This window comes from Atractosteus spatula, chromosome 8, assembly GCF_055471065.1.
Source record: "Atractosteus spatula isolate fAtrSpa1 chromosome 8, fAtrSpa1.hap1, whole genome shotgun sequence".
In the NCBI taxonomy this organism is placed as follows: domain Eukaryota; kingdom Metazoa; phylum Chordata; class Actinopteri; order Semionotiformes; family Lepisosteidae; genus Atractosteus; species Atractosteus spatula.
In genome coordinates this window covers 44,205,041-44,349,219 of record NC_142713.1, presented here as the reverse complement: position 1 = coordinate 44,349,219, position 144,179 = coordinate 44,205,041, and the positions used below count along the sequence as shown (strand labels likewise).

The 144,179-nt window shown below is 34.7% G+C and overlaps 1 protein-coding gene across 1 annotated transcript; it reads left to right on the top strand.

Moving 5' to 3' along the window:
- The first annotated feature begins 42,826 nt into the window (after nt 1-42,826).
- On the top strand, nt 42,827-135,248 carry pot1 (protection of telomeres 1 homolog). The gene is made up of 20 exons (XM_088923458.1): nt 42,827-42,865; nt 73,724-73,841; nt 74,696-74,768; nt 76,850-76,950; nt 80,506-80,613; nt 81,465-81,536; nt 82,617-82,731; nt 96,675-96,805; nt 97,915-98,199; nt 104,257-104,412; nt 118,302-118,474; nt 124,108-124,178; nt 125,010-125,066; nt 125,680-125,836; nt 126,724-126,911; nt 127,671-127,806; nt 128,880-128,962; nt 131,670-131,764; nt 132,913-133,018; nt 134,105-135,248. The coding sequence occupies exons 2-20, from the start codon at nt 73,734-73,736 to the stop codon at nt 134,212-134,214; spliced, it is 2,325 nt and encodes a 774-aa protein (XP_088779584.1). The 5' UTR covers nt 42,827-42,865; nt 73,724-73,733; the 3' UTR covers nt 134,215-135,248.
- The last annotated feature ends 8,931 nt before the right edge of the window (nt 135,249-144,179 follow it).

The window sequence follows — 144,179 nt, the reverse complement described above, 5'->3', positions numbered from 1 at the left end:
AGTGGCTTTAGAACAAGAAATTGAATGTCCTTGAGTTGGCCCAAATGTGCAAAGCTAATACGGATATACAAACCTGGCTAAGTTAGATTCACACAGAGTGACTTCCAACAGATCTGTACATAAGGTCTACAGAGTGTACAACAACTGCTTCTCCCTTTGAGGCTGCCATTCAAACCAACATTCACACATTCAAACAATCAAATAATTATGCAATACAGGAGAGATATTTCAAAAGTGAAAACTTTGATTACTATCCTTATGGTGACCAATTATGGCTCTTATATTATCAGTACAGATTGTAACTATTCAATCAAATGTATACTGCTTCATTACATCTTTAATGGATGTTTTTCAGTTTTATGCTACCCTTGCAAAACAGTCACAATACAATAAAGGTATGCATCACTAGAAATGTAACAGAAATAATAAAAAAAAACATCTGTTTATACAGTAGCATAGTATTAAACTGGAAGCCAATCATCGCAGTGAGTACATGTTAGCTTCATTCTGTCCTTGAACTTTAAAAAAATAGACAAAGGAAAAACTACTGTTCTCCAGAGAATATACAAGGTCTGAATACAAAAATGCAACCGTGAGTCATTTCTCATTCAGCAGACAAAAAATTGCACTGCATATCTGTGCATGTATTCTGTAAATGCAATAAGATGTCCTGGCCTTGATGAAAAAATGATCACTGTAATATGTATTCTAAATCTCTCTTAAAACATGGGTACAGCACAGGATTGAGTTCTGAGCCTAGCTGAGTATAACTGACTACTGCCAGCAGCCATATCACCCTGCAACTCACAACTGGAAGCCCACTGAAGCTGAGCAGGTGTGAGCCTGGTCAGTACCTGGATGGGAGACCTCCTGGGAAAGACTAAGGTTGCTGCTGGAAGAGGTGTTAGTGGGGCCAACAGGGGGCTCTCACCCTGTGGTCTATGTGGGTCCTAATGCCCCAGTATAGTGATGGGGACACTATACTGTAAACAGGCACCATCCTTCGAATGAGACGTAAAACCGAGGTCCTGATTCTCTGTGGTCATTAAAAATCCCAGGGCGTTTCTCGAAAAGAGTAGGGGTGTAACCCTGGGGTCCTGGCCAAATTTCCCATTGGCCCTTACCAATCATGTCCTCCTAATAATTCCCATCTATGAATTGACTTCATTATTAGATTATTATGACACAGGACAGTTAACTGAAGCAAATTTACAAACAGCTCTTTAAAGCGTTAAGGAACATGAAATTTTTCTCAAATTTTTGATTTTCATTATCCATTGTGGTTAAACTGCAGTATCAAGATGTTACTGCTATGGCATACAAAGAGGAAACTCAAGCTTTTTAGTACTATATTGTTGACAGAATTTTGCCTTTAGCAGTATTCAGTAGTGTTTTACATCTCAGATTCTACTGATGTTTGAATTAGTGGGATCAGTGAACTGCAGAGTGAAAAAGGCAGAAAATAATTTAAATGCATTAATCATTACAGTTTCAGCAGTACATGTCACAGGTTATGGTAATCATCAAGTATGTAAATATCAGTGTTATTTCTTAGTGACACCAAAATCATGAAATCATGAACAAAACAAACATGAAAGTTTATATTTTCAGTAATTCACTAAACAGCATTTTGTTGCTAATGCAGAAGCAGTAACAAACCCACCTGCTCCTCTTACCATGTGATTAAACCTCTATGCAAAACAAAGAGTATAAGGTTTGAAGAGCAATCATTCAATCAATCAGTAAAGCCAAAAATGTAAGCTGTGATTAACCAGAGAACTATTAATGACAAAAGAATATGTTTTATGACACACAAAATGATTAAAAAAAGAATCTAGAACACTAATGATAACTTCAACGACAACCAGGAAATTATTCAAAATACTCAAGGACATTGCCAAAGTCAAACCAACTGATTACTTCAGAATGTACAATGAAACACCTCCCAGAAGGTACAAGTGGAAACTACATGGAAGTGCTTTAAAAATAGTACAGGAGTTCTCCATTTTATCCAAAGGGTTGTGAGAGTATGGAACAAGATACCTTGAGATTTTGTTGAAGATGATTGAGAGTGAAAAGAATGGACTGTGGGAAAACCAGGTTTCAAGGACTGTATTGATGTTACGTTGGATTGATTGGCCAGTGTCATCCTAGTGGTGATGTAGTTTCACACCTTATTAACTGTGCTTCCCTCCCCTATCAAAGACCCTCTTAACACAGATGACCAGCATTAACCATACCATTAAGTGGTGACATGTGGGGTTGCAAACAGGTTTGAATGTGGCTCTGATCAAAAGGGGTTCCTAAGAAAAGGGTGAGAATAAACAATGCATTGTTATACCTTGCCATCTGTATACAGCCATTTCCTGAGCAAGCCCTAGACTGTTCTGTTAGTTCTACTCCCACACAAAATATCAAAGGGACACTTCCTACCTCCATGGAATGAGTCATGAGAAGTTGTTATTAAGGCTTCAAAAAGCCCCAGTTAGGACAGAACACCTTGGAGAAGAAAGGATTGCGAGAGAAATTGCAGCAGTTGGACCCAGCACTGTACTCAACTCAGATACAAGGGACTGAGAGCAGAGGAGGAAAGCCCCAACATCGTGTTCCTCCCCTGCCTACCCAAAACTGGACTTATAGACCAACAAGGTAGAGGAGTGGGACACATTATGTACAGAATGCCAGACTGTGGAACTGGTAACTGGGGTCCTGGGACTGCTCTACGAGTAAGCTGTGTCATGTGTTCTGTGCATTGGCTGAGTGGTCCTAGGAATACTATTTGATGGGGATACCTTTATATGAAGGAAAAATTAATGGGATATATATATATATATGATAACTGCTATTTCTGATCTATGGATGCATTGGTGGGTCTGGGAGACAAAAAGAAACTGTGGTCTCAGCACCCTTTATAATTGCTAGGTGGCGTAGTCATGCACAAAGTAAAGTATTTCCTGAATTTAAGGGTCACCATTCCGTGACATGATACCCAGGCTTCTTTTAAGAAACAGCTGCGTGAGATCCTTGGACCAATTAACTACTAAACAGGCTAGGTTGTCTCTTGTTTGAAACTTTTTTATGTTTTTTCTTTCATTCTATTTGAACCTCAAACACTTATATTAAAATCTCAATCCACCAGATCTCAGGACCCAGGTTTACTCCCTTCCTCTTTTATTAAATTTCAGTTAAATTTAATTTCTGCACTCATCTGCCTCATTGCCCAGCATCCTACTGGCCCAAAACCAAAACCTTTAGTGCCTCAAGTCCTGGTATCTTTCGGACCCCGATGCTCCTGACACTGTCTCTACAGCCTAAGCCTTTTCAGGCGTCCTACCATCAGGTCAGTCACACGGTATTCTACAACCCTTTCTTCAAGACTTTCTCTCTTTACTGCTCCCTGCTGTCCAAATGTAAGTAACTGCTAAGTGCTAACTAAGTGCTGTCCACTCAGTAACTACTTCTAGCTATCTATCAAATCATCAAATTTTCTCAGACTTCTACAAACCAACCCAAACCCACCCCTACACTTATTACAGTAGTTTCCTGAATATATGAAGATATCAGCCCAATCTTCCTCAATATGTTATCAAAATACGACTCTCTCCACAATTCTGTGCCTTTGGTCCTCAATAACATTTACTTTCGTTTGTTTGTGTGTTTATCCTTGTTTAGTCATTACCTTGCCCAGGCTTATTGTATCAACCTCTGTGTTCTTTTGTACCCTGTTACTTGTGTCTACTCTCATTTTCCCTTATTGGTATTCGTAGTTCACTTGTGTATTTGTGTGAACTTTTGTGTATAGGGTTAGTTTAGGTTGCTGGCTACATTTTGCACACATAGTTGATCTCTGTATTAGTAACACTAGTTTAGTACAAGTGAGTGCCATTTGTCTTGTATGGTTTTGGGTAGTCAGTGAAGGTTAGCTAGGGCGTTTGAAGATGTTGAAGACGTGTGTTTCGGGTTTTCTTTTGTAGTAAGGTTAGCTTTCCCTCACTTTCTTAGCCAGCTCCATTTTGTTTGTTGTTTTCTTTTCTTTGGCCCTGCTCGAGTTTCCTCTCCCTATGTGTGTTATTGTGTCCTACTATGTACCAGTAACTTATTCAACTTAAAATAATCACTTTTGCACCAATACCTGTTTTTCACGCTTCTTAGTCCCTCACCAGAACCCACCTGCATCTAAAAACAATCTTAATGTTACACCCCTTTACCCCTAGACACTTGTGGTCATAACAAAAATTTACAAAGTAACGTTTATTTAATCAGGGGTAATTTCTATTTGAAGTGTTGACATCATGCGTTTTGCATATGGCCAGTTAAGTTGAATATTCATTGTATCTTTTACACTAGCAACACACTAAAGCTATCCTACTGAATATAACTGTTAATCCTGGTTGTACAACAATATAAATGTATACTTTATCACTTAGAAATAAGGTCTCCTTCACTATCAGATTAAATAAAAACTGGAGTCAAAATAACATATGGCATTTAAATGTGGCAATATGCCTTATAAATTATACAGCATCTCACAACAGCTGCATTTGGAATTTAAAAATGAATCTACAAAATACATTTAATAATTCTGCATTAGTTTACAGCATTTTGGGACAGGTTGGTGCCTTATGCTACATTGGGGCCTCTAAATAATTTTCCTTCTGGATGATGGAGGTTGTTCTCCTCTCCACTACAGAAGTAAATCACATTGTTGCTTCTGCACTCCAGAGATAGATGTATCAGCCAGGGAAATTTATGTTTATTATTGTTTTGTTAATATAAACCACCATCTTACCCTTGCCAGCATCTTATTATTATTCTATTTATCCACAAAGATCTCTGGAGCTTTCTTTTCATCTTGAATATGTTTGCTTACTTCATGAAGAAGCATATTACTTCATGAAGAAGCATACAGCACGTATCCCGTCTTAGCTAATTAAATTATGCCATCGCACATTCATTCAAAAATGATTTATTAACATATTTCTAATTCAACAATGTTCAAATCTGAATTTCCTGAAAATATGAAGGTGAGAGCTATTAAATTTAACCACAACTGACTGTAACTTGTCCACAGAGTCCACAGAGCATCCTGCTGAGAACTGAATTTAAATTATCTTTATGTTCTCAGATTAGATTATAGAATTATCACCTTGCCATGAGACTTATCAAACTTTGGCAACAAAAAAATGTGCTAATGAACCCCCATTACCATCCATCAATCCATTTTCAAAGCACTTTATCCAATACAGTATTGCAAGGGAGCCAGAGCCTATCCCGGCAAGCAATGAGCACAAGGCAGGATACACCCTGGACAGGATGCCAGTCCATTGCAGGAAACATATGGACAAAAATAGGCACACACTCACACTAGAGCACGTTTTCCCAGAATCCAATTAACCTACCAATATGTCTTTGAACTGCTGACCACCCCCCATTGCAATGAAAACAATTATTTCATTACTCACAAAGAGGTATAATTTAGGTATAACCAGTTCAATTTTTGTGTGTGTGAGATTTTGGGGGTGAGTGGAGAGAGAATACAAAAACGACAACCTGAGGTAAAAAAACAATCCCATTGTTTTTCATGCTCCTTAAATGCAACCCTACCCAGCGAACAGCTCGCTTCCTTCTTCCCCATCCACACAGGACTCAGAAAACTGCAGAAAACTGCATCAGATAGTAGTATTTAGGAATACACCTTAAGCCTTAAGCATTCCTCTCCTTGGATCCATGGACCTGAGAAATGGAGAGCTCCATCAATAAAGGAAAGTCTCCCCTGATTCAAGAAAAAGAATGTGAAGAGCACCAGCATAGAGCCACAATGTTCTCCACAGCAATAATCCCAGCCTGCCAAATTCTGTCACTGCACTGCTGGACAGGCACATCTAGCAAAGATTCATTCACCAAAAATAACGCTACAGAACAAGAAATTTCCAAAATACTAGATGAATTTGAGGAGACCCATGCCCTGAACATTTATATATCATATGAAAAAAATGTCAATCACTCCCTGAGGGCACAAAATACATTTCAGGATATCAGTGAGACTCGGAGTAGACAAGTAGGTTCCATGTATAAAATTAAAAGTAAAACAGTACATAGTCAGGGATTTTAGAGGCACAATTATTCAAAACACTATTCCAAGAAATGTCTTAATTCACACAAAGAATATACTTATTTTAGACAACATTGATCACCTTTAGTGTATATGGAGCTCTTAACAGGTGAATAGAGAGCGAAGAGACCAGTTCTGCAGTTTTGTCCTTTACAGTCAACATTTTATGATTTTAAATGGCAGCTTTATGCCACAGGAAATCCCATTAGCTCACATAGCAAAATGAAAAGATAGATAAAACAGAAAGATATAACCAGTAAATTCCAACATGATTAGACATGCTGAAATTTACAAAGATAATTGACTTAAGTGACAGGGGCTTGAGAGCAACAAAATGATTTTGAAAAGGATTGAATTTGTTTGGTGTAAGTTTTTTCTGTGAGTCAGGAAGCTGGATATCATTATTCAGAAACCTAAAGGAACTCATTTGAACTCATAAAAGACCTAGCTTTTTGTTCTAGGGTTGCTGTAACAAAGTCCTTAAATACTACTGCATATATTGATTATTAATATTTACAGTTTTGAGAAGTTGTATAGATTCTATATATATGTATATAAATGTACATTCTATTTAAAAGTGTCATAATTGTGAGTACAAATTGTAAGAACATTTGGGAATTTTGCAGGGAGTGAGGTTCTGTGTAACTGTAATAAACTATTTATTGCATATTGTCAGGAAATGGCATTTTTGTAATGGGTGCACTGTCAGTTTTGAGAAATACATTTGGTAAATGCATTTTGTTGAACAACATTTGTCTTCAGCTAGGCGTAAACCGTGAAAGTCACTGGCTAGCAGCATGTCTGGCTACCACTGGAAGCAATACAAGCTGAAGAACTGTGACACATGCTTTGCATCAGGTTGCAGAGGCTCTCTTTTGTATTGGTATGTCCTATTCCTCCTGCAGATCCTGCACAAGCACGTGCCCATTCAATTCTTTCTGAATTATGGATACCACATTACATCCTAGCTTATCTCACAAATGTTCAATAAGGTTCAAGTTTGATGAATAGGGCATTTAAGGCATACCGTAAGTGTCACACTCCCATCTCGAAGGAAAGCCATAGTTAGCAGTTTGGAGACATACATTGTCTGTGTTGGGGTGTTGTCACTTTAGGATGAGCCTGCTGGAAGGACAACATATGAGGTCCCAGGACTTGATCAGTGTATTACCATGTAGTCAGGTTGCCATCAATCTTAACAGGTGGTATTATTTAGCAATGGGATTCCCCCAGATCTTCCCATATGGACCTCTCCAACCACTGGTCTGTTACACAGAAAAATATATACATTGATCTGCACCACATCAGAATAATCAACACAAAACATTGATTCTATGCTAAAGAGATCCATGGCTCGTGAGTCAGCCTGAGTGATATAATGCAAATTAAACATTCGGAATCTCCTGAGAGTGTATCACGGTCAGTTATTACTGTGTGAGGTTTATTATTTACTTGTTGCTTTTTGGGTAATTATTATAATATGGTTGTGGTGGTAAATTCCACATTCTTACATGGGTGTTAATTAGTGATATAGTTATATAAAGGTATTATTTGGGGTTGAGATTAGGAAGCAATTTGAGCAGACTAGTTTTGAGTTTAGGACATACAGAGAATGGAGCTTCTCTGCTTTCTTTGAGTGTAAGAACTACTAAAACTGTGCACTAACTAGTTACTTTATTATTTTAAAACATTTTGTGCATAAGAAGTGGCAACATTTTTTTTCATTTTTAGCATATTTGTCATTTTGATATTATGAGACCAAATCAAAGAGGAAAAATATTCATATCTTTCATTGCCCCTCACCTCAGGGTTCTACTCAATAATGCTGCAGTACTCAGAAGGCTTCAATGATGATGGGAAGTAATAAGCCAAAGCATTCCATATTAAAAACACTTTTACTTGTTCAGACTGGATTATCCCTTCAAGAAATATTGAATTGTCAAAAAAGCTATTCATTATCACCAAGCACAAAATATAAAACAAGATATCATGTCTAGTGTTGTATGGTTATAAGTATTTCCTCTGAATATACTGTATAAAAAGGAATGTATTTTCAAAATAAAAAAGTTATATAAGTTATAATATATGGATATATCAAAATAAGGTAATATCAGGCAAGAAATCAATGTATGTGAAATATTATGAATATGAAGATTACAAAAGCGTATATTTCAGGCTGACATTTTTGAAAATATGGTAGATTTCACAAGAGTTATACTGTATATAGTGATAGAAAAAAGAAACGCAGCACCTCCTCCTCCATACTCTGCCCACCCCCCCCCCCCGTCTGCATGCAACAAGCTTAAGAGAAACTGTCATGAATTGCATGCGAGCACTTAGACATCACCACATACCCACGAGCACCTCTCACCGTAGACAGTCACACACTAATTAATCAATTATCATTCCACACGATCTTCCCTATTTATACCCTCTCACTCCACTCAGTCTCCGCTCACTATTGAGGTCTCCCGAGCTCAACCTGCATCCTAGCTTTTTGGAAAGACTATCCTTCTGATTGACTTTTTGGCTCTTGAAACTCTTGCTCTATCCCTTGACTACGGCCTTACTTATCATTTTTCGGACTTGGATACTTTTGTATCTTAACAGAACCCTTCTGAGAAAGAACCTACTACCACCTTGCATAGAGTCCAAACCAGCCGCTTCGCAGCAACACCTGACAGACTCATCCGTGAAGAGGACCTGATGCCACTGCTGACAAGTCCATCATAGCCTCTGTCTGGCCCAAGCCAGTTGGGTATGATGTCTAGGAGATGTGAGCAGAGGGCCTCTGACAGTCCAGCAGCATGGAGCCTCACTGTCCTGTCACTGATGCAGGCATTGTATCTGCTGGCAGTTTCAGCAGCAGTACGGGTGGCAGATCTGAAATGATCTCTCAGATGGACCAATCTGATGTGTCAGTCCTGCTCTGGTGTGGTCACTCGAGGGCGACCGGATCTTGGACGGTCATCCGTCCTGACGGTCTGCTGAAACCGTCTCTGGAGTCGGGACACAGTGGAGAGGCTTACTCCATAGTGTCTGGCAATGCTGGCACATGGCATCCCTGCCTGCAGCATGCCAATGGCCCTCTCCCTTGCTTCTGGTGACATTCGAGGCATTATGGAATGCACAGGAAACTGACTAAGTGCGGCCTTTTTCTTGCAGTGACCTAAGCTTTGAATTAAGGCCTTTTTAAAGGTGACCTGATCAGGCATTGTTCCACCTGGACCTCTTTGGGTAAAAGTGCACCTAACGAGCTTTCATGTGATTTGCAAGTTGCAATGCCTCACTGCACAAGCTGTATAAGCTATAACTATAGTATTCTGATTCCAGAAAATGTTGCTTCATTTCAATTATCAAATTGATGATCAAGATTAGTTCTTTACAGCACTAAAATTGATGTGAGGGTTAGGAGGTATGTAGGTGTCTGTAAATTGGAGGATACAAGTTACATTTCATACTGATTCTGTCAAATTAGGTCTTCAACATCATGTTGGACATACTCTTGTAACCAGGAGTTCTGCAGAGTGTCATCACTTGTAACTACTGAGCCTCCCTGTAAACCAACCTTTGTTTGGGAATGATACAGTAAAAATGTAGCCCTCCTTTTAGAAAACTCTAAACTCTAACTTTTAGCTACAGATGCAGCCACTCACAACGTGCAGTCTTCCTGATATGTTACCTGTAATGCGGTGCATTGCATTATGTAATTCACTGGTCAAAGACAATCGATAGGTGGCACTTGTGATGTGTAAGATCTTAGAGAAAAGATTGCTTTATTTTATTTGTTTCTCTACTGTGCATGGTTTAATATTCCATATTAAGCGGATTTAATATATAATATATTGCCCTGAGAGTGACAAGGAAAAAATTAAGGGCTGGTTTAAAATCTGCCAAGAAACACTACAAATCAAAGATAGAACACCACTTCGACACCAACGCTAACCCACGATGCATGTGACAAGACATACACACAATCACAAACTATAAGAACAAAACAAGCCCTGTAACTGCTACTGACCCATCCCTTCCAAACAAGCTTAACACCTTCTATGCATGCTTTGAAGCTCAAAACCCTGAACCAACCATCTGGACCACTAACTCCCCTGCCATCCCACCCCCCACACTATCCAAGCTAGATGTCTGGAAATCACTAAGAAGAGTGAACACACGAAAAGCTACTGGACCTGACGTTATCCCTGGCTGGGTACTTAGAACATGTGCCTGGCAGATAGTTGATGTCTGTACTTGGCCCAGGCTACTGTACCTAGCTGCTTCAAGACAACCACCATTGTACCAGTACCAAAATATTCTGCAACCACGTGCCTGAACGACTACCGCCCTATTGCACTCACCCCCATCATAATGAAGTGCTTTGAAAAACTACTTATACCACACATTATGGCCAGCATCCCAAAAACTCTTGATCCTCACTAGTTTGCCTATCGCACAAACCGCTCCATGGAGGATGCAATCTCTGTAACTTTACACACCACATGAACCCACCTGGATAAAAGGAACACCTATACAAGAATGCTGTTCATTGACTTTAGCTCAACATTTAATCCCATCATCCCCAAAAAACTTGCTAACAAGCTCAGGGCTCTGGGTCTAGTTTCCACCCTCTGTAGCTAGATCCTGGACTTCCTCACCAGCAACCTTACCCTCAAGGCTGTGTGCTCAGCCCACCGCAATACTCCTTGTTCACCCACGACTGTACTGCCAAGTTCAGCACAAACACCATCATCATGTATGCTGATGATACCACAGTTGTGGGCCTGACAACGATGAGACTGCCTACAAGGAGGAGATAAAACAACTAGCAGCTTGGTGCAGAATCAACAACCTACAGTATGTCTCAACAACAGCAAAACTAAATAGCTGATCATTGACTTCAGGAGACAAGGAAAAGTCCATTCCCCCATCTACATCGAAAGGACTGCAGTTGAAATGGTCAACAACTTCAAATTCCTAAGTGTTCACATCACTGAGGACCTTACGTGGGCACTTAACACCTCCAGTCTCATCAAGAAGGCACAACATCGGCTGTACTTTCTGAGAAGGCTGAAGAAAATATGCCTACATATACGGATCCTCACAAACTTCTACAGATGCACGGTGGAGAGCATACTAACCAGCTGCATCACAGTCTGGTACGGCAACTGCACTTCATCCGACTGCAAAGCCCTGCAGCGGGTGGTCAAAACTGCCCAACACATCATCGGCAATTCCTTGCCATCCATCCAGGAAATCTACAACACCAGTTGTCTAAAAAAACCCACCAAAATTATGGTTGACCCCACTCATCCCATTCACAACTTGTTTTTCCCCCTACCATCTGGTAGAAGGTTCCAGATGATCCAGTAGCACACAAGACTCCAAAATAACTTCTTCCACAGAGCCCTCAAGCTGATGACCCCCCACTACAGCCGAACATTAACTTAAAACTGTACTTTGATTGAGTTGTACTATTTGACTTACGCTGTATAATTTTGCACTGTTCACCATATTACTTTGCTCTGTTTGTGTACTTTTGCACAGTTTTTAACAGGATATGGGTACTGTCACGCTGGTACCATACTCATTGTTTACATTATTGTTATTGTATTTACTGTCTATTGTCTTGTCTGCTGTTCTATATATACTGCACCTGAGAGACTAATGAGAAACACTTTTCATTATATTATGCATCTGTGAAAGTATAATGACAAATAAAGTAGAATTGAATTGTATTGCATTAATATGGAATTTTACAACTAAAGAAAAACAATTTGGTAGCTGAAAATAAAACAAAAATAAAATGTAAACCTGAAAGTAGCACATCACATTCACAACAAGCTGTGATAATTCCCTGTGATAATAAACATAATTTTTATATATCCGGCTATGTAAAAAAACAACAACAATGATCTGTCCAGGATTTGAACCACTCCCATTCCGAGGGGGAAGCAAGCATCTAAACCACTCTGCTAAACTACCACAGGTGCAATGTGCTACTTTAGTTTATGAGCGTTTCATTGTCAATTACCACTATAAGGATAATAAAAGTTGTTAAAAAATGAACGTCAAAATGTTTCCACATTTTTCATAACTTGAATTTAAATTATTTCCTGATTACTTGTTGCTGAAATTTGCATTCTAAATATAGATTAATAGATAAAATTAAATAAATACAGACAAAATATAGATTATCTCAATGTGGATGCACATCACAAGCACATCATGTACACAACAAGCCACAGTAGAATAATACACTTTTTATCCAACTGAGTAGTATTTTTATAAAATAGCCCTACTTTCTTTTTTCAATTAATTTATTATTTAAAATATTGTTATACACAGTTTAAAATTAATAAGTCAATTAATTTTTCCAATCATGCAAAGTACAGTAATTTTTGTGAATCAATTCACCATGCCTTTCACATGCTCATAAAAGAGATTGATTTAGGAACATAAACATATTACCGTATGCAAACTGTACTGTATACAGTATGTATATGTATATTTAATGTCTTAACTGTGCCCATTTAAGTATTGAATATTTATATGGAATTTTACCACTGAAGGGAAATCTTAGTGCCTGAGCATAAAAAGAATAGGAGCATACTGCAACGCGTGTGAAGGCCATAAACTATATTAATTTTGGAACATAAACATACAGTATATGGCTGGTCTCAGTACTTTAAAGAAAACATACACGAAACATGGCTTCATTATGACCAGAATCGGTCTTGAGATATTTTTAACTTGATTTACAGTATTTGAGAGGTATGTCTTGACACCGATACTACGTAAATACTGCTCACGTACTGTATATGTTTCTAGGTTTATATTATGCATTTCATACGGTCAAATTACTTTTGAGCAACTGATAAGAAGCGCGAAACGGTATGCCCAGGGTGTTCTAGTTTTCGTTTTGTTTTAATGCAGTGCAGTGGATTGATTAGAGATATCAAGTACATACAAGTCATTTTTTAAATGTTGTAGTTCGTCTTGTAAAAATGTTACGAGTACATCATCTGTCAACAATTACACAGGTTCTGTTTCCATATTGCGGATTTTGGTTACGTAATATTATTTTCTAATTTCACATTGTGAATATATGATTTGGGCAAACAGAGCCGCAAAGAAGTACATTATGGGTTGTTGTTTTTTTTTTGCAGTTTTATCTAGAACAAGCGATGCTTAAACCTTTGTCTGATTCTTGTGAAACTATCCACATGACAGTTTCAGTACCTAGGAGTTGACTTCAGTGATGTCACTGATTGGATGTTTCTAAAAATCCATCCTCTGTAAAACGTCCTCTCTAGTTGTCCTGCATATGTATTCGCTAATGAAGCTGTGTGTTCTGAGCCTGGTTCTCTACATTTGTGTATGAACCAGCTTAGAGGGCTAAAGACAGCTTGTGTTTAAATTGAGTGTAAGGTAATTTATGCTTCTAAAGTCATGGTCAGCATTTATTATTGTACTGTGCTGTAAACTTGTTCTGTGCCTAATTACATTATTTTATAGCTTTATCAAATCTGTACATTGTCTGTCGATAATGTTTCTGTAATGCTTTTTCAGCACTCAGCATGCGACTGTGCTGGTGGCGCTGTGGGTTAGGTTCCTGACTCCCATATCACATGGTCTGTGATTGAATCCCATGGAACTATGACTTTATTTTTTAACAAACATTTCTTTGAAAAAATGAAACGTTTCCCTTGGTCAGAGATTAAATAAAACCTCACTCGCACCAAACAAATTTATATTTCTAAATATCACAACATGATCGAATTTAAGTCTTTTTAATAACAATGAATAGTCACCTATGCGTTACAAAATAAACAAATATATTGATTTGAATCGCGTTTTGATTTAAATCGTAAACGCGTGTTTAAATATATGTGTTTAAAGGCGATATACTGTATAAAAGCGCTGATTCTTATGGAATGTGTTCCGCCGGGGATTCAAAAAATTTATTTTTTTTAATCGCGTATCTAAGGAAAATTGCAGTATAACTTTGTTCATGCACAAACAGTGGCATGTTACATTATAATTTGGGTGTCTCCTCTTGCCAGAAAGCTCTAAATTGCATTTTGAGTGCGGTTTTTGACTTTTTCTAAATTGCAACCCATAAATAAAGCTGATACAGTTTAGACTTACTGTATTCTAAACTGTATTACAACAGCACATTGGACAATGCAACGTAAATTGCAAAAATGCACTTGGAATCTATCCAAGCCCTACTACGAAAATTATTTAAACTGCGACACTTATCATTCATCTTTAAATAAACTTTATTTTATATAGCGTTTTAAGCGAATAGGTAATTAGATTGCTCATAAACCTAATCGCTTTTTCTACATAAACACAGCGTGATTGCTCTCTGAAAATGCTTTTCCTTTATATTTAGGCTCAGATTTCAACTATAGATCGTATTATTATAAACTTTCTTGGAAAAATGTCTTTTATGTAAACCATGTTTGCTATTAATTCATTTAGGGCTAAAATACGTTCATTGTCTTCCAATCGAGTCGAGTTGACATTGGAAGCTTGCCACGCCCGGACTGTTACACCAACGCATTAGCATGTTAAAGCGATTTCATTGAGGAGCCTAGCTACTAGTTAACACTGTACTTCCTACTTTGAAAATACCTGTGAAACCAGTTTAATTCGTCACAGCCAGCACTCCGGCAGAGAGGGGGGTTGTACTCGTTAATGTCCGATGACATACAAGTGGAAAGATTACAGATTTTAATCGTCTTTTTTCTGAACCAGGGAAAATCTGATCATGTTTCTCTATAACAATAATAAAAAACTTTATTTTACATATCACCTTTAAAAGTGGCATCTCAAAACAATACAGTAGATGTAAACCACAGATTACAAAGTAAATACCCAGACAAACGCAAACGCGTTTTTAATAAAATGCTTTCATTCATTCAACAGAGAGAGAGCGTAAAACCTGGGTGTAACAGCTGTTCCTTTTTCTGATCACTTGCTTACTGAGATACATGGGAATCCAGGCTTTTTTATCAACGCTTTCTTTTCTGTATACCAGATCTTATGGAACCACTTCAGAAGGGTGTCAGCCAGTCAGATTCCAGGAATCGGTACTTTAAAGGAAAAATACACACCGGTATTCCATTTCTCCCTAAACATTTTAAGCATCGAAGTATTTAACTAACATGTGAAATAGCGTGTGAAAAAGTGGTAGTTTTAAGCTTTTCTGCTAATATAATATGGAATCGCGTATCTGAAGAATTTAATAACGATATGATTATATTCGTGTACTGCGACAGGGCTGTGTAGGGCTGTTTCGCCTCTCTCTTCATGCGACTGTACCAGGAAGAGGATTTCTTTCTATTCGAAACGTGTATTTTAAAAGTTTAAGAAGTAAAAACCTTACAGCGTACACAGATTTCTAAACCGATCAGGATCGTTATCTTTGTCTTTTGCTCTGTCCAGAAAATTAATAATAAACTTTATTTTATATAGCGTTTTATACGAATAAGTAATTAGATTGCTCATAAACCTAATCACTTGCTTTTTCTTTTTATTTAGGCTCAGATTTCAACTATAGATCGTATTATTAATAACCATAATAACAACCAACCAACAAAAACAACCATATAAACATAATACCAACCAAAAACATAGATAACAACCACAATACAAAATCAAATATATCAAACCATTATACTCTCGCAAATTCCTCCAATTATCATAATCCCGCCCCTTATGCAAAACCAAACCCTCCTCCCATCCCAGTTTATCCTCTTTATCATAAACAAAATCCACTTCAATTTTCAACATAAAGCATTACACAAAATCAATACCTCAACACTCCATACTCAACAACGATAATTCACAAACAGCCAGAACATGTAACTACACATTCCCAAACAGACCTAATTTCCATAGCCCCGCCCCTTATGCAAAACCAACATCCCTCCCCTGTTCTCTCTCTCCCCTGGCGTTTGTAATCGTTTTTATTTTCAAATAAATTTTAGCAAAGTCATGTATTTTAAAAATCTTAAGATTTTTATATTTATGTCTTTATTTAGTGGTTTCATTAGTGACAAAGGCTAAACTTTCTTGGAAAAATGTCTTTTATGTAAACCATGTTTGCTATTAATTCATTCAGGGCTAAAATATGTTCATTGTCTTCAAATGAAAGAAGGGTTCCTTTCGCCGTGGTCGGGTTGAAATTAGAAGCTTGCCACGCCCGGACTGTTACACCAACGTATTAGCATGTTAAAGTGATTTCATTGAGGAGCCTAGCCTTTCTTAACTAGCACTGTACTTACTGGGTTTTTGAGGGGGGGGGTGTCTTTCGCTGTGAAACCACTTCAGAAAAAAGACGATTAAATTTAATAAACGATTAAGGGTATTTACCTTGTAATCTGTGGTTTACATCTACTGTATTGTTTTGAGATGTCACTTTTAAAGGTGATATGTAAAATAAAGTTTTTTATTATTGTTATAGAGAAACATGATCAGATTTTCCCTGGTTCAGAAAAAAAGACGATTAAAATCTGTAATCTTTGCACTTGTACAGTATGTCATCGGAAAATACAATCAGTTTCTGCTTTGTGTAAGGATGGTGTCAAAAAGTAATCTAAGTGGTGAGAAAGCTGTGCTCCTCAAAGTGCTTTACAGGATAAAAACAATAACAACAATAGTGGCTGGGCAAACGATTTTTTTTATAGAAATACAAAATGAGATACTGTATAATGATGTGCATGAACAAAGTTATACTGCTATTTTCCTTAGATACGTGATTAAAAAAAATAAATTTTTTGAATCCCCAGCGGAACACATTCCATAAGAATCAGCGCTTTTATATATCGCCTTTAAACACATCTATTTAAACACGCGTTTACGATTTAAATCAAAACGCGATTCAAATCAATATAAATGTTTATTTTGTAACGCATAGGTGACTATTCATTGTTATTAAAAAGACTTAAATCCAATCATGTTGTGATATTTAGAAATATAAATTTGTTTGGTGCGAGTGAGGTTTTATTTAATCTCTGAGCAAGGGAAACGTTTCATTTTTTCAAAGAAATGTTTGTTAAAAAATAAAGTCATAGTTCCATGGGATTCGATCACAGACCATGTGACATGGGAGTCAGGAAACTAACCCACAGCACCACCAGCACAGTCACGTGCAGAGTGCTGAAAAAGCACTACAGAAACATTATCGACAGACAATGTACAGCGTGTACTATTCTTGTGTTGTGGTACATGAATATAATTATATTGTTATTAATTTCGTTAGATACGTGATTCCATATTATATTCCCTTTTAATCAAATTCTAAAAGTATGCTTGTTGACTCCGGTATCTCTTTAGTTAAAGACTTCGATGCTTAAAATGTTTAGGGAGAAATGGAATACTGGTGTGTATTTTTTCTTTAAAGTACCAAGACCACCCATATACTGTATGTTTATGTTCCAAAATTAATATCGTTTATGGCCTTTACACGCGTTACAGTATGCTCCTATTCTTTTTATGCTCAGCTACTAAGATTTCCCTTCAGTGGTAAAATTCAATATCTACAACAGCCACACCAAAGCCATTTACTGTAAGTCTTTCTACGACAGACCAACGGACCACAAGTGCCCCTGTCGGTCAACCAATCACGTACCGCGGTACCGTGTGTCATCTTGCGTCACAATGCGCGACGCCGTAGCCAATTACCTCCGGTACGTGTCTGTAACGCGCACTTTGAATGGCTGCATCTGTACTCACAGATTTTGTAAATATTATTATTTGACTTGTGTATCTGTGTTTTTCTGTTTATATTTGGAAACAAATATTAACCATCACTGTGCCCACAAGTGTTACTGCTTGTTATTCCCTGACAATAGGGTGTGTGTAATTATTAACTTTTATGATTTGCTTGCAAGGCAAGCTGGTATTAGAATTTTATGAAATGTTAGCCTCCTTTATTTAATTTGTGTACACTCTAGTAGAATGCAACAGTATTTAATCTTTCTCTGCTTCATGTTAATATCTGCGAGTGCCGTTTTTGAAACTTCAAGGATGTTTGGTCCCCTGAGGCTCCTGGATTCATTTGCTCTGAATGCACTGTTCTTGCCTCACAAAGACAACAGTCCAAACCTGTTTAGTTCTTTTTTTGTCATGATTGACAATTGAATTTCCAAGGATTAAAAATATCATTTAAAATAACTATATTTTAAAGTCTCCAAAAATATTGACAAGGTACTCTATTTACTGCATCAAGTGATCCCCCACCTTCTTTCATATGGAATAAATCATTGAGCAACTTAATTCCTTCTGTGCTGATTAAATTTGTTTTAAATAGCAACCTCAGTTGGTTTTCAAGATGATGGCAAAATATGGGACTGTCATGAGATAAGGTGCAAAATAAGTATACTTCTGATGCTCAGGTTCTGTATCTCTTGGCATTAAAGGGAGTTATCTTTTTTATTTTATTTCGGCAATTTCTCTCCTTACCAAACTAATGAAAAATACATTTTTCCTAAATCTGAATATGTTTATACTTTAAAGTTACCGGAGTTTTCATGATTACCTTAGACTCAAAAAGATTTTTTTTTCTTATCTGTAAAAACCCTGCAGTAGACTATATAGTTTATTTTTAAATCCATTTCAAATGCAGTCATTTTCTAATCTTTTTGATGAAATCATAGTGAGCACCTCATTAAATTCTACTCCTTCTAATGTTTTTTAAGGTGCAATGATGGGATTCAACTGTTAGCTTGATGTGTTGTGTGCAGAGTGAATAAAACTCAAAGATGTTTAAGATGTCAAAGATGTTAAGTTTTTCTTGTAGTTTCTTTTTTTATGCATTCCTTCTCATTTAATGTAAAATGGTTTAGTCTTCAACCACAACTAATTCCATTCATCCATTTTCTAACCTCCAATACAAGATTGCAGGGGAGTCGGAGGAACAGGCACAAGGCACCCTGGACAGATTGCCCATCCATTGCAGGGCACAGAAAGACACAATCACAAATACATTTGTATTGGGGCCAATTTTCTAAGAACCTGTAACGACCTGCAGCCAAGATATAAATAGGACCTTATGCGGTATTTGAACAGGAATTCAATACAAGTATTAGAGAAGCCGATGTATTTAACTAAAACACTAAATCCAATATTATGGTAAAAAACAAAGCGAAGGTCAGGAAACCAGAGGTGTGGAGGACGGTGGGCAGAATGCAGGCTAGGAGAATCCGAAATCGATGTCTTAAAGAACGTGGTATGCTTCTTCTCTTTTGAACTTTGATAGAAATGTTAACCCTAACCCTAGGCAGACCCCATTTGATCCCCTATTCTCGTTACTATAACAATAATGATTTTGCCATGTCTGGACACTTAATGTGTGAAACCTTGAAAATTCTTACTTCATCCTTTCCAAAATCACCACATTGTCACACTTTCATACCTGGATATGTCAACTCTATGTGAATTGCTGACAGAACACATCCATTGAATTAAGGCGTAGCTGAATCGCAAGCCAATTTCAAGCATTCATATATATGGGGTTAGGGTTAGGGTTAGAAAATGACTGAAACCAGATGACTGTAAACAATGTGAATGTGTTTTTACTTCAAGGAGAATTAATTTTTAAATGGAACCTTTGAGTTTCTATAACATTTTTATTATTTTACTTTTCCTGTCACTGGTATTAGGTAGTTGGCTCTGCAGTTAGGCACAAAGCACTGTATAAAAAGTTTGCAATTTTGTTCATAAAACCATTGAAACCTGCTTTTTTTGGCCAATTTAAAGAACTTGGTATGCTTCTTTTCTTTTAAACGTTGATTGAAATGTTAACCCTAACCCTAGGCAGACCCCATTTGATCCCCTATTCTCGTTACTATAACAATAATGATTTTGCCATGTCAGGACACTTAATGTGTGAAACTTTGAAAAATCTTACTTCCTCCTTTTCAAAATCACCTCATTGTCACACTCTCTCACCTGGATATGTCTCCTCTATGTGAATTACTGATAGAACACATCCATTGAATTAAGGCGTAGCTGAATCGCTAGCCAATTGTCAGCATTCATATGTAAGGGGTTAGGGTTAGGGTTAGAAAATGACTGAAACCGGATGACTGTAAACAATGTGAATGTGTTTTTACTTCAAGGAGATTAATTTTTTAATGGAACCTTTGAGTTTCTATAACATTTTTATTTTTTTACTTTTCCTATCACTGGTATTAGGTATTTGGCTCTGCAGTAAGGCACAGAGCACTGTATAAAAAATTTGCAATTTTGTTCCTAAAACCATTGAAACACGCTTGTTTTGGCCAATTTAAAGAACGTGGTATGCTTCTTTTCTTTGGAACTATGATAAAAATTTAACCCTAACCCTAGGCAGACCCCATTTGATCCCCTATTATCGTTTCTATAACAATAATGGGTTTGCCATGTCAGGACACTTAATGTGTGAAATCTTGAAAAATCTTACTTCATCCTTTCCAAAATCACCACATTCTCACACTCTCTCACCTGGATATGTCTCCTCTATGTGAATTGCTGATAGAACACATCAATTGAATTAAGGCGTAGCTGAATCGCTAGCCAATTTTCAGCATTCATATGTATGAGGTTAGAGTTAGGGTTAGAAAATGACTGAAACCAGATGATTGTAAACAATGTGAATGTTTTTTTACTTCAAGGAGAATTCATTTTTAAATGGAACCTTTGAGTTTCTATAACATTTTTATTTTTTTACTTTTCCTATCACTGGTATTAGGTATTTGGCTCTGCAGTAAGGCACAAAGCACTGTATAACAAGTTTGCAATTTTGTTCCTAAAACCATTGAAAGATGCTTGTTTTGGCCAATTGAAAGAACATGGTATGTAAAAGTAACCGTAAGCAGACCCCATTTGATCCCCTATTCTCGTTACAATAACAATAATGATTTTGCCATGTCAGGACACTTAATGTGTGAAATCTTGAAAAATCTTACTTCATCCTTTCCAAAATCACCACATTGTCACACTCTCTCACCTGGATATGTCTCCTCTATGTGAATTGCTGATAGAACACATCAATTGAATTAAGGCGTAGCTGAATCGCTAGCCAATTTTCAGCATTCATATGTATGAGGTTAGAGTTAGGGTTAGAAAATGACTGAAACCAGATGATTGTAAACAATGTGAATGTTTTTTTACTTCAAGGAGAATTCATTTTTAAATGGAACCTTTGAGTTTCTATAACATTTTTATTTTTTTACTTTTCCTATCACTGGTATTAGGTATTTGGCTCTGCAGTAAGGCACAAAGCACTGTATAACAAGTTTGCAATTTTGTTCCTAAAACCATTGAAAGACGCTTGTTTTGGCCAATTGAAAGAACATGGTATGCTTCTTTTCTTTTGAACTTAGATAGAAATTTTAACCCTAACCCTAGGCAGACCCCATTTGATCCCCTATTCCCGTTGCTATAACAATAATGTTTTAGACATGTCAGGACACTTAATGTGTGAAACCTTGAAAAATCTTATTTCAACCTTTCCAAAATCACCACATTCCCCAAACTCTCTCAGCTGGATATGTCTCCTCTATGTGAATTGCTGATAGAACACATCAATTGAATTAAGGCGTAGCTGAATCGCTAGCCAATTTTAAGCATTCATATGTATGGGGTTAGGATTTGAAAATGACTGAAACCAGATGACTGTAAACAATGTGAATCTGTTTTTACTTCAAGGAGAATTAATTTTTTAATGGAACCTTTGAGTTTCTATAACATTTTTATTTTTTTACTTTTCCTGTCACTGGTATTAGGTATTTGGCTCTGCAGTAAGGCACAGAGCACTGTATAAAAAGTTTGCAATTTTGTTCCTAAAACCATTGAAACACGCTTGTTTTGGCCAATTTAAAGAACGTGGTATGTTTCTTTTCTTTTAAACTTAGATAGAAATTTTAAGCCTAACCCTAAGCAGACCCCATTTGATCCCCTATTCTCGTTACTATAACAATAATGATTTTGCCATGTCAGGACACTTAATTTCTGATACCCTGAAAAATCTTACTTCATCCTTTCCAAAATCACCACATTGTCACACTCTCTCATCTGGATATGTCTCCTCTATGTGAATTGCTGATAGAACACATCCATTGAATTAAGGCGTAGCTGAATCACTAGCCAATTTTCAGCATTCATGTGTATGGGGTTAGGGTTAGGGTTAGAAAATGACTGAAACCAGATGACTGTAAACAATGTGAATGTGTTTTTACTTCAAGGAGAATTAATTTTTTAATGGAACCTTTGAGTTTCTATAACATTTTTATTTTTTTTCTTTTCCTGTCACTGGTATTAGGTATTTGGCTCTGCAGTAAGGCACAAAGCACTGTATAAAAAGTTTTCAATTTTGTTCCTAAAACCATTGAAAGACGCTTGTTTTGGCCAATTGAAAGAACGTGGTATGCTTCTTTTCTTTTGAACTTAGATAGAAATTTTAACCCAAACCCTAGGCAGACCCCATTTCATCCCCTATTCTCGTTACTATAACAATAATGATTTTGCCATGTCAGGACACTTAATGTGTGAAACCTTGAAAAATCTTACTTCATCCTTTTTAAAATCACCACATTGTCACACTCTCTCACCTGGATATGTCTCCTCTATGTGAATTACTGATAGAACACATCCATTGAATTAAGGCGTAGCTGAATCGCTAGCCAGTTTTCAGCATTCATATGTATGGGGTTAGGATTTGAAAATGACTGAAACCAGATGACTGTAAACAATGTGAATCTGTTTTTACTTCAAGGAGAATTAATTTTTAAATGGAACCTTTGAGTTTCTATAACATTTTTATTTTTGTACTTTTCCTGTAACTGGCATTAGGTAGTTGGCTCTGCAGTAAGGCACAAAGCACTGTATAAAAAGTTTGCAATTTTGTTCCTAAAACCATTGAAAGACGCTTGTTTTGGCCAATTGAAAGAACGTGGTATGCTTCTTTTCTTTTGAACTTTGATAGAAATTTTAACCCTAACCCTAGGCAGACTCCATTTGATCCCCTATTCTCGTTACTATAACAATAATGATTTTGCGATGTCAGGACACTTAATGTGTGAAACCTTGAAAAATCTTACTTCATCCTTCCCAAAATCACCACATTGTCACACTCTCTCACCTGGATATGTCTCCTCTATGTGAATTACTGATAGAACACATCCATTGAATTAAGGCAGAGCTGAATCGCTAGCCAATTGTTAGTATTCATATGTATGGGGTTAGGGATAGGTTTAGAAAATGACTGAAACCAGATGACTGTAAACAATGTGAATCTGTTTTTACTTCAAGGAGAATTAATTTTTAAATGGAACCTTTGAGTTTCTATAACATTTTTATTTTTGTACTTTTCCTGTAACTGGTATTAGGTAGTTGGCTCTGCAATAAGGCACAAAGCACTGTATAAAAAGTTTGCAATTTTGTTCCTAAAACCATTGAAACACGCTTGTTTTGGCCAATTTAAAGAACGTGGTATGCTTCTTTTCTTTTGAACATTGATAGAAATGTTAACCCTAACCCTAGGCAGAGCCCATTTGATCCCCTATTCTCGTTACTATAACAATAATGATTTTGCCATGTCAGGACACTTAATGTGTGAAACCTTGAAAAATCTTACTTCATCCTTTTCAAAATCACCACATTGTCACACTCTCTCACCTGGATACGTCTCCTCTATGTGAATTACTGATAGAACACATCCATTGAATTAAGGCGTAGCTGAATTGCTAGCCAATTTTCAGCATTCTTATGTATGGGATTAGGGTTAGGGTTAGAAAATGACTGAAACCAGATGATTGTAAACAATATGAATGTGTTTTTAGTTCAAGGAGAATTATTTTTTTAATGGAACCTTTGAGTTTCTATAACATTTTCATTATTTTTTTATTTTTCCTGTCACTGGTATTAGGTATTTGGCTCTGCAGAAAGGCACAAAGCACTGTATAAAAAGTTTGCAATTTTGTTCCTAAAACCATTGAAACACGCTTGTTTTGGCCAATTTAAGGAACGTGGTATGCTTCTTTTCTTTTGAACATTGATAGAAATATTAACCCAAACCCTTGGCAGACCCCATTTGATCCCCTATTCTCGTTACTATAACAATAATGATTTTGCCATGTCAGGACACTTAATTTCTGATACCCTGAAAAATCTTACTTCATCCTTTCCAAAATCACCACATTGTCACACTCTCTCATCTGGATATGTCTCCTCTATGTGAATTGCTGATAGAACACATCCATTGAATTAAGGCGTAGCTGAATCGCTAGCCAATTTTCAGCATTCATATGTATGAGGTTAGAGTTAGGGTTAGAAAATGACTGAAACCAGATGATTGTAAACAATGTGAATGTTTTTTTACTTCAAGGAGAATTCATTTTTAAATGGAACCTTTGAGTTTCTATAACATTTTTATTTTTTTACTTTTCCTATCACTGGTATTAGGTATTTGGCTCTGCAGTAAGGCACAGAGCACTGTATAAAAAGTTTGCAATTTTGTTCCTAAAACCATTGAAACACGCTTGTTTTGGCCAATTTAAAGAACGTGGTATGTTTCTTTTCTTTTAAACTTAGATAGAAATTTTAAGCCTAACCCTAAGCAGACCCCATTTGATCCCCTATTCTCGTTACAATAACAATAATGATTTTGCCATGTCAGGACACTTAATGTGTGAAACCTTGAAAAATCTTACTTCATCCTTTTTAAAATCACCACATTGTCACACTCTCTCACCTGGATATGTCTCCTCTATGTGAATTACTGATAGAACACATCCATTGAATTAAGGCGTAGCTGAATCGCTAGCCAGTTTTCAGCATTCATATGTATGGGGTTAGGATTTGAAAATGACTGAAACCAGATGACTGTAAACAATGTGAATCTGTTTTTACTTCAAGGAGAATTAATTTTTAAATGGAACCTTTGAGTTTCTATAACATTTTTATTTTTGTACTTTTCCTGTAACTGGCATTAGGTAGTTGGCTCTGCAGTAAGGCACAAAGCACTGTATAAAAAGTTTGCAATTTTGTTCCTAAAACCATTGAAAGACGCTTGTTTTGGCCAATTGAAAGAACGTGGTATGCTTCTTTTCTTTTGAACGTTGATACAAATGTTAACCCTAACCCTAGGCAGACCCCATTTGATCCCCTATTCTCGTTACTATAACAATAATGATTTAGACATGTCAGGACACTTAATGTGTGAAACCTTGAAAAATCTTATTTCATCCTTTCCAAAATCACCACATTCTCAAACTCTCTCACCTGGATATGTCTCCTCTACTTGAATTGCTGATAGAACACATCCATTGAATTAAGGCGTAGCTGAATCGCTAGCCAATTGTCAGCATTCATATGTAAGGGGTTAGGGTTAGGGTTAGAAAATGACTGAAACCAGATGACTGTAAACAATGTGAATGTGTTTTTACTTCAAGGAGAATTAATTTTTTAATGGAACCTTTGAGTTTCTATAACATTTTTATTTTTTACTTTTCCTGTCACTGGTATTAGGTATTTGGCTCTGCAATAAGGCACAGAGCACTATATAAAAAGTTTGCAATTTTGTTCCTAAAACCATTGAAACACGCTTGTTTTGGCCAATTTAAAGAACGTGGTATGCTTCTTTTCTTTTAAACTTAGATAGAAATTTTAAGCCTAACCCTAAGCAGACCCCATTTGATCCCCTATTCTCGTTACAATAACAATAATGATTTTTCCATGTCAGGACACTTAATGTGTGAAACCTTGAAAAATCTTATTTCAACCTTTCCAAAATCACCACATTCTCAAACTCTCTCAGCTGGATATGTCTCCTCTATGTGAATTGCTGATAGAACACATGAATTGAATTAAGGCGTAGCTGAATCGCTAGCCAATTTTCAGCATTCATATGTATGGGGTTAGGATTAGGGTTAGAAAATGACTGAAACCAGATGACTGTAAACAATGTGAATGTGTTTTTACTTCAAGGAGAATTAATTTTTAAATGGAACCTTTGAGTTTCTATAACATTTTTATTTTTTTACTTTTCCTGTCACTGGTATTAGGTATTTGGCTCTGCAGTAAGGCACAAAGCACTATATAAAAAGTTTGCAATTTTGTTCCTAAAACCATTGAAACATGCTTGTTTCGGCCAATTTAAAGAACATGGTATGCTTCTTTTCTTTTGAACTTAGATTGAAATTTTAACCCTAACTCTAGGCAGACCCCATTTGATCCCCTATTCTCGTTACTATAACAATATTGATTTAGACATGTCTGGACACTTCATGCGGGAAACCTTGAAAAATCTAATTTCATCCTTTCCAAAATCACCACATTGTCACACTCTCTCAGCTGGATATATCTCCTCTTTGTGAATTGCTGATAGAACACATCCATTGAATTAAGGCGTAGCTGAATCGCTAGCCAATTTTCAGCACTCATATGTATGGGGTTAGGGTTAGGGTTAGAAAATGACTGAAACCAGATGATTGTAAACAATGTGAATGTGTTTTTACTTCAAGGAGAATTAATTTTTAAATGGAACCTTTGAGTTTCTATAACATTTTTATTTTTTTACTTTTCCTGTAACTGGTATTAGGTATTTGGCTCTGCAGTAAGGCACAAAGCACTGTATAAAAAGTTTGCAATTTTGTTCCTAAAACCATTGAACACGCTTGTTTTGGCCAATTTAAGGAACGTGGTATGCTTCTTTTCTTTTGAACTTTGATAGAAATATTAACCCTAACCCTAGGCAAACCCTATTTGATCCCCTATTCTCGTTACGATAACAATACTGATTTTGCCATGTCAGGACACTTAATGTGTGAAACCTTGAAAAATCTTACTTCATCCTTTTCAAAATCACCACATTATCACACTCTCTCACCTGGATATGTCTCCTCTATGTGAATTACTGATAGAACACATCCATTGAATTAAGGCGTAGCTGAATCGCTAGCCAATTTTCAGCGTTCATATGTATGGGGTTAGGGTTAGGGATAGAAAATGACTGAAACCAGATGACTGTAAACAATGTGAATGTGTTTTTACTTCAAGGAGAATTAATTTTTTAATGGAACCTTTGAGTTTCTATAACATTTTTATTTTTTTACTTTTCCTGTCACTGGTATTAGGTATTTGGCTCTGCAGTAAGGCACAGAGCACTGTATAAAAAGTTTGCAATTTTGTTCCTAAAACCATTGAAACACGCTTGTTTTGGCCAATTTAAAGAACGTGGTATGTTTCTTTTCTTTTAAACTTAGATAGAAATTTTAAGCCTAACCCTAAGCAGACCCCATTTGATCCCCTATTCTCGTTACAATAACAATAATGATTTTGCCATGTCAGGACACTTAATGTCTGAGAACTTGAAAAATCTTATTTCATCCTTTCCAAATTCACCACATTTTCACACTCTCTTAAATGGATATGTCTCCTCTATGTGAATTGCTGATAGAACACATCAATTGAATTAAGGCGTAGCTGAATCACTAGCCAATTTTCAGCATTCATGTGTATGGGGTTAGGGTTAGGGTTAGAAAATGACTGAAACCAGATGACTGTAAACAATGTGAATGTGTTTTTACTTCAAGGAGAATTAATTTTTTAATGGAACCTTTGAGTTTCTATAACATTTTTATTTTTTTTCTTTTCCTGTCACAGGTATTAGGTATTTGGCTCTGCAGTAAGGCACAAAGCACTGTATAAAAAGTTTTCAATTTTGTTCCTAAAACCATTGAAAGACGCTTGTTTTGGCCAATTGAAAGAACGTGGTATGCTTCTTTTCTTTTGAACTTTGTTAGAAATTTTAACCCTAACCCTAGGCAGACTCCATTTGATCCCCTATTCTCGTTACTATAACAATAATGATTTTGCCATGTCAGGACACTTAATGTGTGAAACCTTGAAAAATCTTACTTCATCCTTCCCAAAATCACCACATTGTCACACTCTCTCACCTGGATATGTCTCCTCTATGTGAATTACTGATAGAACACATCCATTGAATTAAGGCAGAGCTGAATCGCTAGCCAATTGTTAGTATTCATATGTATGGGGTTAGGGATAGGTTTAGAAAATGACTGAAACCAGATGACTGTAAACAATGTGAATCTGTTTTTACTTCAAGGAGAATTAATTTTTAAATGGAACCTTTGAGTTTCTATAACATTTTTATTTTTGTACTTTTCCTGTAACTGGTATTAGGTAGTTGGCTCTGCAATAAGGCACAAAGCACTGTATAAAAAGTTTGCAATTTTGTTCCTAAAACCATTGAAACACGCTTGTTTTGGCCAATTTAAAGAACGTGGTATGCTTCTTTTCTTTTGAACATTGATAGAAATGTTAACCCTAACCCTAGGCAGAGCCCATTTGATCCCCTATTCTCGTTACTATAACAATAATGATTTTGCCATGTCAGGACACTTAATGTGTGAAACCTTGAAAAATCTTACTTCATCCTTTTCAAAATCACCACATTGTCACACTCTCTCACCTGGATACGTCTCCTCTATGTGAATTACTGATAGAACACATCCATTGAATTAAGGCGTAGCTGAATTGCTAGCCAATTTTCAGCATTCTTATGTATGGGATTAGGGTTAGGGTTAGAAAATGACTGAAACCAGATGATTGTAAACAATATGAATGTGTTTTTAGTTCAAGGAGAATTATTTTTTTAATGGAACCTTTGAGTTTCTATAACATTTTCATTTTTTTTTATTTTTCCTGTCACTGGTATTAGGTATTTGGCTCTGCAGAAAGGCACAAAGCACTGTATAAAAAGTTTGCAATTTTGTTCCTAAAACCATTGAAACACGCTTGTTTTGGCCAATTTAAGGAACGTGGTATGCTTCTTTTCTTTTGAACATTGATAGAAATATTAACCCAAACCCTTGGCAGACCCCATTTGATCCCCTATTCTCGTTACTATAACAATAATGATTTTGCCATGTCAGGACACTTAATTTCTGATACCCTGAAAAATCTTACTTCATCCTTTCCAAAATCACCACATTGTCACACTCTCTCATCTGGATATGTCTCCTCTATGTGAATTACTGATAGAACACATCCATTGAATTAAGGCGTAGCTGAATCGCTAGACAATTTTCAGCGTTCATATGTATGGGGTTAGGGTTAGGGTTAGAAAATGACTGAAACCAGATGACTGTAAACAACGTGAATGTGTTTTTAGTTTTTGAATGTGTTTTAGGCACAATGCACTGTATAAAAAGTTTGCAATTTTGTTCCTAAAACCATTGAAACACGCTTGTTTTGGCCAATTTAAGGAACGTGGTATTCTTCTTTTCTTTTGAACTTTGATAGAAATGTTAACCCTAACGCTAGGCAGACCCCATTTGATCCCCTATTCTTGTTACTATAACAATAATGATTTTGCATGTCAAGACACTTAGCAAAGCAAAGGTCTGGAACCCCGAGTTTTGAAGAACAGTAAATAAAGTGTAAGCAAAAGATTTAGAAGTTTTGAGCTACAGTTGGAAACCCAATACTTAGCATAGTAATTGAGGTAAGGAGTCCTTAAATATTATGAGAACCAGGAGGTGTGGTGGTGACCTAGGACTGTAACTGGGTAAGTAGTTTAAGTGCTGTTTGCTGGAATTAGAAGGTGCTTGATTAACATTACCTGGTATTTGGCACCGGCGTTTGTTCTGATAGCAAGGACCGTGACACAACCCAATTAACCTACCCGTATATCTTTTGACTGTGCGAGGAAACCTGAGTACCCAAACGGAAACCCACAATGACACTTGGAGAACATACAAACTCCACGCAGATGGCACTCCATGAATTGAACCTAGGATCCCATCACTATCACTGAGAATCAGTAATGCTAACCACTGCGTCACTGTGCCACCCAGCAGGGCCAATTTGTCCTCATTCTAGCCTCTGATTGATTGCTCTTTTTCTTGGTACAGTATGTGCCCTTTTTTAGTTTTGACATTGGATGGGATTGAGATCTTCTGCTTTGCACTCAGTCACTGCTGTCTGCTTTCCACAGCAGTTCTGATGTTCATATATTTTTTTTTGTTTATAAATACCAGTGTTTCCACCAGAATTGAATGTGCTTTATTTGGAATTGTGTTGAAATTAGCATGTGCTCATGATTATAAAACATAAAAAGACACATTTACATATTTCTAAATTATTAAAACTGAGTTTCAGAGCTTAATAATAATAAAATATCAAAACATGGGAAATCATCAAAAATCATGACTTCATGGCATTGAAATTATTTTTATGTAGTGGCAAGTGAAGTTGCAGCCCACTGAAAATAATCTGTTAAATGACATAAACCATTGACTCATAGGCATAGTCTCAGGCTTTGTGGTCCTTTTCTACAGTGCATGTTGTGGTAACAAACATTTCTGTTGTGAAAATCATTATTTTATCTATATATTGTTTTTTCTTCAGATACTGGTTGGTTACAAACTGTCATGAAGATAATGAATTAGCAATTTCACATGTAGTCAAGTAGCAATACAATGCTAAATCCCTACATTATATCAAGCTGAGTGAATGAATAGAATCACAATTGTTTAACTGTTTTCACAATTGTGAATTTCAAGGTTCTGATGTTACATTTGTTTTACAAATCCAGAACAAACATATTTGATTCCTGTATTAGACATATTGTTGAGTGTTCTCATACTCATATTCTTTAACATAAACCAAATATGCTTTATAAATAAGGAAATTATTATACATTAAATAGTTAAATAATTGTGACAACCCCCTAACAAAAAGCTCTAAAAAGCCCCTAAGGCAGACAGAGGTATAATTTGAATTAGTTGCTTCATTGGTATAAATGGCCAGGCTGAGAGAATGACAACCTGGCCAGGAGGAAGAGGCTGTTGGAAACCCCACTTTCTGAAGGAAGCGATAGGCAGTTGGTGCAAGGAAGAAGGTGGACTGGAGGCAAGGATGTGAAAATGAATTGCAGAACTAAGTGAGACAGAATAGTGACTTTTTTACATAGGTAGGCAGAAGTGGGGTGAAATTAGGGTTTGACCTCCCCTGAACTACAGTATCAAGATCTAAAACTTTCTTTCTGCCATAACATTTCAAAGGGATTAAGATCTGCTTGAATGTTTAGGATCATGGTCTTGTTGCATGACTCACTTTCTGCTCATCTTCAGCTGAGGAATGGATGGCTGTCAATGGTGGCAAACCATTCCCAAACCGTAATACTCCCTCCACCAACTGAAGGTCAGGAGGAGGTCTGTCTATTGGAGTGTTTGGTTTTAGCCATACAAAATATTTCTTATTGGAGCCAAAACTAAACTCTTGACTTGTCTTCCAGTAGTCTCATGGGTCATCACACAGAGAGGCTGTATATTACCCACACAGATCATGTCATTGTCCTTCACTGTGGTCCCAAGACAAGGTCTCACATCTACCCAGAGTTCACCTTTTATAAATGAATGGCAATTAATTTTCAACTATCTCTCTAGAGCAGTTACCATCTCCTTATTACAGTTTGGACCAGGACAGTTTGCATTTTGGATTTGTAAGTGTTACAGGTGGCTCCTCGAACCAAACAAATTCATGAAAAATAGGTCTTCCAAAAACTGTCTTCTTGGTGTCCTCTTGACAACCAGAAACTCTAGTTGTTGCTTCCTTTATAAAGGCACCTTAGTAGTTTAAATACAGACAACATTTCTAAATGTCAACATGTTAAAGTATAACTTTTTAAACTTTCAATTTAATTGGCTTTTTTTTCCTGGATAAGGAAATTAGAATAAAACTAAAATAAAACACAATGGTTATAAGTGCTTCAAACGAAATTAGAAAGAATTGAAAAGGTCAGTCTGCATATTGATGATTCCACAGACATAAGCGGACACCCTGCTCATAGCCATTGCTAGGAATGTTGATGATGACTCCATCAAGGAGAATTTCTACTTCTGCAAAGTCATGCAACAGGAGAGGAATTTGTTACATCATAACTGCAACTTACCTGGATCAAGTACCATAACTTCTGCATTGATGAAGCAGATTCCATGAAGGAAAAAGTCAAAGGATTAGAGCGCCATGTGAAACAAAATCCTGACATCCACATCAGTCACTGTATTTTGACATACGTTGCCAAAACTATGTTGCCAAAACAATGTGATGTGTTTTGTTAATATGAGTGTAAGCAAGGCCCATTGTTTAATTATACTTCAATTACTGAACTATCATTACCTTTCCCTTGAGAATTAAAATAATGGTACTGCAGCTGTGCCTTTTATAATACAGATGTTTGATGACTGTACATTTTATTTGATGTTTGCAATTGCTATTTCGGTACTTTCAGATTCTCAGATTAAAATCTTTGTACAGTCTAAATTTTAGGCCATCTTGTTATTTTTATATGAGTTGTTGTGACAAACAGGAAGCATTTAGAAAAACAAGGACCCTCCAACTTAAAATATGTATTACCTTTTTCTACATCCTCCTTCTTTAAAGGGTAAATTACTTCAGGTTCATGGACATGTAGCACATGTCACCAGTGGCTTCAGTAACCTTTTATCACTAATTGCATACCATTACAGTACAGTACAAACAACAAAAAAAACCTAATGGTGAAGTGTATTATAATCTTTCCTTCCAAAAAAGAAGATTTTTTTAAATAAACAATAATAAACAAATATTTTCTTAATTAGCTAAAGCAGTTGCAAATTTCAAGATATGCAAGTATGGTTCAATTATGTTTTATAAACCACATCCCAATTGAACAAGGTTAAAATGTATCACAGCATTTGTTCCCCAATGCAGTCTTAAATAATTTCATATGATGAAAAAGTTAACATAAAATAATTGATTGGTGAGTTAGATGTCATTGCGGCATCCAGGAAACACAATATAGCAAATTTGATTTACTGTAAATCTGAAGTGACCATATAAATTTCTGTTTTGGAAATGTCTTTTTGCAAAGCAGTCATCTGTTGAATTGTCATGAGAAGCAGTGTTGCATTAACTAGAGGGATGTAAAACATAAGATAAGACAGAAAGATGTCTTTTAATTTATTTGAAATATTATCAGGGATCATGTAATAAGTGTAGATTACAGTATATCAGACAGGAAGCAAATAACATATAAATGCAACTCCTTTATTGTAAAGGTAATAAAGTATTAATTCTGCCAGCAACTGAGTGAACAAAATCAAATGCTCACTTACCGAGGTCAAATGTTGAAAAAGAAAAGCAGAAAGAAGAAAGTCTTCGGTGAGGAGGCTCCTGAACAACTAGATTTTTTAAGGAAATAAACTTTTCCACTCAAATGTTACCTCCATGGATTCAAACAATTTAGTTATTTTATATAACTCATTTTTATTAAAATGGCAGCTGGAGGACACAAGATCATACAGCTGTTTTTGAAGTCTTGTTTTTTTTATAAACCACTGCGCTTTTCTTGAGACAGCTCCAGAAACATAATCATGGCTTTTAAAATCTACATATTCACATATACTGTAAGTGTACAACATTTAACAAAAAATCAGTTGTGTAATATTATAAATGGAAAAATATTTCTTCTACCATGGTTGTGAGATCAGTATACGTAATACAAAGCAAGCAAAACATTAAACATAAACAAGTTATAATTACTACACTTACAGTACTCTGGCTGTAAAAAATATGAAACAGAAATATACAAGGCCTATTTTCATAAACACTACAAACATTACTGCTTTTTTCCCTTTTAACAGTTGATAACAAATACTAATGCCTCCATGTTTGTGTGTAGACTGATTAGTCATTTATGCTCTTGGGTCTGGAGAGTAACAAAGTTCTCAACTTTTCATTCCTCCAGAGCATTTCAGTACTGTACATAATTGAAATTATTGACTCAATCAATCTTAATTACTATGATCTATGTTCTACATAGATACAGACTGTATAATGATAAAGTATTAACTTGTTTGAGATTTTCCTGATGTAAACTGGCAAGAACATCTTCCTTGTAGAATGAAAGAATCTATGTAAGCCAGCACTGCAGAAGTGAGTGTTTGATCTACAGCAGAGATTGTTACAGTACATAGACTTTTGGCATTTGTCCATCATTCTGCCTAGTTTGTCTGTACTGTCAGAGAAGGGAGACTGTCTTTTACCATTTATTGTACTGAGATTGCAGCCTCTTTTCTCTGTCTTGAAAGACCCCTTTTCTGGATTGGGGACTTTGTTCTGTCTTTATCTTTGGAGTAAAGGACTGTAAGAACTCAAAAAAATTGCTGATTGCAAATTTCCTTTTGGGTCAGACCAAGCCATTTGATAGATCAGAAAGAACAAAGAGATAGGGATTCTTATTGGAGATGCTGTAGCAGTTTTGATATTTTCATGGGTCCATTTTGAGTTCCCTTATTATGAAGAAGTAAGTCAGCTGGACATATTTCATTTTTTTTTGTGTTGTGAGAGGTGAATGATGGAAAATTGCAGATGAGTCTGTATTTTTTCCATCTAAGTTGTTTTGATGATTAACTTGAATTGAGTTTTTCAGTGTGATTATTGAATTTAATGTGAAAACAGGTTTATAGAAAACTAAAATGTATCTGTGATATCTGTAATTTTCTAATTTTATTTATGTCTGTTAATAATATAGAGAGATGTTTACATTTTTTTGCCATGTTGTATATTATTCTTTGAAAATAATTGGTTAATTAAGTTTTATGTATCTTAAAACCTTATCTATATAGCTTTTCCACTAATAGAATCAGAATTTGTGAGGCCATGACTTAGACATTATGTTAAAAAGATTAAGCCAAAACCTTACAGTCCAGTGTGGTTTGTTTAGTATTCCTTTTTTGCAGCAATTCTTCGTAATAATAATTTTCTTGGCTTGCAACAATCTGATCAATACAGGAAGAGTAGAGATTTCCATAGAAGTTCCTAAAAAAGGTTGGGCTGGTTAGATTTACATTGGATGGAATGATTTAGTTTATGTCAATTTTGTCAGAACATGGAAAAATAAAGATATCTAGTCACATACATCCTCCACAATAATCAAAACTCAAAATATGAGAGACTGACAAGGGGTAAAAATGAAGCTCAGCCTATGTGAAATAAGGTCTCTTTTAAAAAAGAGATTTTTTGCTCATAGTTTAAAAAAAGTACAGTGTGAAAAAATTATTAATTCTTAACTATCAATTAGCCATCATTGTTTGCAACCCTTTGCAAATCATCAATTCGAACAACTTTATTTAAATTCCCCCTCTGATACTTGAGTACTTTGCTTTATTGGTAAATTTTCCTGCGGCACATAAATGGATAATATCTGCTGTATTAGCATATAAAAGTGGAGAATACATAACATAAAAATATCTACAAATGACAGCTACAGAAAAAGTCTTAATGCTGCAGAAATTATAATATGGAAATATTAACGCAGAGTGTGTTCCTCAATCTCCTGCTGTTTTGGCAAATTGATAAAAATTACTGTTTCAGAATCAAATGGATTGATATTTAAGCGGTTTACATAGGGCAGTAATAGGCATGAAGCCTGTCAGCATTAGTTAGGCACAACACATATACTGTACACCCACTCAGAACAACTGCATGCAGAAAATTACATGAATAAAGGACACAAATCCTGACCTTCTTAGAAATGATTACTTCTATTATACTGTATAACTCTACATTCATTGCTGAGCAAAATTATAAATTCCCTAACTAATCCTAAATTTCCCTTTTCAACATAATTACTAATCACAGAACACTGTGAAAGGAATGCATATGGCTCATTCTATTGTCTGGTTTAGTTTTTCCTAACCTTTAAAATATGTAGTTTCCATTCATGGACAAAGACAGGTTGTCTGAAAAATGAGTTAAATATGAAATATTGCATTTAAAGGAAGGACACCAGTATAGTTTGTGTAAGATAATGAATCTTGCTAATTATCTAAGGCAATTTGTTTGGTCAGGTATTTTAAAGTGCTCTTTTTGTGCAAAATGTATATTTAAGTCGGTGCTAGTAAAACTATAAATCTATTGAGGATTAAAGAATTATGCATCTCCCATTGTATGCGAGAAAATGTGTACCTCATCTTTGAACAGATTTCCTGTGCTCAGTTTAAAATATAGAAATGTCATGATTAAATGTGTCAAACCTCCTTACAGTTTCAGAAAACTTCAGTCAAATATGAACAAAATGTATTTTGGTTTTGATTAAGGATTACTTCAATGCATGGAACTCCTCTGCTGACATCAAACAGGCATAGCTGGGCACCTATATGTTTTCCCTTGTGACAAATGCTATCATCTATCTAACAATATGTGGTTAGCCATCTGGGTTGAAAGTGTGTCAAAACTGATGATACATTTTTAGTATTATTTCAAAGCTTGGGAACATTATTCTTCTTGTTCCATTAAACATACTGTAGGTATGTAAGTATTCATTTCACTTAGTATTACTAAGGTTGCTATTACTTAATAATAGTATTCACTTCATTCTTCATCAATGTTCCTCTGCATATGCAAATCTATTTGATCAGACAAGCTTAAGCCTGCACTATATGAGCTTGTCATTCATTCCACACTACGTGCACTTTCTCCTTAGATCCTCCAAAACTTTGCAATCGAACCAACACATTCTTGGCTCTATGTTAGTTGGAATCTGTGTCTATGTTTTTGAGGACTGTCAGCCAGTGCTGCAGTATCCTCAGCCAGGCCAGCTTACAACAAAACAACAATAAATCACATGAATGATAAGTAATTTAAAAGTCATGACTGCAAAAGTATTCAAAAGCTTTTTCTGTGGAAAACCTAAATTACATTAGGCACAGAATTACCTTAAGAAGCCATGCAATTAGTTGAGTTGCCTCTGTCTAGGTGCCATAATAGTACAAACATGATTTCAGAAAAAAATATAGCTATTTCTTTAAGATCCCTCAGTCAGATAGTGGATATCAAGCAAGGATTCAACCAAGAACACCAATGAGGGGTTATATCCCTGCACTAACCTGAGGTGTACAGCAGCTGAAGCACAGTAGAATGAACCCAGTAGCTGGGCTCAAAGTGACCAACAGGCAGCAGCCAAAAGAGAAACTGAAAGTGCACACAGTTTGTAGTCCAAAGGAAGATCCAGAAATCACGGTTAAAGAGGTTATAAAGGTGGAGCCAGGAATACAGAGGACAGACAAGCTGATGAAAGTCCAAGAAACACGATCAAGGGTGCAAATGAAGATCAGTACACACGTGGTAGAAGCAGGGAAATAAACTTAGGTTGCAAGCAAAGCTTGGGAGTGTTCAACGAAAGGGATGCAGTGTTAGGGGATATGTCAGATATTCAGGTGAATAAACCGGATGACTGAGCTGGAAATGAGGCAAGACTTAAATACTGAAAGGACAATGAGGCAAATACCTATTAATTAATTAGAGGAATGGGGCACTGACAATCGCACATACCATGTACAGATAACTCCAGTGACAGTTTCAGTCCACGTGGAGATGTGGCTAGCTACCGTAGGAGCATGAGAATGTAAGTTGGAATTTGCATGGGTATCACAGGAGGTTTAAAAAAAACTCGGGTATAAAGTTATATTCAGGAGAAGGGAATAAAAACATTTTTAAAAATTCTTAATATTTATTTGTGCGTGGTCCAAATGCAAAGTGTTAGATCTTACATAACCCTTGCATTACTCTGTCAAGATCATCCCTACTATCAAGTGTGTCTGAAGCAGAATTATGTTATGGTTCAGCTTCTCATCAGCAGGGACTAGGAAGCTTGGTAAGAATGATGGGGAAATATACTGTATGGAGCAAAGTACTGGAAGATCTTAGAGAAAAGCCTGTATCAGTCTGATAAAGATTAGAAACTGTAATAAAAATTCACATCTCAGCAGGACAGTGATCCACAGCAGATGGCCAAAGCTACACTGGAGAAAACTGAATGTCTTCAAGTGTTGCAGCCAAAGTCCTTTTGAGAATCTTTGGGAAGACTTAAAACTGCAGACAACACGCACCTTGGGAGAGTTTGAGCATCTGCCAACAAGAATGTGCAAAAATTGCACCAAATTTGTGTGCAAAGTTGATTGGGACTTTCACAAAAAGGAAGCTGTAATTGCTAGCAGACATGCTTCCAACAAATACTGTATGTTGAGTTCACGAGTATGAGTAGTTATGCAATGAATATATTTCAGTTTTTCTCTTTGATTTGTGGTGACATTGACCTTAACTTATCATAGCCTTAGAAGTTTAAAGTTTGAGAATTCAGATGTAATAAAATAATAACTTTAAAAATGTGTACACATCACTTTGTAATTTCAGAAAATGGGCCACCACAGGAAGGGTCTGAATACTTTTAGAAGGCACTGTACATTGTCATGTTTATACTTTGAAAATGTTGTCAAAAATTGAATGCATTTGACAGCATTTGCAATATGTTATGATTTTTATTCCCTGCATAAACATAGAAAACAAAATTTTAATGTGAAAACTCTGTTCCCTGACCAACACAGGACTTCAGAATATCTGTTAATATCCATCCTTTTTCATTTACCTCTTAGTCAAATACAGGAGTTGAGTTGAGTTGGAGCCTAACCTGGCAGACAGTAAACACAAGGCAGAATACACCGTCCACAGGACACAAGTGTTTTATCATCAGCTTAAGAATGAAATAGTGTGCAAACAACTGGGATTTTTACTTCACTCTCAGTCAGCTCAAACACTGACACTCTATATCTTCTGTTACAATCTGAACAAATAGTTCTTACATTTCAGAGTATTTTGTGGAACCTCTGACATGTGGGGGGCTCAGGTCTTTCTTTCATTTGATATGCATTACTTTTTCAGCTTTTTCAGTGGGTATCAGATTACAGCTAAAACGTGCATTGGAAAATTGAGTTTGGGGCAACTGAACCAAAAAAAATGGACTTTCTGTGTTTTTATATTAATTACCAATTTTATTTTTGCCTCACTGGAGCAGAGGTTTAAAATTTCAAAATTGTTCTGATTTCAAGTAAATAAACACCTCTGGACATTTACAGTAAGCTGCAGTATATATACACGCAGTGTACACAGAGGTAATAAAAACACAGTTCTATGACTGAAATCATTTTATGACACCACAAAGTTTCATATGGAAATTATATTGTTTGGTTCTGTTTATTGGTACAATCACCACAAAAAAGAATCACATTCTTTATTGATATTGCTATAAAATAACACATAAATACATCCAGAGATCAATTATTTCATATGACAGGTCTGATACCTTTGTGTCCTGGCTTACATTTTGCTGATCTTATAGTTACTTACTTTCTTGTACTGTTTTCTTTTCAGTGACACATTCTCTTTGCCATTTTCCCCCATGTGGTGGTAATACTTCATGTGCCTTTTTAATCTGGAGAAACAACACATTAACTCCCCCATCAACTTTATCCAACACTTCTGCCCTACTGTATATGGCATGAGGCCTGAGTTGCGATCAAAAGACATCTTGGATGTCTTTGAAATGCTTGTGACATGTCCATGATTCCTAGAATAATCCTTCGGTAAACATATGTTCTCACCCATCTTTTGTTTCTTTTTTAAATGGCATATTCAATAATATCATTTCTCCTCTACTGTTTTACTGATTCCATACCAGTTCTTTGCAAATCACTCTCCCTGGCATCAAGAGATGTGGAGTCACCCATTTAAAAATATCAAATTAAAAATCTACTCCTCAAAGAAAATTATTGTACATCTTCCCATCTTCCAAGATTAACTTCTCTAGATGCTCATCTTTGCCATGCAAATTGATGTAATTACTGTAATTGAGAATGTGGTTACGATAAGGCCTACTGGATCACATATGTTTTAGCAAATAAAAAGTATTTTTCCCTTTTGCACTATTTTGTATAGTTTATTAAAATATATCGTAGTACATACTTCTGAATAATATACATATATTTAATATTCTATATACAGCATAGAAATTATCAACAGGCATTTATCATTAGAAAAGGTCAACTTTGACAGAATTTTGCACCACAGCTATGACCATGACTTATCAACACTACTCAGCACAACAATTAGCAGAACACATATTTCAATTCACAAGTTAATCAAGGCGAATATAATGACATAAGAAAAAGAAAACCAGGTTAAATTGTCAGATTATTACTTTGAGAGTACTGTACAAAAAAGTGTTCAGATTTGGGAAAACATTTTTATTGTCCCCTCAGAAAACATGTTATGTGATAATGTAGAAAAAAATCTAAATAAGGAATAGTACCTAATGCTTCCCATATTCATCTCTTGAGGGATGAGCACCTTTTGAAGGACAAGGAGAAAGAAAAGTTATAAACTGTTACTGAATTGATTTGAATTATTTTAAATTTGCTTTAGCAAATACTTTGAGCTAGAACATGGCCAGAAATTACTTTGCCCAGAATAACCCCTTTTCAAAATTAAAAGCAATTGCATTTAAAATCAATTTGGCATCTTTCTCCAGTGTAATATTCAAGCACAAAAGAAGGGTGCTTATCTATTCATTTCCATTTTATTAAAAAAGTATAGTAACATTGGGATTCAAAATCTGCAATTAGGAACAGACACACTTAACCAAAATAGTTTACTAGCTACAGTATTTTAAATCATACTTCCAAGTCACCGAAAATCACTTTACATAATTCTTTCATTATTGGTGCAATAACGTATTAGTGTCAGTACTCTTTTTAGTGCTCTTCATGCCTAACATTCTCAAGAGTGCTGCACAGATGGAAAACCAAACCACACAACAGATAAAATCAAAATGAATAAAAACATGATCAGATAAAAATATGCTTGACTTAAAACAACTCATATTTTTTAAACCTTCCCTGCATCAGGTAAATATAATTCCACTGTCTGGAGGCATAACAGCAAGACGCTCTCTTTCCAACAGATGTCAGACAGTATCTTTGAACAACCAGAGTCAGCATTTGCTGATCTTAGGGGGAGTGTTGGTTCATACAAATTAAGTAGCTCTTGAAGACACTGAAAACATTTCATCAGTTTTTCTGGTGTTTCCAGACATTTCCAACCTACACACATTTGAAACAGGTGTTTCTGATCACCAGACTGTCTTACTGGACCCGTTAGTTACTCTGCCTCCTATTAACAGTAAATAGAATTTTACTTTCTGTAGAACGATTTAGGTGAATCTAATTCAACCGTTTGATGGAGGAGATCACAAAAAAACCCCTCTTTATGTAAAGTAGCTCTATCTGATTGGCATGAGAATTCTGTTATTCTTTGCAAACACTGTAATTATATTGCTATTCTAGCTTCTATGAAACAGAATTTCCTTTTATTTGTTTTTGTTTTACTTGTACTTCTTATAAATGCATATAATGAAGCCTGTAAGAAGGGCAGATCTTCCCCCTGTTTTAGTGCTACACTGAGAGGCTACAGTATTCCTACAGTTCTTTACTATGCAATCAATAAAATGATCAAACCAGCTAACAGCACTCTAATGAACAATATAACACACATGCAGTTTTATTAGGACAACTTCGCAGATTTGCTTCTGAAGACACCCTGTGACAGCATAGTGATAAAAGTTCCCCAAGTACAAAACTCTGGATGGACAAAGACAACCTAGCGGATTTCTTCACAATGAACAATGAAACAGGTACAGTACCTTTCTATATGGCTTTGCAGTGCACAGTACATACTTAGCATATATAGTATATAACATTTTGCTTATTTCCACTTTGTGTTCTCTTGATGACAATGCTCTTGCTTAAAAAGCTCACAATAAACTTTTTTATCATCAAATAAGTACATTACTTGGGGGAACTTTAATAATTCATTTGGTTTTCAATAGCTAATTGATCTGAAGATCTCATCCAGCTACCTCCATGCAATTTATTCTCTATCCTGTTAATTTCAGATGCCTCTCTTTTTGTAAATATACTATTCTCAATAACATATTGTTGTTTATTTCAACCCAATTCATTGAAAATATTCATATTACAGATTGTTTCTCTGTAATCCCCGCTTCAGAAACCTTTATCTATTTTTTATGTGACTAACTAGGAACTTGCTGAATAGTTGTGCTGCTAATTAGTTTTTCTGGTATCTATATCAATGAACAGACAGTATTAAATCTGCAATACAAAAAAAAACATGTTTGTAAGTGTGAATAAATAAATAAAAATCCCTAAAAGTAAATTTTCCATTTAGTGTAATAACATGAAAATCTCTTTAATTCATTCTCTTAATATATTGCATACTTTAATGTATATTATTTCCTATATTACATATACTGTATCAGGTCAATACTGCAATGTTCTTCCAAGTAAACTTATCTTTAAGTGTTTCTACATACTATCAAAACGTGTCAATTATTACAGTTCTATACTATAATTTCAGAATATACACACACACATATATATATATAATGCTGTGTATATACAGTATACTGCTGAAATTAAGTGAGAGGGGCTGGATTATTTTTTGTGTATTGGCCTTCTCAACAAATGAGAATGTTTTATCTACAAGACTGTAACGTTTGTCCTCACGAAAATAAATGCATTTAACACACATAAAATAAGCAACCTAAACATTTATATCTGTAAATATTTGTATTTAAATATCTGTTAATAAATCTACTATTGTACTTTGATTTTCGTACAATGTAATTTCAGAGCGCCTGGTATTGCTGTAACTATACCATTGCCGCCGTAGCCTGAGCATGCGCACTAGCTGTTAACACAATCAAATGCGCTTGCGCCTCTTTGCTTTGACCTTTAACCTGGCAGTTTAAACCACAAGCGCGAGGGAAGTGTTGTGGATGTAAGTATATTATTTTCTTTTATTGGTTCAAAAAAAAAGTTTTTATAGCGTTGACCTCTTTACAGTAACAGTGTTCGAGTAACAAAAATGTGATAAGTTAGCGATCTAAACAGTTTCAAGATCCTTACATATATTTATTGGTAGCTTGTTTCCTTGTGTTTCTATAAAGCTTGATTTTTTTTTACAGTGGCCAAGCAATAACCTGTTTTTGTTAGTATTATTATTCAACTTTGAAGGTGACAGTGTCGAGTTTTAATATTATTAATTACCATCTACTTTGAGCTCATTAGCGAAAAGCGTAGCAAACCAGAAACTTAGATGCCATGCATATTTTACAGAAACTTAGACGAACTTGACAAAACAACGAAATACAGTTTAGTATTCAGTAGCTGAACTAAGCGATATGTCACGTTCTGATGTTTTCAAAGTAACCAGATGCAGGAGGAATATTCAATGTTTTAATTTAATTTAATAAATACGGAATTTGCTGTTTTTATTACCTCGTGGATGCACTGACAATATGCCGCTCGTTTCTATGGTACAAATTGCAAACCTATTTACTATTAGTGATCACAGTAAAAGCTTTTTTGAAAACTGAAGTTTTCTTGAAAGCTTTGTAATCCTCCATCCTCCAGTAAACCATTTCTGCTGCAGTTCTGAGTTTATTGAAACGGAGAGGATTAGCAGTTTAGTGGATCACGTATTCGTAAAGGTAATTGCATTTTTTGCTCTTAGTTTTAAAGGACGTTATTGTTATAGTTTATTGGACGTTATGTCGCATTTCTTTCGATAATGCTCCGCTCACCTCCTGTTCTCTAGTGAAACTCTTAGGATTTCGATTTCTTGCAACACTTTTATATTTTGTGAAATGAAAATGCGTTTCACTTTTTAGTCAGAAAATAGGTATGTGAAGAGTTGGGTTTAATGACATAACTGTAGACATACGTCATAGGAATTTGAGACCCGTTAACTTCCACTCTGTATGAAAATTGCTGTCAATTAAAGATTATGAAATAATAATAATTATAATTAGTAATTGCTTACACTTATATAGTGCTTTTCTGGACACTCCACTCAAAGCGCTTTACTCCCCTCCACCACCACCAATGTGCAGAATCCACTTGCATGATGCGATGGCAGCCATAGTGCGCCAGAACACCACACATCAGCTATCAGTGGGGAGGAGAGCAGAGTAATGAAGCCAATTCATAGATGGGGATTATTAGGAGGCCATGATTGGTAAGGGCCAACGGGAAATTTGGCCAGGACGCCGGGGTTACACCCCTATTCTTTTTGAGAAACGCCCTGGGAACTTTAATGACCACACAGAGTCAGGACCTTGGTTTTGCGTCTAATCCGAAGGATGGCGCCTGTTTACAGTATAGTGTCCTCGTCACTTTACTGGGGCATTAGGACCCACATGGACCGCAAGGTGAGTGCTCCCCTGCTGGCCCCACTAACACCTCTTCCAGCAGCAACCTTAGTTTTTCCCAGGAGGTCTCCTATCTAGGTACTGACCAAGCTCATGCCTGTTTAGCTTCAGTGGGTTGCCAGTTGTGAGTTACAGAGTGATATGGCTGCTGGCATAATAACATAAAGTCTTGCTGATGTGTTGCTTAATCACAGGAGAGTCGTGATTCCGTCTGTAGAGGTACTGATTACTGTTTACTTATGAAAATATTGATCAGGACCTCCACTGTTAGTGTTACTACACCATTACACAAACTGAAAAGTGGATTGGGATAACAGACTACCTTATGTCTCTTATTCCATAGAAAGAAGCGAAAAAGAGGCAGTTGAGGTTTATGCGGCTATTTGCAATTTGATAAATGGTTAAAAATACAATAAAGCTTACATTAATATATGTAAAATGACCTTGGATAGCTTGACTACTTATAATCACTGCTAAACGATAATGGAGGAAATTGGAAAGAAAAGTTAGAGAAGACAGAAGGCAATGCAATACTTTTAAACAATTAAATACTTTTTAAGCAAATAAGTTCATTTTGAATTTAATCAGTGAGTTCTGATACTGAATCAATGTTTAGTTGTATATATGGGGAGATTAATCAGAATCATTTATACCCTGCAATTTACAATTAACACACTTTAATTGTACTGTATGTACTAAGGACTTCAGGGGTCTCTGTATCAATATGTAAGCCAAGATAATTGTGGCCAGCTGAAACCTGCCCAACAGGTCCACACTACAGGATCTCCCCTGTATGAAATGTGGGTACTTTCAGTGGTGAGACAGTTGGAGAGTTGTTTCTGTCTACTAAGTTTAAGAATTTGTATAAGTTAGGAAAACTACAAGGAACCCAGTTTTTATACTTTTAATTATTATGATGATGAATGCAAATGTTAATACTTTCAAAAGTATACACTAAATCACAGGAGCACTATACACTATAAAATAGGTTTTAGCTGCCTTCTTAGTACATACTGTATAGTTATTTTTGACAGATTTGACAGAATATATTCAGTAATTTTCCGTTGTTACAGTAAGCTAATGATCTTTATTTTGAAGTGCGTAATGAATATTTGCACATTTAGCTCAATTAATTTAGCATAAATTGCTAGTGTTGCAAGATGCTTCTTAATAAATTAACTTCTTTTATACCGTTGGGCTTTGAAAACAAAAAGCGTGTGTTTTGACCCGTACTGTTCTGTCATCACAAAAAGACTGCTGCTGCTGCTACTAATTGGTCAGATTCACTGTGCAATCTAACATAACATGTGTTTTCAATCCTGAGCTTAACCAGACAAGTCAATTAAGATCAAATTGTTATTTAAAGTGACAATTTAAAGAATATCTATTTTTACAGCATGACCTTTATGAGGGCAGTTTGAATGAAGTATGTTGCTCAAGGGTACAGCAGTAGGATGCCACCTAGGATTTGGTCCACAATACTGTAGTCCAGAGATCTAACCACTGCTCCCCAAACATGCTGTGGATCTTCTATAGTATGGGTGTCTGAGTTTGGTCTGGAGGACTGAGTAATCTGTAGATTTTCAAGGTGTGTTTAAAGAGGAGGCATCTGAAGAGCTGGGAGAAGTTGGTAATTTTTCCAGTTAAAAGGCAGGAACCTGCTGGTTGAGCTTGTTGGGAATGGGAATGAATGGGAATGAAAACCTGCAGACACACCAGTTTCTAGGAACAGGATGGGAAATTCCTGGTTAGTAGCTACTATAATTGATTTAAAAATGACATTTTTCAGCTTCAAAAGCTAGAGTAAAGAACTATAACATGAAACAAATGTAAGTCGCTTTCGATAACCTTGTCAGCCAGGTAGATTAATAATAAAGCTGCGATTCATTCCTCTACTGGTAATGGCACCCCACAAAAATAATCCATATGCTTTTCCTTATTTGGTCACAGCTCAAATTTTGCTGATGTTCCTTTTCTACAAAACTGGCCTGCAGGATAGACATTTTTAAATGACTGAACAACCAATTGACAGTAATTGCCACTTGGAACATGTCTTAAGATAAACATATGTATGTGACGTGTATGAAGCTTGTTATTATTTTGAGCCATGTTCCAAGGAATAGACATGTCAAACCTGTTACCGGTCAAGTATTGAAGCCGTCTTCTGTTTACACCTCAAATGAAAAGTTCTAGTCATGCTTTGTGGCTTTATTTGCAAAGTACATATAAGGTCTGAATGATAGGTTTTCTTTTAACTGAATGTGCTTGGATTTAGACCATGAAAACATAAAAATAATTCATAAGTTGAAGTAGGAAATTCTAATCTTAATGCTTGCCCTACTTGCAATGTGTATGCTAAATGATTCAAAAGTATAGAAATACTTATAATACTACTACTACTGCTAAAAAGTTTACTACCATTTAACAATGCTTATTATGAAGTTGTAGCAACGATTGTGTTATGCTGTAGTTGAATTCAGAGGCTGTGGGCTTCAAACTACTCTGAAATTACTGTACAGCCTCAATTTGTACCTGTGGTGAAAGATGATTAAAAATTGATCTGGATGCAACAAACTGCAGTGGAAAAGACAAACGGCTTTTAAAGCTAGAGAATTTTATTATTTGCTACTTTAAGTCTTTATTTAGTGTCTGTATCATGTGATTGTGTATGTATCACGTTTTGTAAAATGTTTTTGCTGTAAGTGCTGTTAAGAATGAAGCCTAAAATAACCCACAGATTCATAAGAGTCATGGGAGCACCTGAATTATTATTTGCCTGCAACGTAATCTGGAGACATTGGTACATTATCAGAGGTAAATTAATTTGCATTATAAAGGTAGCATAATTGCATTAGTTAATTAGTTTCTACTTGGAAACTTCAAGGGCAGAAAATGAACATCTTTTGATGGTAGAAAAATATAAAATACAGCAGACTGAATGTTTTTTTTTCCTCTGAGCCACTAATTTAAGGCCAGCTAACAAATAATCAGACTGCAAATTGTTGGGTATATTTCCTAATCAAAATTAGTGTAATTTGCCTCTTGTTAATATGAAATGTCATGAATTTTAATCACTTACATAAGTTTTTTTTTCTGTGTGTAATTAGAGAACCATAATTTCTTATCTTTCCCAAATCTGTGGCAAGAACTGTGCTGTGCTTTGGGCTCAATACTGAAGGATTTAGAAGATGTTAAAATGCTTTTAACACATTTGTAGGTTCTAGTATTTAATGAAACTGGGAACATGATGTTTCAAGCATCTTTGAAACCTTCAAATTCATGTGGCAAAACATGCCTTACTAGTAGGCTCTAAAAAATTAAACCTGAAGCTTAAAATCTTTTGTTTGTTAAATATTTTTTAAACAATACCATTACTAAGAGTCTGTTAAGTTTGTAATTCTTTTCCAAACAAACGTATCCTTTACACAGTGTTTTTATGTCTGAAAAAATCTCTGAGCAATTCATGCCATACTGTAGTTATTGTCATGTCAGTAAAAATGCATAACATTGCTCTAATGATTTTGGTTTGCCTTGAGGGTTTTTTTTGTTCCTGTGTCATTATTAGCCATCTGTAATTTATTCAATTTGATCATGGAGCACTGGAGACTGACTGAAGATAACTTGCCTATCCTTGAATTCCAACAAGAAAGAGTGTTCTTATTCACTTTATCCTGTGAGATTCTGTAACGGTTCTTTGCAGTTGTTCATATTCCTTTTGGATTTTGTAGTTTCTCAGCCTTTTATATCAGTAATTCATTCATTCAAATGTCAATAACATTTTATATTTACAATTTCGTATTATTTTTAGTGTTTTTATCTTCTGCACTATGACACCCAACAACAAAAAAAGCTTTGTTACTATACAGTGCCAGCAAGAGGATGGCTACTTCCTTTGCTGTCCACGCGTACGTCTTTAGGATTTCAGCCAGAGGTCAATAGAGATTCTCTGAGCCAGCTCAGTCTGCACATGGCATAGCACTTATTACAACTTGTACCCTTTAGACTTTAAGATTCATTCCACCCTCCAAAGGAAATTTTAACAGATGATCCAGTCAGTAGCTGAATTATGTTTATTCCACTTTGTTTCATTTTGTACTAATTGAAAATATTATAACAAAGTAAAAGCATAGCAGTTAAGTATATTCTGCATAAGAAATGAATCTATAAGAACACGCTGGTATTGGTATTGGTGGTGATGGTATTGAAATGCTTTTCTGTTGTTTCGTTGAGTCTTTTATTTTATTAATCAATGGACTGTTTCACACTAAGATGAAGAGGCAGAGATTATTGCAATTGTGCAAAAAAAGTCTGTACTATCACTGAAATGCAGAAAGACAAAGAACTGAGCTGTGTGCAGATTGTGAGGGGATTAACGTGGAAGTGGTTGATTAGAATTTCTGATGTAACCTGAAACCCAATTTGAGTTCATACCAAGTAGGCCTTCTTGAATTGCCTTTTCTTTTCAGGTTTATTGCACTGTTAATCCATCCTTTTGGATGTAAGAAAACAGAAAATTAGATGTAAGAAGACTAATACCATATTTTCAGTAATTTCAGTCTTTGAATAAACGGTTTTGTATACTTGTTTATTCTGACTGTTTATGTTTTAAGAAATTATACATTTCCACTTTCAAATTTAGATATTATATCTGATTAAATGTGCCCCATTAAAGAAAAGCTTGTGCATGTGCCATATAGCAGATTTAGTTTTAAATGGCAAGGTTTTTAATGATAATTTTTTCTCGTTCCATCTATTTGGATAGTTCTGATAAGTTAACATATATTGGGTGGTCTTGTTGCTAATTCTTGTGCAACAATTGAAGGCAATGTTTAATTTTAATTGACACGCTTCTTTTTTGCAAATTGTAAAGTTTTGTAAGAGAACAGAGAGTCTTAAGAGTTTGACATCTCTTAGCCTAATAATGTCAAACTTATTTATTATGGTTGACCAGATTTGATATAAATTTACTCAGAGCAGGCCATATGTACCATACATTATTTAAATATATAGAATTATTTGTGTATTTTACAAAAATATAACTCTGCTTAAAATGCATGTATCAGTCATTCTGTATTCGTTGTGTGTATGGGATGTTTTAGCATTATGAGCTGATGTTATTTAAAATCATAGCTGTGATTGTGTGCTACATAAATCTCTGTTCTGTTCAAAAGAATATTGTTGGGGCTTGCCGTTTAACAACTGACAAAAATACAAAACTGCTGAGAGAAGAGTCCCCTCAGCCAACTGATTCTGAAATTTACTGCCCAGTAACCACACCGACACCAAACAGTCTAACAACACAGACAACGCTATTAATACACCACAAAAGTAAAGCAAATTACCACACAAACCAAACATCACTACTTTACCCATTGGGAGACACAAACACAATGCAAACTTGAATGCAGCTGGGCACCAAAAAGAAAGTAGACAGTGGCCAAGATTCTGACCAGGATGAGAGATTACAAGGAGAAGCAGACCCTATTTAAGTACAAGGTCCTGGTTACCCAGAGAAAAAAAGCTGTGGTTTTACTGCCAGTAAGATAAATAGAGACATATATGTACTTTCAAAGAATTCACACATTTTGAAACATCAGAGCAGATTCTAATACTACTAGGGCAGGAGGGAGGAACCTCAACTGAGCGGGTAGTTTAGTATGTAATCTGCTGTCACTCCCTGAGGAACAAAGAGTGAGGCTTGAAAATATTTTGTATAATAAAAATATATTGTTATTTGTAAATGTCCTGCTAATTGTTATTTCTTTATCAATACTGTAATTTATTGGTCATGCTAGTAAAGCACTTTGAATTGGGCAGTTCCGTCTCTGCAGTTGCTCCAATGTTTGGAAGATTTTAGAGGAAATGTGCTTAGTGTTAATTTTTTCCCCCAGGTTTTTGGCAAAGACACAAGAATGTTCCATTCGTCTCTATTTCACAGCTGACACTTGCCATTAAAGGAAATTGTCAACTTTTTTTCATTCAAACTTTGATAGAACCCCAGTTAGATCTTATATTTCTAACATTACTTTCATTATTGTATTGGCATGATTTTGACTGCTGGACAATCAACATTTGCAAAAGCATTGCAAATTACATTGTGTTCCCAAAGTAAATATTTTGTTTTGCTTCACTGTTACTGTAACAAATTCAATGAACTAATTGAAACCTGAGGCATTAATCATCTCTTTGCATGCAAATTTAGTGAGCTGGGAAAAGGTTTGAAGAATCAGTGAACCTTAAGAAACAGTATCGATGTGGTTTAAGTCTTAGTAATTATACAGATTTAATGCAATCTCTTGTTTCTTTCACATTTTTATTTTTAAAGTATTTTGTATTGTTCGCAACATCCATAAACAACATCACAAAACACTTAAAAGTTTTCATTTATGTACTTTCTACAATTGAAACTTGCCTAACTGTATTAAAAAATAAGAAAACACATAATCCTCATATATAACTCATATTGAATGACTGCATAGATCACAAGGAAGACTTCTGGTGATTTGACACTTTAATTGTCCAACTGTCAACATTCTTGCCATAGTAATGAGAGTAGTGTAAGAAAAAGCCTGTACCTAGGGTTTTGGTTTGAAATTCTATCAAACCTTGGCTTACTGACTTGCCAAGAAAGTTCTAGTCATTTCTAGGTGTTTCTAAATTTGCCTGGTCATTTGGACTTTGTGCTGCTTTAATTAATAAGATAAGAACAGGGACAACTGTAGAGCCTTGATCAGACAGGTTATAACCAACCGTGGAATGCACTTGCTCTTGCTTAGTGCTAAATGTTATTTATTGTAACCTTATAACTCACAACAGTATTACAGTAATTTGAGAATTTACCTCAAATACTTTTTCACTGCACAGATGTATGCACTTAATGAATTTCAAGTCATTTCAAACTCTAGTTTAATTCATACGGAATGGCCTTCCTGTGTTTGATTCTGTCTGGCATTTGCATGTGCATGCTGATTTTCTCTGGATGGTCTGATTTCCTCCCTCCCACCATCCAGAAATAACTTTGCTATTACTATTTTATTACTATTTTATAGTCTCTTTTAAATTGTCCCTTTCTTTTTGCTCCTGTAATTGACTGCTGTCTTTTGCAGAGTGAGAGCATTATGCCTTGCACCCTATGTCTTGAGGATAGGCTGTGGGTTACCATGACCCCCAGCTGGACAAGTGACTCCATGACAGTGGATGGATGGTGCTTTTATGTAACCATGTTTCTTCAGTGTTCATTTTCAAGTGATCCTTTGCTGTAGATATGTTTTCCTGTAGAAACTCTACTGATGCTAATTTTACCAGAAGCATTAAACATCTAGCATACTACAGGATATTAAATAAGTCTTGTGAATGTCTGTCATTTGTCCTTTATCATGTTCTGTTTATTTTTTTCATTCTTTGTGCTTTGATTTCTCCTTGGTAAGTTAAGCACTCTATAATTAGCTTTTGAAAAGCCTAGTAAAAGCTGATTGCAGTATCCTGGCTTAGTACATTTCCCAGTAGCTTTCACTGTTTCTCTGCTAGGAAGAAATACAGTAAGCAAATGTTATTTTGTTTGCACTGACACTGTCTTCATTCATTCATTGTGTGCTCGCTCTGTAAAACACGGAGAATGTTTCTTAGACGCTCGGTGTTCAATTCATTAAGCCACCTGAGAATAGGGCTTATGTCATACATTTTAATACAATGCTAAATTGGAGTGTAATAACTAAATGTTCTTAGTCAAGAATCTGTGTTTTACTATATTTTGCTCAGAGATTGAAAAGTGGCATAGCTATTGCACTCTTTTTGTCTGGACTAAATCCATGGATTGTGTCTGCTAATTCTGGTTGGTCTGTCTTTTTGGTGAACCCAATTTTCTGTTACAGTATCATCCTTCAATGGTCGTGACCTGGCTTATCCTTTTTGTTGATACTCACATGATAGCAGCTGTTTCCCCAGTGCTGTGAGCTGCATGTTTTTCTAAGCTAAGTAATCTGCACAAGAAAAATCAAAAACAGAAAAACATAACAGTGCTTCCAAATGTGTGTAGGTCATTTGGCCCATCTATTCCATTTGGTAGTTAATTGAACCAATGATCTTATTCAGCTGTTTCTTGAAAGATGCCAGGGCTTTGGTTTCAACAATATGGCAGTGAAGCTTGTTCCATACTTCTGCATATTGAATACTGTTATACTATACTGTTTCTCTTCTTTTCATGTCTTCTTGTTTTTCTAACCTGTTGAATTGTTTTCTGGAAGAGTTAGTATTAAAATGAGCCATTTAAACAAAAACTTAAGAGAATAACTATGAACACACAAAGAAAACTTTCAGAACAAACTGTTCTTTATGGAGGGTATAACATTTGGTAAATAAAATATCTCTGTAATTGAAGTTGATCATTGTTCTGTTTCAGTGGTGTACAGGGCATAATTGTGTAATTGTGAATGTATCTTTATACAGTATGTAAAAACATACATTATTTTAAATGCATCCTCTTTGAGGGCAGGTTTTTATCTTTTCCACAGCTAATGTCGTAGACCTGATAGTAATTTTTAATTTTAAGACCTGAGCCTTAATTATCTATGAGTTTCTATTAGCATGACTTCTGCAGTCAACTTTCATGTTGTGTATATATTCTTATGTTTATTAGAGTGTAGGCTTTGCTGAATTTCTGTAATGTTAAAAACAATATAGCCTGTGCATGAATGATCATTGTTGTGCAACTCTTTGGTAGAAATGGGAAATAAACTACAATATATAAATATACAGTGCCCTCCAAAAGTACTGGGACAAAAAACTTATATTTGTGTTTCCATGATGTATACACGAGAAATCTAAATTCACATAAAACAAATTATTCTGGGTCATAGTTCAGAAGGTCACCTTTTATTTTTAGAATATATTTTGCAAACACAATTAATCATTTTTCAACCAAAGCATATGTTGTGTTCCGTCCCCCCAAATTTACAGTAGGTGACCATACGTATTGGGACACGTAGAGCTAATTAAAGAAGTGAAAATATCAGTATTTTGTTGCAAATCCCTTGCTTGCAATAACTGCATTAAGCCTCCCTCCTATTGACATCAGCAGACTCTGTTTCTTCCCTTGAGATGCTTTGCTAGGCTTTAACTGCAGCTTCTTTAAGTTGTTGCCTGTTGGTCAGGCTTTCTGCCTTCAGTCTCCTTTTGAACAAATGAAATGCTTGCTCAGTTGGATTCAGATCTGGTGATTGACTTGGACAATTTAAAATCTTCCACTTTTCTGTCTGATGAACTCTTGTGTTAAGTGTGCAGTAGTCCTTTTGCATAAGAACTGCTGCCCAAAAAGTCTAGTGCCATTTTGTCTTACATTTTGCAGAGGAGATCTTTTTATATATCCCTGAATTCATCCTACTGCTGCCATCTTCAGTTAAGTCATTAATAAAGACCATTGAGCAGGTTCCAGAAACAGCCACACATGTGCAAGCCATGATACTCCCTCTACCATGCTTTACTAAAGAAGTGGTAGGCTTATGATCATCGACCGTTCCTGTTTTTCTCCAAAGCTCCATCACTTTGATAGATATTTATTTTGGTCTCATCTGTCCATACAACCTTGTTCTAGAACTGTGGCTCATTTGGGTATTGTTTTTGCGAATTCCAATCGAGCCCTTCTGTTCTTGCTGCTGATGAGGGGCTTACACCTTGCAGTACAGCCTCTAAATTTTTCTTGGTGACGTCTCTGTAGATTGTGGTACTAGAGATTTACACCCCCACACTCTGGAGATTATTTTTGCTTTCACTAACAGTAATTATGGGGGTTTCTTTACACTTTTAAATATTTTTCTGTCATCCACTGCATTTGTCTTTTTTGGACACCCTGTTCTCTGCCTATCGTTTACTCCTCCAGTTGTTTCCTTTTTCTTAAGAACATTCCAGATTGTTGATTTTGCAGTGCCAAGAGTCTCACCAATTTCTTGGATTTTTCCTGTCATTTTCAAAACAGCCTTCTTTTCTGTCATAGTGTGTTCCCTGGTCTTCATGTTGGTTTTTGCTGACCTTCACAGCTCTTTTATGTGTGTGTCATGTATGCAACTTGTAACACGTGGGCAATTAGAAACACCTGTAAATATCTGATGAAATTGAAGCCAACTCAAATAAAATGTGGTTTATATAAAATAAGTTATTGTCTACTAGATGCTGTCCTAAAAATGATAGCTGCTTGTCCAAATACTTATGCTCATCTTAAATGAGGGGGGTTGAGCAAAAAAGTTGTTGTATATAGGTAGAACATTTATGCATAAACATGGCCTTATGTAAAAGGGGATATTCTCTGCTTTTGTCTCATATTCATTTTGTGATTTGAAATCCAAATTTCCTGAACATGCAGATATGGGCTAATTTGATCTCTTGTCCCAGTTTTTTTGGAGGGCACTGTATATACACTGATTTGTTTTCACTTGATAATATTCTACTTACCAAATGAAAGTACAATAATCCATCACTATATTTATTTGTGCTACTAAAAAAAGACTTACATCGCTGTCATACTATATATTTTCTACAGTTATGAATACTTTTGTCAGATTATTTCATGATTTATTTCTTCATCTTGTCTGCTCAAACAATATCAAAACAATTTGGCATATTTCTATTTTCTTCTGTAAAAGAAACAGTGAATTTACTGTAATATGAAATTCCAATGTACTATACAAGTGAGCAATTTATGCAGAAACAAATACAAACAATTTTTATGGTTTTAATATATTCTATTTGTATTTCAGGCACAGAGTGAATGTGATTCAGTGCAGGATTTTCTGCACTTAATTTAAACGGTTTAGTTCATAATTATTATAAAAGCCTATGGGAAATGTTGTCAGAGTGAACATTACTCTGGCAGTTCATGTAGTTTGCTGGTAATACTAGAGTTCCTCAGTTCATGAAAACTTTCAAAATTATTCTGTATAACCAAGCATCATAGAGGTTTGAAAACTGGTGGAACACCTTATTCCATGTCCATGATAGAATTGTTTTTGTGAAATGTTGATTGGTTATACTATTTGACAGCCATCTTGAAACTATGCTGAAAACACCTCCATAATATTTATAATGAAATTGAAGCCAACTCAACTAAAACATGGTTTATATAAAATAAGTTCTATTGTCTATTAGTTTTGTTAAGATGCTGTCCTAAAAATGATAGCTGTCATAAGCCAATCAAGTTTGGAAGGCATGGATAATTTGCGTTTATTGCATCATATCTTGATGGTATATGTGAAAGGCTTATAAAACTTCATGTAGCCTCAGATTTCATTATCAAAAAAACATCTAAAATGAAGGTGAAAATGAAACTGGTTATATGGTAAGCCTTATGTGACTAAGATTTAAACTTCAGCACAACCCGTCCTTGAAGCCTGTTGCAGTTTAGAAATTTTGTTCACTTTGCACACTTTCAAAACTGAGGATTTCATACTAGGCAGGTATAGTAGGAGAGACAACCAAGATCATGGCCTGATCGTGGCCTTTAAAAAAAAATATTTAAAAAAATTTAATTTGAATCATCATCAACTTCATCCATAACCAAAGGTTTGTAAACCTGCACTTGAAAGGCTGATGCATCCTAGGGATGGAGGGCCAAGATTTCATCATATACATGCTACAGTACAGTGCAACTTTGGAAGAACTTAAGCTTCCAAATAAGAGGATGCCATTCAGCCCAATAAGCTCATTGGGTTGCTACTTGCTAATTGATCTGAGCATTACATCTTTACATGAACAAACCTATGGTATCATCTTCAATAGTGTAACTTGGTATATAAATTGTTACTGCATGTAAAAGTACATTAACATTTAATATTGAGACTGTTTTTATATGCTAGAAATTTAATATTTAGGATCTTTTGTGTATTAAAGGGTAAGTAACTTTCTCTTGTGGTTGAAGGGATTGCTTTTGTTTTCAGTTTTTAACAAGTAAAAAATTATGATAATTTGTAATAATTTAGTACCTTTTGTGAGAAAATGTTGTACTTATAGTAGAACTTGTGTTCTAATCAATATATTGCTGTTTATTGATATTTATTTTGTACTTACAGCAGCATGCAATAACCAACAACATTTTGCTTAATTATATGAGACTCAACCTGTTTTGGAGAAACACAAGTAAGACTCACATATGTCAGACTCATTATATTTAATTCCTTCCCTCTTCTTGTTCTAATTGCTTCCATTAGGAGAACCAGTAATGCATAGAACTACTTGGTCTGCTGGACTGTATATGATCTTTTAAGGGTGATATAATTGGTTAGGATACCATTTTATCATTCTGTGCAACACTCATTTTCAAAATCTAAATTTAGAAGTTACTTTTAATATTACTTTTTTATCAGGTAGCTTTTAATTCATCCCTTACAAAAGGCATTGGCTGTCTTACAATGTGACAGCTGTCACAAGTGAAATTAACATTGGCTTAGCTCTGAGAAGCCTTAGCCCTTGGAGTGTGAAGAATTGAATTGACTGATTGGTACCAGTGATGCTACTATTACTCCAGAGGAGGAATTACAGCTCTTTTATGCAGCATTGTTTTCCTTCAAATTGTGGAAGGAGATGTGCAGTGAAAAGACAAATTAGAAGCAAATTCTGTACTAAAAATGAAATCTGTAATATACCCTAAAGGCAAATGGGCACAGTACTGAGGATGTTCTGAAATCCCTCACGCAGAACTATGTTATGCAAGCAAAATAAAGCAGGATGTTCCCCTTTCACTCCTACCATATGTATGACAGCTGCAATACTTTTTAGTTTTGACAGTGTTATACTGGATTGGCCTCTTAAAGATAAAAAAGCAGTTTTATGTTCCTTTTAAACCTCTGCTCAGATTATGGAAAAAATAACAAACACAAAAATTTACAAAATTTACAATTTGGCTTTTGTCAGCTTTCCAGGGAGATTTCTATGTCTAATCTATTTTCTTAGATTTATTTATAAAATACTCACTTTTTACGACGTAATTCCAAGTAGGAGAACAGTAACTTTTATATTTTTCAATATAAAGTTAAAAAACATCTGTTTAATCACTCTTGAATAGATTTCCAGGATGACTGCATACGAGTAAAAGCCACAGGACTCAGTCCGTGAGCTGTCAGTTTAGATTGATGTCAGCACTCAACCTGAAGCCTCTTCACACTTATGAGCTGATATTCATTCTGTATTGAACTTTTTAAAGAAGGATCTTCTGGCATATTTAACATTATTGGCTAATTTAATAAGAACATGATAAAAGTGTTTATTAAGCTATAGTGTTATCTCTTTTAAGTTAATTGGACACTTATTCAGCAAGTGACAGGTCTTACTGAATTAGTGACTTACTGAATTACCTATTTTAAGACATGGGGCTTGACGCATAACATATGTAAATACTGTGTGTCCAGACTTATTTAAGGTTAGTTATTTCCCATGGACTCTTGGCAATGACAAAGTAACTTTAGCATTAGCATTCAAAGTGAATCAAAATAATTCAATACATTATAGACTACAGACTAAACAAGATTTGATTAATGTTATCTTATATAGTCTGTAGTCTATACTGACTGTTTGCTAATGTTCAAATGCTAATGTTGTTTTGTGTTTGCTAAGGTTCAAAGAAAGAACAGCAAACAGCTTGTAAGACCACAAGCAAGATTATAAGCAACAGGAGACCATTTAGGCCATCTAAGTTGTTTGGTTGCTAGTAGTCACTTGATGTAAGGATCTCATCCAAGTGTGTCTTAATGTATCACCTTCAATAACAAGGCCGTGTAGCTTGTTTTAGACTCAACCTACCCCTTATATAAAAAGTCACCTGTTCTGCTTTAAACGTTCTTCCCCGTAATTTCCGCTCCTATACTCTTGTTTGTGTTTTACTTTTGAAGAAACCATTGCGTTAATTTTTGCCTTTCCCCTTTTAGGTCAATGATTGCCTTTGGTGATTTTGAATACATGAATCAGGTCTCCTCATAGTTTTGAGTTCAAGGATTGTGATAATTTTTGTGATGTGTTAAAGTCCAGCTTCTTAAAACTCTTTCATAATATTCAAACTTTGCATCATTTTTCTGTGGGATTATTCTTGTAGACAGAAAATTCTGCATACACATTATCCCATTAGCAGCCCTTTAACCCAAGAAAAAAACAAGCACAAAAGAGACTTTTAACATGTCATTTAACATAAGCATTGTCAATTTTCAATAAATGTCAGTGCATGTAAAAGTGTAATATCAAAGTCAAGGTCAACACACACTTATTAACTTAGTGTTTTATTAATTGAATAAGGATCAGTGCTGTTCTAGTGGATAGATATGCAATCAATTTTACATTTCATCTACTGAAACAGTAATTTCCTCTCATTGAATATTAAATCAGTTTTTCTACTTTGATGAAAGCAAACTATTTATCATATGAAACATGGTCATTTTGGTGTAATTTAAAAGTTTTTACAGAAGACATTTAGAGTCTCTTTGGTTCATTTAAGCATTTTTTCCATGTCTTTGATAGAATTAAAGGTAGGACACTAAGCTGTTCTGTTGACAAAGTTAAGGTGTGTTGTTATTTAACAAAACACTCTATTTTCCATTTTGAAACAAAAGTTAAAAATAAATACAAATTATGCTGTTTTTATCAGTTTTGCCTTAAAGGAACATCTCTTTCCAAGGCAGCTTTGCCTTTACTTCTTGGGTTGTCTCTTAGTAGACCAGGAGTGACTTGAGATAAATGTAGCCTCTCAAAGCATTTACAAATCAAAGATACATTTTAAACATTGCACCCCAAGGGTGATCTCAGAGAATACACCCTGCCAGTCTGGAAATGGAATTGTGTCTGAAGGAAAACAGCCTTTGAGGAAGATTTGTCTTTGAGGCGAAAGTGATTTACTGTAAAATAATATCTGCTAAGAAATGTCAGTAAGACAAGCCTCAAAAGAAATGAGGGTAACTATTTATAGACCACTAACTTGGATATTTTTGGTGAGTCTTAGGGGTTGTGCCTACTGAGTTGAAAATTGCAAATTGCTAATATGATGTATTTTCATAAGAATTAGCATAGAACTGAGCCAAATGATCACCGACCAATCAGTCATGTTGTATATAAACTACATGTAAATTAATGGACATAAAGAGCTAAATACAAAGTGCTTGATGAAAATAAAATAAAAATTGTATTCTAGGAGAAAGTCGCCATGGATTTAGAAGAGACAGAACTCGTTTAGTTAACTTGGATTTCTTTGACGAATCAGCTGTATCTGGATAGTTATAAGGTGCATGAAATGGCATATGTGGGTTTAAGAAGGGTTTTGATAATGTTCCAATTAAAAGACTTTCTCAAACCAGAAGTTACAGGAATCCAAAGAAATGTAATACATATGGATTAAGTACTGATTTTCCTGCAGAAAACAAGGTACTGATAAGGTAAGTTACCTCAAATTAGCTTTTGGTTGCGAGTAGGGCACCACAGGGATTAGTGTTAGTAGATTGGTTCTAATTTATATCAGTTCTGTAGTCTCTGGCACAGTTGGTATTCACATTAAGTTTACAGGTGAGGCAGAGTTACAAATAGTATATCAGCAGGACAAGCTGTATAAGAGGACTTAGACTTTATTCAGATTTAATGTGAATATGTTTAATGTTTTGCATGCAGATAGCACTAAAATACATTTGAAATATCGGATTGGCGATACTGAGCTACATTAAACAGTGTAAAAGCAAGGTGAGGACATATTAAGTATGAAAAGATAAAATTAAGGTTTTTCCAGATAGATTCAAGTTTTTACTACTGAAGGATAAACTGTTGCTTAGTATATTTTTATTATCCCAAGACCCAGGGTGACGCTCCAATAGTCTCCAAATTTATTCATACTCTTGAAGCGCTGTACGGAAATTTTAGAAAAGAATATGTAGGAGTATCTCACAGTTTTTCATCTTTTACATGTGAAAATATAATCCAAATTTAATTTGTAAAAGTTCAAATAGATCCTTAGCAGTAATTGTAAAAAGTAGTTTTCTAAATATTGAATGTTTATATTGGATGGTTGTGACTACCAGAAATAGAATGTTATAGTATAATTTACCTAAATTTACAGTCAGAAAAAGATGTAAATCATATCTACTGGAAGTAAATCCATTCTAGTTTTAAATGTCACATAATGAACTGGCTTCCACTAGTTGGTCAAGTTACTGAGGGTGTTCTGGGTAATGTGATTTCGGACAAGAACAACCATCTTGTCTGAACCTACTACTCTCATGCTACTAAGAAGTGGGGGCATTGTACTCAAGAATCATCTGTTAGCAACTTGATGAATGTGTGAAGAATTTGTAAATATTATTATATTAAATTGCTTAATTAAGTCTAGAGTGAAGATGTTATCTTTAAGAATATGTGATAATTTGAGAAGGTAATACCGTTCTTTGTATACTATACTGGAACCTCAGGTAACACCAGTAAATTAAAACAAAAATGTCTTTACAGAATTTTAGATGTTTTGCACAGGCAAAATAATGTTTAGAGGCAAATTTCTAGGGATTTCATTCAGTAAGGTTGTGGAAAGCTTTTAAAACAGTATGCTGCCTTCAGTATTTTGTTGTGTTTTTTTCAGGGAAGCACCACAGGCTGTTAAAATGACTAGCATAAATGCATGTTAAAAGACAGAAGGTAGTGTATGCCATTAATGATGCATTGAAAAAGGTAATGTCAAATCAATGAAGCAACCTAAGATTGTAAGATGAGATAAAAGAAGCATTTCTGTGCTATTTTTTACAAATGTGCTGAAAATTATAGAACTAAATTAACCATTTTAAAATCTTCCCTTATCCTAAAAGTGTTTTTTTCATTTCTTATCAGTGCTGCTTAGCAGTCATTGAGGTATTCAGCTGTCATAGTTGCAGATGCAGAACTCATTTTCAGTGGGGATTATCAGCACCATGGGCATGGCATAATACTGTAACTGCACATCTGCCATACCCTGTGCCCCTGAGTAACACAAACACATTTGATTTTGAAAAGCTTATAAATTAGAATTTTCATTATGTATATAGGTGTCTTTATCAAACTAATTTGGTATTCTTTTGTGTAAACTAAGGACATACAAATTTCTTGTTTTCTCTAAAAGCAATGATAGGTCCATTGTACTGTATGTTTTAGTTTTTAGATATGCAAGAAATAGCTACTACATGTATTTAACTTAATACAATTGCAACATTAATAGTGTTTTAATTCGGATATTCAGAACACCTTTAATATTTTTTTTAAAAATACAAATAGCTGTGGCCTTTCTAAGAATTGGCTGCAGTGCCATCCATTGAAGAGGAGCTTTTGAATGAGTGGTTAACCTGTATTTATTCCTTACAAGCAGAGGAACATTTCCTCATCCTGAACATGCATGCAGCTGTGTCTAGAACTTTTGTTTTCTGTTTTGTAGCACATCAGGGTTAAACTAGCCTGAAAAGGTTTTCAAGTTCAGTATGAGTTGTATGCATATTTTTACATAAGGGAAGTCTCCCATTCTGCATCAGAGGCCTGTTTCAGTGGAAATGTAAATTAATTCAGGGAATGTCAGCTTCATAAAAAAAGTTTGGAATCATAACCTCTACTATAGGATTATTGCTTTTGTTTTATATTTAACTAATTTTTCTACATAATTTAGTTTTTTTCTGCTTATTTTTAGAACCATTGTGATATTTTAGATTGAATTAATGTTTTTGAAATTGGAAATAGGAATATCTTTCAGAATTCCTGTGAAATATGTCTAATGTAATTATAGTGACCTGCCTTGACTAAATATTATTATTGGATTTCGTTCTAAATTACTCAACAATGGTCTGGAAGCATTTGGAAAAAGTCTATGTGTCCTGGAAATGACCTCTAAATTCCTTGGAAAAATGCAGTTCTAATCTTTCAATAAGTGTATCGAAAATCACAGATGCATATAAACGATCTTTCCATTTTACTTAAGATCGTGCAGATTGGTCACATTGTATTCTGCAAAAATAAAGTAACAAGTGACCTGATACAAATAGCTCCCTGCTTTTCGAATGCAGTATCTCTCCATCTCCCCTTACTGCGCTATGACATCCTGCCCTTCATTTGCACAGCTATACGCACCCCAATGTCTCACACATATTTTTATAAAAGCAGACTAGGGACATTTATCATCTGTTCGTGCACTGCATTGACTGGACAGCACACAGATAAACATGAAGCTTGCCTAACCCCAACCTAACCTGAAACCACAGGCCATATCGTTATTTGTAATTATCACAATACAGTGATCATTAGAAATATTTACCTGTGTGAGCCAAATACCACTCATGGAGATATATAATCAGACAATTTATGACTTGGTAAAAACTACTCAAATTGAAATTTCACTGTCGTTTAGATAAACAGTTAAATGCACCTACCTTAAACATCCTTATTTACAAATATTATTTGATATTAAAAGCAATCTTTTTTCTAAAATTCTAAAATTCTCAATTGAAAATTGATTGGAATTAGTGCATGCAAAGTTTTATAATACAGTAAAATGGTGCTGGAATAAAACCAAACCTTATAGCAGTTTTGCCTTTTAAGACTTTTAGACTTACATGAATCCTAATTATTGATTCAGCTGTATATACTGTGGATATTCTTCTGAGCTTATGCTTTGCACATTTGTTTTAAAACATGACATCTATTTTTGTGTGTTTGACTTTGAAATACTCTACTATTGAATGTAAAAACTTCTCTAACTCTACAAATGTCAGTTTCAACTGCATATTTTCTAATTATCAAAAAGCATCAGAACTGAAATAATGCGTCACTGTTATTTCTTGCTTATCTTTTACGTTCCTGAAAAAAATTGACTTTTTGGTGATATGCAGTTGAAGTCTTTCACAGGCAATACTCAATGTGATTTTTTACAGTCTTGTAAAAAATATATTACTGTGCGGTTTGTCCTACAGTACATTAGTGTTTTCAAGATGATGTTGGATTGTACTTGAGGTTAACTGCAGGTTATTAACCAGTTTGCCTAGTGAACAGTGCACAAGCATTGCATTAAAATATTCTGTTTCAGGTAACAGAATATGATTTAGGAAACTGCTATGTACTATAACAATTTACAATAATAAGTTTACATGCAATTTGGTAAAGTTGCCAATTCAGGACAGATTTATTTTAGGAGGTTTTTGCATCATTGTGATATTAGCCTACAGTGCCTGCCTATACTGATCTACATGAATACTGGGTTAACATTAATTAATTGTGGCTATTTAGACATCATATAGGCTATATTCACTCTGTTTTCATGGGTAACTTGGTCAATACTTGAATATTTTGTCATTACTGCAAAAAAACTTACTTAAAAAACAAAATTATTTCTCAGATATGCCATCCACCTACATCAATTTATTCTAGTCTGCCAGTTTGTCTCCTGGCCTTAACAATAGCTGGCTGACTTTGAAATTAAAGTGCACTGTAAGATGACCTTCATTCTGGTTCAGGGCTGTAACATTAAAATGTTTTGTCAATATGTTTTGGACACTGGAGTCGACAATTTAAGAATATGTGCTGTTTATTATTTCATCCCTTATTGTAAGCTGTTTAGCTTAATCTTTCATTTGAATTGTTAAGGTTGATTATTTTGTTTTTTAAATAAGTTTTTCTTTGCAAATTATTTTAATTGAATTGATTTTTATGATTTTTTTCACATAGTAGCTTAGTTTTGTAGTTTTTAATATTTTACTTTAGTATTTATTTGATAGAAATGCAGGTCAATAAAGACATTTATAGATTTAGCAAGGTTAAAATGATAGGAGAATTTTATCTGGAAGAGCACTTTAACAAAGACTGGTCTGCTCACCAAAGCTTTTCTATACCTACATGTATGCAGCTGGTACTTGCATGTTAATTTAAAAACTTGTAAATTCAAAATCAAGAATTAACTATTGTGTGGTGTGTATCTAGTTGCACATACACATAATTACATGCTTTCGACAATATATGTAAGTACTAACTTGTAACAGTAAACCAAAAGTAAATCTGTAAGTGTACCATTACTACTATATAATCCAGTTTCAAAAATCTTAGAATTTTCTATGTGCATATACATTATAGGTGTGCTAAACTGTAGTGCTGAATATGTTAAGGACAATAATGAAATGTAGAGGCCTTCTCTAAATTTATGATAAGGTTTAGGTTCAGAATGTGAATGACAAATGAATTATCAAAACTATTTTTTTTTATTGATGTCCAAGAATTAATATTGTATACCGTAAATGATAATTTTGTATGTTTCAAAAAAGTTGATTGATAACCACTTCTACAGCTTATATCCTACTGTATATGCAGGTCTATTACACTTACAGCATTGTTACTTTCTGAAATCTGGTTATGTTGCTATTATATTCATACGTGATATCACATTTCTGTGGTTTCATATACCGTGAAATGAACTAATTGCATTTCATCTCCGTCTTATAACCTTTAATTGTGTACAGGGGTATTTTGTAAGTAAAAATGTAAATGAACTGTAATCTGTAAAAATGTGAAGTATAATTCAATCACCAAAAAATTTTGCTTTCTTAATTTTTCATCTCAAACATTTAAGAACATTCAAGATGTTCAAAAGAATGCCAATTAAATTTGGTATACAGAAGAGGTTGTTTGCACTCTTTGTTACATTAATTTTATAATTATTTATAGGCAAAGATTTTTATATTTATATTTGTCAAAGGTTTGTTTTGAATCTTACTTATATATATTTTCAAAATATACTACAACATTGGTGGACAGAAAAAATCTGTGTTGAGTTGATAACGTGTACTGGCCTTGCCTTTTTTCTTTCCAAAGCAACTAGAGCAACACATCTTACTTTTCTAACAGATAAGTACAAATCCTGACTAATAGATAAAGCATAAAGAGATCATAAAAGTAAACGCGTACTTGCCTTTTTCCCACTTTTGGAGGTATCCAGTGTTTTTATAAATGTTTTTTAGATTAAGAAAGTGTGATTTTCTAAATGAGGTCTTACTAATGTGTTTGAAAGCTAGAGCACATTTTCCTTTGATTTACATTCCATGCTTTTGTGGTATATATCCAACCCTTTTTTTTACTTTTTATTGCTTAAACTTTTTCACATGAAAACATCCAGATCTGTTTCATATGTAGATTCCTACTCATAATTACCTATCCAATATTAATGGCCCATATTGTATGTTTCTGCTTCCTATGTGGATCATTAACATTAAATGTCATTTGCAAAGTTTTTGTCCAGTCCCAAGTCGATTTGTGATGTGAATATATTTTTATATCATGTGTAAATTAAACATGTTTGCTGACTATAAAATAATTAAAATCATTGATACTAACAAGAAAGCGAAACAGAGCTAATCAGATTATTGCTTTACACAGTTGGTTATATCGGCCCAGTCAGATGTTAGGCTCCTTAAGAGTTTCATGTTTATCATCATGTTAATAGCAGTTATCAGTTCATGTGCATATAATACCTTGGGTCTGTGCAGTTTGTCATTTCAGCATTATTTTTTTATGAGAAGGGTTATCATAAGCTTTCTGGAAATCAAAATATATTGAGCATCAAAACGATACAATACTGGTACAATATGTGGACTAAAACATTGTACTTTTACATGGTGCTTGCAGTGAAGTGAAATTATTTTGCCTTGTGCATTACTGTATTTCAACTTCTAGTCATGATGGTTCTCATGTTGATTTAATAATTAGCCTGCTTTTTATTTGATGACAGATAATAAATAACTAAATGCAGATAACACTCCTTCAGGGACTGTAGCTTAAGTGATGGAATCTATTCCTTCAGAATGAGCAGTTAAATCATTTTGATAAACACCTGTACTTCTCTTCGGAATTAATTAGATTTATTCACACAGTGTTGGGCATGGCAGCAGAAATATTCCAGTGAGGTCCGCATAATAAACAATAAAAGGATGAATGCTTTTTCTGTGTTTGATGTAGAAGTTAGAATGGTAGATTTGTCTTCATGAATTCCTTAATTGCCAAAAGCAATAGAAACAGACAAAAACCGTCTGTTTTGGGAAAAATGTTCATAGCTCTTCATGCCACATTCAATTGAGATAAAAAAATACTGAAGAGTTCAATTGTTTCTTTTACCTTATGCCTCTGTGCTGCTATTAATTTACACTTAGCCACTTAAGTTTTACTTGGTTGAGTGATGTGGCTCATTGGTAAGAAGCTAGCACTCTACAAAAACATTTCCTTAGGAGCTAGAAATGGGCACCTTACTTTTTATACATTTATAATCACTATTTTTTTAATTCACCCATTTTGGAATAGCCCATAAATATGTATAAGTAAATTTCACAAAGGAAGCAATAAGTGCTTGAACACAGATGTGCATTACATTTTCTGTGAATTGCATTGCAAAAACCTGCCTCTGTTTTTCACGGCAATACAGTCGGCAACATTATTAAATTATTATTTCTTAAAGCTGTGATAAATATTGATTTGCTGTAATAGTTAAATAAGCTCTGATTTTGTAATTTTACATTTACATTTTATCTTTTAGTAAGAAATTGCACGGTTACATTCCGAGAATGTGAAAAACATAAACATGCATGGCACAGTTTATTCATTTTCATATCTTTTGGTAATCTTAATGCTGTTTGTTGCAAAGGAGATTGGAATTTTCTGCTAGTGTGTGCTATGATAATTAGATCACTTGTGTTTCTCTGTAGAATGCTTTGTGTCAGCACAAAAAGTCAGAAGTCTTCAACATGTTAATAAAGAATTAACAGCTTAGCTAATATAAACTGTTCAGTTTAGATCTTATTACATTTTTTAATTTGTTTTAGGATTCAAAAGCATTTTTAAATTTACATTTCCATACTTGCATATACATTATTAAGCATTTTTTTCCAATTGACCACTTTGATAGAGACGAATGCAGATAGTATCTTATAAATAGCTATTAGCACCAGTTAATTGCAGTTTTTATTTTAAATAACATTGCTTTAAATTCTTAAGAATAGTTGCAAAAAACGATACTTATGTGCTTCGCAGTCTTGGTAAACTGGCTAAGGCTGCACTATATGTGCATTTCCATTGTACGGGGTATTTGTATTCCATTGTATTGCCTCTGCTACTTTCTTATCCACAATGTAAAATGTATAATTTTTTCACAATATTTCTTTTCAAGTGGTTTGTTTTGCTACTTTTCCCCAGATTGAAATTGAGATACATTAGGCTTAGATGTGTTGCTTGGCAGATGACTTTCAGCTGCCTGAAATCTTAGATTCTTGGCAGAGGATTCACCCAGTATCATGAGTGGTTTCTAACTTGGGTTGGGTAGTGTTAAGCAAGTGTTAGACAGCTCCTCCTGTGAAACATGCAACACAAATTCTATTCTGAGAACTGTAAGATCTTGTGTTGATTGAGTGCGGCTGCACATTTTGTCATGCAGCTTAGACACTTTTTTAGCCTAGAGTAATTGCCTAATTTTCTAGTTGTTTATTCTAATCTTTTAAAACCGGCATCACCAAGCCTGGTATTGGAGAATAAATCTAGCAGGCTTTTTAGGTATAAAGGTTATAAATAACCACTGAATCATCAAATTCTAAATACCTGTAATAATTTGATTATGATCGGGTAAGTAGGTTAAAAATAAAGAAGTCCTTTCAAGCCAAAATTAATATAATGTCTAGAGTACAACAGTTAAGAGTTTTTTTGACTGAAGAAATTGCTAAATAGATCAGTAATTGCCCAGTCTTTAAAAACAGTGTAAGGTAACTTATAAGCCTTACGTTGTTCGGACTCTTCACGATATGGGATGGAGACTTCTGCTTTAAAAATAGTTCTCTTGACTATATTGATTCTGGCTATTGGCTTTTACTGTTCTTTTTATTAAGCTGAGAAACAAAAATCAGCATTTTATCCACTATATATAGATTTGTTTCCTTGATGTCATTATCTTTCAGGTATTTCCAAAGGCAGTAACTTTGAAGTTATAGGAATCTTCTTTGTCTTTTCTAGGGACCTAAAAAGACTACAAATGCTTACAGTAATAATTCCTTACCCTTTTATTGTGCTTTTTTCCCCACTTAAATCACTTTAATGGGAACTCCCCTACAACACCACCTGGATAAAGGCCGTGCTATTACAATGTACCATACTATATATACTTCCACCTTTTCTTCTACAAGAGTATTATGTATGTTGGATCTCAAAATAAGGATGTGGACTTTTGATGACACATTATATATATATACAAGTTATTTGAGCCACAGAATTTCTGCTGTTACAGCGTAGACCAAAGGAAAGCACACATAAAAATGCAGTATGTCCATTGCGATATCTGAAGCCCCAGTTTTTCGCTAATGGCATGCCGCTGTCTTCTGTAGAGAATAGATGTCATGAAGCATTGTGTTTCTCTCACGGTGTCACTTTTATCTTTCTGACTTTGTTGAACTAAAAATTCAGGACTACCTTCTACTTGTCTGGTTGCAGATATAATCATGGCACAAGAGCTAAGCATGTAAACTTAGAATACTCCTTTTTGTTTCACTTATGTCTTAGAAATACTCCCAAGGGAGTACTATTCAATAGTAAACACAAACAAGAAAAAAAGGCTGGCTCTCATGGTAGAAATCAAGGTAACCTTGCAGGAAGCAGACACACATTTATGAAAAGTTACTGATAACCAGTTACCATAACTTACTCTGTTCTACCATATTCAGGGGGAAAAGAGTGACATTTTACAGTGCTCTGTTACATTTTCCCCTGGAATGCTTGAAACCAAACTGACAAGCTGCCTTCTTTTTACCTCTTCTTTTCACTAGTGCGTTGGTACTGCTTTAGTGTATCATTAAACCCATATCTTCTGTCCTGCAGGGCAATCGTCACAAAGTTTGGCATCATAGTTCAGATGACATTGACACATTCTTCAGATGCCCAAATGCATTGCATAAACTTAAATCATGATGCTAGTTGTGGCAATTTCAGCTGATAGTTGAGTCTTGTTAGTTCGCGCTGTCTGTGCTGAGAATGTGAAGCACTCCCTTGTTGATTACTCCGTCACCCTGGGTCATGTTTTCTGCACAGTGAAAGATGTCAAGGTTGACAATCAATAAGAAGAGTAAAACAGGAGGATGTTCTCTGAGTATACTGTCCAAAAATAACAAAAAAATGACCTAAAGGTAAACCGCCTCAAAAACATGATATACTTGTGTGCCATGCCTGTAATAAAGTTCAAAATAAGTGACATTTCTAAAACCTAAAATAGTTCTGTTACTAAACCTGTTTATTGATACAGGTGTATGCAGTTTTCTTGAAATTACATGTAGCCAGACTGTGCAGATTGTAATGTCTGGCATCCCATATCAATATGTAGTGTTCCCCAGCATGTTCAGTGATTTTTTTTTAATGCAAAAAGACAGCACACAGTAGTGGTGCATTATTTGCTCTTGGTTCAGTTCAGTACTTTGAATATGGCCTTGTCTGGACCACATTCTGGGAAAACAGGGGGAATGAGCTACTACATCCGGAAACCTGACCAGTTGCTGGAGAACAATCGGTCAAGGAACTGTTTAAAAAGCAGGAAGCGAACACTTTCAGGGACAGTCAAGGATTAATCTGCTATCTGGAGGCCAAAAGGTAGACATTCTGTATGTGCTTTTCACCAGAGGGAGAAGGATTAACAATGGATAAAAGGAGCTTATGGAGATCTTTGAAAGTTTTGAGAAACATTTTGGGGAGTGACTGAGGTGCTATGATTGTTTTGAAGCCAGTATGCAGTTTAGCTTCCCAGCTATGATAGTCCAGGGACTATTTTACCCTCACTATAAATAAATTGCACTGGTGTTATTTTTTTAACTTTACGTCTGGACCCACCTAATTTAAAGATACTGTTACGACACCCCCAAAGGGTGTGTGTCAAAATTCTTTTTATGTTGTGAATAGAACTCTATGTACACTGCAAAACACTTCAGTCAAATTACTGATTCGTTTTAAAGCTTCATAATTTTACATATTAAGTCATTTTAAAGGAAGGCAGCATGATGGATAAGATTTATCTCGAGATGTTGGTTTTTGCACATCTGATGTTGTTTTGCACATTACCTGTTACCTGTTGTTGTTTTTGCACATTGCCTGTTGTCTCTTTCTTTTTTATACAATTGTATTGTTTTTTTGTACTGCTTACCGTCTGAGAGCTAGCTAAATATAATTTCGTTATACCATATACCTGTATATGAGTATAATGGCAATAAACTTGAACTTGAGATGTTGAAAGCACTCAGTGGTATTGGGGTTTTGTAGTTATAATGCCTCTTGAGTGTTGCGTGGAGTGTGGGCATAGTACCTTTGGACTGGCAGATTGGAGTGATGATCCCCCTGGAAGCTGGAATCTGCTTCATACGAAGGAAATGTCAGGGTACCTGACATGCAGCATACAAAGTGTCACTGCAACATTTGAGGTGCAGGCCTGAGGCAGGTGTTTGTGTAATGAAACCTGCCAGGGGTCAATTGAATCAATATTTTGGTTCCCGAGACAGCACAGTTAGTCATTGTAATTTATGCAGGAACTTCATTTCATCGTATGTTAACTGTATATTCACTTGAGTAAAACATTCCAAGTTTGATCAAGATCCAAACAGTTGGTGAACAAAACCAATTTACCTAAGAGACTGCGTTTTGCCAAATATTTGATGATTCAGTGTGGGTGTGTAATGGATAGTGAGGTGCAAATGAGGAGCAACTTTGCTGAAGAAAGCTGCCAAGTTCCAATTCAGTCAATGCAGTGGTTATCAAGACAGGGATAGCTTTAATTGAGATAACAAAATGGCATTATGCTGTTATCTTGGTACATGCAGGAACCTTTCTGGTTCAGGGTAAAAGCTTTGGTTGTTAATGTAACCTGCCAAGTTTCAAATCAATTGGTACAGTGGTTCATAAGAAAAGTGAAAGTTTGAAGCTCTAGATAAGGCCACCATCTTGGTTAACTCATGTTTTAGTATATTTGCTTAGAAGTTACTATGCTGCCCAATCTTTGAACATGAAAAGTTTCCATTACAGTAACTAACAAATTCAGTGCTTAGAAGTCATAAGATAAAATCACTTTATTGGCCTTATACAATTTCTTGTGTTAGGAATTTCTTTGCATACCCCAACTTGCTCTCCATGAGACACACAGACAAGGAGAGAAGCTTGGGGTCAGAGCGCAGGGTCAGCCATTTATATTGCGAGTAGGATTCCTCTGCCGGTCCTGGGATACGAACCGACAGCCTTCCAACCACAGGCGCCGATCCTTAGCCACAGAGCCATTAATAGGACAAAACAACTGAGCATTATGCATGAAGTCTTAATAATCTTTTTCAAACCACAAAGACATTAAAATTAGAAGTATTTGGCAAAGTTATCTAAAATGAGACTTGAAGAAGCAGTTTGGAGGTCATGGGTTCTTTTTTATTTGTTAATGACAATATCTTAACATTAAATTTAAGCAGTTGTGCAAAGTGAGGAAAATGTGAGACAAAGCACCAAAGTATGCAAAATAATTTCCTAATTTTTGCTCTTTAGATACATGACTGCAAAAAACAAACTAAGTTTTTATGCTGAACTCCACTGTCTAATTTCTCTTGAACTCATTTAAAATTGAATGTAGCTAATTAGAGCCTTTGTGATAATTAATCGGCCTGGGCATTTATAAGCTTCAAGTGATTCTTTTAAAAATCATCTCTGACATTTAGCCTACTCAGGGATGACTTACATAACCGTGCAGAAAGATTCATGGCATTTACTGGATTGTTAGTCACTTTCTTGGGTCTTGTTCTAAATTGTTTTATATAATGCACCCTGGAAAGATTTGACTGACCTCATCTCATGCTTTCTATAATTGTCCATTGCAGAGTGACCCTTCTGTTTCTTTGAATGACAGATTATTCCCTCAACTGAATTTTTTAAATTCTTACAAGAGCAACTGTATTGACAGCAAGAAACCAGTAACAGTATGAGTTCTCATGCACTTATGGTTTTTCTTAGTTTTGTTAGGGAAAATCCCTAAAGATGTTTGACTGATTTCACAGCTGTTCTGTTTTCTCTGTTACAGCCTGTTAATTGTGTTTTCAGGTTGTCTTGAAAAGTGTTGAACATTAAAATAAAACATATTGTCACTTTATATTAATTTATTTCTGGTGCATATTTTAAGTTTTGGTTAAAAGGAAAGAAAATTGAAATATTAATTTTAAGTATTATTATATACGAAACCTTGCAAAAGTATTCAGCCCCTTCCAATGATGTCCTGTTTTGCTGAATTATAAGTTATGTATACACATTTAAGTCAAAAGTATTCCTCAGACTGATCTTTTTGATGGGTGAAAGAAGTTATCCACCATTAAAAACTGCGAAGAAAAAACAAAAACTAAAATATGTTGATTGCATAATTATACATTCCCCTGTGCCAGTATTTTGTGGAAGCACCTTTAGAAGAATTACAGTTGTGAGTCTGTCTGGGCAAATCCCTATGCACTTCAACCCTGATCAATTAAAAAAACAAAAAACAATACCAGTTTTCTTCAACAACTAACACATTTTTGATTGATAAATTTAATATATGACAATAAGGACATTCCACCCAAAACAGCAGTTTCTATTTGGATACCCTCCCATAACATTATTGTCTAGGTTTTAATGATGAATGCATACCCATGGTAAACAAATACAGAAAAATGGCAGTGGAATGTATTTGGTTGAGTTTTTTGAAGGGAGCTGCAAATTAATTTCCCATCATAACACTAAAGTCTGAAGTCATTTGCCAGTTGTTATCAATTCATTTGCTACTGAAAGCATGTTTTTCATCATGCAGGAAGTTTTTTATATAGCACTGTCATTGAAAGATATATGGGAAACTAAAAGCAAAATATAATACCTAGATTGTATACAGATATTTTCGTTCACTGAAATGAGATGCACTATTTGCGAACATTTTAATTTGTCCATGTTATACTGTAAAAAAAATGAAGAAAGTTTATTATGTCACTGTGCTCATTTTCCAATTTCAAGTTATTTTTTGATACAATACAGTATATCCATGCTCCTGATGGTCAGTGTAAATTATTACTGTATTATCTGTGATGGTACTGAATAAAATGGACACAATATAGTCACTAGTTATATACATTGCCGTTAAACCTGTCTACATAGAAGTAAGTTGCAGTGTGATGAATGTTTAATTTAGAATATGCTCTATTGACCTCTGGGTGCTAGAGTACTGAATTGCAGGTTAGAAAATTACAAAAACACCCACCACTAGTTATAACTGGCACGTTTCTTTTGATAATATTTTGATGTATTTGCAAAAAGTGTCATTTTTGGAAAGAGATTTTATAATAGGAACTATTTTTGCTGTAAAGGTTTTCTATCCTTTCTTATTTCATATGTATTCTAAGAACTGCATTTTAATAACTGTTTTACAGAGCTGGAGACATGTCAGTGCATATACTCACAGGAGATGCACAGATACCATCGACTCTACAGAGGATCTACATAAAAGACCTCAGCCACGATTCACAATGTACAGACAAATATGTGAAAGTAAGCATAGCTTGTTGCATTTTTTAAGGACATGTCTGGTTCAGAGTGAAGATTTTGATAGTCATGCTGTCTGACCGTGGAGATGTGGTACTTTTTCCAGTCTGTGGTCTCTGTATCAGTGATTTAACCATTTGGCGTGACTGTACAGGTGACCAAAAAGCCTCCCCAGGACTTTTTTCTCTCAATTTATTATAACGTAGTCCATGATTAAATTCATAGTTATTTAGTTTCTTCACAAGATCACGAAAGATCACGAAAGGACTTCCAAGTCCTTTCAGTTTAAAGCACTGAAAGGGGGGAAAGTGTGTTAGTTACCACCCAGTGTTCTTTAAATCACAAAATTTTAGTCCAAGAGCACAATATTATATAAGAAGTATACAGTGTCTTCAGAAAGTATTCAGACCCCTCCACTTTTTCCACACTTTGTTGTGTTGTAGGCATATTTCAAAATGGATTTTGACACACAATATCCCATAATGACAAAGTGAAAACACGTTTTTAGGATGTTTTGCAAATTTATTAAAAATAAAAGACTGACATCTGTCATTTACATAAGTATTCAGTATCACTTATCAGTAATAATAGCCCAGGATCTGGTATTTCTAATCTACGTTCTTGCTACCTGCAAGCAATACATAAGATTTTCAGACCAAGGTGTGAGTCTTTAGAGTTATGCAGTTACGTACCATTGTGGCTAGCAAATGGTCTCGTGTTGTATTACTACAACACAGTATTTCAATATGGATTCTTGTGTACACTTTGTTGGTGTTCATGCATTTGGTTTGCTAGGAATCCCTGGAAATGCTTCTCTTAATTTTTGATAGGATTTTTTTTCTTTTTCCCTTTTCTTTTAGGGAACTGTAATAATGAAGCACAATTTAATTGCATTAACAAGAGGAGAAGATATGCTTAAGGCTGTAATAGAAGGTAGGGGAATTTGGTATTTTTAAAGATTGCCATTCTATGACACTGCAGTTAGTTATTTAAGTCTGATGTTTTGCAGTAACTTCAAATTTAAACCTTTTAGGATATTTTTTGTGGATATTTGGTTCAGGTCCTTTCCTTTCTTCATTAAATGAGGAGCTGAGTAGTTAATACATTTATTTCATGTTTACTTTTTTCCAGTGTATTTGGTGCTGAAACATAAACTGTTTATAATGTAACCAGCTTGCCTTATGTATTATTTGTATATACAATGCATATTCTCTAATGTTCCAGCATTCAAGTTGTAGCAGCGAGGCTTATTAATAAGGCAGAATTAAGTGTTTCTGAGCTTCCCAAATGAGGCCCCATTTCTCTGTTCATCTCTGTGGTGCAGCCACAGAGAGACCATTAGGGTGATTTAAGGTTTCCTAGGACAGCTCCCAAAGGGGGGTGCACTTAGCTAAGCCTGGCTATCATGATCAATGGTCATCCATTGGCGCCTATCTGTCTAGGGAGTGCCAGTTGGACATCTGGACTGCATTCCTAAGTGTCAGGAGTAAGTGACTCATATCTCACCTTGATCAACCAATCAGGGACTGGTAGGGCCGAGTAACCCACGTGGGACTCTGATGCCCATGGAACTTTCAGCCAATCGACGAGCTGAAGTTCCTCCAGGTAAAAACAGGCAACACAGAGAGCCTGTAAGATTCAGATTGAGATTCAGATTCAGTAAGATTCTGGAGAGGATTCTGTGGACTGTTCTAAAGGGAATTCAAAGGAGAATTCCAGGGCAGGACGGCCCAGGAGCAGAAGGCTCCCAAGGGCAGGACATTCTCGCAGCGCGCCTCCTGACCATCCTGAGACTCAGCCCGGACAACCACGGAACGGCCAGTGTGTCCGAGTGCCAGAACTTTCCTTTGTTCTAAGAGTCTAGAGTGGAGGTTGCCAGAGAGTAACCAGCAGCAGGCCTCGTGAACAGATCGGAACTGTGGACAGCTGAATCACTATTCAGAACTAGTCTTCATCAGGAACGAACCGGTCCTCTTCCTGACTTGCTGGGACCCACAGTCATCTTTTCTCCTGTGCACAAACTTTGCTAGTTAAAGCCAACACTAACTAGCCGGTCAGTGAGCATCAGCAGCGCACCGTCGCAAGCCGCACAGCACAGCCTGGCACGGAGCCAGAGAGCGCGGATTGGACAGCAACAGCCTGCAACTGTTTCTTTGTGCCCGCAGGAGATCTGAATCCCCAGAAATTGGATGAGTATTCAACTTCAATGCATTACAGCTCGAGAATTCAATTGTTATCCCAACCAGTTGATATCAATTTAATTCCTAAGAGTTATGTACTTGTTTTGAGTATCTAATGTAGAAGTTGTAACCAAGTTCACTTTACGAAACGGTCTTAATGAATGATATACTGAACGTATGTCCTCTTGATATATGTAACTCTTCGTAACTGATTGAATATATATCTTTTGTATTCTGATAACCTTCTCGATAAGATCTGTTAGGTTTATATGCATATTCTATGTATTAATAAATGTATCCTCGTGTATTAGTACCTGCGTGTGTGCGTTGTTTGAGTTATGTCGCGTGGTTGGATTCTAAAGCCATCAAAAGAATCAACTTTGTGATTTACTGCTACAATTGATAATTGTCTCAGTAAATGCCCAAACCCTACAGAACTGGTGCCTTCAGAGAGCCACTATGATTACATATTTGGCGTCCCTGAACGGCTATGAAACACTACAAAGTGATGCACTTAAAGTAGATCCAGTGAATCACACATACAATAGGTATCAATTATCCTTGAACATTATTTTAAATAAACCTACAGTACAGTGCCAGTATAAAAATGTAGAAAATATTTTGCCAGTATAAATATATGTAGAAAACAATTGGCTGTGGTAGTCCAATATTGTGTATGGACTTAAATTCTTACCAAATTTACCAACATCACTGTCAAAACAACAGTGTGTATTTAGTATAGAAATGTTTGCCAGACATTCATTTGATAAGCTTTTCCCTGTATAAAATGGTATTATAAATGTGTAGAATAAACAATTCATATTTCTCTTTCAGAACATGCACATCAGCATACTAAATTATCAGAGACCACGTCAATCAATGTCTTTTCATTTGGCAAGCTGGCAAAAGACTTCTCAGATAAAATCAATCAAGGGGTGAGTTTTCATTTCATTATTTCAGAAAACACATACAAGCACATACTGCTGAGTTACACGAATGCCTTTTAAAGTTTGGTATGAAGAGAGTTATGGGTTAATTTTTAATTAATGTAATGAAACACATTTTGTGAGATCCTAGCCCTCACAATTTGTTATATTAAGGGAGGTTATTTTTCAAAGAAAGTAGCTGTTTAAAAATAGTTTAAATTTTCTTACTAATCGTTTCTGTTATTAAAGGTTGCTATTTGTATAACAATAACTTTGTAAATGTTATTCATTTACCAAGCAGTTTGCTAAAATATAATAATCAGATGTTAATTCCATCCTGAAAAATAAAAAGAAAGGTTAAATAACAATGTTTCATCTGTGGCATTCTTCAGGTATATTAAGAAGCAAAGGATACTGGGAAAGAGGTAGGCTGGGTTAGGTAAAATAAGGGAGACTTCAAAATCATTATAGTTAATAACGTTAATCTTTGATAAATTAACTTGACATAAAGTCACAAATAAGCTCTTAAAAATAATCAAACAAAAGTACCGTCCTTGAACATTAACCTAAAGAGTTACGCTTTTAAAGAAGTGGATGCCTGTAGTCACTATAAGGATGTTTAAATGAGGATTTCAAGTAATGAAGATCTGTAGTGACTGCACAGAGTGCCTCTTAGTTTTGAAGTATGATTGGTGTCTTACATCAACCAAGATATTGGCATGACCCATGTATTCAAAAGCCCTTTCAACTCTTCATATGAACTGAAATGTTTCCTGTTTAAAAAATGCTTGTGGTTTTTAGATAGTAATATTTAAATAATGTTTAATGCTTGCATAAAAAGAATTCAGTAAACAAGATTTGCAAGTGTTTTTTTTTCTGAGGCATAGCTTTCATTCTTTTTTACTGTGCAGTATGCTTCTCATTGTAATGAGTGCTCCGTGGTTAAATGTTGCCATGAAGTATTTTATGTCTAATTCATCTTGATTTTCTAGTAATATAACTGTCTTCATTCAAAACTCTAAATACAGTAGATCACTTTAAATTATTCATAGGTATAAGTGCTCCTCATGTATTTTTAATATCTAAGTTACCAATGCTTTAGTTTCTATTTGTTTGTGTTCTAATATTGCTTGAAACATTTTTGCTAAAACCAAGGTACTTTTTTTGCCCAATGTCATACAAATATAATGATATGTAAATTTGGTCTGTGTAGGGCCAAATACTAATTTTTGTGTTGTTTTACACTGAAGTCCCAAAAATATATATTTCCATACACAGAAAAAAGCAATACAAAAGCCCATCCTTGTAAAAGGGAGAATTGTTTTCGAGTTAAACAGTTTAAAGCATTGTGACATGTAATAAGTTAAATGATTTTTAAACGCCACGTGCCTTGTGTTTTAATTATTGATTTTAGATTTCTTTCCCAGTATGACCATATGCCAATATTAATCCAGGGGTAGTTTGGCGTACATTGTGATACATTCTAGTTGTGGATTTTTTAACTTGCTCCTCAGACTCACATTTTTACCTTCTTCATTTCTTCCCTTATTTGAAAATAGCCACTCATAGGAACTAGTCCAATGCCAGATATAAGACTCCTCATCTTTGTACAGTAAACCCTCGGTTTAACAAACCGTTTAAACCTCAGATTTAGTGTATGGAATCTGCTAAAGGGAATTTTGCCTGTAAAATCAGAAATAGCCATTTCCCCCACAATATTGGTAGGCAAATTGTTTATGATGGATGTTGATTGTGTTTCTTATTTTCTAGCAAATAATAATAAAAAAACATAAAATACACCAAAATGCTAGCAATGTGTTTAAAATGCTAGGTAAAATGCACAAATAATAAAGCAATTACTACACAGGTTTGAAATTAGGGAATATCATTGGTGCCCTTTATGGTAGGTCATTTGCTTATGATGGTATTGTTTGTATTTCATATGATTTTACTTATTTTTATACAGTATATTTAAAACATGAGATAAAGTGCTTGTATATTTAAGATTAAGAAGAAAAAGTAAGTCAAAAGATCCAGAAAGCATATATTTTTTTCTCATATAATAGCGTGCTTCTGGGCTGAAAAAAACACCAGCTTCTGATATACTTAGCCAAACAGTTAAAATTATAAAAATAGAGGGAGCAGTGAACACGAAAACAGGAGCAAGTGTGATGCACATAGGTGGAAGGAATACCATGCATACTGTATGAGATATAGTGAGCTGCAGGAAGCTGTGCATGAAAGAGATCTACGTATTTATGTAAATTCTTCTGTCCTCATCAAGACATTGTGGGGAAGTAATAAAGCAAAAGGATAAACTAGATATATAGCTAAATAGTCTAAACTATATACAGTGTAAGTTGTGTTCAGGTTTTATAAGTACTATTAAGACCTTATAAATAATAATGTGTTCAGTTTTGTAAGACATACCACATAATATATATTTACCCTTAGAAACAGTTCAAAGAACAGCAACAGGAATGATTCATGGTCTCAGGATATGCCAGATATGGACAGGTTAAAGGAGGTAGAACAAAGGAGATTAAGTGGAGAGTGGAGTAGAGTTTTTTATTGAGTACCACAATAGGAGGATCTGTTGTCTGGGCTATTAAACAGTACTGGGTGAATGCAAGTGAAGTACATGTGCTATGAAGACAGTTTTCCTTTCCTCCAGTAGTTTGTGGAGTAGTGTGCTGTAATGAAGTATTACTGTGCTTCTTCCTTTTTGTTTGGACCTTGTTTTCTTTTGCTGCATTTAATTACAGCTGTTATTAATATATAATATATATATTATTAGTTTAGTATTACAAATAAAATAGTTATTTGTTGTTGTCATAGTTTGTGTGCTTTTTAAACAACAATATCAAGGAGCAACCAAACTAGCTACAAAGAAGGTTCCACAACCGAAACATTGTGTTTTCTTTCTTCTCTTTTCAGCATTGAAAAAACCTATTACTTGTTGCTTTGCAGCCTATGCTCACTGACGCAGCTACCCACCTGAACTAGCTACAACTATGTCTGTTGTTATGTTTTACACAATACACCCACTCCCCGGGTATCATAATGATTTAGCTCCTCAAGTCTTGGCATAACCTGGGATGCTGTCTATGTGGAGTTTATATTTTCCTCTCATGTTCCAGTGGATTTCCTAATTACATGCATAATGTAGTTAGTAATGATGTCCAATTAACAAGATCAGTCACTAAAATTGAAATGATCTAAGTTTTTTATAATTCTTAATCTTATCAAATGTTTAAAACATCAAATGACAACTGCAAATTTAAATCTACAATCAAAATAACATATGTATGTACACATTTAGGTATATCATCCTACACATGACTTCATTTACACTTGTGAAGAATGTAAGAATGTAGAATTCCTATTTTATAGTTCACCGCGAGAAATGCTACTGCCTCAACTTGTGGCTTTGAGACAATGACCTGAGCACTCTGAAGGCTAATCTCAGCCGTGGAATGACATATAAAATATTGATGATGATTAACACTGATAAAATTGTTTGTTAATATTCCTCTTCAATAAAACATTTAATTTTTATTCTAGGACACTATTGTCATAACTGGATTTAGATTAGGCATGTCACCAACAGTTAATAAAGATAAGAGGCACCTCTGTCAAATAGAGTTAGAAGAAAGAAGAGCAACAATTTATGTGAGTACTACACTTAAAACTGCTAAATATGTATGTTTCCCCAGTGTCCTTTAGCCTGAATTTCCCCAGATTAACTTATTTTTTTGTTTTCTCCTATGCAACTCCTGCTGTGTTATTGCTTTATGTCCTTGTGAGAGGAAATGTAGGAGTAGTTGTGTGCCATTGCATCTTCCTATTAAATCTTGTTTATACTCCTTAGCTAAAAAGCTTGTCCTTTGGCTATTTTGCCTGTTTTTAGTTTGCACTTCCAGTTTTCTGCATAATTCTGTGCTTATGATTTATATGTGAGGTGCTCTGTTAGCTTTCTGCAAATGTACTGGTGAATTTGTTGTGATAGTGTAAATACTTAAACATTAGATGATCACATGAATGATGAATGAGTCAGCATAATTTTATGTGTCTGGAACATCACTGAGTCATTGTGCATCCATGCAGAACATATCCTTGGCCATGGGCCTGCAGAGTAACCTGGACGATAGCAGTGGAAAGTTTAGTTGGGATTGTTTCTTCCCAGACTGCCATATTTAGATCTTCAGCAATATAACCTGACTAAGTTAACGTGGAGTGTTAACACTTTATTTTTTATTTTACCACCCTTTTAATTTTTATCATCCAGTTTTGGCCACTGCAGTTTAGTAAAATGAAAAAAATGAAGAAAAAAAGTTGTTTTTTTGTGTTTTCTTTCTTTATATTAAATGTTACGTTGTGATAATGTTTTGTAGAATAATAGGCATCTGATTTTTTGGGACTGTAGATCAAATAAAAGAAAAGGCCAAGATATTACACATTGTAATACAAATGACCAAAAATAACTTGTATCTTTATGTATGACACTATTACGAACCTTTCAGGTTTGTCCTGCAACATTCTGTGGTCAGAGCTCATCTGTGGATTCTACAAGGACTTCAGAACACAGTGCTAATGTGAGATTTCACTTTTTATGGATTTATTTATCAAAACAAATAAACCCACAGGGAGCTCAATTGCTGTTGAATATTTTATTTTTACAATGAACCATTTAACAGATAGAGGCTTCTCATTTTAAAATGAAATTACCATCTGCTCTATCACTTGAAATGAATCCTTGAGTGGTCATTAAACCAGGTTCATCTTTTATTATAATTTTTGTTTGATCAAAACCAAGTATGAGTGTTTGAGTTCACAGTCTCAAACATGAAAGAATATTTCATGTAGTCACCTTAATGGACCACTTGTGGAAGTTTACATTGTCTACTACATGTGATCTACTGCACTCCAGAGCTGGATCTTAAAATAGCTAAACTCGATTTGAAAGGCAGATGTTCTCTATCCTACTTTTTACTTCAGTTCCTTGATCAGTCTGATTCATCCGAGTGCACCTGGCTCTGAAGTGCAGATCCAGTATGAATATATCCATCTTTATCACAAATTGATCAAAACCATTCATAGTAGACCAGATGTATGAATTGATATTGTTGGTACACAACATACTGTACTAAGCCTCTCCATACATTGCATAAAGTAGCCATGTACTGTAGTTCTAAGGACATGGATTAGACCAAAAAGAAATTTGCTTTTATTCCTTTATTTTAGTACCACTATTGCTTTTATTAATTCTAATAAAAAGTAGTAATGTTCTCAGTAGATTGTGATTTTTTATTTGATGAATACTGTGTCATTTTTCTTACAGTAAAAAAAATGTAATTTTTATATCAATAAATAGGTTTTTGTCCTTAACACATGTAAAGCTAATATATATGTACATATATATGTACTGAAAAATAATAAATAATTTTATTTCCCTTTATAATCATCATGGCCTTATTATGATGCATTAATAAAATATTATTCTGTGTTATTATTTTGTCTCTTTATCGAACCAGTTTCCAGTAATTGTAATGGAAAACCAAATCTAAAGCATTCCCTTTCAATACTTTAGATTTGCAGTTCAATATTGAATAATCCGTAAAATATAAATGAATGTGTTTATTCAAAGTGTAACCACCAACGTCTTATTTCTTAAGAATCCTAAACCAAAATATACCTATGTTCCTCTGAATGAGCTCAAGCCTGGAGAGGTTGCTAACGTGTATGGCATCGTGACCTTCTTCAAGCAGCCTTTTCAAACCAAGGGCACTGGTAAGTACAGAATATGGAAGTTGAAATAAAGAAACCAGTACTATGTATAATATGAAGGAGAGTTCATTCTTTATTCTTCATTATGCCAACAAAATAAATTAGAAATAACATTTTAGATCAGCGTGTTTCACAAGTGTATGTCTATACTGCTGCCCTGGACTTGGTGTGAAGTAATCTAGCAAGAAACAAAATATAGTTGCAATGTCTAGGATTGGGCTGTCATATATAGCTAATAATAATAGGAACAAGTAAAAGGTTGATTCCATGCTGAAAAGACAAGAAAGGATACACAACGTTTCGGCTGTGGAGCCTTCTTCGGGTGTCAGAAACCAAAGACCTGTAGACCCAAACCCGAAGACGACTCCAAAACCAAAACATTGTGTTTCCTTTCTTCTCTTTTCAGCATGGAATAAACTTTTTACTTGTTCCTTTGTAGCCTACCTATGCTGACGCAGCTACCTACTTGAACTATAATAGGATTGGAACATTTCTAAATTTTTTATTTTTGCTTGTTATTCACCACAGGTACAACTTTCATGTTTTGAGTGGTCATTAATTTACAATACATTGTGAATGATTTTATTTGTGTAGCCATAGTTTTCATCAATTGAAATATATGAATTTTATTACGAAAACAGCAGCATAAATTGGAACAAATGAGCAATCTTGCTCTTTCTGCAGAAATTGACACCATGTTTCTGTTAACTCCATGATCCACTGAATGTTTGTATTATTTTTTAAGTTATTTGCAAGCTTTGTGTTTGACCTGTGGCTGGGAGCTGTTTTAGCTGGTCTTCCACCCCATCAATTCCTCTACAGATTAGATTAATCTCAGTGGTCAGCCAGCCAACAAAGTATTGTTTGTGATCTGTGTTAACCATGGAGACATTTGCAAGAACACGTGGAATGTTTGTACAACAGGGCTGTATTTGCATGTAAGAAAGATGTATTTCGCTAGATGCTAACTATATTTAAATCCTATGTTCCTTACTTAAGTTCAATAAAAAAAGTAGTTGCCAAGAAAAAGAGTGACAGTGGTAATGAGAGACATGTTCTGAGTATTCTTAATGAAAAAGAGAAATATTCATACTTTTGTTATGCTCAGCATAGCTATATATTCTTAATAATAGCAGGTAATCTAGACACCTGTTATTAGTTTCTTATTTACTGACCTTAGGTTTGTAGAGGTATTTGGTACTTCAGATGATCAGTTTAATCTCTTTTCTAGTCATACAATGCATGTAGAAAGTATTCACCCCTTTGGACCTCTACCACATTTTGCTGTGTTACAACCTCAAATTGAAACATATTTTAACAGGATTTTTTGGTACAATTAACAAAACAAACTTACCATTTTGGTGGGGCATAATTTTTTTTATTAACATCAGAAAGCCAACTTGAACAAGTATTCACCTCCCTGAGGCCTCAAGCATTTAATATTCAGTTTCTTCCCCATTTACAACAGTTAAAGCCTCATGTCTTTTTGCGGTCTGTTACCAGCTTTTCAGATCTTGGAATTTTAATTTTCACCTCCTCTTCCTTGAAAAAATTGTTCCAGCTGTTGTAGGTTACTGGGGGAGCAGTGGTATACAGCATTCTTCAGTTCCTGCCATAGATTTTCAATGGGATTTAAGTCTGGACTTTTATGGGGCTACTCAAGGACTTTTACCTTCTTCTTTTTAAGACACTCAAGGGTAGCTTTGAATTTGTGTTTTGGGTTATTGTGCTGTTGAAACATGGATCTGTGTCCCAGTTTCAGATTTTTTTGCAGACAGGGACAGCCTACAAGTCCCTGCTGATGAAAAGCAACCCAGCAACATTATGCTGTCACTGCCTTGTTTCAGTGTGGGGATGGTGTTTTGTGAGTGATGAGTAGTGCTCTTTCGCCACACATAACACTTTGCATTAAGGCCAGATAGCTCCGTTTATGTCTCTTCAGACCACAAGTTTTTTTCACATTGTTTCAGGAGTTCTTGCATGCTTTTTTTGCATATTCGAAATGGAAACTCGTGAACTTTTTTCAAATACTGCATGATTTCCTCCTCGCCACTTTACCATACAGCCCAGATTTAGGGAGTACCTGAGCAATTGACTCACTCACAGTTTTTCCCCATCTTAATTATGAGACATTGTAAGTCTTTGAGGGTTTGTTTTTGGACTCTTGACTGTTTCTCTGACCAATGTCCTCTTGCCTGGCTGCTGAGCTTTGGAGGGCAATCTGGTTGTTAAACATTTTGAGTAGTTTTATGTCTAACCTGCGATGGACTTGCATCCCATCCAAGGCAGGACATGCCGTCTAGGGTATATCCTTACTTGCACCTGTTGTTAGTTGTGACAGACTCCGGCTCCCCTGCATCCCTGTTTTGGATAAAGCTGTTAGAAAATGCATAGATGGTAACCATTGATAGAAATGTTTTAAATGAGTGGATGCATGTTTGAAGTTAATATTTCAGTCACTTTTGTTTATTTTATTATAGAGGTTTAGAACATCTTTCCTCAGACATTTGTCAGACAAATGGCAAGCCTTAATAAAAAAGACCACTCTTGCACATATTGCTGTCATTATTCCTGTTCCCTGTATCTTTTAGAATTGCTTTGTTGTAAAGGATTTTTATGTTTACAAGGAAGCAATTGTTGTTTGTTTTAGCTGTTAAGATACAGATTTGCTTGATTTAATGATAAATTGATATTTGTAGATGGTCCTTTTTATATACTATAAGTAATCCAAGTAAAAAACATGTTTTACACATACTTAAATATTTCTATACAGACATGTTTTCTTGACAAAGGGTTTGAGGTATTATATAAGGAAGCCTTTGCCATAAAACTGCTCCTCAAAGAATCCCTGCCTTTTTCACTAAGCTCTGCTTCACTGATAAGAAAGCTGTAAGGAATACAGTACCACGTTGAAATGCATGAAGTCTTGTCACAGCCAGTGGAACTAAAGCTGTGCTTTGATCAATACAGGCCACACAGGTGAAATCCAACATACAGATAACATTTTTTTCTCCTGTTGATCTTCTGTGAGGTTGAGAGGTGTGTCTACATTCTGTATACCTTGCTTTAGAATTCTTTAGGTGTAAAAAATGTATTCTTATCATTCTTTCTGTTCTATCAGTGATACCAATCAAAATGCACATTCTGAGAGTTTAGTGTTATAATGGCACATTTTTTGCAGTATTCCCCACGGTCATTGAACGTAAGGTTTTGCAATTAAAGAATGATCAGAATAAGAGATGAATTAACTTCTTAAATTTCAATAATCTTATGTTCATTATTAGTTTCTGACTTCATATATTTATTTTCTCCTGGGAAAAAGAAGGCATATCCGGATGAAACATAACATAATCAAAAAATAAATTGATAAAAATTATGGAGATTTGTGAGGAACCCATTCGCAATGTCGGCTACAAAACTGTACATGAATTGCTGAATGTTATTCCGAGTTAATATAATTTAAATAGCTTGCTGTATTAATAAGTTCTACTGCAGTTCCCTACATCACAAAGAAATCATCATAATGCATTATAATTGCCCTGCAAGAACAAAATTAACACCTCTAAATCATACATTGCAAATTTATTTTCATGATTAATGAAAGCTATGTTACATGTAGAACAATGACAAAGAAGTGGTATTTTTCTTTCAGTGTACTTTCTCCATCACTTCAGTCCATCACTACATAACTTTTACTTTGTGCCTTAATTTGATTAGGTGTAGGATTAACACAATTTTAAATTATACCCTTGTGTAACTTGCATAACATTTGCTATGTGTAAGTCATACCTTGAAAGACGGCTTATGACGGTCATAGTTGATACTTAAAGTGGTCCTCTTTGTGCGCAGTTGACTTTGAAGACGGTCCCTTCTAAGTACTTGTTATTTTTAGGTTTGGCATTAGGCACCTATTTCTGGTAATTTAGACTTACATTTTATAAATTTAATAATAGTCTTGATGACCAAATTCTACAGTTATGTTTGAATTGTGGCACCCATTGATAAGAAGCTTGTTCATTATCGCAACAGACCAGGCGTTTTGCTGAAGATTCACTTGTTACAGTAACCAGACTTGGTTTTCACACAGACACATTTCTTTTGCCCAGAATGTTTTCACAATTTCATCCAGTATTCAGTTAGATGGTGCCACAGATACCATACCACATAACATAAATGAAGGTGTGGGCCTTCTCCCATGGATCCCTCAAATCCAGGTTGTGAACCTTATAGAACCATTATGCAGACTAAATTGATGAGGGCTCAAACCTTTTTTTCTATCAGTTTGTGTAGTTTGTAAATGATTAATTATTTACTGATTATGAATGTGGGCACAAACAAGTGTTTTTTCTTTTTGTATCTTTTTTTTGGCATTTTCCTGGCATAACAAAAGAATCAGTGCCTAGCAATTCTTGTGAGTCTTTGGGAACTTGAGTAAGAAACTGCTATGGTTTTCATGATGTTATTCAGAGTTGGTTTATTTTGGGAAAGCTATATATGATACAGTATGATAACACTTTATCTGATTTGTCAGAATTTTGTTTTGCCACTGAGCAGCTATGTTTTATACACACAGAGACTTCCAAAAAACGAACTATACATTTGTTCAGTAGTTTGATTGAATGTGGGATAAAGGAGCTCCTTATTTTGTTGCATCTGCATTGAGGGACTCTAAAATGTCTAGTGGAAATATACCCATTTCCAGTAGTAGTCTTATCAATTCATGCACTTTTGTGTAAAATGATCAAAAACAAATCTATGCTGTACTTTCTCCACCTTGAAAAAAATAGGTTTGGCTCAATATGGCTAAATCGCAAAATTTTATTCTGCCTGGCAACCCTTTTTAAACTTATTTAAGAGCTTGCAGATTGACTCAGACATATGGCAGACCTTGAAGACTGTGGCTTCCCTCTTCACACTACCTTTTGTTCCTTTCTTTTCTCTTTTTTCCTTCGCTTATCTCTTCCACATCTCTGGTTTCCTTTTTTCTACTCCTTTATTCCTGTTTTTATATAATTGTTGGATTAACACAGTTTAGGTACCAAGTCTGTCATGCCATGATTATTCTTCACATTTGTTCATTATTGTATATGGTACCATGTAATATTCTTTCTTTTTCCTGAAAAACACTTTAACGAATTGAACATAAAACCAAATCTGTACACTGCCTAGCCACCCATTACTCCTTAGGGGATTGGTCTAGTTCTTTACAAAGCAGAACGTGAAGTAGTGTTACTGCGCCATCTGCTGAACAATTTGCCTAGAGTGGAGCACTACTGAATAGTCAGATTTTTAAAATAAAAGTTATATCCACAAAGCATGTTGCGGGCTGATTATGTCTAATCTTGACTGGGGATGCACAAGGTGTACATCCTAGAAATTTGGATTTTAGGTAATAACATTTATAAAGAATGACCAATTTTTGCCACTTGTTATACTACATAAAAGGCATGTCTGCTGAACAAATACTGCTAAGCGTGTAGGGTATTGGGATGTTTTGAATAATTATTGTTTAATAAGATGGGCTTTACTTCAGCCCATTTACATGAATTATATTTTTGATCCTTAGTTTATATATAGAGAGTGGGTACATGTTTGCATTAGAAGTTACTTTTTTCATTTGTTTTATTTAAGTCTTTTTATGTCAGGTTGTAATAATTAGTGAAATTCTGGGTCTTGTCGCTAAATTATTTTGTCATTTGCTGCACTTGTTTCTTGTGCGGAGGCTATTGATGTTGCCGTTCAGAGTATGTCGCATCTAGCTCCATTTCGATTGCATTATCTGAGCTGCAGAATTTCGTTTTCTTGTATGCCTTTCACACCGACAGGTTGAATAAGTTGTTAGTCTGGCCAAGCAGTTAGTCATTTCATCGACCTGCTTCGTAAAGTGTTTGATAAATAACCATCCTCTCTGTGTATATCATCATGAAGGATGCGATCCTGGACTGAAACTAATTATGGTCTATTCAGTGTTTGATACTTAATGCGACTTATTGTATGGAATTATCTTTGTGTACAAACATTCAAATAATTGATCATACATTAGATCTTATCACACAGCGCAATGTAAAATGGTAAAAATCATTTTGATTGCATTCTGAGCACATTTCAGGGGCATTTTATAGAGTATGACACCACATGTTCTTTACTTCTTTAATGTACCTTTTTACTTTGATTGCAAAAGGTATACAGGATCTGTTTGTGCAATTAAAATTAGTTGTTTTGCTGTATTTTGACTTTTACTTGTGACTTGTAAAAATAAAGATAATGTGAAAAGAGGGCAGTACTGTTATTTTACTAAGTATTTTTATACGTGCTCTCATAGCAATGGCAAGGACACAGTAAACATTCTCAAAGCATGGCTTTTTTTTCCCTTTTTCATCCCTGATGGTTTGTTCTTTTACGAATTATCTGGTTACATGTGATACTAATAATCTTGGAATTGCAGGTTTTAATTAAGGTCACTTGTGTGCCATGATTGCCATTGCTGTATTATTATATATTATAATGGAAAGCATGGAAATATTAGAGTACTCATGTCTCTTTACTAAGACTTCTTCGAAAGGTTTGAACTATGTAAAGTACACTGAGAGTCTGACAGTTTCTAATCCTTGTAATTTAAAAACAAATGTTATGTTACCAAAACTCAAAAATGCGCGTGAGCTTAAAGTAGCTTTCTACATACTTTAAGTACAATGTATTCATTAAAAAATATGATGGTAGGAAAGCTGTCCTTGCAGAGAATATAGCCTTGTCTCATAGGAATTTACTTCAGCATCAAATGCTCTTATTGCTGGATGTAGGCTATGCACAGGTTGCTGCCATGTGTTTAGAAATATAAAATAGCCTCTATGCTTCAGGTAGTGTTGTCCGTCAGTTGTACATTGGACTCCCTAAACAATTGTATATTAAGTGCTTCAAGTAGCTGCTAGACACGAGTGACCACGTTTATTGGACCAGAGAGAGCCTGATCTAGAAATGACTGGCTATGGAATCAAAATGTGACAGCACTCTTTTATGGGAAAGAGTTTTAATGACTGCAAAAATGAAAATAAATAAAAGCATTTTAAAATTTTCAATAGTTGCATTCGTTCCCAGGACAATGACAAAGCACTGATGTCCTAAAGAAATTGGTAAAACATATCGTTTCAAAACACAATACAAAAGTAAAAAATGGTGTTGGACAGAAAAACACTATCAGCTGTCTGATTGGCTGGGCTGAAGAAAATTCCAATTGTGTTATTATAATAGCTCTTTTTTACAGTTGGATTTTGTATGCAGATGCAGAATAAAAAAAAACTGCATTTTACAGGGGTCCCTTTGAATCTGAATATGAGTCTTGTACAACACATAAACACCAACTTAATTGTCAAAGCTGCAATACATGGACAATTGTGCTCTAGTTCTATTAAGTGCCAGACTTTAAGTTAAAATTGTTATGCAAATGTCATGTGATATCCTATAGTTGCAGGTAATACACACATAGGTCAGGAACAGGTTAATGAACAGGTGTACTGCAAGAACAAGTAATGGTCAAGTAAAGGGATCAATGATTCTGACATAGTTCAGAAACTAGTTATTTGAGCATGGTACAAATAGGGGAGTGGCAAGTATAGAAACAGCAACAAGGGAGTTTAAAAAAAGATACAATTGTGGATTCCAAGACTTGGGTAGTGAAATTTAATGTTGATTATTGCAAAGTAACACACAGGAAGTAGAAACCAATGCTATACATATAATTATTCTGAGCTTCATGAAGCTCCTTGTGGAATGAATTTGGGTCGTTGAGCACACTCTTCCATGTCCCGATCAATGTGGGGAAGCAATGAAAATGCAAAAAAGAATGCTTATGAATGTAGTAAAAACTTTAAATGTTTAAACTTACCAATGTATAGAACTAATAAAATCAAATTTAAAATATTGTGTTTTTGGCACTGTATCATATATATATATATTTATCTTTAGAAAGACTTCAAAGAGGCTTATTAAAGAGAGAATTATTACTAGTTTCAGGATATTTTCATATACAGACAGGTGGAAGGCGCTAATTGTCTTCATTTCAAAATAAACACAAGCAAGGGGAGACTTTATTATATGAAATTAAACCTAAGGGGGTGTACGGTAGATCAGCAGTGAAACATTTATGGCAGAGAATAATAACAAACCCAGAATTTCTGGGTGTTAGGGACAGCTATTTGATTCTGTTCCACACTATAGGCTCTTTCAAGAAATGAAAGACCCTACTCATTTGCAGTTATTTGTATTTTATGGTATTAATAAGCTAAAGCATGTTTTAAATGTTCACATCTTCAACCATGAATCAATATTGAAAAACCCTTCTTATTTTTGGTTTGTTTAGTAAGAAATATAGCAATATAATAGCGATCTTTTACGATTTATTATAACTGCATAAATGGTAGATGTAATATAGACAGATATTAGAATAAGAAAAAATATATATCAAATGGCAATCTAAAGAAATAATTACAATGTTGAAATTTTCAACCTTTCCAGTAAGTTAAGTAAATGTAATTTGTTACTTTGCAAGGTTAAATTCATTTTTATATGAGTTTAAATATAGTTTTTGATTCAGTAGCATGATTTGTGTTTCTTATTCAATGAAAAGACATTTTTGAAATAATGTATTCCATCTGCTGCCTAATCAAATCAGCCTGCAAAACCTTTTTTAAAAGAGTGGCTGTCTGCACTTATCATTTTCTTTTGCAGAATGATGTGACCAGAAAAGTTAAATGTATATTTGCGTGGTAGTTGGGTTGTGATATTAAAAATGAACCTCCAATCAATCTAGCTGCAGTAATATTATATTTATAAACCTAAAATCTGTTAAGATTGAAAAGAAATAATTACATAATTATTATTTTCAAAGCTTAATGTGAACATCTTGAAAGTGTTGAAACATAACTTGGAACAAGCTATGTTCAGCAACATCTTACTGTAGAGTATTATTGAGAACAAATTGCATTTTCTTTATCAGTAGTATTTTAAACCATCAAGTGGGAATCATAAATTTTGGAACCTACACAGACAATAGCTACAACAAAGTAGAACATTGTTGTAAGAACATTCTACGGAATCCTATTAGCACCACGGAGAAAACAATATTGTTTTTTTTAAGAATAACATAGCATTTAAATGCAAGATTGTTTAAATCAATAATTAGTATTAATTGAATTGTTTTTGGATTTTGAGGGTTGCATTCCTGCATTTCATTGCATTCATGTAGTGTGCAAACTGACACAGAAATACTGTTGACAATTTTCTCAAATCACATTGAGGAAAAAGAAAACATAAAGAACACAGTGCCTTGAAGATGTATTTAGACCCTTGTATAGTTTTCACATTATTTACTTTGTAGCTTGCAGTCATTCAGACACTTTGAAGTAGCAGTTAATATTTGTTATACTGTATATACACAGCTTACCCCATGCATTCAAAGATTGAAAAAAAAAGAATTAAGTAGATAATATGAAAGGAAATTGAAAATACATAATTTCATAAGTTTTCAAACCTTTTGCTCTGGCAAGCCTTAAATACTTTAAGTACACAAAATTACTATAGCGAGCCACACAATTAGTAAAGTAGCCTCTGTCTGTGTGCAATAACAATTATTATAAGGACCAAGGAGCTTTGAAAGCTGTGCTGGGATATACATGTACAGAACTGAAGGGCATAAAAGTAAACCCTTAATATATCTTTGAGCACAATGAAGTTGATCATTAAGTGGAGGCACCCAGATGCTACCTAGATCAGTCTGTCCCTCTAAACTGAGCAGCTGGGCAAGGAGGAAACTTGCCAAGGGCGATTTTGAAAGTTCAGTGGCTGAGGTGGGAGAAAATGGCCATGGGTCAACCATATCCCAGTCACTCCACAAAGGAGGCGTGCGACAAAGTACTTAAGTGATACTGCAAACATGTGACACAAAGTGTTGTGGTTAGATAAGACATAATTGGAGCTTTCTGAGGTAAATCTGAAGCTTTACATCTGTTGCAAACCTAACATAATTCATCATCGAGTCAACACCATCTCTACTGTCAAGCATGGTGGTAGTAGCATTATGCTATAGTTGTGCTTCTCATTGGCGGGGACTGGGAAGCATATCAACACTGATACTTAGGGGAAAACATGTTTTAGTCTGCTATAGACTTAAATTTGGGGTGAAAATTCACCTTTCAGAAGAAAAACAACCCAAAGCGCGAGACCTAAGCTACACTGGAGTGTCTTAAGAATAAGATAGTGAATGTCCTGACTTGAAACCTATTGAGAATCTCTGGAAAAACTTGAAAACCTCTCTTCGTAAGCCATCATTAAGCAGCTTAAGCAAATCTGTCAAGAACAATAGGAAAAAAAAATAATCAAGCCAGTGTACAAAGTTGGTGAAGACTTACCCAAAAAGACTTGCTGCTGTAATTGCTACCAAAGGTGCTTCCACCAAATATTAAGTTCATGGGTCCAAATTCCTACACAATCAATATATTTCAGGTTTTCTCTTGTGTTTTTGCTAACATTTACAATAGTATATCTTTCCCTTAGAAATTTTCAGTTTGCGTGTTCAGATTTTGAATAAATTATTAATTTAAAAAATGTGCACGCTTTATTTTGTAATTTCACGAAATGGTACACCATGGTCACCAGGAAGGGTCTTTTTCCATGATACTGTAAATGAATGCATTTAAAATGTCTTACCTTTGGGCTATTCTGGATTTTTTTACATTAAATTCTAAATATTAATGCAGTTTAAATTAGTTAAGTTAGAAAACTCCATCACAGTAATGTATTGTGAATTTAAAAGTCTAATTGCAAATTTAAAATGTGAACACTACAAGCATTTGCTGATACTTTTCATTGAAACTCTTGACAGTTTTTCTTCATAATTATGTGCATCTTGCTGAATGACCATTGTAGGTGTAGTGTTCCTAAATAGTACCAAATGTTTTCATACTTTATTAATGGGCATTTTAATGTAGTGCACATATGATTGACTAACAGAATTATATACAAACTGAATAGAATATCTGGCTAAATGAAAGGCCTTTATTGCTAAACTTTTAGTTTCTGACAAATTAATCAGTCTCATTGTGTATGACTTTATATGAATGTAGTAGTGCCTAATTATTAAAATTATGCATTACTAAAAAGGTTAGATTGACAATATGTTAAGATTGTCTCTGGAATATTAAATAATGCAGTAAAAGGTGTCCCACAGATGACTAAATTGTATAATCTCATTATAGCTAAATGAAAAAATATGATTCAATTAACTCTTTGTTTTGGTACAACAAGAAACCACATTCACTGCAAACCTGTCCTTTATATTAATGAGTTGGAGTATTTAATAATATATCTTGTTATGCAGATTATCCACATTTATTTCTGAAGTCTAATGAATATGAAAGCAATTTTTCCTTGCCATTTTATGCACTGCCTATAACAGGCATGAGTACCTAAAGACTATGTAAGATTTCCCTTTTTGATATACTGTATATTTCAGATATGCAGTAATTAATTACTTACTTTTAATCTTATATATTTTGAAGTTGGACACTGTTTTCCATCTACCTAATAGAATGTCTGCAATGGATTGCAATGTTTTTTTTTGTAATGCAGTTAGAGTACCACAGGTATCTGTGCAAGGACTGCTCTTCCTGTTTTGTATAACTGGTGTTAAGTCTGGTACATTATAGTATTAATTAGAGTATTATAGTGAAGTGTTCAGTGTATACTGAATTACGAAGATTACTAAACTGGTAAAATGTCCTAAGTTTGCATCATTCGCTTAAAAAAGTTAAGCTTAGAGTATTATTCTGAAATATAACTATATAATGCCACACGATTAAATAATAAGCACTTTCACCCAGCATCAATGTTTTTGGTGGCAGGAACCAAATGGATGGTAGCAGATGGATATGCTGGCACAGATTACTGGCAGTGTGCTCATCAATTAAGTTACTGTATCATCTATCCATAAGGTCAGAATGGAAGCACCACCATAGAATAAATACTGTCAGTCTATCGTCAAACAAAAATGATCAGCGGAGGGGGCAAATGATAAAACTGTAAACTGACTACAGAATAATGCTAACTGTGTACACCAAATCAATTGATATAAAGGTCCAAGTATGATGGTCTGAGCAGGATTGTCTTGTTGTTACAGATTACCACTTTAATGAATGAGTCATGTACAGTAGGACTCAGAGACCAGTGGACACATTGTCTATGTGCAGGTTTAATGCCCAAAGCACAATACTCCAACACAGCATCTGCAGCCTGTTTCACGGCATGCATCACACATGAATAGTTTCTAACTGTGGCTACACATTTCCCAAGAGAAATCTTAATCAGGAAAATGACTTTAATCATATTATTTAAGTTCCATGAAATAATCAGTAATACAAAAACATGTTTCTGTGCCTTATGATAATTTTGTGAATGTTGAATTTATAAGCAGGAGGTTTCTTTGATGCATAGTAAATATATATATACAGTAGATTATGTATTTAATATAAAATACTAATATTTTATTATTCCAAAATTAGCATGACTTCACTTGAAATCAGATTGTTATAGAATCAAATACAGTACGTTCGTCTTTTTGAAGTGCTACAACATTGGTACAAAAAGAAAAATGATTATAAAAAGCAAATCCTTCAGTTTATTCAAGTTTTTTGGAAAGCTGAATAAATTAGGTTTGGGTTTTATTAGACAAATATATATTTTTGAATGTATTTTCAATGAAACTATTTATTTAATAACCTACATGGCTTGCCTCTACAATCATTTTGTAATAAATAGGTTTTTATTGCAGCACTCCACAAATTGTTATGAACTATTATTGAGTGTACTTTTAAAAACCAAAAAGATTCTGTGAACAATTATGTAATATCCGAGATGAGCTTTTGTTTTTCCGTGACTTATATCGGGATCGGTTATTGTGAACAAAACAGCAGGTATATTATGGCCGGGAAGATCAAGTTAAATATACATCACGAAAAAATATTGTGAGATCTCCGCAGAACTCCTATGCCAACAGACAAAGAACAGTGGGAATAATTGAGCATTATCAGTTTTAAAGGATAAGATACAATGATGTCATTATAAGCAAGGGACTAGTCAATAAGGCCAATCTTTGGATATCCTATAAAGAAAATTATATATTGTAGTTTCCCAAATGGTACACAAGTAGAATGAGTTCTTAATAAACATCTGATGATGAGAAAAAATTGTTTCCAAATCCGATTGTTTACGCTCTCAGTAAAAAGTCTACAAGAAAAAAAAATCAGTTGATGCATTCTATGATGATGTGTACCAAATCCTACATTTCGGCTCATTGAGGATAAATTATGTAGGCGAGCTCTTAACAGAAATTACACCTTATAACTCTTATGGCATGCTCTGAAACCTTTTCAGCAAATAATGAACGCATAGCAAAGTGCGGGATTGACCACTGTAACCACCTGGTTGAAATGTTATGAATAATTGTGAAGGAAATCATAGCTGCAGTGAAGCCTATAAATTTATTCCATAAAGTCAATTGAAAAATTAGTATGTAAATTCACCTGAAATAATTATATAGCCATCCACTCCAATAGGCTTTTGGATTTTTCTGCTCTAGTTTTTCAGAAAGCGAACATAGCAATGATCAAGATCTTTATTGACTATATGTAATACATATCCTTATTGTGTAAGGAAGAAGAGGAATTATTGTTATTGTTCTTGTCCGTATTTATTAATTGAATATGTTTTCTGTTAAGTGATTTGATGGTGTATTCATAACTATCTTCAGTGAATAACTTTAAACAGACTCAATATACTGTAGCAATGTTATTTGAACTCTATAAAGTGAATTTAATATGATCATTTGTTGGATATCTGTAGTGACTATGTGACAATGTATTGTTATGTTTGTATGTTGCTCATTTTGTGTCTTTCAGATTATTGTTTGGTACTCACAATTACAGATGAATCTGGTGTGAAACTAGGATGCTCGATATTCAATGAGAAATTAGAAACGCTTCCCCAAATCTACAAAATTGGTGACATTGTCCGTTTTCATAGAATAAAGGTAATACATTATTTTTTAGTTATTTGTATGAAAGTAATCACATCATAGTTTGAGTTTTATGGTGCAGCCAACAGGATATTTGTCCAGTGTTGCAGGAATTGTTGAAATGTTGTAGAGGTATATTTTTGTAAAGTATACCAATTTTAGTTTTACCTTTCATGAATAACTCTGATGCACTGACTTTGTTACATAAGCACTAAATCACCTCATTAGTGAAAGAGTTGAGTTAGCACAGGTGATGAGGTGATTTAACCTGTGGAATGTCAAGTTCTTTAAAAATCAAGAATACAGAAACAAACCTGAAATGTGCTTATCAAGAAAACAAGGCCTTTATGTCAACAGTATGTTGGGAGACTGGATTACTGTACTGCTTGCTGTGGAGCCATGTTCTCTTTAGTCATGAATCAAGGTTTTATTTCACTCATCAGCAAGTATGAAATATATACTATTATTTGTATACAACAAACCAATCCTTGGGAAGGTCTGTTGTACACAATAATAGAGACTGATGACAACCCTTCTGCAGGCTTATCCTGACTTTACATTCCAGCAAGACAATGTATTTCCTCATGCTGTACATGTAACAGGCATCAGGTTTCCTGCTGTCTGATGACAATATGAAAGTGATACTGTACATGCCCTGCTCACTAGACCTGAGTCCCATTGAAAATTTGTGGGATGACCTGGGATGATATGTGGTATCTGTAGCATTATTATTATCCAAGGCTCTTGGAGAGGAAAGAGACAGGATCCCACAAGAAAGCATCTGCAGCCAGGTGCAAAACAAGCATTGCAGGGTTGCTGGTTGCATTTCTTGCAACAGTGGCCACACAAAGTACCACCCTGTGATTTTCAGAGTAGAACCCTTGTTGATCAACATTGTAGATGACTAATTTAAATCCACCTAATGAATTTACTTACACCTGTTTAATAAAATGGCAGGGTTCCTCTACATTCTTCAAAAGATGATTATTTGTCTGATAGCATTGTGAATTTACATTTATAAATGTTTCTTTTTGATGCTCAGTATATAAATATACCTACTGAATTTAACTTTCTTTCCATACAATATTCTGAATTATAATGTTGTTGTCTTTGCTTTCTAACAGTCTCTCCTGTTCAACAGCAAGCTAAGTGGGATGACTAGTTTGGGTTTTTCTGCCCTAACATTTGATGGTAGAGTGGGAACTCCAGTATGTCCTCGAACATCAAGCAAAACCTACCATTTTGGGGAAGAAGATAGAAGAATTGTAGAGAAATTGCGTCAATGGGCAGCAACTATCTATCCAAATTCGGAAATAAGCCTGGCTACAGTTCAACCTAAGTCATTTTTTGACTTGACCTGTCAGCTTCTGGCAAAGGCAGAAATCAGCAGAGCCTGTGTACTTTTAAAGGTATGAGCTGTTATATAATTATTTTAGTATATTCAAAGTATTTAAAGGCATTTAAATGAATGAGTTTCATTCACTAGGGCCTTGGTGACTTACAAAAATAAATATACAGTATATTATTCTCATATGTCACATAAGAAATATTTTGTCTTAAAGCAATTAAATTCTAAATTTAGTTATTCAGTATTATATATTGAATATTATATATTGAATAACCCAGGACGATATTCTTATAATATTAATATTATTTTTAAATTAATATTTTAATTCATTTAGATATTTTAATTGGCATTATTTATGCCAATTTAATATATCAATTTCATTTTTAGATTCTCCAGTACCTGTTGTTTAAGATCTTTAAGATGTGGTATATAGTATAGCTATATAGTACTTTAAAAACTAAAACTGCAACAGTTGAACTTTTTTTATTTCCTATTGCCTAACTAAATTATACAGAAAATTAATTGTCACTAAACTTCACAGTTATTTTGGAAGGTATGAGATGTTTGGGGTATTTCCATGTAAAAGATGAAACATTGAAGATTTGATAATTCCATTCATGGAAATTGTGTTTGTGGCAGGCCAGCAATATTTATTAGTTTCAGTAGACCTGCCAGTAGAGGTCGTTCGGACCTCAATCTTGATTCACATGGGTTGAATTAATTAGGTAATTGATTAAGAGTGAGAGTCACATCCACAAATGGGTGTCATTTAGTCTAGCTGTGGTATATGAAACGTTTCACAAAAGATGTTGGTAATGCATTGCTACTGTTTCTTTTTTTGACGATCTTTTGAAAAGCCTTATTTCACTGCATTTTTTTTCCATCATGGTTTGTCCATGTGCTCAGGCCTCACGAGCCACCTGAGGAGACGTACGGTGAAGTTGTGACATGCCTACAATTTGTGATCAGTAAGAGATTAAGAGAACTGCTTGTTGAAAGATTACACAAGGCTTTAGAGATATCATTCGTAGCTTAACAAAGAGTTCAAACCTTTCTTACATTGGTTTTCATGAATTTCCTGATTTTCATTTTGTTACAATATTTGCATTTATGATGCATTTTGTTACATTCATCAGATAGTGTCAGATTACAAGTAACTTGTCAATCATTAGCATGCTTTTTTGGTTTCAGATTTCAGATTGAAAATCAGCTGGTCCTGGCTGCCAGGAGTTCATTTCAGGATCTGATTATTTGAAATATATCACTGAAGCACAAGTACTTCATAAGATAGTGAACAAAACCATAAAGGTTTTTTGATATTCTAATGCGTTTACAGGAGATAGTAAACCAAGTAAACCAAATGTAAGCTTCTCTGGACAGAAAGTGTTGTTTCCTGTAAGGCTGTTTTCAAGTTGCCTTATCTGCTCTGTGTGACTGCTCTTGGACACTGGCTATAGATGAGTAAAGACCAGACAGTTCATTAAGCCATAGAGTTTTTTGGCCTGAGCTGATCATTACTGAAGGGTACACAATGCTGAGCAGTACTCTGTAGAATAAGAATTAGGAAATTCTTACAAGAACATCACAATAGCCAAAAATCTAATTTCATTTTTATGACAGCATGTGAGTATAAATTTATATTGGAGAAAAAGTTTTGCTTGTCTGCACAATTTTTCTGTACAAAAAGTTTTAATACCTAAGGAAGAGTGATGATCACATAAGCAAACAATACAGGTGCAACAATTGTCGTGTCTCTTGATGCAAATTATTTCGGAAAATGGAGATTGGTTATTTGATTATACTTTTTTATAGCGAGATTTCTGTAGTAACACATTCGACAACTATAGCACGTTATATCAGGACTCATAAGGTATGCCTAAATTGTGTAGTTTTATCGATTATCATTAGTGCTAAGAATTTAATAATACAAATAATTATTTGTGCAATACATAATAAACAATACACTGTCTAAACAGAAATATAATAAAAACATGATATTTGCAATTTTGCTTATTCACACAAAAAATTTAATGACCACTTTTTCCACATTTGCAAACCATATTCTCTCTATCCATGAACTTTTCAGTAGGACAGTAAATGTGGGCATCCTTTTCCACAGCATCTTCATCTCTCTGATCTACCTCGGCTGACCTGCATCAGTCCGTAAAGTAAAGGCATAGCTTGGTTAACAAGGATAGTATGTATAAATAGAAGTACATCATGGGTTATGCTTTAGTTCAGGGGTTCTCAATCCTGGTCCTGGAGGCCCAAACACCTGCTGCTTTTCATTCCAGCTGAGCTTAATTGCTTAACTGAAGCCTTAACTGAATTAAGGCAACTTGGATGAAAAAAAAAATGACGGGTGTGTGGGTGTCTAGCACCAGGATTGGGAACCCCTACTTTAGTTATTCAGTTTCCTTCATGAAAACATTAGATGTGCTTTGTGTGAACACCTGTTACCAGTTATGTCTGTATGTGACTCAATGTTGTACTATAAAATAAAAAATACATTAAATAACAAAAATAACTCTGGTCCCCTCAGTTATCATGTGGGAAAGGAGTACTGTAAATACACTTACGTTGTATAAAAACAAGATTTAAAAAGTAAAAAAAATCACTCTACTAAGAATTTTAAAAAATAACCATTAATACAGGGTTAACTATAACATCATACCAGTGATTCATTTTATTTGTTGACACATGCAGTAACTTAAATTAAAGGGGGAAAACAATGCTTTTTTTAAAGTTTACAGTACTCATATTCATTAAAATACTATCAATAATTACAAACACTTTTTCTGAAATAGTTCAGCTGTAACAACAATTGTCTGACTGTTTTGCGAACAAACTTAAACTTGACATATTTCTGCAAATTTTAATGCACAGTTACTATTTATTTGATTAATTTAAAAAATTGAAAAAAATAAAACAGTAAATGTGGCATGTGCAAAAGTTTGGGAACCCTATCAGTCAGTACTTGGTAACACCCCCTTTGGTAGAAATCACAGCCTCCAAACGTTTCTTGTAGCCAGCTAACCAGTCTTTCTATTCTTGCTTTAGGATTTGTTTCCCTACTCTTCCTTGCAGAACGCTTATAGTTCAGAAATATTTTTAGGTTGTCTTGCATGCACAAGTCTGGGGACTGTGAAGGCCATTCCAAAACCTTAATCTTTCATTTCTTGAAGTAGTTCATGGTTTGAGGTATGTTTTGGATCACTGTCTTGTTTTAATATCTAACCTCTTTTTAGCTTCAGTTTCTTAACTTATGGTGGGATATTAGCTTCCAGAATTTGTTGATACTTGGTAGAATCCATTCTTCCCTCTACCCGCACAATATTTCCTGTGCCACTGGCTGCCACACAACCCCAAAGCATAATAGATCCACCCCCATGCTAAACAGTTGGCAAGGTATTCTTTTCTTCAAATGCTTCTCCCTTTTTTCTCCAAATGTACCTTTGGTGATTGTAGCCAAAGAGTTCAATTTTTACTTAATCAAACGTTGACTTTTGTGATGAGATCGTAAGTAAGGTTTCCTTCTCATGACTCTTCCATGCAGATCTTTTTTGTGCAAGCAATGCTACACAGTGGACTGGTGCACCACTACTCCCGTGCCAGCTAAACCTTCCTGCAGGTTCTTTGCAGTGATATGGGGGTTTTGCTTTGCATTCCTGACCAGTCTACGAGCAGTTTTATCAGAGACTTTTCTTGATTTTCCAGATCTTGTCTTGACTTCAACAGTTCCCCTTAACTTCCATTTCTTAATGGCATTTTGGACAGTGGAAATTGCAAGCAGGAAGTGTTTAGATATCTTCTTATAGCCTTCCCCTGCTTGGTATGAGTCAATTATCTTTATTTTCGGGTCCTCAGTCAGCTGCTTAGAGGAGCCCATGGTTGTTGAGTGTAAGCACAACACCCTGAGAGGTTCAAAGAGTCAGAGAATTTATTAAGCTCTGGAATTGTCATTACCTGACTTAGATTAAGGCCTAACGAGTCAGTTAAGTTCTGACACTAGTGGATCAACTTTTGCACATGCCACATATACTGTTTTAATTTTTTCAGTCTGTTACATTTAGCAAATAAATAGTAACTGTGCATTAATATTTGCAGAAACATGTCAAGTGTAAGTTTGTACGTTTTTTACTTAGAAAATCAACAAAACATGTAATTTGGCCAGGTGTGCCCAAACTTTTGCATAAAACTGTACTTCAACAACAATACTGGATAGCTGATTCCATAACCCTTTTGGTAAAGGAGTCCCTCTTGATTTCAGTTTTAAATGCACTTCCTTGTACATGTGTCAGTTTGTATTTCACTTTTGATTCTGAAATTCACTGGATTGACTTTGTCAATACCTTTGAGGATTTTGAGGATACTTGTTTCAGGTCCCCTCATAGTCAGCTCTGTTCAGGACTAAAAAGGTTCAGTTCTTTAAGCCTGTCAATGTGTGATAGTCCCTTAAGCTTTAGATAGAATGTAACTTGTTGCTCTTTCAAATGATTCTGGTGCACCAATAACTTTTCTAGAATATGGTTATCAAAATAATAATATTTTAACTGAAGAAAGCTAATTTTTAAAACTAATTCAATATTTTTAATTTCACCTGGTTAAGACCTTATCAGTTTATGCTTTTAAGCATATGTTAACTTGGGAGCATAAGCAATCTGCATTTCTAAAACAGGTTTGCTGTACAATGGTTTATGATTTTGATACAGACATGAAAGAAAACAAGTAATCCTAATGGCACTAGTGTTATTGCTATATTATTCTATTGTGAATGCATTTAAAAATAGAATAATTGATAAACATAGCACGTAACATATGAAAGAGAATGTTTCTGTGAATTGATTTCATTAAAAATAAAACAGATGGGCGTGCATGTTATTGCTGCAATCAATTTAATTTGGTATTTAAAATTCTAGTGAATTTTAGGCCAAAAGGAAGCTAAAGTGAACTTTGGGATTTCAGAGCAGACTGAAACTTGGGTATTTTTATCCAAACAGAAATAATAGAAAAAATATTATATAAAACTAAAACTCATTAGAACTGTATAAGGTATGTAGATAAAATGGATGAACAGTCAGGGTGTTGCTCTGATTTCCAGTGAGTTGTTTTAAAGGTAGTTATGGAACAGAGATAATTGTTAAAAAAGCAAGGTTTAGACCAAATTACAGCACTACATTTGCTGCAGCAGATCATGCCAATTTAATAGATCTGCTTGGGGCGGTCTTTGTTGTAAGGTTATGACATGGCTTTGATAAAATCTTTCTAATAACTTTCAGTTAAGTACTTTTCTGTTTTTTTATGGTTGAAGAGGGTGTATCCTCCACAGAGCTCTTTTTTATATTTTAAACCCTCTGATTAATGGACTAATAAGGTGAAGGGGTCTCAATTATTGCTGAATGTCCGTTAAATCACAAATGTTTTTTCAGCTCCAAAACACACTGTTGTATGAGAAAAAAATAGTGTGTGTAAAAAGTTTTGACCCCTGTTGTATTTTGGCACATTTTATTGTTACAACCCGAAAACGACAAGATGCTGAAAATAACCCTAAAAGACGTATAATGTCTCAGAATTGAGACATTGAGAAACTGTGAGTCAACAATACCTTAGGTACTCCAAGAATCTGGACTGTATGGTTTAGTGTCAAGGAGGAAGCCATATTTGAAACAAACACATATGACGTTCCATCTTGAATATGCAAAAAGGCATGTAGGTGCCTCTGACACAATGTAGAAAAAAATGTGGTCTGATGGGACAAAAATTGAGTTATTCAGTTTTATTGCCAAGCATTATGCCTGGCGAAAGAAGAGCACTGCTCATCACTCACAAAATACCATCCCTACATTGAAGCATGGTGGTGGGATCATAATGTCGTGGGGTTGCTTTTGATTGACAGGGGCTAGTAGGTTTGTCAAAATATAGGACAGAATGGATGAAGCAAAATGTAGCAGATCTTGTAGCAAAACTTGGAACAGGCAGAAATACGTTCCAAGTATTGTGAAGTGTAGTTTGACCAATAAATAATGTGAATAGTAGATAAATGATAAGGTGAGACATTCCGTAGAGTAAAAGAAATCAAGAACATGAAAAACAACTCAAGAATACCACTTTCTTACAGGTCTGGGATGGAACAAAATGCCCACATCGCCTTCTAAAGATCCTTGTTGAACCCAGTGCCATTGAAGGTAATATGGCTGCCATCCAAGACTTGCAGGACTTAATTGTGGAAATCCTTGTCTACGATAATCATGTGGAAGTAGCCAAAAAATTGAAGGTAACACAATTACTGTTATTGTTTATGATTAACATAGTATTGCTCCCTTGCAGATTTATATGTTAGAACTATATAAATTCATATTGAACGATATAAATTCATCGTGAAAACTATTATAATACTATTCTGATTGCTTCTACTAAATTCTTCCGTAATTGTTATTAATTGCTTACACTTAAATAGCTCTTCTGGACACTCCACTCAAAGCGCTTTACAGGTAATGGGGACTCCCCTCCAGCACCACTAATTGTGCTTATCTAAATCACCATTTGTGTATATTTTTATATCGTGCAAATTATATGTCATATACTCTTCATGCTTGAATACTCAATGCTTTGAAACTTTCAAATTCAGCATTCAATATTTTGAGAAGCAAAGTATTAATTTGTAATCTACAATATTGTCTCTGATCATTTCTTTGAGTTTAGCCTGAATGTCTTCACCAATATCCTTGCACGTTTGTCACTTGGTATTAATAATACATTGTGATATATTTACATACAAACATTAGGTCATTTTAGTCCAATTCATATCTAACATTTCTTGCTAAGATGCTCTGAAAATAGTGTTAACACAATGGATGAAACACCTGGACGCTAAATATTTACTATTCTTAAAAAAGCAAGGCTTATACCAAATTACAGCACTACATTTGCTGCTGCAGGTCATGACAATTTAATAGATTTGTTTGGGTCGGTCTTTGTTGTAAAGTTTTGACATGGCTTAGATAATATCTTTCAAATAAACGCTTTTTTGTGTTTATGGATAATGAAGGTGTATCTTCCACAACACTCTTTTTTTGAACCAATACGTTCTCTTTATAAGTTATCCTTGGGTAAGATTATTGAACACAATGTGAATGTTCATTTCCGTGCAGATGGTATAAATTTACATATTCCTGTGATGTATGGTGATACTTAAAGTTTATGTACAGTTTGTGAAATTGTGTAAATAGTTCTGATGTCTAAATGTGTAAAAACTGTTTTAATTTCTAATATGAGGTCTGAATTATTAAAATACCATCTTCAATAGTGGATTACATTTTGATTTATGTTTTAAGATAATTACAAGATTATCCTTTAATTGCCTTAGAAATAGTTCTAAAATAAGATTTCTGCTCAGACTTGATTATTCTTTTGTTGATTCTTGTTGTTAAGGTTTTTTTTTTCAACCCAGTTTATCAGACATTTTTTTTCAACCCTTGTAGTAGTTTTTTTACTCCGTATTTGAAATGTTAAATCTTAGTCATTCAGAGTGTAGATCATTCTCTCCCAGCAAGATGATTCTTGCCTGCAACATGTCCCAGTAGTGTTCTGCATGGTACTTCAGCAGGGTGATTAGCTCTCTAATCCCTGTTATCTCTTGGAGATTGAGCTTTGAGTCCCTTTGTGAACATTTGTTTTTAACTTCACGTCAGTTTTAGTCTGAGCAATACAATGCATGTCAACCTATAAATAAGCTGCAAAGTTCTGACATTTTCTCTTTTTGCATGATAATTCTCCTTGAGAACATTGTACAGTATACATATTATGCCTCGGGATCATGTTCTATTTCCTTGTTGGCATTGACATTTTTGGATGTAAAAAAGCTGCCATTTGCAGTGAAGTCCTTTATTTCTGAAACAACTTTTATTTTTCTGTCACTTACCTGTTTTTTGAGCTTTATACTGTCTCTAGCTTGTCTGTAGTTCATAACTTGCTTGTCTGTAGTTCATAATTGCGGCTTTTCAAGCCCAACTACAATGAATAAATTGCATTTATATGATGTAACTTTTGTCTTATATGATTCTTACTCAGTATATCTTCTGTGGGAATCATGAGGCATTGCCACTTTTATATTAAGGACACTCATTGTAGCATTTTAACTATCTTTAATATAATGTCTGTCTAATTTTCAGCAATAGAATAGAATCTAAACAAACTCTACAATTTTAGATATATCATAAATTATATATATATTTTTAAAAACTTTAACTTCTGTTCACTTTGGAGGCTTACAATTTTTTCCTTCTTGTTTTGTTTCATGGTTATAGAATCCAGCAGTGAAAGTTGTGCTTGAATAGTAAATTAGATTCCCTACATAATAAAACAACAGTAAAGTATGACTTTTTTTTTACTTTCATATTGATGGAGGGAGACTACATGGGTTTTTATACAGCTTATTGTATTGGAATTTATGAAGAAGGATGTTACAAATTAATTACGTTTCTCTAGTGGGCAAATTAAATGGAACTTCCCAACGTATTGAACCCAATTAACTTATGCCTTAAGCAGAGGAGAATAACGTTTTTCTTTGGTCATTTACTCCCAGTTCCATTATGGGTCATGTTTTCAGTAGTGTATCTGAATAGCAGGGAAGGCAACTAACAAATAAGACGTGCATATGGCAAACATAATACTTTGTTATTGAGCTTTAATACTGTTGTGTGTGCCATGAGACTTATTTTTATATGTGTATTATAGCTATAACTAATGTTGAACTGTTATTATTAATAAAGGCAATATGGATTTAAGAACAGAAAGAGCCTCTAGATGAGAGCCTCTTATCACTCTTATGTCTCTTAGTTATTAAATTAAAATAATATATCAAGTATCGTGGAAAACTCCTCAACATACAAGACGTTATTATACTGGCTATTATTGCTGGCAGCAACAGTATAATTGGATACCTCAAGATACCCTGAGAAAGTGTGAACCAGAACTCATGGGATTACAATCCTGCATCTCATTCTTCAGAGGAGCTTTTGCAGTAAAATGGTGTGAATGGAGTTTAAATCAATATGTAGATTATATATATAGTCTGCAGTGAGACAGATAAATCAGGAGATTAAAGGCAATCATTGGTTTCCTGCATGACTAAATTCTATATTGCATATATTCTTTATATTAGTATAGTATATATGGGGCAATATATATTTAGGGGGAGGGAGTATGTAAATGTGAGTGTATAAATATACAACTATCAAAAGTATGGAAGCTTTAAAAATAAGAAATATCTAAGTCAGGAAGAATCAGAATAAAGTCCATTTAGTAGTCTATTGAGTTTAACATTTATTAACTACCTCAAAAAACAAATGTATAAGAGGATACATTTCACTGGTATTGTTCTCATGGAAATATCCTTACTTGATAACAATCACATTGGCACGTTTGTAGAATTTCTCACAGTTTCATCTTCATCTATATTTGCCTGTTGATTGTAACTGACTGATTGTAACTGGTAAAAACACATTGAGATACAGGCTGAAGTGGTGTCAGGATGCCTAGAGCCAGTGCTGCCCATTTTGTTTTATCTCTCCGGTACAGATTGTAAGGTAATTTCAGTGGTTTCAAGGAGAGATAGCTGGGGGGGGCGGTTCGTCAGTTTCAAAATGTGGTGTTCTTGCTTCAGATAACTTTGGCTGTATGGGGGGGTGGGGGGTCATTATAATGTTGAAAGTGCACTTAGAACAGAGACTAGGAAGCACAACAAGGTCTATAACAAGGTACTCAACAACTTTGTGAAAGCTGACACACTTTCTTCTTTCAAGAAGCAGCTGGATGAGGTTTTATATCTCATCATGTATCAAATAACTACTGGCAACAAATGAGCCAGACAGGTCAAATGGTCTCTTGTCATCTGTAACAGTTCTTACATTCTCATGAAAAATAATGCCTTAGATTTTGCATAATGTTGAAGAATGTTGCTTATAGCTTTTGTTTTTACCGAATCCGCTCACTAACAACATTCTTCCTACTCTGTCTTCTGGGAGTTGAAAATGTCATACATTGTTTCCTCTGTCCTAGGTGTTTATGTTAGTTGCCTCAAGGTTTTCAGGCTCCATGTCTCCCCTTCCTGCCAGCTTCTCAGACATTTTTGTTTACCACCCCTTTGTTTGTGAAGAGAGTGGATAATGCAGTAAAATGTTCGCTTTTCTCTTTTGCTGATTTTTTTTCTGTATCTGTATCTAGTCTTGCTACATTATACAAAAACATTGACTTTTCTTCTACTACGTTCTCCACATTTTCGTGTGCTTGTCTGTAAGCTTTCTATTTCCAGAAGAGATTCTAAGTACATTCGCATTTGTCTCAGAGGAAAATATGCACTTTTATTCAAGTTGGTGTTGTTTCTTAGAAGGTTTATGTCATATGTTCTCCATTACATTTTTAAACAAAAAAAATAAAAAAAGGATTGAGTATCAACATGCTACAGAGTTTAGTTGCTTTTGAGAATATTTATTACGTGTTTTCAGGAAATATTCCTGATCTAGTGATTAGCGGTTTCATTTTAGGATGTCACAGATGTTTTAGGCCATTTACCTGTAGAATTCTAAACAGGAGCACAATATATTTACTTTACCAATATGTCACTCGGTGATTGATGCACCATTTACACTATCTCTCATTCATTTATCCTTCTGTTACAATTGCTGCACTTTGTCTTTCTACAGATAAACTACTACAGATGTGACGTTGTTTGGTGTTAGAAGAATATTTTATTTCATGTAAGATATAAATCTATTTTATTAGATTGTTTACTAGATGGTAAAACTTTCTGGAGACTACAGTACTGTATATAATGTGACTTCCAACAGAACAAAATGTCAGATTTCACTGATTTTCAGTGAAGGATATTTTGGCAGAATTTACATAGATCCACTTAAATTAAAGTGGAAAGTTAAAATGTTTTTGTTTAACTGATTGTTTAGAAGAATGCTTCTTATAACAAGTACAATTCCATGAGAATATTAGTGTAAAATCATTTGGAATTTACTCTGGTAGCTATATGGTGTTGCTCTGAAAAATATTGTATATGTGAAATATAAAATAGTTCTAGTATTTACATCCTAGATGCATGTTATAACTATCAATTTAAGAAAGGAGTCGCAAAGATTCAGTGTAGATTTTGATGAGTAAACAGTGAAGTAGCTCTGTAAATATAATACACTTTTACATTTTGTATCTTCACAGAAAATGTTATTTAAATGGATTTCATGTAACTGGATAACCTTTATAATGTGAAAACTAATTTTATTCTCCCTGTTCAGAAAGAACTCTGCATTTCTGGTAATGAGATGCATAAAATTCTTAAATGCCAGGCATGGTGCTACAAAACTAAACACAGCTATACTGTGATTTGCTTGGTGTCAACCCTAAATCAGTTTGCTTCAAATAAAATTAGCTCAAGTAAAATTCTATATATGCTCTGTATAAAGAAATCTATGTTAAGTGAAAGCAGACAATGATTATTGCAGTAAAATCTGAGTCTAATTTGCATGTTAATGAAGCTTTACATTTTAGAAGATATCTTTCTTGTTTCTGATGCCCTTCAGGTTGGTTTAGAAGTGTGTATTAATTCCTAGAGTGAAGCAACAATCTGACTTTATGATAGTAAGCATTTATGAGAAATGATATTTGTGAATGTATGTTTTGAGACAATTCTTGATATTAAATTGACCTGTTTTTCCAATATAGTTATTGAAGTGTTTTGGGATTTTGTGATTTAAGGTAATAAAGTCTATGTATTAGTTGATAAAAATCTTTAAAATCTTTTTAAACCCTCTTTATAATAAAAATGTTAGAGATGCTGTTCTGCTGAGGGTGTTTTATTTTAATAATTTTCATTGGATATAGCTGTTTTCTTCTTATTAACATGCATAACACTTGAGAGGAGAAAAGAAGAGGTCGCAATTAGTATTCCATACCTCAGGACAGCTTCTCAAAAGAGAAGGTACCCTATCAGCCATAGACCTTAACAGGCTTGATAAATGGATTATGTACTGTTCATGCTCAAGCCAGTGAAGAAAATTCAAGAGCTGAACACTGTTGACTTTGACTTGTCTGTTTGTACGAGTCCCTATGTTAGATGACTGACCTATTCACCTCCTCATAAGCCTGGCTGCATCCACGCCCTGAGTCTTTGTTTTCTGTTATTACCCTTCCTGCTTTTTTCATGTTGGTGTTAAAATACCAAATGAGAATTGGAATCTCTTTTACTGTACTTGTCTGATTTAGATGATTCTGTCCAGCTGAAAGTGGTACAATATATAACTATGTAGTACTTCCTATTGTAATATTGTAAGTAACTGTAGATGTTTTAAAAGGCTGAGTCTTGTGGCCAAAACAGTGCTGCTTAATTATGTCTCCTATCTCTGTTGCAGCTGAGATTGTACTGTGACTTGACGGATTACAAGCCTAGTTAACACTCTGCATGAAAAATGTGTGCTTTGTACTATAGGCTACCAACATCTTTCATGGAACTGAGTATCTCCTTTTTGCGATTTTTATGACCATATACAATTATTAAATGCTTATAGTGATACAAACTGATATATTTGTGTGCTATTGTCCTTAGAATATCCAAAAATCTGTGGGAGCATCTAAAAATAATTGTTTCTTTTAAAATAATTGTTATTTTTAATATGGTATTGTGTCTGTAGGTATGTTGATGTTTAAATTTGAATTCCTTGTAATTTGTTTTTTTCTAATTAGAATTTGTAATGTATTCAAGTGCTTGCTACATTTTAATATGCACCACATCTAATTAACCAAATGCTTACTGCCTCTTAAGTACTGTTTTCCAAAATCAGTCTACTGATAAACATTTTTGTCATCTGTCGACAGCTGTGTAACATTTTAATTTGTTTTTCTCAAATTATTTACGTCATTTGGTGGATTGCATCGTCATGTTCTTATTATCATTACCCTGCTTTTACCTTTTAGGACATTTAAAAAATACAAAATACAGTATAGTTGGAAATGTTAATAACTATTGAATTTGATCAATATTACAATGACATATTACTCTTTTGTGCACTGTTTCAGTAATCTCTCTCTGTTGTTCCTAATGGTAATTTTTTGTGTTTGGTTCATTGTTCCTTTGATCCAAGACAATTACCATGTTTTATCTACTGTAATTGTCCTTTGTGTAAGTGAGACATTTATACTGTACATATATAGAATATAACTGAAAACCTTCCTTCATCTAACAAAAAAATCCAAGTTTCTCACAAGAATTATGTGTACACATTGCAGAATAATATAAACCTAGAATTGAATTTCGTGAACTTACAAGATAAAATGAGGGACACTGATTCTCTAGTTAGTTTGTTGTAGTTTAGAAAAGGTGTACTTTATTGACCAGGTCCAGAGTTATCAACATTTCAAAAACAATCACTGGATGATCATGACTGTTTTTTTGCATTATTGATACATAAAGTATTTGAAGCATTTTTTTTTCCTTTAATCACAAAATTACTACTTCAGTGCAGTAATATTGGTAATCCATATTTTCTGTGTAGTTATAGAGTTTTCGAAGAGGTTTAGAAAGAATATAGGTAGAGATTTTATCTACAGTTTAAAGACCTGAATTGTATTCATGATTCATAAGAGAAGTTTTCAGTAGTGTTGTAATGTCATTGGTTTTATAGATAAACCTGATGTTAAGTGAACTCTACTGTCAAAAAAAGAAAAGGTCATAGTATAACTGCTGTGCTTGTTGTAGCTGGTTGAAAATCCCGAAAATGCTGGTAGGTATTCAAATAAAAAGTAAAACATGAGCCTGCCCTTTTATTAACACTCCTGAGCCAATTCATTTTTCCCTGTGGTCTTTACCAGCTTTATTTTATCATAAAGCATGTGAACGTACCACATTAAGCTATCCATAACAGTTCACATGGTCATTATGCTTTTAGCATTTAAAAGTTTCAATGTATTGCTTTGCAGGTAGTGGCAAAAGAACTGCATTTCGCATGAAAATCAAAGTTGTGTTTGTAAATGCTGTGTGTTATAAGGCTGTGGATCCAGACTGTGCTGATATCATTAGATAGCTATGTCTCAAGCTAGATAGTTTGATCATACAATCAATTAAGATGCATAGGTGGTTGATCCTTGCTACTGTGTAAGTGAACAGTACTTTGTAGGGACATTTAATAGTCACAGTTCTAATTTTCCTTCCTACTTCCTTTTGACAAGGGTGACTAGGCACTAGAGAATGGGGGGAGGTGTTCAGACTCTTATTACTGAATTATAGTGTCTCTTATGATAAATCCACATGCATAATATGTACAGTACTTACGTAGTTCAGGTGGGTAGCTGCGTCAGCATGCGTAGGCTGCAAAGGAACAAGTAATAGGTTTATTCCATGCTGAAAAAAAGAAGAAAGAGAACACAACGTTTCGGCCGTGGAGCCTTCTTCAGGTGTGAGAGAGACAGGGCAGTAGGCAAAGGTAAAGTCTTTACCTTTGCCTACTGCCCTGTCTCTCTCACACCTGAAGAAGGCTCCACGGCCGAAACGTTGTGTTCTCTTTCTTCTTTTTTTCAGCATGGAATAAACCTATTACTTGTTCCTTTGCAGTACTTACGTAGTTCAGGATCCTGTCAAGCTCTGTTTGCTGCAAAGCTTTATTTTATGGATTTTTTTGTTTTTTCACATTTCATAGTGTGTAGAATGTTTGTGTATGTATTGTCTTGAATACAGTGGGCTCCTTAATTGTCTTGTAACAAAGTGGGTTGGTATTGTATAAATAGTGTGGTGGGAGTAGACCATGAGTGGAATATCAGGATTAAAATGTGTACTCTGTGAGACTAGCAGAGAGTTCTGCTCTGAGTCTCAGAAAGGATAGAGGACTGTCTTGTCTAGTTTTGATATTGAGGTCAGATTAAAAGAAGAGGAGCTTTTTTAAATGCTTTTATCTTATGGCTGCTACTCTTGATAGTGCGAACCTGTTTTCTATAATAGATTTACTACTTTTTTCCTGCATGCTTGTCTTCAATGGAAGCACATTCGCTAGATTCTCTCTGTACAAACAATATTAAAAACTGATTTTACACTTATGATTAAACAAAAGAAGCTGTAGATTTAGGAGCCATGCTACAACCTAATCTGTATTTTGCAGTAACATTGGATCCAAGGTATAGCTTGGTATAATGCTTTTATAAAATGTCAAACCACATACCACTGGAATTAAAAGAAAATACATGCTAACAAAACATCAATTACTGGTAGTTCAGGTGGGTAGCTGCATCAGCATGCGTAGGCTGCAAAGGAACAAGTAGTAGGTTTATTCCATACTGAAAAAAGAAGAAAGAAAACACAATGTTTCGGCCGTGGAGCCTTCTTCAGGTGTGGAAGAAGGCTTATCATATCAGAATCCAAGCCAGGTTTCTTTAGTAGTGATGTGATGTGATGCGATGTAAAGCTTTAGGGACCACACCCATGGAAAGGGAACTGTTATGCCTCTCTGGAAATTCTGGAAAATTTGACTTATACCCATTCAGCTCTATAAATGTTTGGTGGAGTATACGCCATTGTTAGGGACATCCTGAGTACATTCAGTTAATGATGCAGCTGAGTTTCAAACCTGTGATATCTTGGTTGTATGGCTCAACCCACACTCCTGGCAGGTTCCTTTATACTCAAGGAACTACTCCCACCCCCCCCCCCCCCCCCCCAAACATACACACACACACACAAAACATTACATTTTTTTATACTGTTAGTGCTAAACAGCAGAATAATAACCCTTGGCTGAAGAATAGTATCCTTTTGTTCAAAATATGAGGCAAAATTCCTTACATCAGAGTAATTGATTTGGTATATTGAGCTGGTCTTGGGAATTCAAGTCTGCCTTTCTTTAGTTATTTGCTATAAATGCTTGAGAGGAAATACAGTGCAGCAAATGGCATAGTGAGCTGGTATTCTGAAGATTAAGAATTTACATTGCTCTGTGTTTGTTGTTTATTGAGTGCTTTCTCTGAAAGTTATGTAAAGGTACTAATTGGTTACTTATCTTTTAGTTTTTCATAAAATGCTACTTTATCTCCATATTTAGAGGAACTGTTCAATTGTTTTTTCACCATTTTATTATTTATGCGTTTTATATTTATAGGATCACTGTTAACATGCTCTGTGTTCTTTACTTGAACTATAGTGTTATAATAAATATGTTAAGAAAATGAAAATGTGTAGATTGAGTTGAATATCAGAGGTCATTTTTCATTTTTCACAGCACAGTAATGGAGCTATGCATGGGCCTCTTCTATTTTTTCTGTCTCTTTCCAGGATGTTGAATCAATTTTGACTCAATGGTGATTCCCTCCTTAGGCATTAACATGATAGAACTTAGTACTTGTAGTATTTTACTGTTTTCTTAATTTGTTAATTATTTATTGTGTTTTGGTAAATCCACACCCTTTACAGTACTTTAACTGCTGTTACGTAATAATTTCCTCCACCTAAAAGATTCCTAGAGTACCGAAATGACTTTAAATTCATAATATATCATTGCATTTCAAGTTTGTAAGAGAACAGACAACAGTCAGTACTATTTATTATTACTATTTATATAGGCACTCTGCATTGATAGAAGTTTTATACTTATTTAAATCACATGTACTACAGGACAAATTAAATATTCTACCTAAAATTAAAAATCAGACATGATTTAACAAGTATACTTTGATCTATTGTCAGTATCTGCAAAATTAAGTAGTACCATGACACGTATTGAGAAGGCTATTGGTACACAATATGTGTACCAGTACACAAAATGCAAAATGTAATTTATTAAAATCTAGATATGGCAAAAAAATATTTTACACAATTAATTTTTAGATCATATAGCATTTATTGAAACAAGATTCCCTGTAATATTATGTTGCCCTGAATGACTTTTCATTATAAAAACAGATGTCAGGCAAATTGTTTTCCTTTCCATAGTGTACCTTGGGCTGTTAATCAACTGTGACATTTGCTGCTTTTTCATTTGCTGTACATTTAAAGCATTTTAATTTCAAATATAAATGCCTTTTCTTTCCAGCTGAGCACTATTCTTGAAGACCTATTTCTAACATGGATGAAAGTCTGAAGCTTAGACTGCAAATCCTGCACTTTATGAAATACAGAATGAACCAAAAGGCAATAAAATGAGCAGTGGGCCAGTGAAACTACTGATTTAATGGCATACTAGAACTGTACTGCATTCAAAATATATTTTTTACTTGGTTAATGGAAAGAACACATGCTATAGGAGAAATATTTTCTAATTTTATAATTCTGCTTTCTTCAAAAGCTTCTTTCTGGTTAGAGAATGGTCATATTTTCTGTCATGGCTGGTGTTTGCAATATTATTTTTTACTTTGCTGCACAATTAACATATAACTTGACACTATTAATACTGAAACTGGATTAAAATGTTTTATTTCAAAGAATTTCAGTGATAACCTGTAATAGAGTAGAAAAACTATAGTGTAGGTGTTTTACTGTGTTGTGTATTTTGATTTCCCATCAGCATTTAGTCTTTAAAAAACTCTGTTCAAGTAAAAATGTATAAATTACAGTAATAATATCATACTTCAATAGTCTAATTACACTATAACAATTACCATCATTTAAACTTTAAAGAAACAAACTTTATCTTGCACTCTGGAGTGAAAAAGTAAGATAAAAAGTAAAAAATTTGCAGAAGAAAACCAGAGGTTTCAGTGTGCCCATTTTATTTACTTAGACAACCCTTGACTTAAGCCAGTTAATGGTGACTCCCTTAACTGAAACAGCTTACAATACAAAAAGTGTACATTATGTATATGCCCAGTACAAATAACAGTCATGGAGGTGCAATAGAGTTTGATGTTTTTTTAAGTTTGCTTGGAGTTTTAATTATATAAACCATTTTCTATTTATGACAAAGCAAAGCACTACACTCAGAATGTACAGAAAATATTTTTCTCCTGAAATTGTCTCCTGCCCCTTTTTATTCAGTGTTACAATATAGTATATGTAGTATCAGGGAAACTGCACAGATTATCTTTATATTTAAACAAGTTTTATTTTATGTTTTCCATTCACAATTAAACTGTTAGGGAGGTGAACTGCAATGTTCATCAACAGCACAGGCAGATGGAAAATGCCAACTACTTGAAATCTGTAAATTTGATGAATGCTTTGGAAAAGATTATCAATATATTGCCAATAAATGTATCTTTTGATCATGAAAGATTTTAATGATTAGAGATAATTAGCCATGCTTGTGCATCAGTATTTGTTTATTTTGCCCCCTGTTCCTCCACCACACTCATATCACATCCAGTTTGCTAATTCTGCATACAGTTAATACTACTGTCTCTATAGCACAAGGTGATCTGGACTAATGAGCAAGCAGCATTTTGCCTGCTGTATTTCAGTGCTGAAATGTTGCCATTTTATGACCACAATCACAAGTCACAAAATAAAATTGTAAAATGTTTTACATTGGCCAATCCCAAGAGCTCCAGAAATCCCCCAAAGTAGGACTGTCATTGTTAAAATATAAAAGATCCAAAGTTCATAGATTTTGTATTTACATTATGCCATTATTACCTTGGAAGACACTTTTATTCCAAGCCATCTATTATTTCATCCAGTCAAGATGCGAAGGGTGCATCTAGCAGTTGCGTAAAACCACAGAAAACAATAAGAATAGCATTAATTAATGTGCTATGATGTTGCAAAGTGCTGAGGAGTTTTAGTCCTGCTTGACAGAAAGTAGTAATATAAGATCATAGACAGTAAGTGAGGGTTAGTCACAAGCCTCTGGGATAAGGTATACCATGGAGAAATTATTGAGTTTTTTTTCTAGAAGATGGCAAATGAGCCCACAGTTTTTACTGTGGATGGTAGGTTGTTCCACCAGACTTTTTGTTTATCGGTATATTTACTTCAGTGAATATGATCAATCGTTAATAAAAATGCTTATCATCCTAGCCTTACTCTTCGGCATGTCACAATGATCCTAATTTACTCAGTACTTTACACTCATTAGTTGAAATTCTATTTCTATAATTTATGCACCACACATCTTAGTTTTACAAAATGTATGATTTTGTTTATCCGGGTGTAATCACCATTAGTTTTTTTTTTCCCCCCTGGAAAGTAAAATAGCTATCGTTTAATACCACATCGCCATCTGCTGGCCTGAAGTGGTATTGTCTGTCATCTAGTGAGAAAAAAATTAAAAATCTATTAAAAATTAAATTGTAATGAATGTCTGTTACAGGAAATAAGTAATATATTTTTGACTGAGTACATATATATTCTGATCACATTTTGCAGCTGTAATAATTTCTTTGTACTGCAAATTGCATTTTCTGAATATTAAAAAGAAAATTTAGTTATATCGGTAGAGAGATTTTCAGTTTATCATCTTCACTGTTACTGTTTCAATTAAGCTAATAATTATGTTACTACAGTTGTTTTTTTACCAAATTATAGTAAATCAGCATTTTTTAAATGTTTCTGAATTTTCCATTTTGAGTATCTCTGTTCTTAAATGCATTCAAGCTAAGCAACTTGAGAAGTGTCTAATATTATTTTAGTGCACTGAAACAACATCTTTGGGTTTAATCTCAATATTGACAGAAACAACCCCTTTTTGTGAATCATTTGGAGAAAATATTTTTTTTTCTATACACTGGAGATTGCACAGAAAAACCAGCTTTCTTGTGCAAGGTCAATGGTTGACCAGTAGGTAGCTCTTCCCTCTGTACCTGAATTTCTAAACTAATTCCCCAGTATGGTGCCCAGTAGGCAGTGCTGCCCTTCAGATAAACCAATGTCCTGACTTCTTGGCCATGAAAGATCCCATAGCGCTATTCTTCAGAGCATGACTGTCAACCTTGGTGTCCTGGCTAGAGTTCTCTATTGTCATTATTCATTATTATTGTTATCCATCCATTTTCTAACTGCTTCATCCAATTCAGGTTTGCAGGGGGGAGACATAATAATAATAACAACATTTATACATAATAAAATAATGAATAGTTCAATAGAAAATAATTAAAAAATGGAAATAATAGCCATCATGTTTTGTGCTGTACATTTGTATACTGTGAACATATATATAATTATATATAAATTGTTTTGTTTTTTTACAGCCAGGAATGTATCTACGAATTTATAACCTCCATGCAAAATTGCAGGCCTCAGGAACAAAAGAACAAACTTCAAATGAGTGTCATCTGGGATTTCACCTTCATGGAGGAACTTCTTATGGCAGAGGGATTAAAGTCTTACCGGAGGACAGCAGTGACGTACAGGAGCTAAAGAAGTAAGTCTTGGTTTGATTCATTATTTTGTTTTGGTTTTTTTTCCAGTTTGTTTTTTTTTTCAGCAAGGCTACAGTTCTAAGAACATCATTTAATATGCTACATAGGCTTGTTTCTGAAACACATCAAACTAAAATTAAATAATAAGATTCTGTTACTGAAATAATGGATGACTTTTCTGGTTGAACTTGAAAAGTGAGATTTTTTATATATACTGAGACAATTTGCAGATTTGTTTTAATCAAAACTTAAAAGACACATTATGTAACCTTGTACAACCTTGTTATTTCACTTTGGGGAAAAAACCTTTTCACCTTGTATTCAAAGTTGTGGTTTTGAATACTATAAAGGATATATATGGTGATGAATCACAAAGAGATTATAGTACATTTGAACATGTTGATCTACACAGAAAGCCTGAAGCTACATTTGTGTATTTCTCTTACAGTGCAAGACTGTTGATATAAGACTTTATGTAGGCTTTGTTAAATTCATACATTTTTTAATTTAATTTGCCACAACTCTGCCTCCCTGCCTCCCTCTGTTTGAAGTTGTTAGATGAGGATCAACTCACCTTTACCGCTATGACCAATTAGCCATCACTTATGTTCTGAAATGCACACAGGAGTCACAAAATGCTTAAATAAGCCTTGATTAAGGCTACAGTTCTAGCTTTCAGTGACTGGATTGCAAGCTCATGGGCATGCTGTAGGTCACAGAAGCCACTGTTGTAGACAGACATGGTTACACTGGATGATACAATTCTGCCCAACAGGGGTTGGAGATTTTCCCACATAAAACCAAAGCATGATTCCCTTTTCATCATGAATAATTGAAAACGATTGGCTCATCTTCCATTATTAGTTTAAAAGAATCAAGCTGTAGATAAATTCTCACTTTATCAACTTTATTTTGTGTTTTTTTCATGGTTCATTTATATTCTGCCTGGAATATCCACGTTATGTATGCTTTCTCACCTGCCTGTCTTAATCTACAGTTGTGAGAAAATGTTTGTGAACTCTTAGGAATTACATGGATTTCTGCATGAATGGCCCCTAAAATGTGATCTGATCTTCATCTAAGTAATAATAATGATATATAAAGACAGTCTTATTTAACTAGCAACACACAAAACATTTTACATTTCCATATTTTTATTAAACAAATGGTTTAAACAATCAAGGTCATTGATTGAAAAAGTATATGAACCCTTATATTTAGTAACTAGTGGAACCTCCTTTATTGGCAATAACCTCAACCAAACGTTGCATGACCCAACTTCTTTTGAGTTTTAGATCACAGACAGACGCCCTGACATTCTGCTGTAGAATTTCCTGATACAACTTGGAATTCATGGTCCCTCAATGACTGCAAGCCGTCCAGGCCCTGAGGCAGCAAAGCAGCCCAACACCATTATACTCCCTCCACCATGCTTCACAGTTAGGATGAGGTTTTGGTGTTGGTATGTAGTGTTTTATTTTCTCCAAACATAACGTTGTGTACATTTACCAAAAAGATCAACTTTTGTCTCATCTGTCCACAGAACATTGTTCAAGTAGTGCTGTGGAACATCCAGGTGGTCTTTAGCAACCTTGAGCCAGGCAGCAATGTTTTTTTTTTGGAGAACAGTGGTTTCCTCTGTGGTCTCCCATCTACCATGAACACCACTCTTGTTCAGTGTTTTTCTTATGGTAGACTCCTGAACACAGACGTTATCAAGTGCAGGAGATTCCTGCAGATCCTTAGCTGTCACCCTAGGGTTCTTTGTTTCTTCCATTTATCAACTATCTGCCTGACTGTGGACTGATGGAGGTCCAAGTCTTTAGAAATCCTTTTGTAACTCTTTCCAGTCTTATGAGCTTTAACAACTCTTCCGAGATCCTCTGAAATCTCTTTTGATCTGGCCATATTGCACTTCAACAGAATTCTGTTGTGAAGAGCAAATAACCAAAATTGTGTCATTTTTCTTATATAGCAGGGCAGGTCAAACCCACATCTGAATTGATTGGAACACCTGACTCATTGGTTGGAATACCTGACTCCAATTACACTCTTTTCAGGATTTCTTTATCCTAGAGGTTCACATACTTTTTCCATCAATGACCTTGATTGTTTAAACCATTTGTTCAATAAAGATATGACAATGTAAAATGTTGTGTGTGTGTGTTGTTTAGTAAATAACACTGTATTTATTCTTTTGACTTAGATTAAGATCATATTTTAGGAGCCATTCATGCAGAAATCCAGATAATTCCAAAGGATTCATAAACTTTAAACTGTATTGTTTTGTTCATAGGTGAATCATTTCAAATGAGCAAAGTGTGTTTTATGATCACTTTCATTTTCATTATACAAATCACTTTCACTTTGTGAAATGATGCCCAAAGAGTAGAAGTAAAAATTGAGCCACGGCTATATAAACAAATCACAGCATAATTTCATACTTTAGCATCATGCAAAACCTCAGGTAGGTGTTATTGTTCATTAAAAATAGCAATGTTCTCCAAGTATTTAAAGAACTAACTACAAAATGGGCTGGTTACTTCAAGTTTGTAACATCTAGCCTATCTAACCTGTATGGTGGTTAGTAGCTAATTGATCCAAGGATCTTATCCAGCTGTTTCTTGTAGAAAGCCAGAGTATCGGCTTTAGCAACGTGGCTGGGTATCTTGTTCCATAATCCCACAACCCTTTGTATTAAATATTAAATGTGGTAGTTTCCCAGGTGTGTGTTCCACTGTTGATTCTAAAGCCAACCTGGTCGATGCTTATGAAGATTTTGATTACATGGATTAGTTCCCGTTATTATCTTCTTTGTTCAAGACTAAAAAGGTTAAGTTCTTTCAGCCTGTAAGTGTAGGACATTCCTAAAAGCTCCAGAATGTATCTGATTGTTCTTCTCTGGACTGATTCCAGAGCAGAATCTGTTTTTTATAACAGAATATAACCTAAAATTGTGTACAGTATTTTAAATGAGATCTTGTCAGTGTGTTTTACAATTTTAACACATAATCCCTTCATTTTAATTTTACACTAAGAACTATATATCATATTTTTATTGCTTCCCTACATTGTGTAAGAAGATGAAAGCAGCAAGTCAACATAAACACATAAGTCTTTTTCATTAGTAGTCATTTCTTGTTCAGAGTATTTATAGTTCATGTTTTTAGTACCTGCATGCAAAACTTTGCACTTGTCAAGATTAAACATCATCTGCCAGGTTTTACTAGATTTGAATGTTATCTAAATATCTGAAAATTTCATTTGCGGTTTTTACAGTATTTGCTAATGCTTCTGATTTATTATCATCTGCAAACATGACTAGTTATACTAGCTATACCAGAATCTAGATCATTGGTATAAATTAGAAAAAAGCAATGGTCCTGTGGCATTCTAATCACATCACCTAAACCATTCACCCTTTATGCTTACTCTTTTTTTGTAATTATTAATCATATCTCAATCCTAACATAAAAACATTTCCCTGAATATCTATTGCCTGTAATTTCAGAACTAACAGTTGCAAGAAAAAGTTTGTGAACCCTTTGAAATTATCTGGATTTCTGAATTAATTATTCATAAAAATGTGGTCTGATCTTCACCTAAATCACAATAAAAGACAAACACAATCTGCTTAAACTAATAACACACAAACAATTGTACTTCTTCATGTCAATATTGAACACATCGTTTAAACATTCACAGTCCAGGCTGGAAAAAGTATGTGAACCCTTGTATTTAGTAACTGGTAGAACCTCCTTTAGCAGAAATAACCTCCACCAAACGTTTCCTATAGCTGCTGATCAGACCTGCGCAGCGGTTAGGAGGTATTTTGGCCCAATCCTCTATACAAAACTGTTCAGTTCATGTATATTTTTGGGATGTCTTGCTTGAACGGCCTGCTTCAGATCACGTCACAGCATTTCAATGGGATTAAGGTCAGGACTCTGACTTGGCCATTCTAAAATACGAAATGTCTTCTGTTTGAACCACTCTGTTGTTGATTTACTCCTGTGTTTCGGGAAATCATGTTCAGGTGACGGACCGCTACCCTGATACTGTACAATTTCTTGATACAATTTTGAATTCATTGTTCCCTCTATGATAGCAAGCTTTCCAGGTCCTGAGGCAGCAAAGCAGCCCCAAACCATGATGCTCCCTCCACCATGCTTCACAGCTGGGATGAGGTTTTGGTATTGGTGTGCAGTGCTTTTTCCCCCTTCAAACATAGCGATGTGCGTTTCTGCTAAAGAGTTCAACTTTTGTCTCATCTGTCTACAGAACATTGTTCTAGTAGTGCTGTGGAACATCCAGGTGGTCTTGTGCAAACTTGAGACGTGCAGCAATGTTTTTTTTTGGGAGAGCAGTGGTTTCCTCCGTGGTGTCGTTTCATTAACACCATTCATGTTCAGTGTTTTTCTGACAAGTTCAAGATATTTCTGCAGGTTTGCCGTTACCCTAGGGTTCTTTTTCACCTCCCTCAGCATTGCACGCTGCGCTCTTGCCATGATCTTTGCAGGACGCCCACTCCTAGGGAGTATAGCAACAGTACTGAATTTTCTCCATTTGTAGACAGTTTGTCTTACTGTGGATTGATGAACACCCAGGCCTTTAGAAATGCTTTTGTAGCCTTTTCCAGCTTTATGCATCTCTAGAATTCTTTCTCTAAGGTCCTCTGATATATCTTTTGATCGGGGCATGGTTCACATGAAAGCTCTTTCTTGAGAAGAGAAGACTCTGTCAGTAACTAACCTATGTGTGCCTTGTTTATAGGGCAGGGCACCTCCAACCCACACCTCCAATCTTATCTCATTGATTGGAACACCTGACTCCAATTAGCTTTTGACAGATGTCATTAGCCTAGAGGTTCACATACTTTTTCCAACCTAGACTGTGAATGTTTAAATGATGTGTTCACTACTTACAAGAAGAAGTGCAATTGTTTGTGTGTTATTAGTTTAAGCAGATTGTGTTTCTCTATTATTGTGACTTAGTTGAAGATCAGGACCATATTTACAGTATATGAGTAGTTAATGCAGAAATCCAGGTCATTCCACAAACCACAAACACAAACTTTTTCTTGCAACTCTATCTGATATGAGGAACTTTATTAAAAGCCAGCTGAAAATCAAAATTTACCATGTTTATATGCTCCGCATGTATCCATTACTGTGGTTCCTTATTTAAAGAATTCTAACAAGTTCATCAGGCGAGACCTTTTATAAATGCAAGATGACCATTCCATAGGTTCTTTCCATTAAAGTTATCTTCTTATTCCATTCTAATAATTGCTTCCACAACCTTGCATGCAATAGAAGTAAGACTTTTTTATATATAATTTCTCCGGTCAGTTTTGTTTAGTCTCCTTTCTTGAGGATGAATATTATTCTAAAGTCAATTCTTCAGTTCATAGCTACCACCTCTTGCTCTTGTCTTTCTAGTTCATGTGCTTTCATTCTTTAGAAAACATTTGATTAAAAAGTAAGTACATGTTTTGGTGGGAACATATTATACAGTATGGGAGAGATCTGTAATTTATGTGCTTCAACAAAACAAAAGTAGATTTTTTTACCTTTGTGATGTATTCATTTCTTTTAAAAAAAAATAACTGCATCTTCTTTGTTGCTCCTGTCAGGGCACTAGAATCTGCTAATCCTGAGGACACCATGGATGATTTAACATTATTAAATGCGTGTTGTGCTTCAGGTGAGCTTTCAAATGTGATTCTCTATGTTGCTGTTCTGATGACAGTGATGGCAGTGCTGGACGTATCTTTTGAAATTCCTTACCAGTATCCAAGGTGCTAATGTTTTATAGGTCCCAATTTAGTGGACCATAATGTGAAATTAAATAACAGGTTTAAGATATGTTGTTTTAAATAACTGGTAGAAATCACAGGAGTAGTCTTGAATGAAGAGGGGAATGACTGGATGGGGCCACAGCAGTGCTGAGGTCCTGGGTTCAATTTTGGACAGAGTGCTACCTGCGTGAAGTTTGTATGTTCTCCCTGTGTTCTTGTGGGTTTTCTCTGAGAACTCCAGTTGTCCAACTCCATTGGGCCCCTGAGCAAGGCCCTTAACCCCAACTGCTCCAGGGGCACTGTATAAATGGCTGACCCTGCGCTCTGACCCCAAGCTTCTCTCTCCCCATCTGTGTGTCTCATGGAGAGCAAGCTGGGGTATGCAAAAAGACAAATTCCTAATGCAAGAAATTGTATATGGCTAATAAAGTGATCTTCTTCTTCTTCCTTCCACAGTGCAAAAACATACTGGTAGGTTAATTGGCTTCAGGGAAAATTGGCTCCGTAGTGTGTGGGTGTGGCTGTCTGGTTTTGTGCCTGTCTGCCTTGTGATGGACTGGCGTCTCATCCAGGGTATACCCTGCCTTGTGTCCGTTGCTTTCTGTATAGGCTCTGGCCCCCCCGTGACCCTCACTTGGAATAATACAGTTCAAAAATGGATGGATAAAAGATGTATGTACAAGTAGAAGTGGAGAGAAACTTCTATTTTTATGTAATTTCTTTTTTTGTTGTTTCAGCCATTGAGAACTCATTAAATGCTGAGTTATCACCTTATCAGGAAGACCCTTTAACAGGTATGGAATACTACAAAACGTTCATAGCATAATAAATATGGAATACAGCACAGCTGAAATACACTTGAGAGTAGCAGAGGAGATATAAGAACATTTCCCAACAAATGGGAAGCCTTTGCCATTTGGATTTAATTAAATTCATGATGATTTGATAAAGAAAACAAACATTATTGAAGATAATTTATAAGCCCCTCATATTCGGTGTTGTATAGTAAAACCTTCCCGTTCCAGACAGCTAACAGAACCGCTGACACTTCTAGAATTATCAGGAACAAATGAAGAATTTCCTGACTGCAAGGAGATGACACCTTAAGTAGTAAAAACTTACATAATGACATTCTTGTCTTCCAGAATGCAAAAGTGAACAATTTTCTTTGGGTAAAAGCAGTCAAATATATATATATAACAAAGTTTTTAGACACATGGCTTTCCCGAGGTGTTGCATAATGCATTAGTTTCAAACTATTATACTACAGGGGAACCACTTTGCAAAAACCCCCCCAACAACAAGAGATACAATTAAAGAACTTGCTTTATAAAAAATAGATATTTCAACGGTATACATTGTTTACATTGATTAGTTTATTTTTTATCTTTATATGTGGGTTTGCAGTACTCACCTGTCATCACACAGTGAAGTCGGACCTGCTCAACAATGTAAAGAATTCCACGCCTCCACAGAAGTTCCATATCAAGGCCAAGCTTAAATCCTATCAACCAGACAAGCTCTATCAGTCTGTAAAACTTTACTGTCCCAAATGCAAAAGACTGTAAGTTCAAATGTGTTCTAAATATTTTAAGGGTCTGGAAAAGTTGTTTTATTTTACTTAGATGGGGATGTAAAATAGTAATTGCTTAATATTGATTTGTTTACAGTTATGTCCACATGACATGTCCGTTGGAACTCCAAATACCACACTAATCGAGACCATGTATAAGTACAAGGTTAACATTAACCTCCCAAAACTCAATCTGCTCAAAAATCAAAGTAAAACAAATTGTGATCAATTAAATCAACATGGGCATGGCTTGAATCAAGACAGCTGCAGAGGCAAAGTTTCTGATAAGACTTAACAGAAATGACATTATATATAGGTGTTATATATATAATATATATAATTTATCAATTATGAGACATTTATCCTGTGTTTATTATCATATTTATGAACTAACTTTCTGAGTAGGGATTTAGAATGATGTCATTTAATCTTTGATACATCCAGTAGTCATTGCCCAGTTTTCTTGAGAAGACTGAGCAAAGGGTCAACCTTTAATTTTGTCCCTGAGGTGCAAAGCCTTTAAGTCATGCATCTGGAACTCATCAAGTCAGGATTGATAATGAGATCTTTTATTTAATTTTTTTTTAAAAACTTAGCAATATATTTTAACATTTTTTTTCATTAATTTTAATTGAGGGGTGAGTTGTTTTTTAGTCCATGTATCATACCTTTTATTTCAGGAAACTCATAATTTTCAAACATTTAAAACATTTTACCTGCAAAACATATTACATTACTATTGCACTTCGCTGAAACAGATGTGCTATGGGGTTTTTGATGCATGTTTTAGTTTAAAATGGGATTTAAACCTCCTCTGTACGTAATGATGGCTAGCCAGTTTTAATTGAGACTGCATTGGTGTTTCATGACTGTTTCAGACAGGAGATTCCAGATGATGAAACCATTGGGAGTCTGTTTCAAGAGGCTTTAAATCTACCAGTCCTCTCCAGTGATTCATGGTATGAGACATTTCTGTGGGAATCCAGCACCGATGTGGGAAGAAAAGTGGCAGTTCACTTTGTTAATGTACTTGGGAGTGAAGAACATTTATTAACCTTGGTACAAGGTGAGGAAAACAAGATTTCAGATAACAATGGGGAAGCTTCCATATGTTTTTATCCCATGGTGGTTATTTTTTCACAAACATGATTCTTGTGCATTGTGGGAGAAAAAGGATGCTTCAGAAAAATACAGACAAGTCTCATTTCATTAATAATGATGAAAAACACAGAAAATCCACATCCATTTTCACATTAAAACTCACAGTTTGTGTAAACATGTCTTGCAAGGGAGAATATGTGACTGTTGTCTGAAACACATCCCTATAATCCTACGTCTCTGTTGGAATGTTGTAATACCAGGTTGGACAGTTTTATTATTATAACCCTGACAGTTATTTATTTGTCAATAATTAAGTGGTGAGATTAGTTAAATATCATTCACTGCAAATAAACTAGAGCCTAAACCTTCAAAGAAGAAAGCCTTGAATGTATACATCTTGAATGTATGTTTTCAGTAAATAATTGTAGGCATGTAAATTAAAAAGACCAGTGACATTTCAAAACCAATTTTGTCTAGAACAACAAATAATTTAACAAAGAGACACAATGGTTTTACAAATCACAGGTTTATTACAAGATGATATCCAAAGGGAACATTTGGGCATTGTAAGACCCAATCATCTACATGCAGTAGTTAGTGCTCTTTGCACTGAAGCAGTGAATACTCAAATCCATGGGTATTAATCACATGAATGCACAGTGATTAATGGTGAAGACACCCTTTTAACTAGAAGTGATGTATTGATTACTTATTATATTGTTAGGAGCAACTCTAGAAGAAGTCTGTAGACTTTCAACAAAATTTGAAAGCATCATTCCGATAAAATTCTCTGAAGATCAAATGACTTTGCTGGATCTTTCTGCTCCATTTCTCATCCAAGGAAAAAAGTGGTCCTATGGGTATGTAATTAATTTTGATAATCCTCTCAGGAATATAATGGAAGCCAATTGTCTTAACATAAATGTAGGTTTAATATTATTTATAAATCATCTTTGCAGCTTCATTAATATATAATCCATTGTGTAGCATAACTATATGCTTTATAGAATGATTAATGAAGCTTCATTAATGCTTCGTTATCTGGAGAATAGAATGTTTTTACATTATTTGTGTGTTAAAAATAAGTTAAACAAGTAATTTACGGTTTTGCAGGTATCTGTAATTAAAAGTAATTTGGAATCCTATCAGTTTTATTCACGTATTATGCATGTAACAGGTGTCTGATCTATAACATGTTTGTAGAAAGCAATTTTTGTTATTATTTGTAGTTATTTTTTAAGTACATTGTATTACACATTTTAGAAAAATAATTTAAGACTACAGAGTTTTACAGAGTTATAAAGTTAAGCAATTTCTATAATGTAAGTATCAATGTAGACAATACAATACAATAAATGGAATGCAATACAAGTCAAATAATGCATTAGCACTGATATGGGATAGCAGAAATATGGAGCTCTATGGCATTATAATAGCAAAAGGCATAAATCAATTGAACAAGTAATAGGTTTATTCCATGCTGAAAAGAGAAGAGAAAAAATGCAACATATCGGCTGTGAAGCCTTCTTTGGGTGTGAAGACCACACCTGAAGAAGGCTTCACAGCCGAAAATTTGTATTTTCTCTCTTCTCTTTTCAGCATGGAATAAACCTATTACTTGTTCCTTTGCAGACTACGGATGCTGACACAGCTACCCACCTGAACTACTATAAATAAATTGAGCTGCTTTTTCCAGTGAGGAGTTTCAAAATTTCTAGAATCAAAACTTTTCAAATGAAAATGGCTTAAATTAATTAATGTAGTGATATGCACATGATTCCTGGTGTTTTATGAAAGCCTGGTCCATTGTTTGCTGAGATATAAAGTAAATTTGGAACCTTTTCGACTAAATCCATGTACTGTATATTGTATGCGACACTAAATAAAATTTAAAAAGCACTTTTAAAATGTGTTTTATCTTAATGTATTTTAGGTGCAAACACTGTTCCTGTGTCAAGAATATAAGCTTGTATTTAGAGCAGGAGATGGTATGGGAGCCTGAGAATACTGCAGAAGGTACAGTACAATTTCAAATTAAAATGATAGCTTTAAACATGCTATTTACTGTACTTTACCTACATTTTCTAACTTAATAATATACAGTAAAACGACATCAAAACAATTCCCTAATCTTCATCTTTACACTTTTCTAACAAGCTGGAACAGTTTGAACTGTGATGGTTGCAACCATGTGACTAGTTCATTGTCAAATTGCCAGGATTTTGGAGAACATAACGTTTAAGTTGCATCATCATGGTGATGGGTTGTATTGTCATGAGTAGGTGTAGTGCGAGTCCTCATGTGGCATGTCCCTCAATGGTTGATCACTCTGGTCCCGTCAGTTGATTTATGGCAGGTGAGGGGGTCTGGGTCCAGACACGCCTCTCCCTTGAATACTCCTTGCAGACTTAGTGGTATCAATTTAGCGACTTCATTAATGGAGGTGTCAGGATAGGCCCAATTTGTTGTGGCCTAGTTTGTGTGTTGAACAGCCAGGATATCCTGCTTAGCAGAGTCCCATCTTTGCAACATTTCTAAGAATCTAATTCAAAATGAGTTCTACAATTTCATTTTCAGTCCAAGGCAAGAGAAAAATTATTATAATATTTACAAACACTTAATTCTAAGAATAGCCATAGCCTTTATTCTTTAACAGTTATTCTTTGGCTTGCACTTATATTGATAAGAGGTTTCTGGAGTTGTGCATAGTTCGAGTTAGAGCATTTTTTCTGTATAGCTTACTTTGAAATTGTTAATTTGAAATGTGGGGGAAGAGGGGCAACGCAAATCTTCTCAAGACTTTTTGCAACTTCACTGTAAATTCCAGTGGTTGCAGTAATTTTAAAGTCAGTGGCTCATATGGTCCTGCAGTAGCTAATGGCAATAAATAGGAAATGCCAGATGAGCTACATGCCTCCTCTAGTTTCTTATGTTCAATGGGGTTACAGCTGAGCTTAATGTAATGCTTAATTATCAAGCAACAGAATTACAGTTAAAGATGTAATTTGGAGAATTAAGAGTTAGGGGAGTCAGGAAATGCATGTTTTATAAACGTTTCAGATTGCGTTAAGGCAAATTTACATATAGGCATTATTTTTGCATAACTCCTGTCACATGCCCATTATAGTCAGTACTGCAGTCTAATCTGGCTTCAAAAGAACCCTTCTGTCCTCTTCTGCTTTTTTTTTTACACTTGTGGGTGTCTATTTTCAAATGTCCTATACAGTATATGCAGGATAAGTGGAGTGTAAAAATAAAAAAATTAATTCCATAATGCGATGTCGATATTACACTCTTTCATAACATCCCACTATCATTCCCCCATGGCCCGCTCCTCCCAAAATGTCAATGGTTGCCTTTATCCTTAGATGCCACTAGGTTCATTCCTGTGGCTGAATTGGATGGACTGGTAGATGAAGTCATAGGCTGAGGTGTCAAACCATGTTTTGCTTATGTTTACTTTCTGAGAAAAGTTTCAAAAATCATTTAAAAAACGGATTACGTTGAATTTACTGTTGAGGTGAAGAAGTACTAAGATCTCTATGACTCTAGCAGTCCTCGCATGACAAAAAAGATATGGTCTGGATTATCATTTCATCTGCTATCAGTGCACAGTGCGAGTATCATATTTAATACGTTGTGTGATGGTAAAATAATGGAATAAAATTTTTAACCATTAAATATTATCATCTGTTGTACATATGAATATGTTGTTTGGTTATACAGTATTACTGGTGTTCATTCTATAAAATTGATGTTGAGAACCTCCCATTACTGGGCAAAAGGCGGTGGAATAGGATACACTTTAGAAATAGAACTAGTTTAGAGTCAGGCATGTGGCATTTGGGCAGATCAGTCTTATTTCCTAAGCAGTGCAGAGTTCAGTTTTAGACTCAGGGTAAGGGTGTTGATTAAAGAACACTATTGGGATATATGGGTAGGATTAGGCTTAGAGTATGTTTAGGACTACTTTATTGGCCACATATTTCCTTTTTACTGAATGTGGACGATAAAGTGCTCCTTAACATACTAAAAACACTCATGCTAATGTATTACATGAAATTAAATAAATCCCGATATATATTGTGGTTTCCATTTTAAGGTGGGAGTAAGATGGACAATAATAACAGTGTAATACAAAGTGCTTAAATTATAAGTAAGGGACAATTTGGGCAATGGCTAAGGTTTGGGATTAGCCCTGAATAGTAGATATTATGGGAATAAAAGGGATGAGATTCCTTTAATTAAAGCCTGCCTTTAGTGAAAAGTTTTACAAAGTGTAACCCTAAACTCACACCTAAACACTGATGTTTTGTTTGACTAACCAGATGACTAAAAGTAACTATAATTCAATCCTTAAACAGAAGGCCAACCAAAACTAAATAAACTGTTGTTAATATTAATATAACACTGACCAAGATGAAATAGAGGAATGTTTTCAGAACTCTTAACTATTTCTAAAATATAATCATCTGCATTTTCCCTATACTTTTCTCTTTTCCATTAAGTGGGTGCTATTTAAGGACTTTGACATTTTTCCCAAGGCAAGATGAACAGATGGTGTTGCCTGTTGTTAACAGTAATGAAATTAATTGTTTTAAACTGCACTTTTCAGTGTGAGAAATACAGTATACATGTTAGGAGTTCTAAATATAAAGTTCATGGCTTTGAAAGTGTAGAAAATGGTGCTATTATGAAATTGATATTTCTTTTTTAAAAACAGTTTTAGGAGTCGAGCTGTTGCAGTATGTTTTTCTAATGAAATTTGAGTTGGATGATGGAACTGCTTCATTGGATGCAATTCTTTGGGAAGATGCTGTGAGTAAAACATTTTTTAGGCATTTTTATAGGGGACTGTAGAAACTGAATTGACTTTCACAGACAGAGCAAAATAATTAGTCATATTGATTGGAAGTGGCAAATGAAAAAACATTCTTTTTAATTTCAGATTTACTCTAATGATCTCAGTCAATTTGTAAAAATTCACACACTGAATTAGAAATAGAAATAATAAATTATATATGCAAATTTAAACTTTTTTGTTTACCCAAGGCAAGTGTTGGATTCTGTGAAATCAATGTTCTTCTCAAAATCCTTCACCCTCACAGTTCTATGACGGTTTTATCACAGACAGTTAACCTGTAATGGTCAAAAACATTCAGCCTTAAAATTTTTCTTGTTAATCTTACACCAAAGATGTGTGACATTTAAGAGATTGCTCTAGCACCACCTCTTAAACTACATAATCCACAAAGAGAGAGTGTTTGTAAAGTAAAAAAAAATGTCACAGTCATGTAGCAAACACAATATTTTCTTTGTGATTTTATGGGTCATAGGAAAAGTTGTGAAAAACTTTTCATGACTGTCGGTGACCCAAGGGCCTTCAAAAGTCAGTTTATTAAAGTGTTTACAATTTAACTAAATTCAGGTGATGCAAATTGATCTGTTTGTCCATAGCCTCTTCATCCTCTAGAGGCTTGCAGCATGCCAGAGCCTGCATGGGATACCATTCATGTACATTCATCTTTTATAGACCTGGTTTAATACTGGCTTGCAGGATTAGAATTTTCAGAGCATGTGCATGGTAGGTTTAATTAATTTGAATAAAATACTTATAAACAACTAGGATTTTTAGATATACCAACAAGCAAATGGCTGTGGGTAAAATATGTACATTGTGCTCCCTGACTTTTGCAAAGGTCCCTGTAGACTGTTTGGTATGGATGTTGTGCTGCTGCAACTGGTTTTGGGTAGACTCACTGTCACCAACTAGGCAACTACACAAGACTGTGCAGTATGACATTGCTGATCTGGATTCCATAACAGTTGGCATTCCAAATGTTTTGCATTAAAGGTGAAAATTAGCTTTTTATACAAAATATGGTTTGATTAAATATAAGATAAGTGGTTTATCCAATCATGAATTCTGTTACGTACTATTCATGACTGGTTTCTTATTTTTAAAGGAAAAGTTTTTTCAGATGCTTCCAGTTGAAGTGATGGTAAACAGAGCTATGCAAGAGAAAATGCAGATGACAATGGCTACACTTTGCCCACCAGGAAAACATTTTGGTAAATAGTCTTTCCTATTTGTGGACTTATATGATTAACAGCTTTAAAATGTATAGGTAGTATTTTCTTAAAAGTGATTTTTTAAAATCAATTAAAATGAAACTAACTAATGGAATTAATTAAATTTCAATGGATGCACTTTTCCTTTCTGGATATCCATCATTCAATTACAAAAGGGCAGATGTACCATCTAATATTTGAGGCTGCAGTGAGAGTTATGAAATTCTTTAGCCACATACAGATGACGTCTAAAGAAGATTTGTCAAATGAAGTGTGCCAAGCATATTTCTGTATGAAATCAGGTGATCATAATAAATAACTATATAGTTTATATATATTGTATTAGGATGTATATATTTAAATTAATGAATGGGAGACCCTTCAGAATAATCAAATTCTTCATAAGGTATATTCTCAATAATCTAGAATTTCAACAGTTTATATTTGCACATTGGTTTTCTAAGCAAAGACCTTAAGCTTTTATAGTTAGAGAAGGACTCCAAATGTCACAGTTTCTTAGAAGACATCAGTAAGCAGATTTTTTTTCACTAAAATGACATGTCTTGAAACTTGTCCTTTATGACTAAAGCCAACATGAGATTTTTCTTGATAGTTCCTTAGTAATATTGGTCAGATCTTGTTTTCCCTGTTGCAGATTTACATGGATTTTTTGTCACTAAGTGTAGCTATTTTTTGTTTCTGTCATTTCCTGTTATTCCAATAACACATTCATAACACACTTTCCTTTACATTTTACTGAATAAGGTCATCAGACTTAATTTATCTATAATTTATCTTGTTGCTTTTGTAAGTTTTAATACATTTCTTAGCAGAAAAAAACATGCACTGTAGAACTGTTAAAAAAGATTAGTTTCAGGCATTTAACCTACAAAACTGTTCAGAAAGTGCTCTTCTGACTTATTGTGTCCATTTTTACAGTGCGTTTTCAATGAATAAAGTATACTAAAGGCTGTACATGCAAGGTTTGAAACTTGAACTTGAGGAATGCACTGATAAATGTTTCAAGAAAATAAAGATAATGAAGTAAATGTATTATAACAGTATATGCTTCCTTTTTTCTTCTAGATGAACTCCCTTGGTTGGAGTTTTGTATCGGCACATACACCACTGATGAAAACGAAGACCACAATGTGTATTATCAGATATTTGACACTATGGTTGCAGAGAAGCTGTAGGACTCTTGTATTGCTAGAGATGATATACCGGACTGTTGGCCATTTTAATATTATTAGAAAATTAGATTTTATATGGAATCAGTGTTTTTCTAGAAATGCCAAATTTTACAAGAATTTTTTTTTATATATATTGTGATACTTTGAAATTCTGTATTTATCTTCCCGGAATAAAATGCAAAATGAATGTGAAGCACTTCTTTTAATGTAAAAAGGCATGGATAGGTACAATGTTTGTTATTTCCAAGTTACGTGTACAGTGTAATACAAACTTAAACAGTAAACTATGTCCATTTTAACCCTTCATCGCTCTGACCCATTGTTAGTAACCAGGAAAGAATCTCAGTTCCTTCCCATTAGTCAAGTAGCTAATGATGTCTTAAGTACTTTATTTGGCATAAGCACAAAATTTACTAAATCTGTTCCTACACAGGTCAAAGGCAGTCCTATCCTGTCGCCATGCCTGTCATTTTCAGCCGCTGGTATCTCCAGCTGAAGATTTTAAGAGCAGCTGGGTTGTACCTTGGTAATGGAAGTAATTTAGGAATGATTGATTTTTATAATGGGATTATAGGCATTGTACAATGAGTATGCATTTGAGCAAGGGATCATTAACCACAGCTGTAATCTGAATTTAGACCTATGTTGCCACCTAGTGGTTTGCTCTATACAAATCACCCAGTAATGCAAACAATAGTAAAAAAAAAACATTTTGTTCCTTCACATGTTTTCCCTTTTTGCGTTTTCCTTCAATAAGTCCAAAACTGAATTCACCAAACATTGTTTTTACACAAACATATAATAGGCAGTTTTTGACACATTATGATTCATGTAAAGGTTCCTTGCAAAAAAGAAAGCTCTAACAGGTGGTTTTTGATATTAGAAATCTGAATGTGTTCATCTGAACGCATGAACCTGCTTGTTCATTTTGTTTTCATCACATTTTCCTGTGCAGCTAGTTTGATTGCCTTGTCTTTTTAAATCTTTAGTGTTGTTTTTTTTAATTAAATTAAAGAACTTGAGAGAGGTTAAAGCAAGTTAAGGTGTTTCATTTTTTCTTGTTCACATTGGATTTTATCATGCTGTACTTATTTAAAACAACAATTTACTCTTGGTTGCTAACATATCATTGCAACAACTGTTATTTCATCATTTGAAAGTCTAATGGTGCAGTTTATTATTATGGTTGTAGTTAATTTCCTGAGGAATGCAGATTGATATTCCACATTAAAAGAATAATGTTCTGTAATGTTTGGTAGTGTAAGTATACTGTATCCGATAGTTGTTATAGCACATTATAAGAGTGGCAGACACAGCCATGTCAGTACTGACAAATCAATATTTAAGTTTCAGAGAAATTGTACTAGATAATTGTTTAAGAAGGTTGTATCTTCGCCAGAAATCACCTACAGCACATTTGATTAAATCCAAATTAGCCTGGGGTGCAAAGATGTGAAACACAACAAGAAGAAAGCTTGTTGGGTCATGAAAGCTCCCCTACTATTCTTGCTAAGGACACAATAAATAATTTTGTAAGTACTGATAATTTTATTAAGTTTACCTTAAGCTGTGGAAACTGCCACTGTCATGATTTAATCTTCTCTATGTTTTTAGTGCAACAGCATAAAACCAGCTCTAGAAAATTAAATTTTGCTTTAAGCCTTTCATTTTTAATTTCTAATTTTGTAGTATGTGACTGTTTATAAAATCATTTTCTTACTATTTACTGTAAATCAGTAGCCTACTATTTTATTTTATTACCACTTGGTATCCTTGTACTTATTCCATGTGTCCTTTTTTTTCTACCAGAACTTTTACTGACTGGGTGACAAATTTGTCCATTTCATAAAATTACAACTATGCTGTTATTGTATTTATACTAATGGTGCATATTTTTCATGAAAGAAATGACAGAGAACTTATTTTACAGCTGTTTAGACAGTTGAATGTAAATAATTGTACATATACAGTATAATTAACATGATATAATGTTAAATAATGCATCTTCATTCTATCTCAAGGGCCATTTAGGAAGGAGTCGCAACTGATTAATCATGATTGGTGTAATTAAATTACTTTAAATTTTTTCTTGTTAGGAATTAACGTTGAATGAAACAGTATGAAACTGATCCTTATTAATTTTACGTGTAAAAGCTGAATACTGTACAGTAACTAAGCTACATAGTAACTTCATGATGTACTTTACATCAGAAATCCTTTCTTCTTCTTTTTCTTTACAAAGGGGGAAATTTGACTTGGATTATGATCGATTTAAAATATTCTAACATTGTCAAGATAAATAGAATCCTGTTACTTTATTTCATTTTTATATGAAGAAAATTCCATTAAGCACTAAATTTAAATAAAATCAAATCTGTATTGTAGTAGTGACAGTGACGCACTATACCCATTGGCAACAAGAAAGCTTTAATTCATTTTACTGTCAAGCCTGAGCTGTACAATCTTTGTCAATTAGTCTAGGGACTCTCATTGCCAAATTGTCAGAATTGTGCTTAGACATGACAGCCATTGTTTTCAAGACTGCATTTTTTCTTTTATCCTGTTTTCTTCTGCGTCAACATTAATGCTATCAGAAGTGTTTTGAACAGATTAACATTGATTTCCGAGACTTTTTGCATATAATGAGTGATGAGGTGCCAACCACAATAAATACAGAATTATCATAAAGCAATTGGGATATAAGGGGCCTGAAAGTCATGTAACTAGCCTTTTGTGACACATCAGCTAATTTTTATATTTATTGCAAGGATTTTATATAAACATATGAAAGATTACAAAAGAGAGAAAGCTATTGAGCCCATCTAGCTTGTTTGGTAGCTAATAGGATCTCGTCCAGCTGCTTCTTGAAAGTATCAGCTTTGACAATATAGCTTGTTCCAAATTCATACTACCATTGATGTAATATAGTGATTCCTGCTCTGTTCCAAATATGCTTCCTGTTGTAAAAATAATTTTAAAAAAATGCATAACATCCAGTTAGAAGCTAATCTCGAAAAGAAAACTAGTATATATCTGCCTGGTCTCAAGTTAACCATTTATTATACATATGTTGTCTGTCTCTATAAAACAGTGAATTTTTGGAAGGTAGAACACAAACTGAGTATCACCCTTATGAAAGCACTTAAGCAAGGGGTTTGTCTGTCTGTTACGGATAAAACGCAATTAGACTTGGCCCCACTTTAAGGTTTTATTGCATGAAAGCACTGTCTTATTATTAATCACAGTGATGTGTATTTCTGTGTTCTCTAACCTTTCTGCTGCCAACAGGGGAGGATTCTTAATGCTGCTCTGTTAGCACTTCATCACTTCATTGGGCAGCTGTAAGTGACATATGCAAGCAGGGGGCAACACTCTCTTGCTTTTAAGATCTGAAAGCTCTCGGTAGCTTTTTAGGAAGGTTATTTTTGAAGTGCATCAGAAATGTAATTGATTGAAGCTTCATACTGCTGCAGTTCACAACAAGAGATGACATGGCAAATTAGACTGCTGCCATTTTACTTTCTCATATTATTTGAATGAAATTCAATACAGATAAACTGTCAGTGATAAAGCTTTATTTTATTGTTTTATTAAATCTTTGCCTTTAAAATCCTTACTTAGATAGCTGACAAAATGAATAGCCTTTATGAAAAATTGCTTTTTAAATACTGTATATAGTTTGATGAGCCACATGCCTTGGCTGCAAAAGAGCAAGTAAGCTTTAATTCCATGCTAAAATTATAAAGAAAAAATTCTGCTGTTAAGCCTTCTTCAAGTGTGTGACACCTAATGAAGGCTCCACATTTAAATATATGCAGAACTTTCATTTTTGTTATGATAGACCTGATAAGTAACATTTATGAATTATGAAAAAACAATCGGAGAGGGTTTATATAATAGTCAAGTTTTTCAAACACATAAAAGAATCCATTTGAAAAGCTTTCTTAACTAGTAGGTAAATATGCAGTATAATATTTTGAGAACAAATAGAAAAATGAGTACCTTTAATTTTTCAAAATATTTTAAAACCAATCCTTCATGCTTTTCATTTATTTTTAATCAGTCCAAGCAGGATAGTGTTAATTCTGAGTTGGACATTGATTGTATATTTGTAACTATGTAGATGCACTGCATATATATGTACAGTATATAACCTACATACTGTATGTACAGTTACAAAGAAATGAATGGTGTCAGTGGGTCTAGGTCTAGGAGCTGTATAGGGACTAGGAATCCAATCTCTTCAAATTGAGAGAGACTGTGCTCCAAGCAGATGAAGCCTTTCCAAGAACCAGGTTGGCATTGAAGTTTTCCTAAATTTTTTGAAAAATCATGTTAGAAAAATAGAAGTCATATTGGCTCAAATAGTGGAGACAATCATTCTGAGGACAGATTGTAATCATTTGTCCAGACAGTACAGATTCAGATCTGGGTGATGTGGGACTGTGAAATGTGTGATATCTTGACTGTGAGTGAATTTGCAAAAGCTGTGATTTATTTGCCAAATAGGACCAATTTCTGGATTTTCTGTCTAAATTCCCATTTAATTTAATTTCACATCTTAAGGTACTGATGCATTAACATATTATGAATAAAACACATATATTAAATTAAGAACATAAAAACATAGAGGCACAACAGGTATAAAATGTGCACTACCTGCTGTGACATATGAATAAGGGAGATCATGGGGTGCATTTTTACATGGGTAAGCAATTAGTTTTGTTTTCCTCTACAAATAGAGTCCATCATGTTTTATTTTGTTGTAGAAGTAAATCATATTTTGTGAAAGTCAAAGATAGGGTAATAAATGTTCAAAACTATTTGGTGCAGAATGATCCTTTCATAGGAGAGAATTCAACATCATTGAGCATTTAATGGATCATCAAAGCTGGATAACAGTTAAATCTTTAGTAAGATATTTGTGCAAGCAGCTTTTCTGCATTAAGTACTGTATTGACTTTTTCTCAAATCAAGTAATTTTGGAGTGAATAATTTGTAGCGAAAAACAGAGGATTTCTGTTTTAGGAAAGACAATTATGACAATGTGAACTATATTAATACTGGATTTTGTATTTTGATTTCTCCATGCTTACAGATGTTAATTCAGCTAAACCAGTGGTTCTCAAACTTTTTGGACCAAGTACCACCCCTGATCAGACCAAAGCATCCAAGTGCCACTTACAAGTCATCTTCTCATAGGAACCCCAGAAAATCTCAATGGCCAACATGAGCGCTCGTGCACACACCACACTCACACACACACACGATAAAAATAGCACTGAGCACTTAGATAATTTGAATCGTACAGCCTTGTAGCCATTTTCCAATGCTTGCTAACACTAGCAGTGCTGTCTGTGTCAGGTTCAGCAGCAGAGGTAGTTTCGGTGGCCGTCTGGCCGATGTATAATTCTCCTCGGGTGTGCGTGATCTATCGGAGCTGACTTCAGCACTCTTGGCATCTGTTCCTTTCAGCCATGATGTAACGCATGATTTTTGCTAGGTATTCATTTTCGATCACTTGTTCTCTTGGCGAATGTGGTGCTCAGCTGTGTCAGTGGATGCTCGTGAGGAGTTCGAACACTCATGTATTAGCTTACGCTATATCGACTTAGCTAAGTATGTAGGCTGCATATTTGACACAAACTAATTTTATTAAAATAGAAAATATGAAAACCCATCTCAAGCTTTCTGAAACCGATTAAGTAAATCACAGATTAAAATTTGCATAATTTTTAATTCCCAGTTTTTCAGTGCACACAACAAATTTCCAGGGTCATCTGGCGTACCACCTGGGGGTGCCACTGATGGTACGCGTACCACAGTTTGAGAACCACTGAACAATATACTAATGAAGAAGGTGTCATATTTTCATATCTTTGTTTCACTGTCATTTTAACACAGATATCTATACAAAGGGCACTATTCATAAATCTGTTATGGTCATGCTAACATTTCCCTTTAACAAAACAAAGTGCACTGATATTTTATTAAACAGACATGAGCTGATAAACATTTGTAGTCAACAAAGATCCTACTGGGAAAGTCACAGGCTACTACTGTTTGTATCCATTGGAAGCAATGCAAGCTGTACATCTTTGATACTTCTCAGAAGTTGCAGATGCTGCCTTGTGTGATTTTGCCCTGTTACTCTTGCAGAGTCTGGACAACACGCAGCTGTTCACTGGTCTATGAGCCCTCAGTACAGCAGTACCTAAAAAAGTCCAAAGTACAGCATCTCTGGCACAACATTCCCAACTCATCTTATAAGAAAGCCATTGTACCCAGATGAACTCAGAGGGAGTCCATCAGTTGAGGTTCCAAGATATGAACAATGTAGCACCATTAAAGTTGCCATCAATTACTATAAGTGGACTTCTGTAGAAACTAAAAAGACCTATCCAGACCATTTGCATATTGATCGGTAATAGCTGAATGCAAATATTAGCATATTCTTCTGCATGTCTGCACCACACTTTCTGATTTCCATCAAGGTGGTTTACAAAAGATCTTGATTCCACACTAAAGATAACTTGATGTCCTGTGTGGTTTTCTGAGATGTATGTTATCTGTTTAGATGCCCTCCCACAGTACAAGTGCTGATGGTTCCAACCTGACCTTTCTAATACAATAGAACCTACTGGCACTACATACATACACAATCATATACAGTAGATGGAGCACAATTGGTTTTCAGACTTGACAAAGGTGTTGCAACTTGTGGTCTCCCACATCATGGACTACCATTGATAGAAATTTCTGGCTGTGAATTTCCCAGACTCCCAGGAAAAGTGTACACACCCAGTCCAGTGTTCAGGCAATGGCATAAATGCAGTGTTATCTTGCTAATCTTGGCATATTGGTTCTTTTTTTGTCTTGTTCTGTTGTGTTGATTTTCACCAGGTTTGATGTTCAACGGGTTAAATTATTTCATCTCCTGTGCCCAATCAAGTCTCTTAATAATGATGTTATTTAGTCTTTCAGCAACATAGTCTTGAATATATTGGGGTTAAACCATGAGTGATCAATTAATCATAATCATGATAACTTATTCATAATTATTCAAAACTTTAGTGTATATGAACCAGTTCTAATACAGTTTTACAGAGCCAGTATTGAGAGCATTCTGACTGCCTCTAAATCTGTTTGGTTTGGCAAGGCGTCTACCCACTCCAAAGGCAAACTACAGCGTGTGGTTCACTCTACGGAGAGGGTTATTGGCTGTCACCTGCCCTCCACTGATGATTTGTACAATTTCAGATCAAAGGAACAGGTGGGAAAAATGACTGATGACTCTTCTTACCTAGATTATCACTTGTTCCATGAACATGCCTCAGGAAGACACTACCTGTCTATTAAAACTAGAACCACCTAGTATTTGTAACTCCTTTACTAGGACTGTCTTTTTGCTTAACCAGAATTCCTAGTTATATTTTTATGATGTCTATTGTCTTGTTTGTGTATGGTATGTATACAATTCTTTTTGAGCATTAGGAACATCATAGTAAATTCCTTGTACATGAAATGCACTTGGTAAGTAAAGGCAATCCAGATTTTGGTAATCATGCCCAAGACATTTAATCAATATCCCAAATTTTATTTTTCTAAAAATGTACACACATACTGTACAGAGTGAATTTTGTTTGATGCTTAGTATAATAGATTTATATAGAATTTAACTTTTTAAAGAAGCATGTCATAAGTGCATTTTCATAAATTCAAACTATAATACAGTAAAGAAATGTGAGAAGAAAAAAAAAACTATTTTTCCAAGAGTAATGTTTCTGACTAATGGCCAAATTAAAATTGTGTTGTTTTGTACTGGGTATTCAGTCATTTTCAGCTAAATTGCCACTTAATGATGTTCACAATAAATTCTGAAAAACTGTAACTGAAAGACTTCCCAGAAGAATTGGTTCTGCAGTTTTCTTAAAAAGGAAAAAGGCAATTGAAGGTTTTGAAAGGCATTCAGTGAGCAGCATAAAGGACAACTGCTAATGTATTTTACTCTTCTGAACACTATTATTTCAGAGCTTGTGCTTTTATAGCACCCCATTCTCACTCTGCAGTAGTCCTCTCAGAAATGCAATTTAAATAAATCCATATAAATTATAAAATTGAACAAGTCAAAGATTTATTCAATTCAATGCCCTCTAAATGTTCAACAATATGGGAACAATCATTTGCTACTATTTCTAATGTCAATCAAAATGGAAGTCCAACTTATGATCAATAATACTGTACATTGCCTCATTAATTTTTATTATCTTGTTACTTATCATTGATATGTGTTCTTGTGTATGATTTGTTGTTATTCAGGTTCAGCTGCTCATTTTGTAAAAATGGTCTAACAGTTCTTTCATGTTTGCTGTACCCTAGCCTTAGGCTTTTATGGGGCAGTCCTGTCTACTTTCATTTCTTCAGAATGTTTCACAATAATAAGTCTTGACATGCAATAGAAAGGACACTGCTAGAAAATTGGAACACATTGTTCCTATAACAACTATTAAACCAGTGGTACATTGCTTATTATCATGTCACAGTTTCCTGTTTCTTTGTTATTGGGCAATAAATCATTTACAAAAAAAAGTAAAGTAGATCTACCTGAATAATTAATTGCACACATCATATACCTCTACCATAATATTCACTCCAGATATAGTAAATAATCTCTAAATTGAATTAATCATGGGGGCTTAAACTTATTAGGAATAATTTGTTATTATTGATTTAATAAGACATATTTAAGTTATTCTCTATTGATTTTTTTTCTTTGAATCACTTTAATGAGGACTTGTCAGAAGTCCTCTGCTACTATTTTCTTAATAGTCGCCAGAGGGCACCCAAGAGCTACTATCCTTGTAATTAGAATTAAAGCCAAATTATCAAATTTTCTATTTTGAAGATAAAGACTTCAATCAGGTACTTGTGGCATCATTTTGTAGCTATTACATTGCCTCTGTGTATAAGACATGTTCTCAATTAATCACTTAATCATTATTTTCACACTGTTTTGGATGAAAATACCTTGATAATACAAGTATGCACGTACTATTTATGATGTGAAATGTGTATTCCAATGAATTAATTTAATTATGCACTTATTTAGGGTAGCATTGTAATTATAGAGTCTGAAATTGGAGCTTACTTATCATCTGGTTTCACAACATTTTTTGTCAGGTCCCCTAGTTTCCTCCCACTTTCCAAAGACATGCTGACTAGGTTAAGTGGTGTCTCTAAAATGTCTCTTTCCTATGGCTTAGCATCCCATCAAACATGCAGTCCTGCAATGTGCCTATTAACACAAGATGTACTGTATGCATTATGTATCCATCATATTTGTGATTCTTATATCAACATTTTGCTCCATAAGAAGAGTAAAGGTATTGAATAAGAGCATAAGAAAAGCTCTAAAAGAGAAGGCCATCTTCTCTTGGTGCATCTTCTTGCTTACTAGTTTTGTAGCTAAGAGATTCTAAAATGTCACCCAGTCACTTCTTGTGAGCCATACTGTAGTTAGGACCTTAACTATATGGATGGGTAGCTTTTTTCAGATACTTTCAAGTCTTTGTGTAAAGAACCATTTCCTGCTATTGGTCCTAAATGTTTTTGGTTTGTAACTGTGAAGATGTGTTCTTATTTTACTACCGAGTAAGTAGAAAGTATTCCCCTGGGCTGATCGATACCTTTTAGGATTTTATAGATGTGGATCACATTTCCACTCAAGCTCTTTTGTTCTAGACTGAAATGGATTAGTTTATTTAATCTGTAAAGGATTAACAATCCCCTGTGACCAGTAAACATTCTTGTTTTTGTTCTTTGATCTCTTCCTAAGGCTATAATAACCAGATCCCATTCACGTGTAGCTTTCTGCTGTACAAAATCACCTACACAATATGGACAGTGTTATGCCCAGATGAGCCAGAGCTCCCACCCCTTGATTTCCTTGGAAACCATGCTCATTCTCA

Bases quoted from the DNA above. Each gene is read 5' to 3' on its own strand.
- pot1 (XM_088923458.1), top strand. From the start codon at position 73,734: ATGTCAGTGCATATACTCACAGGAGATGCACAGATACCATCGACTCTA. The intron at 74,769-76,849 runs GTAGGGGAATTT...TTTCTCTTTCAG, and splicing joins GCTTAAGGCTGTAATAGAAG to AACATGCACATCAGCATACT. The intron at 125,067-125,679 runs GTATGGAATACT...GTGGGTTTGCAG, and splicing joins TCAGGAAGACCCTTTAACAG to TACTCACCTGTCATCACACA.